Source organism: Vidua macroura, chromosome 5, assembly GCF_024509145.1.
Source record: "Vidua macroura isolate BioBank_ID:100142 chromosome 5, ASM2450914v1, whole genome shotgun sequence".
Taxonomy (NCBI): Eukaryota; Metazoa; Chordata; class Aves; order Passeriformes; family Viduidae; genus Vidua; species Vidua macroura.
Genome location: NC_071575.1, coordinates 3,571,050 through 3,693,202, shown reverse-complemented (window position 1 = coordinate 3,693,202; position 122,153 = coordinate 3,571,050). Strand labels below are relative to the sequence as shown.

The window sequence follows — 122,153 nt, the reverse complement described above, 5'->3', positions numbered from 1 at the left end:
AAAAAAAAAAAAAAAAGAAAAAAAGTCACAACAAATACAGTAATTTCGGCATTTTATTTCACGCAGTTAAACGGGCTGAGTTTTAAACTACTTGAAACAGGTGTTACATAAACAGCTTCCAGGGGAGAACAAAGTCCATTTAGTTTAATTTAGTCCAAAAATGTAATAATTTTAAATATAAAAACAAAAAGAGAAAGGTCTTGTAAGTTAAGAACTGTTGAAAACAACCCACAGTAGTCACAACGATTGTTTTTGAGGCAGACAGTAGAATCTGGTCAATAATATTTTAAATTTCATTAGCTGGCACAATGGACTGAAAGCAGGGTGTTCAGGCTGCCCACCCTCCCCTCCCTGACACCTGCCAGCTTTTCCTCCTCTCCTGGTCCCTTCACTCTCTGCTGTCACTAAGATCAGCCCCAGCATCCATGCAGAGATCAGCCAGGGATCCCAAATCCTCCCTAAGCCCTGTCCATGGCAGCATGTCCAGAGGGTGGCTGTGCCCCCCTTGCCTGCCCCTCAGCGGGATGGGTGTTCCTTGAGTCTCTAGATGATCCTGCTCCCAAAGTGGGAGATCAGTGGAGTGGAAAAATGACCCAAATATGCTCAGCAGCAACTATTGGTTGATGAAAGCAGCTCGAGGACGGGAGGTGTGAGGAGGGAAGTGAAAAGGGATGGTTCAGCAGGGACAAGAGTTCTGCCTCCAAATACCTCCAAGGGAACAATATCACTGAAGGAAGGGAATTGCTTTAATTTTCTTGTCGTAGTAAAGCCTAGCATTGGTTCCATAAAACCAAATTCAGCCCAGGCAGTTGGAAAACTGGCTCTGTAGTGAGCAATTGGGTGCTAGAGACAGGTTGCCACTGTGGAGCACTGAGGGGGCTTAAAATGCTGTGGGAGGGATCTCAAATAGCTTACAGCCAGGCAGGGGTCTTGGGAATGCCTGCCAGAGGGCCTCGGAGATTTGTAGTGGTTCATCCTTTCAAATCACGTTTGAAAAACAAAACCGAAGTCCAGTGCTCAAATGCTTCTTTGATGGGACCTTTCCACGTAAACAACTGCAGACATTGCCAGGAGAGTTTTGTACAGAGGTTGCAAGGGTTGGACTAGGAAATAAGCAGGTGTTTGAGAGGCTTTGCTCTCTATTAAAACGTGGTGCATGCTCTGAAAATAAAAAAATGGTGAAATGGGACCACAGCTGCTTTTAGGTGGGATCTGTCTGGATGTGAAAGGTGGAAAGAGGGAGAAGAGGACAATCAGGAGCCCCATCTGGGGGAGGATTGGGTTTCTCTAGTGCCTGCAGGCAGCCAAAACCCTGGCTTCAGACTTCCCTGGGAACTGAGGCATGGTATAGGAAGACTTGGCCCATCTCAAGGACTAACAAGGAATGTTACAGTTGTCATTTCCACACCAACACATCTCTCAGCTTCTTTGCATTCTTCCTGAGAACCAAGAAGCCTGTTTGGAGGTTTTGCAATAGCTCTGTGTCTCTCCACAGGAGCACGACTGCAGTTCCTGTCCAGTCTTGTGTGGCCCCTGGAACAGTCTTCAGCTCCCTGGCTCTGGTCCCACGTGCTGTTTAGCCAGGCATGCCCTGCTCCTTCATCAAACAGCCCAGCTTTTCCTTGGTTTCTGGGGTGGTTCCTAGCCCCTGCTGACCTCTCAGCTGCTGCAGCTGTACCCAGCAGTGTTCCAAAGCCCCTGTCCTGGGTGTGTCTGTGCAAGCTGCAGCCGTGCCCCTTCCTTATGCCCAGCTGCACCTCAGATGCATCTGAAGCTTTAAATAGCTGGTGGCCAGCACTGAGTGCTCACAGCGAGTTCCCCCTGCTCCAGTTTCAGTTCCACGTGTGAACCGCTTTCCTTCAACCCTTTTGAGCCCCTTGAAGGTCACAGGTACCGTTCCCAGAGCGTTTCCCCTCCTCTCCCTGCTGCATCTCCCCAGCTGTGGCCACGGGCTCCCACCTCCCTGTTCCTGGAGCAGCAGCAGCCGTGCACAGGGGAGCATGGGCAGCTCTGGGGCTGCAGGAAGGGGGAAGGACCACAGAGGCGGCAGCAGCAGCAGCAGGCTTGCAGATGTGTGTTTCTCACTTCATCTTTCAGCTCGGGTCCTGCAGGGTCCCTCCTGCTGCTGTGGAGGGTCAGCTTGCATTGCTCCACCGCAGCTCCCAGCCCCAGCTAAAGCCTGGCAGCGTGTGTAGGTGACAGCAAAAGCCACAGTGATAAATCCAGCAGAGGCAAGACCTAGGGGTGATGCAGACCTGGCTGTGTTTTCTGCGTGGGGACACCCATTTTTGTGTGAGCCAAATGCAAACCAAGGAGCGTTTCTGAGAGCACAGAGGGTGGGGCTGCCTTTCAGCTTCTTAGCCTCTCTGAACAAGTTGAAATCTAAGCTGCTTTCTGGAAATATCACTGTAAGGCCGGGAAGAGAAGACTGGAGCCGGGAAATGTGTTCCAAGCTCACCAGTTAGCTGTTCTTTCTGTGCCAGCTGCCTCATTTGTGCAATGGAACCGATTCCCTGCCTAGCTGTGATGGTTATTTGCTGTATCTGCTGGTGCAAAAGCCGTGGTCCCTGGGCCAGCAGCTGTTGTAAAGCAAGTCTGCATAAGAGACATAGTCTAGTTTGGAGAGGGAAACCGTGAGGTGGGACAAGGGGCAGGAAAACAGCCAGAGGTGGGCAGGTGCACAGGTGAGTGAGGGCAGGCTGTGGAGACTCCCTGCCTCTGCTGGGGCTGGGTGAGACCACAGTGCCAGTCCCTGCTCTGACGCAGTCCCAGTCTCTGGTTAATGCCTGCAAAATGCTAAGAACATGTAACAGTGCTTAGTGCTATAAATTAAAACTATGAATAGACTGTCCTGGGATGTTTGGGATCTTTAAAACCTCCCCACTGGAGCACTAAATAACCCCTGCTTTGGTCTGGCTGGGCACAGGTTGGTATTTTTATTTCTTTCAATCCCAGCCAGGCAAAAACATGGGCCATTTCCCAGCCCAACAGGGACATCAGTGGGAGCCCTACAGCAGAGAGACTGCTGGTGTGCCCTGGCAGCATTGCTCCCCAGTCTACAGCCAAGCTCTGCTCACCCTCAAGGTGCCCCGTGCCCCTTCCAAAGCCCTCCCTCCCCTTAGCTGCCCAAGAATGTCTCAGTGCCTCTGTCCTTCCACTCCTGCTCAGCTACATCCATAACTATCCAATGATTTAAAATGAGTAAGACACTTGAGATGCTACAGGAGCAGGAGCTGCTGATGGAGAGAGCCAGGGAAAGGGCTGAATTCCCAGGTTACTGATGAATCACTCTGGGAGTGGAGTCATTGATTTGTAATCATTGCCTGGCTCCCAGATATAATAGCCATGAATTCCTCTGACCAGCAACCGAGACAAGGCGCTGTGGGCTATTCCCAGCACACCTGCAAAAGCTCAAACCTTGCTCACAATAGCAGGGCTCAGAGCTCCAGGAGCCAAACAGCTCCATCAGCATTGGCCCTCTAAGGAGAGGGGCTCAGCAGTCAGCGCACACACCCGGCTGTCACTGGGTGCTGCTGCTGCAAATAAATAAGTGAAGCTGCATCATTTCCTTCCAACCCTCCACATGTGCCCACCCCAATTCCCTGCTGCTGCCACCCCACCCTGGAGGTCTGGGAAGGGGAAGTACAAAACCAAGTGAGCTGGGGTGTATTAACACCCCACTGCTTTGGGGGCAAACAGCAGCCTGCCAAGGGCTCCCAGGGCATGAGCTGAGAGCAGTGGGTGTTTGGGAAAGGGGCTCAGTGCCATCCAAGGCAGGTCCCAAGCTGTCACCAAGCCTTCTGTGCAAAGATTCCCAGAGCCTCAAGTTTATTATTTGTATTCTTGTATTCTCTTCCTCTCCTACCCTCAGGGACAAAAATGAGAGCAAGCTAGGCGACCAAAACATCCTGGATTAGCAAGTGTACTTGACTCTCTCCCTGGGAGATTACTTTAGGGAGGGTAGAAGCCCAGTGCTACCATGGGAAGTGTTTTCCTGCTTTTTGTGTTAGTCACATCAGGTTTCCTGCCCAACCTATGGTGTCTGTCCATCCCTAGGCTGTGCTGGGGGATGGATACACAGAGGTTAGTGTGCTTTTGCAGCGATTTGCCCTAGCATAAGAGCAGGCAAAATTCCTGCTCCTAGGAGCTATATTCCATATAAACATCCTCCCCACTCCCATCCTCCTACTCTACCGCCCTGACTTCCCGAGACAGAACCAAAAGCCAACCACGTCTCTGTCCTAATCCCTCCACCTCTGTCCCTGGGGCCCATCACACCTTGACACAGAGGATCCGAGTTCATCTGTGGTCACTCTGCAGCTGTGAGCATCCCCGTGACCTCTGCCAGGACATCCTGTGTCTGCATGTCAACCATCCCCTCATCTCACTGCCCCTCCATTTCTCTGTGTCTACACCACCCACACAGCTCCACCATCACACACGCTTCAAGCCCAATCAGTAAAAAGTACAAGGCCTTGCATTGACACTGCACCATGTTTTTCTCTCTCTCTCTGACCCCAGCCTCTCATGGAAGGCTCACCAGAAGAGACATTCTACACTGCATCCCAGAGCTATGGCTCTATCATATACTTTAAGGCTCCAGAAGTATTTTGGAAAAGAGGATAGCAAAGGCTGGGGAGCACATCAGCAGATACACCTGACCTTCAGCTGCTCAGGAGTCACCCCATTTTGTGCCATTTCTTTTCCTCCTGTGTGTGAGACAAGCAAGTCAGCATTTAGAATGGGTTTATACAAAAAAAAAATTAACAGTAGTGAGGAGCATTTGGATTAAAACATGACTGGCCAAAAGTGCCTGTGTTGTAGCCAAGCTTCATCCTGCCTAGGCAAATCTCCAAACTTTATTAAAGCCTTGAGATGTCAAAACAAGGCTTCTGCACAGTTCCCTTTAGAGGTGCCTCCATATACCATGCTGCAAATGCAGACACTGGCTTCAAGCCAGTCAGCAATAGCAACCCTGCCAGCAAAACCTCATTCCCCCAAGCTCCTTAGGCAGGGTTTTGCTCTGCAGGGATTTGTATTGCTCTCAGCTATGGCAACACCTGAGCAACAGAGTTTAAAGCAAGGTGAAGGGTGCTCATCCCAGCACCAGCCACCTGCCCAGGGTACACCCTGAACAGCAGAGCCCAGCCACTTGTGATCCTTACAGACAAAGCTCAGGGCATTTCTGGCATGCCTAGACTTGTTCATCCTGTTCTTCAGAGGCATTTCAATTTCAGCCCAGCCCAACACACTCCTGTCCCCTGGCACCTCCCAGCCTTGCCCTGCAGGTAGTGATAGGTATGATCTTACCTTCAGTGCATCGCTGCATCTCCCCAAGAGATGCTCTTCCCCTAAAGCACTGCAGCACTGCCTGCCTCACCACAGCAAGCAGCCAAGTCCTCAGGGCACCCACCCTAACAGGGTGACAAAGGCATGGAGCACACAGCCAGGGCCACTTTTACAAGACCTTCAGCAACAAGCTGCAATGAGATCACTGAACTCACAAAGTTCAGGCACAGACAGACGCTTTAAGGAGGCTTGTGGGGTCTTTGATCCAAACAGCCCATGTCTTTTGGTAGCCACGAGAACACAACTACTTTTCAGCCCATCCTAGGAACAAAGAGCTCAAGTCTACCTTCTTCTAGTGCTGGTGAGCAAGCCCTGTCTCTTGAAGCTCAGTGCCAGCTCTGAGAGTGGCTCTGTGCAGCCGTGCTGCTGCGAGGTTCTCGTGGAACCACCAGCTGTGGGAGCCAGCACAGCTGCAGGGCCCAGCTCACCCTGGCATCCCAGTCCACACCTAGCACAGCCCCCTCCAGAGTGGCATGTTGGGGAGCCATTATGCACAGAATTCACAGAATGACCGGGTTGGAAGAGACCTCAAAGATCACCGACTCCAACCCAGCCCCAACACCTCAACTCAACCCTGGCACCCAGTGCCACATCCAGGCTTTGTTAAACACACCCAGGGATTGTGACTGCACCACCTCCCTGGGCAGCCATTCCACAGCTTTATCACTCCTTCCCTGAAAAACTTTTTCCTAATATCCAACCTGTATTTCCCTTGGCACAGCTTGAGGCTGTGTCCTCTGGTTCTGTCAGTGCTGCCTGGAGAGAGAGCCCAACCCCACCTGGCCACAGCCACCTTTCAGGGAGCTGTAGAGAGTGATAAGGGCACCTCTGAGTCTCCTTTTCCTCCAGGCTCACCATCTGCCTGAAATTCCCCTTTCCCATGGCCTCCTTCAGTGTGTGGAACATCCCTCCGTGCTGTAGCACACATTAAGATTTTGGTATGTGGCACATGGGTACAGGAATGCTGCTGTCCATTGCTGCTTCGAATTGCAATATGGGAGAGCTTCTTCCTTTCTATTCTGCCTGACCAATACGTCCTCTGCAGACACAGGGTGACTGTTTCCTGCTGTGGTTTCACTCTGCTGGTGACAACCCAGGCAAAATTACAGGTACCAGCAGGGATGCAGGCATCAATGAGCGTGTCACCTGCAAGGTCTGGCTCCATGGAGGAAGGTGAGGCTGGAGCTGGGGGTGGCAGAAGGCAGGCGTGGGGCAGTGGTGCAGCCACACAGTGCCCAAGCAAGAAGAGCAGAGCAGATCTGGTGATGGCAATCAGGCTCAGCCACAGCCCAGTGACTGCCAGGCCAGTCCACGGTGACGAGACAGATCCCAGGTCAGCTCAGGGACTGAAGTCCACAGGCCAAGGTCCACACAACCAGGGTACACGGCACAGCTGTAGGTGCAAGGTGGCACAGCTGGGGAGCAGGGGCAAGAGCCTTGGCTAGTGAGCAGCGTGACAGGCCCTCACCAGGGCTTTTTAGCAGAGCTTCCTTGCAGAGCTCTCTTCGACATCGGGCACTTGTGTGATTATCTAAGTCAGCCCTGAGCCCAGGCAGTCAAACCCCCAGGGGATGATCTCATAAGCCTGAAGCTAGCTACCATGCTGTGTGAGCCTTCTGAAGGCAGGTGGAGATGCAAGGGACGAATATAATCTGCTGCCAATCCCCAGCTGAAGCACCACAGCTCCTCAAATGCTGATGGTAACAGCACTGGGCATTTTAAAGTAAAAGGTCTTTGCCAGACAGCCTTCTGCAGCAGTGAACTTCTCCACTTTTATAATGATTACATGGAAAGAATGTGGAAATTTGCTGTTAAGAAAGGGAGCAAATAGTGAAATTGTAAACTGCTTAAAAATAGCTGTTTTAACAAAGTTTTGAAACCGAGCTGGGGACAGAAGTCAGTGCAGTGCAGGGGAGGGATAATATGTGTGTACACAAACCTTCTTAAGCTAAAACAGTATTCACATTTTCTGGAGAGGGAGAACTATCAGCCAAACTGAGCTTCTAACTGACCAGTGGTTCTGGTATTTTCTGTTTGTTCACCCTGCTGTGAGTTGACCTGAACCAGATCCTGTCTGCATCTCTTTCAGGTGTTCAAAACCCACTTCTGGGACACAACAGGAAAGAGGAAACACTCAGCATCCTCACCAGTCCCTGAGGAGGAGAGATGGCTAGCAGCCACCAGCACCCTTTCTGGACCAAGTTGATGATGTATCAAGGTACAAAAGTGTGCTAGGTTCAGAGATTTTAACCTAAATATCTGTCATTCCCAGCATGGGATGGGGGCCAAAGGGAATTCACTGAGGCAGTCAGGCTCTCCAGCAGCCTGGCAGCTCCTCGGTCCACAATGGAAATTAATCACTGAACTCAGGGAAGCGCACCTTAAATGAAAAAAACAAGCACCACCAACTTTGCTGAGGCATCACCTTAAGTGGAAAAATCAAACTCCACAACTATGCACGTCCAGCCTGTTGAAACGACACTGTAATTAAAACTTAATGAAAAGCGCCATTTATCAATGAGTTTTATTAACCTTGTCTAAAACCATTTGGACAAATTAAAACTCCTCTTGGTCTTTTCCTGCCACGCTAAAAGCGGCGAGTCACGAAACAAATCGATAGCGCTGGCCACGTTGGTTCTTTGTTCGGGGCACAAGAAAGCTTTGCTGCTGGAAAGCTTCAGCTGGCATGGCTTCAGCCCCCGGGACGCTGCTCCTGGTCTCTGCCAGGGCCCCTGCTGGCGAGCCCAAAAGAGATTGCCAGGGTACTTACATGGGCACATAAAGAATGCTCCCAAAAGCGCTACCGGGGACCAGCTGTCCCACTCCGGGGGACACTTCCAGGTTATTTGCATGAGCAGATATAAATCTATGCCCCAGAGAGCGCTGCCAAGGCCCCTGCTGGCACACAGCAGGGGCTGCTGCCAGGATACTCACCCCAGCACAAAGCAGAGCAGCCTGGGGTGAGGCCATCACAGAGCCTGTGTGCGCACATCTCACCCCTTCCAGGGTGCTTCGTGGCACTACCCCTCCCGGGATCAAAACCACACAGGGCCCTGCATCCCAGCTGGATCCCTTTCTGCTGTTCCTTTGCCGGCCACAGCCCTGTAAAGCAGCAGGACTGCCAGGCCTTGAGCTCTTCCCTTCCCTTCCCTCACCCAGCTGCGTCCGTCCCTCTCCAGCCACGCGACAGCTGAGCAGCTCAGCACTGTGCCACCTGCTCCCCACCTCCTTATATCCCCCTGCAAATCCCAGCACAGCCACCCCAGGGATGCTCGGTGCTTCGCCTCTAGCGCTGCACCCTCCTCCTGCAAGGCTCCGGCCCCACAGCAGCCACGGGGCCACTCAAGCTGTGTGCAGCGGCCAGGAAACAAGTGGAAGGAACTAAATACACCTGGCTCAGGCAGGCTCACACGTGTTGTTTGGCTTGCTTAGGCTGCAACCCTCGTGCTTGCCCTGAGGTCCTGCTGTGGCTGGGGGCTGCTCTTCTCCTCCCTCACCCCTTTGCTGTACTTGGCAGCACTTGCCACAGGCTATCGCTTGTGTGGAAACCACTGAGAGTGTGGATGTGGTGGGGTAACTCCAGTGGTTCTCACACAATCAAGCAGACACCAGGCTGGGCCATTTTTGGCTGCTGATAAACCCTTGGTCTCCGTTCCAGCCCAGGGGAATGGTGTCACTGGGCCAGCAGCCCTTCAGCAACTGCAGCCGGTGTGTGCACACTGCAGGGAGGGTCAAACGGGTGAAGCACTTCTAGAGAGAAAACATTCAGGAGCTTTCTCTTTGTTAGTGCCACTGCTGCAGCATGGCCAGTGAAATCAGCCTCTGGGAGAAATTAATAAGAAGGAAGTTTGCCTGTCTGCTTCCCACATAAGTAGTTAAGCTGTGGAACCCGCTGCCCCAAGACATTTGTTTAAGGCAAAGGAATTTTTTGCACCTTTTCATGAGTGCCCAACACGAGCCCTTATGGGAGTCAGGACTCTGTGGACACCACCCCTCCAACCTTGCATTGTCCTTAGGACTGGTCAGGATTACAGTGGGCATATTTGATGCTCAGCAGTTTAAATTAAAGAGAAAAACAGATTTGTGTTAGGTAAGACTAATTCTGGCTCTCCTCTAGATCTTTGTTTTTGCCAGGCATCAGCATCATGGGCAGGGACACAAAAATCTTCAGAAGGTACGAGCAGGAGAACATCCCTACTGATGAAACACTTCCCAAGCTCCACTGGGAAAGGTTGAATTCAGCTTTGGCAAGCAGGGCTTACATCACTAGCAGCCTTTGTTACTTTAATTAGAGCTTTTAATATTGCCTATAAAAATGTTTGAGACCTGCTGAACTCTTTTCAGGATCCTGCTGAGACCCCTGGGCTCCATCACACATGGAAGCAGAAGCACATTCCATAGGTAAATGTGCACAGTGTGAAAAGGGATTGCCTCCAATTGCCCTCATATGATTTCTAATGTAATTGAAGATCTCTGGTTTTCACACAATGAAACACAGAGATGAGTTCCCAGTGAATCTGGTGGAGCTGCTCATTCTTTCATGGAGTTTTATCAAGCTGCAACCACAATGACTTTTACCCAACTCTGTCTGGGGACTCTGCCTTTGTTTTTACTGTGGGGTTCTGCTTCCTATTTTCATTCAGAATTATAAGTACTCTGTCTAGTGTCAAAAGTAAGTTCTTGATGCTCTTACCTTTCCTGCGCTTTGGGTTCATCCAGTTTTCTTGCAACAGCAACGCCAATGTAGGAGATTGATCTGAAGTGTTAGTGAGCAAAATTTGCCATGTTGATGGCTGCATATGGAGAGGAAAAACCCACTAAAGCCTCAGGCCTCCTGTTTAGTTTGCAGGGTTGCAGAACATAAAAAAACCCTCCCTGTTTAATAAATTGAGCCAACGTAGTCCAGAGCAACTAAGAGACAGATGTGGAACCCTATGATGCCAGCACTACAGACTTGCTTTTCAAGCTAGAACAATACTTTAAAATGAACAATTCATTACTCAGATCTGTGAAAAGCAAATGAAGCTCAGCCTTTCCTAACCTTGACATTTTCCAGACTACCGGCCAAATCCATGGGTAGAACATTTCATGTTGGTAAAATAGAGGAAACAAGGCAAGAACTGTTTTTCTGCTGACAGCCATGGTTTAAAATATAATAGGATAAAAGCTTTAAGTGCTGGAGACACCAAAGGAAGCAAATGCACATCTTGATTTCATACAGAACTTGCTCTGTAGGATGGCATTGTCCTTGAAGGTAGTTGAGCTTCCTGCTTTCTCCCTCTGTTTGAGGTGGGTTTTTTTTAAACAGTAGTTTCAAGGAATTTGTTTGCACTAATTCACTCTTCACAAACATTAAAGCCTTTCGTTTATGTCTGAGATCCTTTGTCAAAGTTGTCTGGCTGTGAAGAGCATCAGAGTTTGCTTCTAACAGGAAAAAAGGTGCGCAGTTGTCTTGTCTGTGTCTCTGCAGAAAATGAGCCCAAGAATTGAACTGTGGCCTGGGTCAGTGTTGTGTGCTCTCTCGAGTGCAAGACTTCTCCATTAAAGATTTTTCTCTTTCTTCTAACGTGGTTTGTTAGCTTCCTAAAAGGAGACCTAAGGATGTGACTTAACCTTGCAGAGGGAAGGAAACCTCAAATTCAGGCTGTTCTCCCATTCTGACCTCACAGCAAATCTTTGCAGAGGGTTCAGTATTCCTGCTAAATAAATACAGAACCACACTCTGTGCATGGAAAATAGAGAAAGCCTGGCTATGTGTGAGTATTCCTTGCTTTATAGAAAAGACATTTGCTTAATGACATCTTGCATGTCAGTAAAACAGAACAGCAACCTACATGAGTTCAATCATTTCAGTCCAAAGGAGAAAAAAATCCCATTCTTCCCTCCCCACCTTTCTTAGGATGTGGGGACAAAATCCTTGTTGATACACAATGGAGGGTTGGTTCTTAGGGCAGGCGGCTGCTAAGGACTCTGGGGGTGCTGGCTCTGGCCCTCTGATTGGGGTCCCCTGGGATGGAATGTAAAGCTCCCCGTGTCCCAGTCTGGCCCCAACACCCTCCCCAGTCCCTCATGGGATGGAAGAAGGTTTGGGGGGCTGGGGGTGGCTGTTGGGTGCTGTGGTTGGGGCTGGAAGTTTTGGCCAGCCCCCACAGTGGGGCCACTGATGGCAGCGAGACTTGGTGGAATGGGGGCCACACCCTGAGGGCTGTGCAAGATTATCAGCAGGACAGAACTCCTCTAAGGAACGACTGAATTGGGATTATTCAGCCTGGAGAAGGCTCTAGGGAGAAGTCACTGTGGCATTTTAGTACTGAAATAGGTTTTTATAAGAAATATAAAGTTAGGACACATTTTTTAGTGGGGTATGTTGTGATAGGACAAGCAGTACTGGTTTTAAACTAAGAGAGACTAGATTTAGACTAGATAATAAAGAACAATTTTTTTTTTATGGAGAGGGTGGTGAAACACTGGAGCAGGTTGCACATAGATGTTGTTGATTCCCCATCCCTGGAAACATTCAGGGTCAGGTTGGATTGGGCTCTGAGCAATATGATGTAGCTGAAGGTCTCCCTTCTCATTGCAGGGCAGCTGGAGCTCAACAGCCTTTAAAGGCCCCTCCCAGCACAAACCATTCTGTGGCTCTGACCCATGCATGCACACTCCCCCTTCAGAGGGCTAGCTGGCCTGATAGAGAATGCCTTTCTGATACGACTTATCTTTGCTGAATGACACCACGGAGCCCCAGAGCACAAGGCACTGTGCATCTCTGTTTTTAATGACTAGAACTGGCCACGGTAAAGGCTCTATGGCTCTGAGCGTTCCCTGTTCTGATGCAGCCCCCAAAGACACAAACCAGAGGAAGACCGAGTGAAAGCAAAGTGCAGCAATTAGTAAGTTCATTCACCAGAAGGCCATTTGCATGTCCTATTGCAATTGCTGCTCCACTTAGCCACTGCAGGCAGTTTTGGCTGCCAGGGTCTGCTCACTGGCATAACTTAACGTCCTCTTTGCTGTGTGTTTTGTCCCTGTGCTCCCCAGTTCTGCCTGTTAACGTGACAGTTTCTGCCAAACAGTGTTAGTGCATTAGCCACTTTTCAAATGATTGCTTCCCCATTGGGCAGGGTCTCTTCAGAGCAGGAGGATGGAGACCACGAGCCTCTCAGCTCCAAAGAGATTTTTCCCCTCTCCAGTTAGTGGTATTCCCTGAGCCCTGCTGATGAAAGACACAGATGTGTCTGCAGAGGAGGAGCTCTCAGTGCCTGCCTCATTCCCCAGAGTCCTCTTCAGCCAGTTTGATGTCTAAGTGGAAGGGAAGAAAATAAGCTGACAGTGGGGTTACCACCCAGATGATTTTCTGAATTGATTAGCTGCTTTTTCACAGGTCTCACAGCCACACAAACAGCCACCTCCTTGGATCTCCCCAGCTAAGTAATGACCTGGCTAGGAGAGCCCTAGAGAAAGACCAGCCATAATGATGTGCTGCTTCCTGCGAAAGAAACAAAGAAAAAGCCAGGGGAAAACAATATGAAGGGAACTAAATAACAGCTAGAAAGAGGCAAGGGAAACAAAGCTTGCAAGAGTGAGGTGAAAAAGAAACACCTTTCAGCAGCAGCTGAAATTTATACATAAAGGGCTGGGCAGGCAAGGAAAAGAGAGCTCAGACCACAACTTTTTGTGGTCAAGCCTATGAGCACAGGGCAGGCTCCTCAGCAGCTGAAGGCCTTCTTTGGGTGTGTTATGATAGAGGTGATGTTGTAATAAAATCCAGATCCCTTCAAGCTGTCACGTCCTGGCCAGCCCACTGCCACACGTGGGGTGGCCAGGAGCAGCCTTAGCAGCTCTGGCCGTTACCTCCCTGACAAGCATCACCCCCTAAGCCGGGCTCCTGCACCCCAAACCTTCCCCAGGGGGCGATTTCAGCTGCGCTGGGCACGCTCCACGCCGCAGAACCTCCCACCAGGGCTGCCCCCCACTCCCAGTCTCTGCCCTGCTGCTGCCGGGTGGGAACAGCAGGCAGCAGCGCTGGCTCTCGGTTGTCTGTCAGTCCGTCTGTCTGTCCGTGGTCTTGGGCCCCAGTGGCAAAAAACCTCTGGGGTGTGCAAAGGGGAGGGCAGGAGTGCCCAGCCCAGCCGCTGTAATTGCTCAGTTTCTCCCAACATTTCTGCTGGGGAAGGCTCTCCTTCAGCATCCTCGGGCAGCACCACTGAGAGGAGGATGCATGGCAGGCAGGGAGGGAGGGTGAAGCCCCTGCAGAGCATTTTGGAGTCTGTAAGTGTCCCACAGAACGCCCGAGCTTCACGGGCAGGCTCGTGCTGCACTCTACTGAGGTCGTGGGCAGCTTCAGAGGGGTGAGCTGTGCAAGTGGGGAGGCTTAGGCTGGCCTTTGAAGGATTTAGATCACACATTGAAAATCTGTCTTTGAATGGGAACAAATGGTCCAGCCTTATCTTTTAGTCCTGCCTCCTTCTCATAGCACAGAATAATGCAGATTAGAAGTGTGCTGTGGAGCCTCCTCCCTCTGCTCTTTCCCATCTGTGCCGTGCTGTCCTGCCAGAGGTTTCTAACTTGACCATAAGGAAAAATTTAAAAAAAAAAAAAAAAAAAAAAAAAAAAAAAAAAAGCTAGTATGAAACCCCACAGCCTCTATCGTTCCTCTGCAAGTGCCCCAGCCCAGAACTGCAGCCTGCTGCTCTCAGCGCCTCTAATTAGCCAAGCAAGGCAAGCACTCATTAGCCCCACCTGGGTCACCATGCAACTGGGAAAAGGAGCCTTAACCCCCACAGAATAAATAGGTGAGAGGCGGATTTGTGCCCTGTGCCAGCCCCTCCTGGCAGCAGGGCCCCAGCCAGCCTGGCCCTGGGTGCCTTTGGGTGGTGCCAGCAGGGATGTCCTGCAGGGAGGGTGGGTGTGCTGACACTGCTCCTCTGCAGAGCCCAATCTCCCGGGGAGGTGCTATCAGCTCAGATTTGGAGAGGCACTTTGGGAGGGGCAACTATTTGTTGCAGCACTGCAATTTTAGCTGCTCTCGTGCTGCGAGTGCCTGGCTGGTAGTGGCTCTGAGGGCAGATCTCTGTGGGGAGAGAGGGAGCCTCTGGCACGGTGGGTGTGACTGCAGTGACAGAGTTTGGCTTGACACTGATCTGCTCTTTCATAGCTTCAGAAACAGCTAAGCAAACCCACCTGTCAGCTTAATTTTAAAAATTAGATGTGTTTTTTTTTTTGCTAAAGTTACAGCATCAGGCATAAGTGAACACCAGAACTATTCCCCGTGCTATAACACAACTATTTCTGTCCTGCTAGATCAAGGTTTTTCTCAGATCAGCTGGCTCTGACAGGCTGGATTCACCCTAAATGGGCAGGTGGAATAAGTTTTAGACTAGAAATAAGTGTTTGGTTCGTTATTATTTTCAGGAAATTGGTGCTAAACCACAAAAGGCACCTCTCTAGGAAAGGACAAGAGGAGGATGGGAGTAACAGCTTGGCCTGGGGACAGGAGCTGGTGTAGAACACGGAGCAGTGGTGAGTCCTCAAAGGGAAATCTGCCTCTGTCCTTCCCTCTCTGTTACAAAGAAATGAGGCACAGCAGCTGCAGCAGCCAACAGCAGGAAAAGGATGAGGAGTACTTAAAATACTTCTTGACTCTGACCAAGTCTTGGGGCTGCAGAGTTCTGCTCTTCCTCTGTGTCCCTCATCCCACAGGTGGGAGGAAATTTGGAGCTGAGAAGGCCAGTGGTAGAGGCTGAGACCCCTGCCAGAACTGGGATTTTGAGGCAGAATGATCACTGATACTAACTGCACTAAAAAAACCCAAAAGGGTTTTTTTGTTAGCTCTTTCCCTCTTGTATTTTTTTTTTCTCAGCTGGATCAAAGGAATTTGTTTGGCTGGTTTCTCTTTTCTTTCAAGTCATCTTTGCTTTTCTTTCAGTTTGTTAATCTTCCCCAGAATGGTCTTCAAAGTTGGGGTTGGAAAGGCTGCAGGGGAATTTTGGTTGTCTGTTTGGTTTATATTTAATATCACTGTTGTAATGGATGTTTTGCTAAATTAATTTTTGCTTGATTTTGCTTTCAACTTGATTTCCATGATGCTGCTTCAGACAGAAATGGTAGCCCTCTCTCATGGGAAAGAAAAATCAGTTGAACAAAGTACTTGCTTTGGAGAGAGGAGGGTAGAGTTGTGATGGCTGTTCAGAGACTCTGCATCAGAAAGAGAACTGATAAATTCTGCACCAGAGATCTCTCACCCAAGGTGGGGGAGAGGGCACTTCCCTACCACATCTCTCACTGCACCCAAACACTACCAAGGAGACTTTTAACCATCAGGACTGGCTAAAATCTATGTACAACATTGCCTCTTAGAAGATGGGATCTCTGAAAACTCCATCCCCTTCCCTCTCCAAATGCACATTTTCCCTGTGGAAACTGAGCTTTCCCCCCATGGAGTCTAGGTAAGGCTGCACATTTTGTGTCACTGGTAGGAACACAAACACTAGCTGGGTGATTGTGGTGACAAGAGGTGGTGGGAGGATTTGCTCTTTGCCTGATGTGCTGGTTCTCTGATTTAAGTTTCTCAGCCCCCCCTCTGGCTCACTGTGGCTCACTGCCAGTATTTGATGATATTTTCAGAATAGGATGAATTATGCTTTATTGCTTGCTCAGGTAGTGGACCAGTATCATTGAGGTTGGAAAAGACCTTTATGATCATCAAGCCCAACCATTACCCAGCACTGCCAAGCCATGTCCCTAGTGCCACATCTACATGTCTTAAATATCTCCAGTGCTGGTGACACAGCCACTTCCCTGGGCAGCCTGTTCCAGTGTTTCACGACCCTTTTGGTGAAGAAATTTTTCCTAATATCCAATCTAAACTTGAGGCCATTTCTTCGTTGTTATATTGTTTGTTACCTGGAAAAAGAGACCAACACTCACCTTGCTACAACTTCCTTTCTGGTAGTTGTAGAGGGTGATAAGATCCCCACTGAGTCTCTTTTTCTCCAGGCTGAACACCCTCAGCTACTCCTCATAAGGCCATTCTTTGGAGGAGGGAGGACATGTGCCCTGTAATTTAGTGAGCATTCATTCTAATCGAGAAGGTTAATAGCTTGGCCACTTCATATTTTAACCCCAAGCTTTTTCCCTCCCTAATTGTAAAGCATAATAGGTTTTATTTCCATACGGCTGTTCCCTATGGGGCTTTGTCTGGATCTATAAATCAAAGCCTTCCTGCCACATTTTGGGGCTTGGGGGTGAATTCTGCCCTCACGAGAGCATAAAGTAGGGTCACCCAGCTGCCAGCAAAGCCACCCCATTTTGCCTGCGCTGCTGGGAGTGGCCCCTGGGAACAGGCAAGGGAAAGATGGCCACTCAGATAACTGGCAGGATGGTTGGGTGCTGAGGACTTTGCAAATTGGATTGCTGATCTGGGTGATTAACTTCGGGTGGCTGGGTTTTCCTAGTGCCACGGTCTAGCAGGGCAGACAGTATCTTGGGGGCTGGGGCACGCAGACAGAGCTGCTGGCATACATCCCTCTCTTCCCAGCAGGAAAATGAGGCTTAGGCATGAAGGTGAACCAGGAGGGCTGGGTGTGGGAAACCCAAACCTCGAAAGCTATTAAGTGCAGAAGGAGGAATAAATCACCTGGCCCTTCTCTTGCCAATTTCTCCTTTCTCCATTGCCTATTTACTTGTGTTTTCATCGGGTCACAGGTTTAAAACAAGTCAGTGCTTCCACCGGCGCAGCCGTTCCACCACAGGCAGGTGGCTTGCAGCAGGATCCTCATCTTGAACGCAGGGAAAAGCAGAAGTGCCTTGGCAGAGCTGTTTGGGGAGCTGGGAACAGGAACCTAGAGGTTCTTCTGGCCAAGACTGTGACCTGTTTATCAGATCTCTGTTCAGGAGCCTACAGCATCCTTCCTGCCTAACTGTAAGGAGCACCAGCAGCTTGTATTGATATCCTGCTAGCATGGGAACCTCTGGAGCTGAGCCTCAGGTGTTTGGTGAGAGCTGGTGAAAGTGAACCAGCTGGAGGAGTCAATGTCACTAGCAGTTCAAGCAGGTCTTTTATTTCCACTTCTGCACTGCTGGTTTAAACTGGGCTGGTGACAAAGAGAGCTGAGCAGCCCCTGTCATTGTGTGGCTGCATCCAGCCCAAGGGGGCCACTGAGCTGATTTTCTGAGCTGAGTACCAGGCTGAGGTACTACAGGGGTGTGTGCTTCTGGTGCCTTGGAGGATGAAAGTGATAGCTGCAAAATGCAAAGTGTGAAGCCGTTTCCCAGCCCCTGTGGAAATGCAGTGGGAGGAGCAGCCTGCCTCTTCCAGGCTACTGTCAGCCCGTGGCTATCCAGGCCCCCCAGCCCAGCTGACACAGCTGACACATTGGGGTCAGAAGGGGTGCAGGCAGCCCCCCCATCCCACTTTCAGCATCCCAAGTATTTTCTAACAGCCCTTAAGTTCAAGACTGTGCTCCTGTGGGCATTCAGGCTCTCTCTTAACCCATGACAGAAAACCTGAGTATCTCAAAACTCCCTAGTTACAAGCAGGGCTGTTCTGGGAAAGGTCTGGAGATGACTCACTGGATTAGTCACTAGCTCTTTTTTTTGAGGCTGGGCACCTAAAATCCCTTCAGTCCATGAATCTGCCAGCCATCTCCCATTTCAAGCTGCCTACAGTCACTTTCCTCCAAGTGACTTGACAGGTCTTGAAAGTCTTTCCTGGACCTTGTTCTGTTTCCCTGACACTGGAACCAACATTGTGTCTAAACCACTGTAAATTATGTTTATCCCGGGTGAATTTATTTACACATACCAAATTAAGTAAACCAGTAATAGTGCAGCTTAACTGTTTCAAGAGCAACTTACATCAGGAATCTGGAAAGAAATTATTTTTGTTATATGTCAGGGAGATTTTTCTACAGGTAAGGCAGACCTCACACTAAAGCCAATACTGGGAATGTCAACTCCCTGCCCTTGGTATTTACAGAGAAATTGAATTAAGTCACTCCACCTCATGTAGAATAATAAGGTTTAGCATGTAAGAAGCATTTTACAATTTCAGAGCAATAAACACAGATACCATGGTAATGAGAACTGACAAGGCGCTAGCATTAACTAATCATGTCTTGCAACTTCCCTGGGGTATCGAAATGTGACCATTCCCATTTTATAGATGAGGAAAATATACCTGAATTGATTTACTCACAGTCACAGAGCAATTCAGTGGAAGAGCTGGAACCATGACTCAGTCCTGCTGATGTCTGGATGGCTGCTCAGCCCTCTGTGAGGCTCTGCCTTATTTCTAGAGCCGTGCATCAGCACAGCCTGGTGTCCCATCCTTAGCAAGATTTAGAGATCAACCACTTTCCATTTCTGCTGACTGCTGTGGAAGGAATGGGATTTGAATATCTCTCTAGCCAAATGCAGCAGCAAAGTGTGGAGGTATTGGTGATGTTGGAAATGGATGCTGGTGAAGTCACAACAAGTTAGCACTGGAAAGCTGCACTCCCCACAGAAGCAGCATAGCAGGAAAAGCAACTGGCAGGTGGGTGTCAAATGAAGCTTTGGAAAGGCTGTGTTGGCTGAAACCACCACGGGCTTTGCCTTTCCGGCCCCACCACAGCTGCAGGAATTGGTGTGCACACAGCCAGATCATTTCTAATCTGCATGGCCTTAGTGGTTTACACCAACGCTGCATCTGGCCCAGAAACCTCGGTGGGGAGCACAGCACTGGCACCAGCACTGAACAGGAGCCACGTTGCTCCGTGCAGCAGGTGCTCAGCACTTCTCACAGGTGTGAGATCAGCGGCTTTAGACAAGAAATACAGCTTCCCCTCACATCACCTCTTCAGGTGCAGGCTACGAAACCCTGGTTACAACAAAGAGACCTTCAGCCACTCTGCCAGCTCTGCTCATACAGCAGTATAATCCCCATCTAAGAAGGCGTTGAACAGAGAACCGAGTTGTCGTGGCTTGTAAGTAAAATGGTATTTTAATTCCCCTCTAGGAACAGAGTCTACCTCTGCTGGAGTGACTGATGAGGACGCTGCTATGCATGGAGCACTGCCCTGCTGTGCAGCATCCTCTGCATTTTGCCTGGGGCCGTTCCCTGTGCTTTGCTCCTCAGCACAGCGCGCTGCACCTGAGCCGGATGAGCTGAATCCCACTGAGCCCCTCGCTGGTGCTCGTGGCAGCCTGCAGGAAGCAGTCCTGGAGCACACGGCACACATACCAGCACCGCTGCTAGCTGCTGGTCTGGAAACAACTCAGCATCTCCTTGTTTGTGCCGAAATACTGCTGCCTGCCTGTGGAATAGCCGCGGACAGCAGACCTGGGGAGGCGTAGAAGCGTAGGGGTTTGTGCTGTCTCCACTCTGCTTCCCAGGGAGGTTTCCAGGGCGGATCACTGGCTCCCCATCTTGTTTTGTGGCCGTTCAAGCCAGCCCGTGTCTGACTCACCCCTCTGCCAGATGTACCCAGCAGCAGCTGTGAGCGTGGATGACCACAAACAAACCCCCACGCAGCAGCGGGCCCCTCTCTGCTACTCTTTGGGGAAAGACTTGGAAAGATCCAGATTCCCTGGCTTCCAATCCATTGCCACAAATTATCATTCGCCTGTTGATTGCTCTCTAGGGGACAGAACATCAAGTTACAACCTGTGGTTTTCAGCCCCAATGGGTTAGGAGCAGAAAATCTGTTGAGACCTAAGGCTTAGATCTGTTGGTTTGATATGTAGTTCAGTAAAGCACACAGGAGAGGAGAGTGATGGAGGGTGCTTTGCCACATCAGTGCTAGCCAAATTCCCAGTAGGGAGATGCTTTTCAAGGAAGAGAGTCCATGCAAGCTAAAGAGGCCCAATGTTGCTAATTTTCTGCCTAAACCAATGGTGATGTGTGCAACTGCTGCTTTGCTTCATGGAAAGTGTGGCTACACTTCAGTAATGTGAAATTATTTCTCCTTTCCAGTGGTTTGTTCAGCTGAAAATAGTGTTGTGGAGTAAATATCTGGGGTGTTACAGAGAGCATCCATCAGATTTTCAGATGCTAGGTCAGGTTCTCAGAGTGGCTGCTTTCACATTGGACAAATGGAATGTGTACATCCAGGAGACAAAAGAAGCAGATCTTTCACAACTGCAGTGTCCGTGACACAACAGCTGGGTCTGTGCCTGAGGAGCTGGAGAGTCCATTCTAGCAAAGCAACAGGTTCTTCAGCAGATGAGCCTCAAACCCACGCTGCTCAGGATGCAGGCTGCATGAACCATGGAAAACCTTCTGGTGACTCGAAGCTGGAGAGGAGTGTTTGTGTCCAGCTAAACCTGCAGCCCTGTCGTGGTAGCTGAAGTTTAAGTCATTTATTAAGTCATTAAGTAATTTATTATAATTTCAATGATAATACCATTCATCGATACCACATATCCGACTTCAGCAACAGACCTGTGCAAGTTGTTTCACTGCATCACAATGCCAAAAACAGTGGGAATGCCACTTTTCTCTTGTCCTCTTGCTGCTTCCAATTCCTGTCTCCCACGCTTTCCAGCACTGTCCCTGTTCTCTCTCATGCCTCCATTTCGCAGCTGTTGTCTGCGCCCACCCATCTCTTCTCTATTCTCTGCCTTAACAACTGGCTCTCCTTTTTATTGACTCCCTCATCTTTTCTCTTGATAACTTAAAACTTCTCATTGTTAGCCTGTTGAGACCGACTTTCCTCATCTCACCACCTTATGCACCCCTGCAGCATCCCACTCACCAGCAGACCTGGTGATGCACACTTCATTGTGCACTTCTTGGTTTATTCAGCTTATCCCTCCCTGACTGCCATCTCTCAGACATTCCCCCCTCTCTCTCTCTCTCCCCCTCAGAGCATTCCAGCTTCTTCCACTCCACAAGTGTTTGTGACTACAGACTTTTCCTTACTCCCTGCTAATTAGGGAGGAGATGTATTTACTTCCCCCTCTCAGATTATTTACCAGTTTCTCTCATCCCCTGCTTCCCTCGTGTCTCTCTCATCCTGCACAATCTCTTGACTGCAGTGCTGTCCTCTATTTCAAATCTGTTTTGCTCTCTTTCAACCACTCCTCTTGGCTTTCATACCTCTTATGTCAGCCCCTTGTGTGCCACTGCTTTCCCTACTTCTTATGGAATCATAACTAGTGGCTCAAAAGAAGTAATTATCAAAATGCAACTTGGCTTTTTTTTTCCTCTTGACTCTCCTGGTTTAGTTAAAAGAAGTGAAATTTCTCATCTGCTTCCACACATCTTCTGCAATCCCTCTGGCTGTCTCCATGACTCCAGCTCTACCACTACCCAGAAAAATCTGTGCCTTCATTTCCACTGTGCGCGCCTCAGTTTCCTTGATTTGTTGTTTGAGAAGGAAAAACAGATCCAGGCGTCAAAGCCAGACCTTCCAGTGCTAAATACTGCAGCTTCTGCTCTGTTCAGGAATGTTTTTCCACTGTGCTATGTAAACCAAAAACCTCTTTGCTCAGGAGGCATTGAAAAGGGAACAAGGAACTTGAAGATGGATCAAAGTATGAAAAATCCTAGAAGGCAGAATTAGCTTGGGGTGAAAGCAGGTGGCTAAATCTCATCTGTCTTCTACTTCACAACTCAATAAAAAGAAGCAAAGGCAGTGAGATTTGCTGGTGTTAGATTGTTGAGGGAGGTCAGCACAAAGAAGGAAGCAGTAAAATTCAGACAGGCTAGAAAAGGGAGATGAAGCTCCTCACAGCCAGAAATGCAAAAGTTCCGTTTTGAAGGAACAGAAATGTTAGGCATCATCTATTGTTAAATCACTTCCCCTGAATTAGGAAAACTTGAACTTCCCAAAGCCAAGTCCTTCTGAGAATGTGCTGTTGCTAAGAACAGAATCTGAGGTTTGCTTGGTCCTTCTGCAAATGCTTTTGACTCCTTCCAAGGGAAGACTGCAGTTCCTCCCGAACCTAGTTTATAGGAACATAGTCCAGCAGGCTTTAGCTTAAAGCCAGGTGGTGGAAATGCAAGGAAGTTAAGAGTTCTTTTAGAAGAGATCTTTATTCATGATAATATCATTTCAGCTGGTGAGGAACTGACCTGTGCCTCTCAGTAATCTAGTATCTTTCAGAGGCAGGCTACAAGAGACCTACCTGTCATCAAACTAACATTACATTTAAGCTTTAGATCAGTGTTTCTGGAGAAAGTGGAAAACACTCCTCCCTTCTTTTTTGTTTCTAGATTAAATGATTTGTCATACAGGAATGGGGACATGCAGTCCCTGCAACTCTACAACCTTTTTTAAAATTTGCTTTTGGCACTTTGAATTTGTTTTTTTTTCCCCTCTGGAAAGTGAGCTCACAAATCCAGAGATGACCTGGAACAATGAAAACAAGAGGCTTTGATTTGGTCCATCAGCCCCAGTGTGGCTCTACATGGTACAAGGACTCAACCTTCAGCTAGATTGGGAAGAAAGGATGAGAAAAAGCACAGAAGACAGGGGAGGAGTGTAAATATGAAAGGTAGTGAGCATCCAGGACTGGATATTGAGCTAAAAAATCAATGGTAGGGGAAGTCTTACCAGCAGCCTAGGAAAAAAAAAAAAATCAGAGGAAGAATATAGCATACTTGGAAAGGACACTGGCAAGAGCAGGCTTTGGTTGTGTTAGTTATGGACAGAAAACTCATAACCAAAGGTGGCTTGGAAGAGAAGGAGCACGTGGATCAAAGAAGAGGAAATGCCATAGTGTATTCACCAAGTCTCTGCCTACTGTTGAATAGCAGTGGGAGAGCAGAGCTTTTTGTGCTTGAATAAGAAGTTTAAAGAAGTCTTTTAAGAGCACTGTAAGAATCTAGAAAAAGGAAACAACCTCAAGTGATTGTGGGCAGCCCCTAGCATCCTGGAATAAAAAGAACAATATAAGAGAAAACACAGTCCAACAGAAATAATGGGGACGATAGAGGGAGCCAAATTAATTCAAAAAAACATTAGGCAAAATCGGTACCCTAGCTCTTCTGACAAAAAGAGAGATTAGGAGTCTTCATTTAAAGTTCACAAAGTTCTTAGCAGGGTAGAGAGTGGGGATACTACAAAGCTGTTTGACCCAGTGTCAAGAACAAGCAAAGATGCAGCAGTGAGATAAGGCACAGCTGGACATTACAGGAATTCAGGGAGGAATGTCAGCATAGAGCAAGGCAGAAATGCAACATAAACTCCCCTTACATGGCCAGGGGACCAAAAGTTAGCTCCATGGAAGAACTGGGCATTAGGTAATACTGCAGAATTCTGTAACTAGCCCAAAGGAAGCTGTGCCTGAGCATTTGTCACCTCTAGATCTTTCACACAGAACTGTTGGTATTTTATAGTGATCCTGCTTGTTGACAAAGTGCCCTGAGTTGGCCTGCCCTCTCCTCTCACAGTTACTGCAGGGAGCTGGAGCTGGCTCAATCCAGTGCAGGCAGACACAATACACCAGAGATCAGATTCTGTCTTGCTCAAGACCAAGTCTTGCAGTCATTGTGCCTTGAAACACAGTCAGGGTTTCAGTATAGCGTGTTGGTCTCCTTCAAACAATAAATGAACCGAGTCAAAAGCTTTTAGGGAAAACAGATGCAAAGGCTGAACTTAGAAAGATAACTAATAAACCACTTAAAAAAATAGAGTATATTTTGGCAAAAACTTTGGTGAGGAAGGCATAGGAAATATATTTGCTGTGTGACATCTACAGTGAAGGAAAACAAGGTCTGTGAAGAAAAATCAGCTGTCTGATGACACCTCCTGTGCCATCCTCTTTGCCATGCCGTTTCTCAAGTGACCCTCGGGGACCCCCAAAGAGCACAGCAGTTGCCACACCAGATGAGCTTGGTAGCCTTCCTAATCCAGTCTTCTCACTTCAACAGTTGCTACTCTCTGGTACTTCAAAGAAAGGTGCAAGAAACCCCATAGTGGACAATTATAGAATAACCCGCCCACAAGGGAAGTTTTTCCCTAATCCCTCGCCATCAGTTAGTGGTTATATTGTGCCTTGAAGCCTGACAGTTTATATCCCTTCTAAAATTTATTTATATCCTGTCTAATGTGACCATGAATGTTCTTGGTATCCATATAAATGTCTAATCCTTTTCTGAATCCTGCTAATCTCCTGGCCTCAATGAAACCTCGTGGTAACAAATGCCATGTGTTAATTACACATGGTGCAAATATTTCCTTGCACCACTTTAAATTTGCTTCCTTCCAATTTCACTGGATATCCCTTGATCCTGCAATAGGAAAAAGGGCAATGAAATTAGAGCTTGTTCATTCTTGCTGAGCCGCGCTGCTGCTCCTTGATTTGTTTCTTCCCTAAACTAGCTTGTTCCCATCCTCAGCCAGTTTTCCCTGGCCAGGCTGTTAGGCAGTGGCCTGACACACAGCACAGAGCTTATACTTCACCTTACTCTCTGTTGATACGTTCATTTTGAAGGGAAAAAGGGAGAGGAAACCCTGGAGACCTCAAAAGTGCATGCTTTGCGGCGGTCCGAGCCTCAGGAATCAGGCTGCTTTGTGTCAGCAGGTGTTAGCAGCATTGGATGGCGCTGACTGATGCCACCGGCCTTTCCCTCTCCGATGCCTCCAAGTTGGAGACAGAGCAGCGTGTCTGCAATGTGTTTTCCCCTTGGAGCTTCAGGCTGCTCCTGGAAGGGGATATCCCCCTCCCACTCCACTCAGGCATTGCACTGCTTCCTCGCATCCACGCTCGTTTAAGACCAGGCTGTGGGATTATTCCAGTTCTGAAGGAATTGCCCTCAGCCTCAGGCTAACTCTGCACGTCTCTGCTTGGCTGTGACTGTGGCTGAGCTCCAGTTTCACAGTGGTTTCACTGGAGGTAAGCCTAAGCTGAGGCAGCTGGGCACAGTGATCCCTTGTAGCTGTTTTGAAGCTGGACTGTGGTGGCCACAGAGAGGTTGTCAGGTGGTGCAGTGACAACGCTGAGCAGCTGTGACTTGGTGTGCTTCACTGGAACTCGGGCCCATTAAGGCATTTCCACGAGCAGGTAATTAATACCTATTTGCCGTTTTCCCGTGATACAATGCAAAACAGGCCAGCGGTGCCCTTCATTGCCGAGCCAGGAGGAATGGAGGGGCTGGGAGTGTGGGTGACCCACAGACGCGTCCCGGGGCACGGGGGCGTATCTGGCTCCTCGTGGCAGCCGCGTGCGGAGAACGAGAAGCGCCGCTTGGGCTCCCTCACTCAGAGGCACGAAGTGGGAGCGGAAACCCTGGGGGATTCCCAGGGGTTGGCTGCACCAGGAGCCATCCCCGGCAGCTGCCGGTGCCAGCCAAGGCACCGGGACCGGCACCGGCACCGGCGGAGCCGCCGCGTGTGGGAGCGCCGCGCCCGCCGGCCCCGCCCACCGCTCTGGGCCCGCCCCCAGTGGGCGTGGCCGGGGGCCGCCGGGGGCCTGTTGTTGTGATGAGCGCCGGCCCCGCCCCCTCCTCGTGCACGGCCGCGCGCCGCCCCGCCCCCGCGCCTTTTGTCCCCGCCCCGCCGGGCCCGCTCCGCCCCGCCCCCCCCGCCCTACCGCGCCTTCCCATTGGTGCTCCCGCCCGGGGACACGCCCCCCAGCGCGCGGAGCCCCGCCCCGCGCGGCCGCCGCCCGCCCCCCCCCCCCCGCGCCCATCTGTTCCCGGCGGCGCGGGCGCTCGTGCGCGGGGCGCGGGCGGGGAGGCGGAGGGTGAGGGCGGTGAGGGCGGTGAGGGCGGTGAGGATGGGCCCGCGCAGCGGCGGCCGCCCGCGGTAGTGGGGGGGGCAGCGGCGGCAGCAGCAGCGCCCCCGCCGGCCCTGAGCCGCCCCGTGCGCGGGCGGCAGCGAGGGGGCAGCGCGGGGCCGCCGGGGGGCGGCCGCTGAGCGGCGTGGCGCCGGGGGGCGGGCGGGGCCGCAGCGCCGAGCGGCGGCGGCGGCGGCACACGCAGCCGCCCGCGGAGTGAGGGAGGCAGCGAGCGAGCGGGCGGACGGCGGCCGCGGGAGATGTGCCCGGAGGAGGACGGCGGCTGCGGCGGCGGCGGCGGCGGCAGCGTAGCCGGCACCGGTGGCCCCGAGGCGGCGGCTGCGGTGGCGCTGGACGAGCTCCGCTCCTGGTGGGAAGTCCCGGCCATCGCGCACTTTTGCTCGCTCTTTCGCACCGCCTTCCGCTTGCCCGACTTCGAGATCGAGGTGAGAACCGCGCGGGCGCCGCGCCGCGTCCCGCCGGACAGCCCGCGGGCCGTGTCCGTGCCGCCGCTCCCGCTGCGCCCCCGCCGCCCGGCGGGTCCCGCGCGCCTCTCCCGCTGCCCCGCGGAGTGCCGGGGGGCACCCCCGGCCCCCGGCGAGCCGCTGGATCCCGGCGTGATGCAGCGCGGGGGTGTTCGCTCCGCTTGCGGCGGAGCCGGCAACTTCCCCGTCCCTCCCGGGAGCGCTCGCAAAACTTTCGGCGCGCCCGTCCCGGGCGGCGGCGGGCAGGAGCCCCCCGGCTCCGGGGGCGGCCGCGGGCGCAGCGGGGCCGGGCCGCATTGTTCCGCCGGGCCGGTGTCCGCACACAAAGGTGGCGGGGGGACGGACGCGGCACGGAGCCCGCGGTGGGTCCCCCGTGCCCAAAATGGTGGCGGTGAGAGGCGGGCCCGGCCCGGTATCCCCCCCACCTCCCCCGGGGGTACCGGCGGCTGCTGTTGGGGGCTTTCCCCAGCCCGCTCCGCTGTGCCCGGGTCGGCTCCTTTTGTTGCGGGTGGGGGTCCCCACCTGGCCGGTGCCGCCGCGGGGCGGGGGGCGCGGAGGGTCCTGCCGAGCCTTTCTTGCGCATCCCGGCGAGGCCGGAGGGCTCCGCGGGGCACCGCGCCGCTCATTGTGCGGCTCCGCGGAGCCGCCGGCGGATCGACGGTGCCTTCACCACCGCCCCTGTCCCCCACGGAAGGAACGCTCTCGGCTTTCGTACCTTCTTACCCGCTTTCCCTTGTAACTTTCTTGTGTGGCTTGTTTGGGTTTTAGTTTGTTTGGTTTTTTGTTGGTTTTTTTTGGTTTTTTTTTTTTTACTTGTTTTTAATTCTTATTTTCATGTGCGCCGCTAATGTCCCGTAAATATTTTGTGCGCCGGCTACAAATGTTACAAACAAAGTGTGTCCTGGTAGGAAATCTTTTGTGCTTGCTGTGAAAAGCTATTCTTGCCAGCGCGTTGGCAATAAACCGGGTGAATAACGTGGTGGCGTGTGTTTTTTAAAGACAGTAATTGCCCCGTGAATGCGAATTCCAAAGATGCTTAAAAGTTCAATGGGATGCGCGAAGCCCTAAAGAGCAAAACTCCTCGAGCAGGATGTGGATTTCTGAAGAGGGGGAATCCCTTATGCGGTACGAAATCTTGAAAGGGGATAAGATCTCTCAATGATGCAACTTCTTGCGAAAGAGAACTCCCCTCCCCCTCCTATTGATGCCAAACCATTAAAGGGGGAGGCTCTCCGGGCCCAGCAGCGTAAAGTCTTGAAGGAACCTGAATTTACAATGATAAAAGGGCCAAGGCACTAGCCTTTCACCTTTGGAGGCAATTAGCATCTGGCTTGCTTCACAAATGAAGTAAATGTGGGCTCCCCTTTGGTTCCCGGAGCACGCTTAGGCTGGGGGAGTTAACATCATCACTCGGAACAAATCAACTTGCTTTTTTTTTGGGGGGGATGCCCGGGAGGAGGAGGAGTGCGGGCGCGTTGGTGCTGGGGTGTTGCAGAGCAGAAGCAGCACACCGAGAACATCGTCAAAAAAACTCCGTGCACGTGGATAGCCCGCAGCCCTTGGCAGAAATGGCTTTTAAAGCATGGCGTTTGTCCGAGGGGTCGGTGGAAACTGCGGTTAAAATCGGGATGCTGTGAGAGGGCGGATGCGGCTGTCAGAGCTCTGCTCCTTTCAGGCACGTGGAGTAAATCTCCTCCTTCGGCACAGTGTGAGCAGCCCAGCACCACAAGCAGCTTCAAAAGCTGCTGTCCCTTGAAGCTCACCATCTCCTTACCTCTTGCCTGGTGTAGTTGTTCCAGTCTCACCACTGGTATCGGGGATATCTGGGAACGGATCTTTGCACAAAGAGCTTGCTCAGATAGTTCGTGTTTTGAAACCAATGGCCAGCAAAGGGAGCTACACTTTTTTTCTGAGAGTACTAGTCTGTGTGGTTTTGGTGGTTTTTTTATTTGTGCTTTATTTAGCTGCATAAAGAAAAATTCTTCCACGGTTTTGGACCTAATAATACCAGTGCCCCTTCTGGCTGGTCGTGGCTATTCTTCTAGGGGTTTGTGGAGATGCCAGGATTTAAGACACGTTTTAGGGGGAAATAAAACCATAGCTAGCCATCAAAAAGTGAATCTGTGCTCACGTATGAATGATGTTTTCTTGCTTTAGCTTTGGTAATTGTGGAGAGGTGTGCTCGGATTGGGGAATGCCCCTTCCCTCAAAAGTTACTGCCCCTCATGAGTAACCCAGGGGTGATTGCCCCGGTCCATTTGGACACAGAGTAAAACGAGTGCTTTGAGTGAATCGGTGTATGCAGGAGGAAAAATGGAGATCTCAAGCTCAGAGAGTTCCAGCTGGAGGATGCTCATGCTCAAACCCCTTGAGCTTCACAGCTAATGTTTGTCCAGCTCTGCCCAGTATCTCTAAGGGATGGTCTTACACTGGATGCAGCTGTCTCTTCTTGGATTTTTCTCTTCTTCCTAGGAGGTGTGAGCTCCTCTGAGCTTAAATTCTGGCTGGTGGCGCTTTTCTTGCTGTTTTTCTGATACCAGTGTATCTCCAGAGGGGAGTTTTGTGCTAAACTCTTACAACATCCTTACAAAAGGCAGAAGTTTTAAACAAGCCTTAATTCTGCCTGAAACAAGTATCTCCTGCTCTCACTCTCCCTCCAATTTCAGTAGGTGGTCAGGTTAAGGTTTCTCTGCTACCATCCCTGAAGTCCTCAAACCAGACAAAACCTGATCTTCCAATTTCTGGTGTTCTGTTGGTCATTTTTAAAAAGCTCTGGGTATTTTTTGTATTTCTTCCCTCCCATACCCCGTTGCCCCTTCTCTCTTGATATTTTTTTTCTTCTGGGGGTTTCTCCATAGCTAGCTGGAAGCTGCTGTAATGATAGACCATCTGGACCTATCCCTCCTGTGCTGAGCAGATTTGCTGAGGGTATTTGAGAAGTTTGGGGCTTTTAGTAGTCTAGGGAGGCAGAATGGAGCTCTTCTTCTTTTTTTTTTTTTTCTTTTTCACTTTTTAAATGCAAGTCCTTTACCCTCTACTTATTGGCTCCAACGAAAGTGAAGCTTCCAGACTTGCAGATGTGGGACTACCATCAACAGCTGGATGGCAGAAACCTGGGAAGCAAATGTTTTCATTTTCTTTTTGCTGGACCTGTGCAATAGCCAGAGACTGCAGGGGAAGGGGTGTCCAAAAAGAAAGAGGCGCATCCATCAGGCTGGACTCTGGGCATTGTCTGGGGAGGGGGTGGGCACAGCTGGCCCTCATGCTGGCTCTGGCAGATGCAGGCGCCTGGGCTCCTCTTTTTAAATCTCTGCTGCAGCATCACCCGGCAATGGACTCAGGAGGGGTTCAGCTACTGCCAGCAGGTCAAAAGTTCAGTGGGACAGAAGCGGGTGCTTCACGGGATGTGTTCAGCTTCATGCTGTGTTTTTACATGGATCTCAGGATGGCAGAGAGCACTTCAGCCTTCTGGGGTGGGTTGGCTTTTTTTTTTTTTTTTCCTTCCTCCCCTTTTAAATGGCTGCCTTGTCAGCCATCTGCTGTACAAAACTTGCGTGCCACTTCAAAAGTGGTCTTCTGGTTGTCACGGCGCATTTCTTGGTGGTTTGTAAAATCACAGAATGGGTAAGGTTGCAAGGGACCACACTGAGTCATCTGATCCAACCTCACTAATGTGCATCGGGGAGTCTGTCCTTACCTACTCCAACAGCACTGCAGCAGGAGGAGGTGTGGCTGTGTGGGGCACGTCATTTTTTTGGTTGTCATTGCCCTGATGGACAGAAAGGATGCTTCTCACAGTCAAGTTAGTGCAGGTGATGATAGGTAGTTATTTATTTCCCTCTTCAAGACTGGACTGTAATGTGGGACACATCTTGTGTCAAAGTATCTCCTGACCATGTGCCCTTCCCCTCTGCAACTGAAATGTCCTCCTGGCAGCTGTAGGGATTGTTTGTATCGAAAATATTGGGAGAATATTTAACGTTTTCAACCGTATTTCAGCACAGCTTGAAAACGCTGGACGGGAGCCAATGTGGTGTGGCCACCCAGCTCTTTGGCATGTGCTCTCAGGAGCTGTGGACTCCAACATTTAGGAACTTCTACCTGGGTAGGTCGAGGGGAGGTGACTTTCCAGAACGTGCTTGAAAATAGTCAAAACACTGTTGTTAACTTAGTTTATTTGGAGAAGGGGGAAAAGCCACATTACACAGGGAAAACATAAATCTTTTCCTGTGGTTTTTAAAAGCACCTTTGGGCAAATTGCCTCTGCTGTTAACTTCACTACGGCTTTAAGATGCTTTTCCTTGCCTCTTGCCCCTTCCTAGCACTTCAGGCTCTGGCTCTGCCTTTAGGTACATTCCTCCCACCCACAGGCAGGGAGGGCACTGCTGCTCTTGCCTACCTTTTTCCTTCTCTAGTGTGGTATCTCTGTGCAGGTCCTTGAACAGGCTCTTTCTGTCAAGAATATTATGTGGCTGTTAAAAACCAGCGGCTGCTACTGCTCCCCTGGGTCTCCCAGGAGGAGGAAGAGTGTGGAGAGAGGGAGAGCTGGAGAAGGAGAGAGCAGAGAACAGGGTTTCTTCTATCTGTGCAAACCGGATACAGCTTTAAAAGAAAAAAAAAAAAAAAAGTGTTAAACGGTGTGTTAGAATTTTAATACTTTGAAAGGAATTTTTCCTAGTGAGGGCAGGATGGCCAAATAAGCTCTGACCTCCACTGTCGTATCATGTTAAGTCCTGCTGAAAATTCTCTGTGGATCCCCTTACTCTGCCCTTTGGGTGTGTCCCTTGTGATCCATGACACCAAAATGGCCCAACCTTCCCGTTCTGTCAGTGGCTTGTATGGGGTTAATTGCACAAACAGTAGGGTTTGGTGCCCAGGTACAGCCTCCACCTCTCTGTAGCTATTGGGGTCTGGTGCTGCATTATTATTGGTATTACAGTAACATATGCAATGTCTGCTGGTGTCTCATCTTGCTCTGTGATAGCTGAGCTGGCCAGGTGGTTTCTGATCAGAAGAATTTAAAATCAATGCAGCAAGAAGGTGCTGCAAGCTGATGAAAATGTTGGTAGGTCACCTATGTTGATTGAGGTTAGTTCTGAGTTTAAATGCCTTTTCAGTAGAATAGTTCAGTCATTGGGATGTCCATCCCTCTTGCCATTTGCCTGATCACAGTAGGCAACGTTAAAGTGGAAGGGAGTGGGCAGTGACTGAAGCAACAGTGAACAATAGATCTGCTGACTAAACTTCCCTCTCATGTGAAGCACCTTGCTTTGGAAAAAAGCCACATTGTCTGAGGAAAGGCAGAGTAACTGGCAGTGCAGGGAAAGGTGCTGCACAGAGAGTAGACAGGGTTGGAAAAGATGATGGAATTCACATATACTGAAAAAACAGTGTTGATCCTGTTGTGTGGAGAAACCCATTTATGGACCACTGTGTGAATTTGGGTTATACACTATGGTCACTCTGTGATGGCTCTGCTTCCCCTGGGCAGCATCAGCTTCATCGGAGTAGAGGGTGTGAGTTGGGTGTTTGTTGTTTAAAAAACCAAACAAAATCAAGGGCCAGTACTGGTTTTATTCTTGTTTCTGTCTATCCCATCTGTTATTTGGTTCAGTTGCTGCTGTGCCCCATCCCTTTCCCCAGATCTGTCCCAGCACCACTCCTTAGATTTCTGCTCTTTGCTTTTGCTGTCTTAGTTATTCTGTCCATAATAGAATCATTAACACTCTACATGTCAGTGCTGGGCTCTAGAGTTCATTGAGATTAATGGAGGGGGGAGGCAGAGAGATACTTCTCAGAGCTGTTGTTTCAAGTGGTCTGCAAATTGGAAAGCAGTTTCCGTTTCAAATGCAAGTCACATCTTTCCCAACTGTAGATCTTAAACTTTTACACGAGTGTTTACGTTTTATATAATGATACTCTAGTGTAATTGGATACAAAAAACCCAAACAAACAAACAAAAAAAAACCCCACACCAAAAACAAACCAGGAAAAAACCCAAAATAACAACCACAACAAAAAAAAAAGAATAGGTAGTTCAGGAAGCTGATACATGAATTAAAACGTTATCTTAAGGTGGTGAAAAGACACAAGTAGTGACTGCACGAAGCCAAAGGGTGTCTGAACAATGGATAAGGAAGGTTATTTGACAGCAACATTTTGAATGGATCTGAGTTAGGTGACAGGGGAGCTGGGAAATGACTGTAGCAGTAGAAGGCAGAAGGGAAGGAGGAGCACGATAAGAATTTCAGAGATTTGATGGAGCACATGTAGCCTGATATTACAGATTTTATGTGGTGTTAGTATAGGCAATTCTTCTGCTGGCACAGCTGACACTGAAAATCGTGCCTGGTGTTAGCTGAAGTGTTTGTGTACCCACAAGTTTAACAGTTTAAGCTGAGTTTATTTTAAGACCGATTTAAGATAATCAGGTGCAAGTCTTTCCCCACTAGGAAGAAAAAAAAAACCATAATAGTTTGTGCAGGAACTTAAATATGACTTTGCAGATTGCTTTGTTTAAGAAGACCCAAGTACCACAAACAAACCTGTGCCAGTTCAATCAGCCGATTTAAACCTCTGCACAGCGCATCTAAATCGGGCCTTAAAAGTTTTTCCTTGTGGAATTTGCTCTAACCAGACCAGCTAAAAGTAACACCTTTAAAGTGTTGCAGCTTTATATGTAGACCTGCTTAACTGTGGTCTTTCTCTCCCAGCGCATAATGCCGGCAGAGCTGTGCCATTCTGCCCCTGGCATCTGTTAAGTGCCTGCATGAAGGGTGAAGAATTAACTTTTGTAATGGCAATGGATGCTTTCATAGACTGCTTTCAGGCAAAAATCTCCTCCAGAAGAGAGCTATGGGTAGAAATGACAAAAGCCAAGGAGTTAAAATTCCTGAATTAAAAGTTTATCATGTAAACATTATTGTAGGTATGTATGAATTAAAAAAAAAAAATCCCCCCCCTCGTTACCAGAAGCAACAGCATCTGCTGTGGTGGTGGGAACAATGCAGCCTAGTGATTCCTCCTTCCTTACAGTAGAGAATCCTGTTAAACACACAAGGCTGTGCCTCAGAGTGTATCCTTTCAGCAGGCTTGTTCCTTTTAATGGGTGCCCATTCCTGGGGTCTCCATTGTTTCACCAACAATAGCACTAGGGGCAGCTGATTTGGTTGACAGAAAATGCGTTAATTTAACAGATCTATTCCCTTTAGCCGGTCTCCTTCCTATTGTGCCCCAGTTCTCCCCCAGTTCCTGGGGAGGAGGGCCTGGAGAGCAGGGTCTGTTAGGTGGAAGGCTCCTGCAATTAGGAGGGGTTTGCAGCCTTTTGTGTGAGGAACAGAAAACAGCTGATGGGGAGAAGTGGTGAGAGTGCAGTTTGCTTACTGCCAGAACACTCATTTTTCTGCTTTTTGGGGAGGGCTTTACAGACTGCCTTTACAAGGGATGGGGGAATAGCTCGACACTAGGCACTGATGGCAGTCAAGGGCTTTGCTTTGCTCAGAGGTGGTCTTGCAGCCCAACGTGGCAACACCTTTCAGTGCTGGCTCAACTTCTTGACAAACTCTTTATATACTATAAATGCTTAGCTAAAACACCAGCTTTCCACTGAAAAAGCAAAGCTGCTGGTATTATCCATGGTAGGATTGCTAAGAGCTGGCTGGGGAAGGCAGTATGTAAGGTTAACACACTAAATTACTTGAAACATGAGGGTCATAATGGTCCTCAGGGACCCCTTCCCTGGGCTAGGCCACCAGTTTAGTGTGCTTTTTGGACTGGTCTGGTTTCAACAGTGCAGGCTCTTCACCCTTGGGTGCTCTTACACAGGTTCAGCCCTTCTCTGTAGTAACTCATCTTGGTTCAGTAACAGAGGGAGGTGTCTCTGTTGGTTTTTACATCCCACATCCAGCCCGGTGGGAAGGAGGGCGCATGCACTGCTGAGGGGGCAGTGAAACATGAAGCTCTTCTGCTCCTGGGGGCTGCCGGCTGCCAGGAAAGGTCTTGGCTGCCAGAAAGAAGATCTCGCTCCCTTTCAAGCCCTTGCTTCAGCCACGCTTCTGACTCTGTGGTTTGCCCCTTTCCTGGCAGCACGCCAGCAGCTCGCTGGGTCCTGGCCGGGTTTTTGTGGGCGTTGTAGGTCTGTGGTGGGAGCAGGACCTCCTGCTTCTGGTGGCTGCAAGCTGCCGGCTCAATCCACTGTGGCTCTTGAAACTCTAGCCGTAGTTTAGTTCTGGTTGCTGGGGCTGGTGGTGTAAAAGGAGCTCTGGAGGGTCTTTTTCCTCCTCTTTGGTAAAGCCGTTAATTCTCTGGCTCTTTCTCTCCAGCTAAGCGTGCTGTAAAGGGGCCAGAGCTTTGTATGGCCAAAGACTTGGCAGGCAGACCTCGTATTCTCCTTTTTGGTGAGCCCTGTATGTAGGGAGTTGTGTGGCAGCGAAAATATTTATGTATCCATAACACAAGGCAAAGAGGGTTGTGGTTGGAGGTTTTTCTTGGTTTTTTTTCTTGCTTGGATTTTTTTTGTTTGTTTTAGGAGGCAAGGGGTGAGAGTTCACTTAAAGAGCTTGACTCTTAATAGAGCTTGTCATTGTCGCTAATATAAAACAAATGATGAGCATGGGAGAGGAGTCAAAGGCTCCCTCTTCTGGTGTTCTGGGAAGGTTCAAATACTGAAAAATAAGCAAGGAAAAAGACCCCTTCCATGCTTTCTTGTGGTATTTTGTGACCTCACTTAGGCCTAACCCTTACTGGCCCACCACCTAAGTCTCTTTGTGTCCCGTAAATACACAACCTCAACGGCTCTCTGTGGACGTAAAATGCATTTTCAAATGTAAAATATGTTGCACTTGTAAGTAAAAGTGAATCCTGGTTTCAGAAGGGTTTCCAATTTGGACATGGAAAATGGCAGCCCTGCATGTCCCTGCCTGTGACGTTTGTCAGTGCTTCCCTTTGCTTCTCCTCTTTACTGCACCCTCCTCTTGCAGTGATAATGGCATGTCCCGTGCATTTCCCAGGTCACATGTGTACACTGGCATGTAAACATGTTTGGGATGCTTGGAGTGGCCAAGTATGCTGAGCACTCCCTCTAGGAAAGTGTGCCCAAGGCTCTGGCACTGCTGTTGCTTTAGGTTGAGTCAGTCCAGAATTCAAAGCTTATTAGTGGTTGATTGATTGAGAAATGTGCACAGGAAGAAATAGTTTGTTGGGAATTTTAGATGAATTTTCTAAAAACCATTATATAAAATGTAGAACCTCTGAAATTATTAGGATTTCAGAGCATTAGGGAAGAGACTTTTTTTCTTTCATATTCTTTTCTTCACTGGAGAGCTGGCCATCACGTGGCTTATTTTTCCCTGTGTTGTTAGTGTGGACTCGTGAGCAGTGTCTGGTGGAACCTGAGGCCATCAGTTCTCAACCTGCCTTCCACAGCAGCAGCAAAACTGCTCACCCGGATTAAAAACTTTTCTCTGAAGTGAGCTGTGCCTCACCAGAAGCAGTTCCCCCAGCCAGCTCCCTCCACAGCCCCACTAAAGGGTTGTACCAGCATGACTGAAGCCGTGGCATGGGAATGGAAACAGGCAGAGGGGAGGGGAAGGGCTTTTTATAGCTGACACTTCTGCTGAAAGAAACTCTTATCGCACTGCAGCCCTGGGTAGCAGGTGGAGTGAGCCTGCACAGGTAACAAGAGGTCATGCAGCAATGAGGGCACCTGGGGGAGAAACCTTATCAGTAAGACCCTCCCTGAAAGGGTTTTGGGTTGTACCAAGCCTTGCTGCATTTCTTTTTTCAGGTGAACATTATGGTTAGAAAAGTTTCAATTTGGAGTTAGATGGCGAGCCTTTAAATTGTTTATTCCGTAGTCAGTCCTGAACATGCGGCTGAAATTGGTTAAACTCCGCTGTAGCTGAGAGCCTTGCACAAAACCAGAGTAGTGCAAAACTCTTTTTGAGAAATTCAGGCTTTCTCTAAAAGAAACAAAGCAAAAACATTTCCCACAGAGGAAAAAGGTTTCTCTGTGGCTCTGGTCACCCAACAATGCAGACATGTATCCATCAGGATTTGTTTGCCTGTGCTGAAGAGGCTGGAGCAGCTTGCCTTGTCGGACAGGGCAGCCATGTAGAATAAACAGGGAATAGCAGTCTCGATTTCCTTTCTTTCAGCCTGATACAAGGTGCAGAGGCACTGAAGACTATTTTGCCCTTAAGATAATTGTGAGTTGGAGAGGATCAAAGGGCTTGAGGGGGCTTTTTTGGTTGAAAGGGGATTTTCTCCATGGACAGCTGCAGTAGTGCATTAGTAGTGCAATGGATTATCTTTCCATGATCTGTAGGATCTCAACCAGCTATCGAGGGGCCCCACTAAAGGCTGCTGCTTGGGGGAGGCAGAGTGAAAGTCTCCTCTAGCAGGGAGACCTGTAATGCCTGGGAGCTCGGACCACTTGACTCCCCCTGCCCCAGCAGGCTGGGTGGTGCTGGATATTCTTAGACTGCAGATAGTGCTGGGAGCATGAGGAAAGGGAGCCCAGCTCTCAGTCATGACTAACTGCAGCTGATGCCCTGCATCCACCCTGCTCTCCAGTGGAAGTGCTTATTAAGGAATGTGAGAAGTGAGCCGATTCCAGCTGCTGTGGCATCCCGTAAAGGGAAATGTGTAATTTGGGAGGGTGTTGCGAGTCCCTTGGTGGAACAAACTGCTCTCTGTAGTAAACATCTGACCTGCCAAATGCCCAGATTTGTCATTTTGGGAAGTTTTGGATGATGGCTGATCTGCAAATAGCTGTGGCACTGAGAGGGTGTCCCTGCACATGCCTGGATAGGTATCTCTATCCTTGCTCTGCGCTTTTCATTCGCTGCGAGGAGGCAACGCATCTAGCCTGACTGTGGCAAGGGTGGCAAGAGGGGATGGGACAGGGCTTGCTGTTATCAGAGGTGGAGATCAGGTCATGCTTTGCCTCCCTGACCTGGTTTCAGGGCCCGGGGATGAGGGGGCTGGAATGTGCAGGGCGGCAGAGCTGTCAAGGAATGCGGGTTCCCAGGTGGCCAGGTCCCCAGGTGGCCACTTCAGTGGCTTGTGCTTAAGTTGGGCTCGAATTGCATCTGTGCTGGTTGATGAGTGCTGGGGCAGCCCTGCCCTGCCAGGTCCTCCTGTGCACACCTCCTCAGGTAGTGAGTGGGATGCCAGCAAGAGAGTGACCACAGTATCTTGTGAGGCTTTAAACTCGCCCTCCCACCACTTTTAGAATTTTCTGTTAACTTTAATGATGGAAGCTTTATGGCTTTTTGGTTGATTGGGATTTTTTGGGGCTAGTGAAACATAAGATGGGATGAACACAGCTTTGGATTTCAGTGCTGAGTTTTTTTTTTGGGACAGGCAGTTAGAAAGCTTGTTTTTATTTGTCAGCAGGACTGGTTTCAGAATTTAAGGGCCGCCATATGATGTTGTGTTGTTTTTTCTTGGAGTAACAACTACAGTTTATAATCATTGCCTAGTCCTTAGCCAGTTGGCAGGAAGACTGCTGTGAAGGGATTGATTATTAGGGGATGCTTCATTGTGCTGTCCAAGCCTGACTTTCTTGATCTAACCAGTTTCCTTCAGTTGGAATGGCTGTAGTCAGCAGAGGGAAGAGAGGGAGATGCGTCTCTTCCCTCTCAGCAGCGCTGTTTCTTGTTCATGGGATATACTCAGGATAAGAAGGGTCAACAAAAAGTGTCAGCTCTTGAGCATTCTCATAGAAAGCCGGCTGGCTGGCTGCTGGGGACTGCTCGCAATTTTTCTGCTTCCTCTTGTGATTCTCTCAGTATTTGTTTTCGGAGTGGTGACTTAAAACTAGCGCTGTTTGGTGTGAGCATCCTGGAGGCTCCGCCCTTTCCCTGGGAGAGGCACGGACGGAGTGGAAACATAATCAGGAAGATGATCTAGAGCTCAGAAAGGCGAAGACACGCTGGCAGCTGTGGCAATTGAAGATGAGTTAGCGTTTAAACTGGCAGTGAGCACACGCACAAGTACAGAGGCAGCAGCGCTGGCTGGAGCTTGGGCAGCAACATCTGCCAGGCTCCTTGGATAGAAGCTGGGATGGTTTGGTCGTGCTGAACCACATCCTGCTGCAGCCCCTCTGATAAACCTGGGCTAGCTAATTAGAAGCTAGGACGTGTGCAGCTCTGCACAAAGCAGCCGTGCTGTGTTGGAGTAGCTGGTGCTGCTGTTTGGGAAAGGCAGTTTGAGCTGGGGCAGTTTGTGAGGAAGGGGAGGTGTGTGTCAGGCTTGGGCTGGGCTGCACATCCCACCCTGCTCTGCTTAGGCTGAACAACAGTAACTGGAAGAGGACAGCTGAGCTAATGCTTAAAAGGTGGAGGGATGGAAGACTCCACGCCAGGTCTTGGAAGTATGATCCTAACCCTCTGCTTGTCTCCTGCTTTCCTCCCCCACTCCCAGAGCCCCTCTTGGGCTGTGTGGAAGTGTCCCAGTTCTTGCAGCTGTGTTAGTTGTAATGGGTCATTTAGTCCTGAAATCCCTGTTTAAAAGGGGCAAGTCCTTGCCTCGTGTGACAGCTGCCGCCTTGCACTTTTCCCCAGGCTGGAAATAACTGCCTATGACACAGGAGCAGCCCGTGGCATGGGGGAGGGAGGAAGGTTTCTGGCTTCCTCTTCGTGCTATAATGGCTTTGCTGTGTGCCACTTCTCCCATGTGGACCATAGCAGAGCCATGCCCCACATATTTAGCAGATCTCTCAGCTGGCAGTGCCCAGGCAATGCTCTTAACAGCCTGGCACTCTCCAGGCTCTGTAGACTGGAGTCTTCCTGTGCATCTGGGAGCAGGACAGAAGGGATGTGAGGAGGTGGTGGTGCTGCAGGACGCTCGCCTGGAGCATCAGGGAGCCTCGCTGTTGTGTGCAGAGGCAGAGACAAGGAGAGGGAAGGTGGGAATGTTTCTGCTCCCCGCTCCCCTCTTCAAAATCCAAAGCCTTGAGCCCATGGAAACCTGGCCAGCTTTTCCTTCTAGCTGAAGGGCTGTCTCCTGATTGGAATGACAGCTTTGAACTGGAAGACATTATTTCATTAGCGTGCTAATCAGATACAGAGATTACCTGATTGGCTACTTAATAATTAAATGAAGTTGCCTGTAATTCTTTGAGCACACACAGAACTAATTAAATTAACCCTTCACTGCCCTGCATGCCTGGGATGCACTTGTGTGAAATGGAGAGGGCAGCTTCCCCAGTGTGGGGACTGTGATCCGAAGAGGGTGGTGGTCATGAAGTAGGCACTGCAGGACTGCCAGAGTGGTCTTGTCAGGAGCCTGGAGAGGAGAAGATGATGCACTCTTGTACCCTTTCACTTTAATTTGGCACACCTGGTATGTGATCAGTGTGCCTGGCAATGGGCTACCAACAGATGCTGTGTCCAAATAGCCAAAAGAATGTACTGGGCTCATGGAGTTGATGCCAAGGCTTGTGCAGTAACCCATCCCATCACTTAGAATCATCTGGTGAAATGCAGAGAGAAGGAAAACCTGCACTTGGCAGTTCTTGAGGAGAGACAGTCAAACAGAGACTAGAAGATGTTCCCCTGTACTTTTGAAGCATTATTCTTCCCTGTCCTCACTGGCACACAGGGACAAACCAGGTTCTTTCCTTGCATTTGGCAGGATTCCACCAATTCAGCTTCTTGTTGACCACTTTATTTCTCTCTACTCCTGCAGTGTCTGCTCCAGGAACTGCACTTTGCACATACTCACAAGGGTAATATTTCCAACAGTTTGAGGAGGACACAGAAGTCATGTCAGTGCCAAAACTTTCTTTTATTATTAAAAAAAAAAAAAGTGAAAAGAGAAATAAACAGAAAATTTCCTTGTGTTCTCCAGCCCCCGTGCTATGCCCAAAGTTTCAGCTTCTGTAATGCTAGAGGTGTGGCAGTTTGGAATTTATAGTAAAAGGCTGATTTTTATAATGTGTGAGAGAATTGTTACCATGTTGAAGACACTCTGTGTTTGATCATTTCATTGCTAGGATGAAGAGTTAGCATCTATAATTTTTTTTGTATCCATTTTTAGTGCTAAGCACTGGGTTGAGGCAACAGAAAAGCTACCTTATAATAATCCAACTCTCTTCCCTTGCTGCTGCCACTGTCTCCTTCTAGACTTTGCCCATACATGTTAAAATGAAACTGTCAAATTAAGCACATTTCACTGTCATCCAGAGCTAAACTTGGCAGAGAAGAGCCCTTGGACCTTCTGGCCTAAGTTAACCACGGCTGGCTTCAGCTACCCCAGTAAGGAATTGCTGTGGCATGCAGAACAGCTTTCCCCTTCCCCGTGGTCCATGTTGCTGACTCTGTCCTCTTTTTCCCTGAAGACTGGTTGTAGCAGCAGTGTCCTTGGAACCAGCAGAGGGATAAATATCTCGAGCCACTGCTTTGTCTTTAAAATCTGGCTTCCACATGACAGGCAGCCCAAAATGCTTTCGAAAACAGGTCATGAGACAGAAGAAAACAAGGAGGATGGGAAACAAAAGGGCAGCTTTCAGGGTAATTAGATGGTTTCAGTGCTCCTTCTGGCAGGGAGCAATCGCTGGTGAGACATGACCCCCCTGTGCTGACTCTCTACGGATGTGGGTATGCTGGCAGGGTTTGAAGGAAGAGCAGAGAGAGCAGCCAGCGAGCCTTGGGATGTCCTTGCGTCCCTACTGGTCTCTGAGATTTAGCATCTCCAGTTCCAAGCCCTTGGATCTGCTCTCCCCACAAGCCAACCTTTGCTATCCATCCTACACTCCCCTCTGCCTTCCTGGGTCAGACCCAGGTCTGTGATTCCCACCTGCGACTCCCGGCCAGGGTCTCTGGGAAGGTGCTTGCCCCCATTCTATGAGCCAGGGGTCTTAAAAGCGTGGGTTTGGAGGAGGCAGGGAAAGTGGGCACAGTGCATGCAAGGTCGAGCTGGAGCCCAGGTACAGCTGGGCTTTAGTGTTGTTAATATTTGATGGTGTCTGTTGTAAAAGGGCAGTAAGTAAGGGCTGGCAGATCTGTCTGGGCTGTTGCTGCAGTAGAAAGCTGTTCTCAGAGATTTCTGAAACAAAGGATGTTCAGTGTGTGGTGGAAGTGGCCATTTAAACACATCTGACCATAAAGACGCTCCCTTCGAGCAATTTTGCTATCAGAGCTTGTGGGACTCTCCTGTGGGCAAAATCCTGCTCCATCAGACAGAGCCTGAATGCTGGAGATTGGGGTTGGGGATGGAGTTCAGGGAGGCTTTTTACCTCTTGTATCCTCCTCTTTGTTTTTGTTTATGGGTTTACAAAGTCAGATTAGCATTTCAATGTTGGAGGCAAAGCCCTTGGGCAGTGGTGGAAGGCAGCCTGGTTCAGCAGGTTTGGGATTACCGCTCCTTTCCCAGCAGCGGTGGGGAGCAAAGCCCGAGGCTTCTCCCTGTTGGGAATGCACCCAAGCTGCAGCTACCCCTCCAGCGTGTCTGAAGGTAGATGGGCAGTGTCACCGGGAAGGGTAATTAGCCTTCTTTTCAGGCAAGGATAATTGTTTTATTATTTTAAATAGTAGCACATGTTCTGGGAGAATAAAACAAATAACCCCCCAAGAGCTCTCAATCCAGAAGCTGTTCACTTTTTCTGGTTGTAACTGCTGTTCTAATAGGTGTTGCCTGTCCACAAGCTTGGCTTTGCTGTAATCCTGGGCATCTCGGAATGCAGAGTCCTAGAAGTAAAACAGTGTATTGAATAAAAGAGAAATCCATGCCCCTTTCATCTCCCTGTCAGGCATAATGCTGTACTCAGTCACACTGGTGCAAATTTAGGACAGGTCCAGTGGGTTCAAGTCAATGTACTCCAGACTCGTGTTTTAATTGCAGAAGGTAGTGCTTCTTCTGAAACCAACATTTTTCTCTTTGGGCTATTCTGTGTTTGTTCAGCAGAGCTGGCTGCTGCTCCATGCAGTTCCCAATTCATATGCTGAGAATGCAGTGCATGGAAACAGGCTTAGGTGCTCCTGCAATGCAAGACCTCTTGCTTGTGGTTGAGCTTGCAAACTTGCAGTCACACAAGAAGCTTAAAGAAGAGGTGTCTTAAGCATCAGAACTTATTTGCGTTTATTGCTTCTTTATTCTGAAGGAAATGTGACGATCTTTTTGAAATGTTCCCCCAGTTTGATTAAATTGTTCATATGGCTTTTCTCCCCATGTGCAAAGATGTATTCTTTCTTGGAAGACTCTAAAAAATCTTCTCAGCTTGTAGCTATTAACAAAAAAAGACGCTGAGTCTGTTTAAAAAAATCATATTTTTTTAGATTTGTTCCACCTGCTCAGGTGCCTCAAGTCAAGTTCTGATTTCTTTTGTTCTAATATACTTTATAACAGCCAGTACTTTGTGCTGCCTCACTTATACATACTAGGACACTGTGCACACCTTCATTCCTCTCTCCCCTGCACATTACTGTTTGTCTGCTGTCTGGGAGAGAAGTCGTTCAGGGTGCCAATATGTTAAGCTGTTGAGAGAATGGGGAGAGATGAGATGAGATGAAGGTATTGTTATGCTGGAAGGTGTTAATTGGTGCTATCAGCCACTTGTTTGATTTCTAGACCATTACAGCAGTCCTTGAAGTTGTGTCTGAGCCAGGCAAATGGCAGGGGCTCTGCAAGTCCCCCATCTTGTCTTTTTTTTGAGTGCTTATTTCCCCACTGCCACTCACAAAAATTAGCAGGGCTCTCTCTGCACACTTGAGCAGACAGGATGTGCCTGGGTGTTGAGGAGCTGGCTGGGTGTACTGCACAGAACTTAGCACGTTGCTTGTGAGCCCTGGCCTGGCACAGTGGTTTGGTAGGGGATGGAAAGGAGATGCTGAATGGTGTGGGGATATTTCTGGGTTCCTTAGAAACAGAGGATCTCATGTGCTTGGGTGATGATGGTTTCTTCTGCGATGTTTCCTGCTTTAGAGGCAGGCACTTGATATTATTTAGAGCAGAGTCCTCCTGTAGGGCCAACACCCAGCTGCCAAATAGAACCTCTTACTTGTAGTCCAGGATTTCTGCCTGGAGAGAGGAGAAGTGAGAGTCTCCATTGCTCTGCCATAGCAGGGACAAGATCTGCAGCAGAAGAGTGGCTGGCTCCTCTGCAGCCAGAGGAGAAATCCTCTTTACAGCTGCCCTTTCTCCTATAGCTGGGAAGTACGGAACCATCCTGATTTCCTTGATTTATTTTTCTGCTCTTTTCCTGGGTGCAATAAGAAGTGGGATGGGGAGTAGCACCTGCAGAAGCTTGGAGGCAGGGTGCATTAATGCCTCCCTCTTCCATCCAGAGGTCCAAGGTGTGTTGGACCTTAACCCATAACTTTGTGTGGACCTCTTGGCATAGAGGTGAATCCAGCCCCAGGTGCCTGCTCCTGACATTCCTTTGGTCATGATGGGTGGAATATTGCCACCCCGGTGTCCTTCCCTGGTGTCATGGCTTTGCTTGCTGCTTTTCCTGAATGTTCATGCTGTGCACATGTTGTTCCGTGTCATATGTGGAAAATTGAGTGAGAGAAGGCAGCTGAACAAAGAAGTGATGCTAAATGGAGGCTGAGAGCTTGAAGGTGTAAATGACCAATGAGGACCATTATGAGAGGAAAGTCAGTCAAGACTTGATTTCAGAAAAGACTGATAAGGAAACCCCAATATAGAATCACAAAAATGTACAGTCAGACTGGACCTCTGGAAGTCTCTTATCCAACCCTTTGTTGGATTCAGGCTGTCACCAACAGTAGGTCAGGTTAACCATGGTCTGAAGAGTGCATAATTTCTCTGTTCTTTTCTGTTCTCTGAATGCTTTTCTCTGTTCCTTTACCTTTTCCCATTCCCCAAAAAGAGAGCAGAACTGTGAAAAGAGTTAAGAGATTATTTAGCAATGCATGGTCTAAAACTGCTGAAATTCAGCTTGGGCAAAAGGGGAGCTTTTAGTTCTGAAGCAAGGATACATCTTTTGCTAGCGTTTTTTTGAAACTCCATTTGAACTGTGACTGACAATAAGTCAAGGTTGGAAACTGAGGTTGTTTTTTTCATTCTGTAGGGAATAGTTTGCCCTTGAGGGGTGGTTGTTGCTTGTGCAGGAATACCTTATTCAGGAGTCGTTATGCAGGCACTCCAAATGGGACCAGTGGGTAAGCACCACACAAACTAGCAACTGTTGCCTTGAGAGAAATGCCTTAGGCCAGACAGGAAGATTTTTGTTTATTTTATTGTTCAGAACAGATAGCCAAGAGTTCTGGCCTTTAGTCTTTTAATACATAGCTTGTTTCCATCCACTCCTACATGCCTGAAATCTGTGATTTTTCTAGTCTCTAAATCCCTATCAGCACCTCCACAGGCTGCTCCAGTGCAACTCTTTCTGGGGCTACATTGAAGCAGATCAGGCAGCTGATCTGGAAGGTGGATAAAAAAAACCTAAACCACCTCAACTCCCATTCCCTCCAGTTATTTTTTGCCTGGATTAGTTTCATGAGCTGGCTTGTAGAGTGGCCTGGCAAATAGTTGTGCCAGCCATAGCGTGGTATGGAGTTTGGATAAGCGGTGGGGATGAGCAAAGGGGCAAGAATAATTTAGTGTTCGGAGTGGACTGTCATGTCAGACTGATCATGCAGGCATTTATCACTGTCAGTGGAAAGAAATTGAACTTGGAGAGATGAGAGGAGTCTATTTTAGACTGACATGAATCACTCTGAAGGTGTTCCCCTCTTTTCTCCATGGATGATGATGGGGAACTGAGTGTACCAGCTCTGACAAGACATCAGACTTAAACCTCACTTTTTGACTCTTATATTTTAATAATGAAAGTATTGGCATACCTGATTATTGGTCATAATGCTTCACCTTCGGTGCTGTTGTAAATACAGAAAATGTCACCAGCTGGAAGCAGAATCCCAAACTTCCTATCAGGGCAGTTGTGAGCAATAGTGATGCCATGAAAATCCAGCTGCTAACCATATAAGTTGTTTAGAGCACCTAAATATTAGCTTTGGCGGGGGCGGGGGGGGAAGCACTTTTAACCACTGCCCATTGCCTTACCTTTGGGTAAGGCTGCCAGAAAATGGTGGTGTTCCTGCACACTTTTCAGCATTTCTGTCCTGCAGTGTTGCATTCAAAGACCAATCTTGCCTGCTAATGTAATTTATATTTGAGCTCAAGTGATGGTGATGGTAGAGAACGTGCCTGCTTCAAATCACCACTGTGACATGATAGTGAGGGGCTTGTTGTACATTATTGGGTTTTTTTTCAATGTTGAAACCGATGCTAAATGATTACAAATTCAGTTACTTGACAGGAAACACCGCAACCTTTCATTCAGTGCCTTGTACCTGTGGATGATGATTGGTTTTAATTACAGGGTGCTTTACATGATGCTTTTTCCACGGGCTTGCTGTGGTGTATGGTAGGTGGTGCTGAGAGTGCAAACCAAGGCTGTGCACTGAAGGAAGCTGTTGGCTGTGTGGTTCTCACCTTGTTTGCTAAAGGAGCTCGGAAGTGGGCAGGATATGAGAGATGGAGGCTGCCACAGAAAAAGAGAGGATGTCTGTTGGCTACATGAGGGTGTAGTGCTTTATCTATCTAGCCAGAGGCAAGGCAGATGTGAGGTCCAGAGCTTTCCCCTCTTCTGCCCCATGAGATGATAGCTCCTTTTTATCCACCAGTTCAACTTTGTGGGGCTGTGCTTGTGCAGGGAGGAGAGGGAATGTTCCATGTTCCAGAAGCTAAATTTTGGAGGGATTTTTGTTTGTTTTTCTTTTTCAACTGAAATTACTTTGGTTGTCTGGCTCACAATAAAGCCCTAAAATGAATGGACTAGGAATAGGAATAGAGGAATAAGGATAGGTTTTTCCAACTGAAACACACTGATGTTAAGTTGCATTTTCAGTCTGAGCACTCATTTTTTGCAGATTTATGACTCTGGGTGAGTTGCTTAGGCCTCATTTCTCACAAGAAATCTTATTTACCTGGCTGGGTAGTGGCTCTCTCCCCCAGGGCAGCTCAGGAGATGTGCCTCTCTTCAGCTGTGGAAACAAAATGCTTCACAAACTATTGTGGGAGCTGGGAAAGAGCTTAGGTGAAGCCCAGGGAGACTGGCATAAGTTACTGCATCAGCTGAAGCACAGAGGGCAAAGGCTCCTTCGCCCACCATTTGTGCTCCAGAGCTCCAGCTTGGGCCCTGGCTCCTTCCATGTGTCTCCATTCCCTGCAGCTGGCCATCCAGATGATCCAGTCAAGGACATGTTTTTCATTCCCAGCTGAGGAGCAGCCGTGGGTATTGGCCAGCACAGGGAGCCAAAACAAGGGAGATGTGTTAAAAATGGCAGAGTTGAGTTTATGTCAGTACTGCTCTGGCATTTCTGGTTCAGCCTGAAGCATCCTAACTGTATGGCCAAACTTCAGCTTTAGAAAAGTGTTGAATGTTTGGTGCTGAAGCTGGGATTGGGAACAGCGCTGCAGGGAAGAGCCAGCCTCTGTCACAGGTTCTCTGGGTGGCCTCGGATAAGGTACCACACTCCTTGCTTTCCCTGCCCCTGGGGTGTATTGCTGCCTACCCACCTTCTCCCAGCCCTGGGAAAATAACAATTAAGTCTCTGTTGTGTTTTGAATGCTGCCATAAAAATGCCAGGAATGGGGCGTTTGGGATTCTTTTTGGGGGTGGGGGGGACAATCTCAAATAGAAGTGCATCTCTTAAATAGAGAGGTGAGTTTTGCTGGTGTTGATCAATTTTTTTCCCCACCAAGTTGTCATTTGTCAAATCAGATTAAAAACCATTAACCTGTAAATAGATTGAGAAAAAAAGTTAATGCTTATTGGATTGAGATGCTGTGTGGAGGCCACCACAGAAAAAGGTCTGTGAAGCGATTAATAGCTTATTTGGTGGCCAGGCGAGGAAGCAATGTAGCAAATTAGGCATAGGGATACATAAAGAATAAGAAGGATAAAAATCAATATTGAACAGCTGTCTTTACTTCCTAGTCTCACACTCCCATGTACTGAATGAAGCGTAATGGAGATGTGATTACTCATTTTATTACTATTGTAAAGGGTTTGAATAATGGGACAGACCTCAGGTTGGTTTTATAGTCCTGAATGTAGCATTTCCCCCTTCACACGCTGTCACCTGAACCATTGCAGAGAGTCAGCAGCCTGCACAGAATACACGAAAGAAATAGTAATAAGTGAGGTGTGCAGCAATGTAAAACCTGAAATACACCACTTAACAATGAGTGAAGAGTGGAATAAAGCTTTGCTTGTCCTCATTTGGAGGAGAACAGGAGGGAACAGGGGAAAAAAATGAGTACTGAGGCTACTGGAATGGAAGGAGCTGAGAATGGAGGGAATTGCCAGGATCAGCAATATGCAGAGTGTCTTACTGGTTCTTGGTTTGAAGTGTCCTGGTATCATATGGCTTTCTGACTGTGTGATTACTAGGAGACTCAAAATTGTAGGATATGCAGCTCAGACTCAGAGACAGATGATTTTTCTGATATACATCTGTAAGACCTAACTTTTTAATAACTTAACCATTGTAGTCTCAACAGATCCATGACTGCAAAAATGCAAATTTCTGTATGTCTGATGAGGTCGGCTGTATGGGGTGGATGTTGTCAACAAGCTGACTGGTGCTGCTGCAGCTCCAGTCTCTTCAGGGATAATAGAATCTGGGAACAATTAAGAGGCAGTGTAATCAGTTCCTGGGGGCAGGAACATACCCTCTTGCTTTTCAGCATTCCCTTGGCTGACTCATGAACTCTGTTGATTGACTTGGGAAGCAAATGAATCCAGCTCTCCTCCACAAGGAAGAGTTATGGAGGCAAGGTGGTGAGAGGAATACATCAGATCTCAGGCAGCTTCTGCCCTCTGTGCTGTGAAATGTGTGGAATTTACAATGGTTACTTAGCTGTTAAGCAAGTGGGATTTTTTTTTTTTTTACTTTGTTTGTGCCCTTAATCCTTTAAACTAAGGACTACAACAAACTATAGCTGGAAAATGCTCCCACATTAGCATAGAGGACAGTCTTGGCAGCTTGCTAGAAAACAAACTGTAACTAACTATAATTGTCCAAAAATATATGCAGCCATAAGATTTGCAAGCACCTTGTACAGGCTTTGGTAAATGAAGGAAGTGGTGTGTTTGGATTCCCATCTCCTTGGGCTCTCCTCTGTTATTCAGCTGTTTCCCAGCTGGCAGCTAAGAACTTTAGGGTGCAGGTACACATCTCTAACTCACTCTGTTTCCACATTTCCTTCCTCCCGGGAATCCTAAGTGTCCGTGGCCGGTTAGTGAGTGCAGCCAGGCAGGATCCCGGGGAGCCAGGCAGGATCTGGTCGCGCAGGTGTGGTGCAGAAGGGTGAGGTGACGTGCCACAAGCCTGCTGCGTGACCGTGGGCTATCTGCAGCACAGACCAGATCCTCCCTCTTCCAGCCCTACATGTGGGGAACACAAGAGCGCTTAAAGCACGAGAGCACTCAAAACGTTTCTTTTTTTCCCTTTAGCATTACTTAGTTCTTTTGCCAAACGGTCTTTTCTTTTTTCTTTTGATTTTAACTACTCTGTTTTGATGGTGGTGTGCTCTAGGTAGTTACTCATCTCCCAGGCACGTGGGGAATAAAAGCTTGCAATACACCAAAGCGTGTGCAAGGAAGGGATGGGCTGCACGAGCAGGATTTGCCCCTAACCAAGTTTGGTTTATGGTATCTTGCATTCTTGGATGAGAAAAAGGCCAGTGGTAAAAAATACTCCCAGAGGCTCAGTGTGCTGGTGACAGGAGAAGCCACTGAGGGAAGGAGAGGAGACAAGCCCATGGAAAATAAGCTCCTGCTTCCTCAAAGACGTGCATGCAGAATGATAGCGGGGTGGGTGTGGGGGCGTGGAAGCAAGTACCATCCCAGAAGCTGGAAGAATAAAATGAAAAGGCAGCAGGATCAGCCCGCAGATGAAAGGCAGCCCCTTTAACATTTGCTCCCGGACTCCGGCAACTCTCAGCAGTTGGCTGGAGACTAAGCTGGACGGTCCTGTGGAGCTCCAACAAAGGGACGAAACAAACCCCCGTCCCCCGGGGCCCCCCTCCCCGACAACGCGTGAAACAACTTGATAAATGATTGCTCTGTCAGGGGACGAGGGGATGGAGACGTCTGGGAGTGCAGGGGGAATGTATCTAATTCAGGCATCGGGGGAGCTCGTGAGGGGTGGGAGAGGGGAGCAGGCCAAGGGGCAGTGGGATGGGAGTGTGAGGGTCCCCTGCCTTGGCAGCAAAATGAATAAATACGGCAGAGTGGGAAGGGGCGAGTGGCTCTCTGGAGAGGTTTCTGGGGAGCAGGCTGTCGGGGCCTGGGGGGCTCGGGTGAGTCCCCCCGGCTGTGCCCTGCCTCCAGCCCCCATGCTCGCATTACCTCATTTACTGGGGATGGCAGGAAATACAAACCTCCCCCCGCCGCTCCCAGCCCGGTCCAGCCCGGGCTGCTGATAGCATTGAAAGCTGCAGAAACAGGAGCCCATGCCCTGGCTCTATTCAAGGGAACATTAATTACCCTAAAACAAAAACAAGAGGAGTTCACAGCTGGGGCCCAACACTTCAGATTCCCCCTCCCTCTGTCCCTCCCTCTCTCCTTCCCTGCTGCTCCTCCAGTTTGTGCACACCAGCTATTTGTACAGTCTCCCCTCCTAAAAGACTGAAACTGGGCCTGAGCACCCTTGGTGCCCAAAACTGCCAGCGGGGTTTGTAGGGACTGTGCAGGCATCTTGCAGGCAGAGATGGTCCAAGGGCTGGAGCTGTGCTGTGAGAGGAGTGGCGTGCCACCACCGCCCACCAAAACCAGGCTGTGTATTTTGTGAGAAGCTGTGGCAGCTGGAATAACGTGCATGGTCCTACGTGGTCCGGATGGCTGCCGATGGAAACCGGGCCTTGGGCGGCTTATCCTGGCAAGTACAGGAGGGAGCACTGGGGAAGCTTCAGGGAGTCCTGCTGGAAGAAAATAAGGATTTGGTGGTGGTGTATTTTTCTCCCTCCCCCTCTCTGGGAATGGAGCAGAGAACTTAATTTAGAGCCCTCCCGAGCTGCTGGTTAATAGACGCTTGATCCAGGAGGCAGCTGCTGCCACCACTTGCAAGGTGACCCAGAGCCCTGTTCCAGCATGTCCCAGGCCACTATGTCATGAGCACCAGTTGCCAGGAATAGAGAGTGCAGCAATGTGTATAAATAAATAAAATAAGGTTTGAGCGTACTTCTGTGTTTGGCTGATGAAGAGGAGGGGCCTGGCTTCAGGAGAGCTGAATGCTGAGCTTTGTTATCATTTTGGTAGCTGTCACCCATCCAGAGAAGTTGGCCCCAAGCCTCACTTTTGGGGAGCATCAGCAAGAAATGATAACTAAAATAGGGAAAACGTGAGGAGGAGTGTTCTGAAACATGTGGAGAGGGCAGTGCTTGCCAGCTGTCAGCTTCCTGTCTTCACAGGGGAATTCGATCTCCCCGGGAGTTGCCCTTCCCCTTCTCCTCTCTGCTCCTCCCTGCCATGCTTTGGCACAGGGTAAGGTGGCTTGCATGCAGTGGAAGTGTGTGCTCCTTTAGGCTGCTGGCCCCTCTGACTGTGCACTAAAGGCTAAAACACCCGAGTCTTCAAAACCCTCTAGGACCTCTTCTCGTGTCTGAAAGTAATTTTCTGACATCTACAGTTGTGATGTGAAAGCTGTGAGAGGAGCACCTGGAAGTGCCGGGGTGAGCAGCCCCTGCCAGAATCCAGCACCTGGAGTGTGTTACTGCAGGGTAGCCACTGGCACTCATTTTGAGTTAAGTGAAACTGTGTTCAGCTCAGTTAAGCAGACCTATTTATAATGTGGAGTGGCCTGGTTCAAGCAGGGCTGCAGATTAGGAGGAGAGGAGATAGGGAATTAGTCAGCCCTGTTAATGCTTTACCTGGCAGCGAGGAGGAGCTGCGGATGGCCGTGCCTGCTTTCCTCCTGGCCATGCAAAGGCCACCAGTGCTTTGGTTTGTCACAGAGATTGCTGTCGGCCCTGGTAACCCCCTCGGACTTCACTTTTACTGTTTGCCAGAGTTGTCCTGTGTCAGAAAATCCCAATGTGTAGAAAGACTCTTTGTGCTGTTTGGATTGTTGAGAAAGGAGGGGAGAGTAGAAAGAGGTTTCACAGAATATTGTCTCCACAGTCTTTTTCTTCGGTTTATTTCTTGAGGACCTGAAACAGTGAGAATAGTCACTAAAGCCACAAAAAATAATTATACTAGCAAGGCAAAAAATTATGTTCTTTATGATCACTTGCATTGGGTTGCAGCACCTACAGTTATGCAAGTGTAACACAGGATACCTTTTAGAATGCAAAACCCTTTCTCGCAGTCTAGCAGGGAACAAATCCTGTCTTGAAACACTGGATTTTTGCAAGTGTATACAACAGTCAGGAGCGTAGGCTTTTTTCAACCTGGGGCAAGTTGCCAACTCGTTTAGACCATCATCCACCATCATGATGTAGAACTCCACTTTTCTCCCCAGCACCTTTGTCTAGTAGTCTGGGCAGTAACATTTGCAGAAGGCCAGAGGGGACAGCTGAATGCAGTGGTTTCTTCTAAAGCCCTTACAAAACTACCAGAACTTGGAGTCTTACGTAGTCATAGTTGTTGGTTGATGGTTTCAAGGGGAAGTTTTTTTGGCATTTTCTTTTTTTTAAGGAAGTAATTTCCTTCACAAAAGGGAAGTATTTTTTCATGCAAGACATAATTAAACTGGAATTCATTGCCACAGGATGTTGTGGATGCCAGAAGTTGAGATAGGTTCAAAAAGCAATTAAACAAATTCATGGAAGCGAAGTTCATCGAGGGCAATTAAGCACAAAGATACAATCTCTGGCACAGGAAGTCTTAAGCCACAGCTTGCTGGAAGCTGGTAGGGGGGAAGCCTTATGGTATGCTTGCACCATTCTTACACACCCGCCAAGCATTTGCTGCTAGCCCCTGTCTGGGGCAGGATATTGGGCTCCATGGACCTTTGGTCTGGCCTGATCTGGCAGATAGATTCATCTGTTGTGCTTGAGGCATCCCAGTTTCACTGAGGAAATGCTAACAGCATGTAGAGATGTGAGTGATCCTTCGGAGTCCCTTTCCTGTGTCTTTTTTTTTTGCCAGCAGAAAGCAGAATCAGGACCAGGTCTTCTGGTGGCACAGAGAGCTGGGCTCGCAGGCGAGGGAGGGGGGCAGTGGGGAAGGAAATGAAACCAGGCTGCTCCACCACTGTCCTGCTGGCACATGACGTGGTCTGCAGAGCTCTCATGGTGTGGTGTTCGTGGATGAGCTCCAGACCCTTCATGTGCTTCCAGAAAATTTGTCTGTGTGAGTCCTGTCTTCCAATAACCTGCCCTTATCAGCCAACTGCTTCCTCTGGTGTGCCCAAAACACGGGGCCTTTGAAAGTGGACTTAAAATGAGATTTCATGCTGATTAATAGCATGTAAATACATAGAGTAATTCTTCAGATGGAAGTTAACTTGACTTTTAGCCTTTTCTTTAATTTTAGGCTTCCTGCTTTGCTTGAGAAATTTAAGCACTGCTAATATGACATTGCATTAAGTGGTGTCACTCAACGTAGATAACACATGATTATAACTTAGTTATTAGAAAACACCTGATTTATCTCAATTGTGCCTCTTAATTTATACTGAGAACCATAAAAGCAATAATCAAACCCCCTCAGGTCCTCCCTCCCTCCCTCCCGTTGTCAAGCCTGTAACTAACCTGTGCTGTGAGAGGATATTTATCAGGGTGCCACAGGGCCCAGAAGTAGTTTCTGTCTCCAATTCACTGACAACTCAGAGGAAGAAGTAGGCAGTGTATTAATTCATTGGAGTAAAAAAGAAAAAAATGCTAAAAGAGTACTACTCAAAAGTACAAGAGCCTAGAGAGGGATTAAAAGTATGGATAAAGAAATTCAAGTTGGAAAGCTTATGCTCTCCCACATGGACATAAATAATATAAACCAGAGCTAGTTGTTGGGAACATTCTGGATGTGAGAACAAGTGTGCCATGTCCTGTGACTTTTAGCCAAAAAAAAGTATTTTGTATTTGCTTCAACCTTCTGTTCTTGAAGATACTTAGAGAACATGATCCAAGTGTATTCCCAGTTCAGAGAAACAAATTGCACCCAGTATTTATTGTAATTTTTAAAATATTGTGTGTCCATTGGGTCATGTTTGCGCTGTTTCATGGAGTAAAGAAGATCGCTGGATGGATCAAGGGAGGTTGTAAAAGTGTGACGCTTTTCTTCTTAAATGTAGCCCCTGCCCTTTTGTGTAACTTTGTTTCTGGATGTCTTGGTACAAAAAAACACTTGTGGGGAAGTCACAGAGTATCAACCAGAATAACAACATGAGAACGAACCTGTTAGAAAGAAATATTGAAAGGCCTGAATATACTGGATACTTACCTCCATCTGTAGGACACAGATACCAAAAGAAACAAGGAAATTGGATGATTGAAATAATAGGAGAAAGGAGAACAAAAATTATTCTAAACACGAAGGAGTGTTCCTAAACAGGAATAGGAAGTTCTGCTCTTGAAACATTTAAACTAGACAAATATATTGTTCCCGGCAGAGAATAGCCTACAAATAGTCCTGGGTTAGAAATAGAATTTTGTATACCTTTAGTGTCCCTGAATTTTATCCCCAGTAAAATGGATTAGAAAGCAGGGGATGGTTGGTATCATGGGTTCATCTCAGTAGCCAATACTAGAATTATTTGAAAAAGTAGGAGAATAAGGACACTTGAGATGTGTATTCTTTTGGCACAATCGGGCTAGGTACTGAACAAGTGCCTTGGGATTTATTGGAAAGTCTAAGAAGGAATTAGATGGCACATATACAATAGTTTTGCTGTGCACGTCAGTGCTCTGGAAGCCAGTCAGATGTGCTCAGAGGTTGGTTTTTGATGGAGATGTTTTCCCTCACAGGGAAAAAATGTTGGCATCTCATTAAATGCTGTTTTTTTTACACCGATGGTAGATGGTCGTCAGGTTGGTAATCTCACACACCCACCTTTCTCTTTGCCTGAAGTGGGCCATGGTGCATGACCTCCAGGGCAGAAGTGCATCCCTCCTCCTCTTTAGCATCACAGCAATGTCCACTCTAGGTTTGGTCTGTGCACATTGCAATTGAGCAACAGCTATTCTGCTTTTCAGGCCTTACTCTAGTCTGAGTGGATAGGAAAGTGTTGGGAAGACCTGCAAAAAAAATCTCCCCTTTGGTTTGGATGGAAGAGTTGGTGGTAGTAACTGCAGAGTTGATATTGGCTCCTACCACTTTTCACAGAAGACTGAATGTTCTAAAAATGAAAAGCTCTGTTTCTCAGCATTTTTTCCTGCTGTTCTGGTGGTGACTTAAAAGCATCTTTTCCTTGAATGTAACACACACAATGAAGTTAAAATCACGTTTTTCCAGTTTCCTTCCTCTTTCATTTTGAGCTACTTTCATGTACAAACCATCCACCTCCTCAGAGTGAACCCTCTGAGCAGGTTCTGGATGAGTCCACTGGCCCAGCTTGTTCTCATTTCTAGTCCCAAGCCATGCCTAACATTAGATACCTTGGAAGAAAGAGTAAAATCCTACAAAGACAAGTGGGAAAACTGCAGAATTCTCTTGACTCCAGTTGCTAACACTGTTGATGTTTTGTGTTTTTAATCTCATTTGTATTATTGCTTCAATAAATACCTTGCAGAGAAAAGTTCTGTGGGTTACTTTTGTAAGTGTGGGTGCAGCAATATTTTCTTTCATCACTTCTAAATCTATTGTCTGTTATTTAGTTGGACAACTCCTTGTTTCTGTCCTACTGGGAGAAAAAGAGGGTGGGAATGGGGAAGAAGTGCATCCAGATGGCTTTCTCCGACTGTTTTATGTTATCATGTGGTTGGATTGTTTCACCTCTTATTTACCGCCCCTTGAACGTAGCCCAGAAATTTGAAAATCATTAGAGTTCCTATTCAGCAGACTTTTTAATGGACTGTAGGCCATCCGAAGTCATGCTAACAAGGGTTCAATGAGTCTGGAGTTTTGTAATGTGTGTGTTTTGTAACTGCGTCCTCAGATGAGCATCTTACTGGGGCTCAGTTTTTATGTCAGTTCCTTCTGGACTTTTAAGTTTCTGAGGTTTTGTTTTGTTACAGAGGCAAATGGGTTGAACGCCACGTTTGAGAGAAAAACTGTGTTTTCCATATTATTCTTTATCTCTCTCTAATACAAGCTCCACATCTGGTTTGTGGTTTTAACTATGACTGGAAACTAAGCAGATGTTTTCCCTGTGCTGTCCACAAGGCCACTTAGATCTTTCTCCAAATGGTTACAATTAATGTGAAACCCATCCGTGTCTACAATTAGTTCAAACTCTCCTTGCCAATTTGCATAACCTTGCACTTGTGTGCAGTAACATTTATTTGCTCTAACTTGGGTGGATGCTTCAGTATCATACTATTAGTTCTTGCTGGTTTTATTTAATTTATAGAGCAGTATCATCAACAACTTTTTCCCCCTAGTTCACATTGTATATGCCCCTTTCCAGATCATTTAATATATTAAATGTTGATCATGGCATCCACCCCTGGGACTTCCCCCATTAACCTTCTTGAAAACTGGCCATTTATTCATGCTGTTCGTTTTTCCTAAATTAGCTTTAATCTATTGACAGATGTTTACCTCTCACCCCATGACTAGTTTCCCTAATAGACTGTGGTGATTAATATTACCAAAGGCTGTTTGAAAATTCAAATTAATTATATCTACCAATTTTTCTTTACCCACTGTCTTGGCACTCCTTATAGAAAACACGTATGTGCCCATTTTTCTTATGGAAATACCATGCTAATCTGGGCCTGCTGTATGGCATTAATCTAACCTTCATAACTACCCAGTTGAGCCATTTTACTAGGTACTAAAGTAAAGTTTACAAGTGTCTGTAATTCCCAAGTTCACTGTTGCTTTTTATACACAAATCCACGGCATCACCTGCCCTGCAGCTTTGCCACTTCCTATTTAATTTTAATGATCAAGCTGCCAGCAAAATGCATAATGTGCCGCTTAACTCTTAACATTGCTTGAAACTCGGGTGAGCACTACCTGGGCCAGTTTGTTTCCAATTTAAATTAATTTTATGTGACTCCAGGCATCAGTGGCAGGCTGCCCTGGCTTTTTACAGCGCCTGCTCTTGAACTGCTCGTTACCGGCGCCCGCCAAGGGCCCCTGCAGGGCTGTGCTCTCCATGCCTTCTATACCCTTCCTATACCTCTCCTATACCAACTTGTTTGGTGTAGCCAGCCCAGCCTCTCGCTGTGGAGATGTTCTTTGAAAAGCTCTTCCAAGTATCTTGACAACCCCTTACCCTCAAACTTCTGGGAAGCTTAACCAGCTCAGTTAAAACTAGAGTTTTTAACTTTTTAATTCAAACAAGCAAGCACTAGAGCATCATTTGAGTATGATTTTCATGATTTTTGCCTTTTATGTTAGTTAGAGTTGGATTATTTCTGGATCTTGCTACAATCTGGAGGGTTGCAGCCAAATTAAGTCTTTACATTCAAGTCAGTATTTTCTTCTGTACAGTATCATTCAAGTCAATATCTTTTTCTGTCTGAGCAATTTATGGCTTTAATGTACATTTGCTTGAATTTGTTTTAATGTTTTAAGTTACAAAATCGTAATTGTTTCTTCCTGTTTGCAGAATTAACTCTTCCTTATGACCTATATTAAAGGGCTTTTGGTTAAAAAATTGAGTTAAAAATGCACTGCAACTTTTTAAAAATTGGTTTGATGATTAAGTTTAGTATTCCATTGTCTTAAATGAGATGCTTAGCACCTAAACCTGATTTACTGCAGTTATTCAGCTGTTCTGGTTTGTTCCCAGTCTTTAGGGTCTCTGTGGCCCATCTCAGCATTTTCTGTGCCCCTGAGCACTCAGGTCTCTGATCAGGCTGTGGGTAGGTGCTTGGCAGCAGCCAGGGCACTGTGAGATGGGCAGAGAAAGGCTGATCCACTGCAAAATAACACAGCAAAGAAAACTCAGCCAGACAATCAGTTTTAGGATTAAAAACCCTAAAATCCTCCCCATAGCCTGGCCATTGGTGGTGCCCAGGGCTGTGAGTAAGCACAGGGGTCATGCAGGTGGAGGAGCTGGGCAGTGTTGCTCAAAAGTTACCCCTGGAATTTCATGCAGAGTGAAGGGAATAAACAGAAATGAAGCGCGTACTCCTCGTCGCTCGCAGATGGGCTCCACACATGTCAAGGCTCAATTTATCCTATCAGTAAGGTCTATTCTGGGCTCTTCTGTGTTTTCTGCCAGTTCAGTCTGGGAGTTGTTTTACACCTCTTGGCAAATATTTGGTTTGGGAGTTTCTAAGTATAATTTAAGTGATTGATTAAAAGTCAGGGAAAGCTTCACTCTTCCCAGTTAGAGTAATTTCAAATTTACCATTAGATAAGTTTGAAAGATATTAGTGTATGTTAAGCATTTAAAAGTAAAGCAGAGGATCCAAACAGCTTGTACTGCTGTTCTTGAAGACTTTGTGCTGGTGCTGCTATTCCGAGTTTATATTTGCTTTAGTGATACAGTTAATATTCCAATGATTAAAGGTTTATATTCCTGAGTGGGGGGAGGGGGGAATCGGCAGAAAGCATTGAAAACATTAGGCTTAAGCATTGTTTCTTTATTTCTGAGTACTCAGGTGTATCTTGGATGTAGACAGGCATTGCAGTACTTGGTACATTGTACCAAATCATCCCTGTTATCTCTACTCCTGATAGTGTCAGGCTGATTCCCTCCTATAGTTTGCAGCATTGTCCTTCAGAGGCATTGCAAACTTGCCAGCTCCTTAAGCACACTTCCTGCATCTTATATTTTGGCTGGCTTGGAAACCTGTTCCCTTCACACCTTCTTGGGTTTAATTTCCCTGAGTTGATTTCCTGCAATGGAATTCTTTCCCCTGTCCCCACCACTGTGGTTTCATCCCACGCTGGGACTGCTGGGTGTTTGCTGTCCTAACTGTGCTTCTTCAGGCCTCACAGTGCATCCTGGATATTTAAAGAATTCAGCCTCACAGCTTTCCTGTGCATTAAGAAAATATTTTCTGGGTTTTGTGGAACAGCGAAGTGAAATGCCCAGCATCGTGAAGGAAGTCTGTGGCTCAGCTGGGGGATGAACTCCGATCTCCACGTGTCTGTCCAGTACCTTGATTACGTGATCATCTCCACTGCTTCATCTCAAATTCATCTGTTGAAGTTGAACCAGTGTGTCAAACTGCATTTTTCATCTCTTTTCTCTCGACTCTGCTTGTAGCTTGAGGCACTGGAGGAGAGTGGAGTTTTTACATGTTGGGAGTCTTCTTCAATACTGTTCTTTTATCCCCTCTTTTTGCCTCCCTTCTTGCATCTCAAGTTGTGTGAAATCAAGTCTCTATTTCCTTCTCCATCTGAAATGCAGTTTTCTGTATTCATGCACATACTTGCCATCAAAAGTTTAATCTCTGTCCTCCGTTTTAATGCTGCAACAAGATTTTATTATTTTTTTTAGGACCCTCTCATTTTCCTTCCTCTATGACATTCAACCCTAGGCAACCAGTATTTTCTGCATTTAGCATCTAAGTCACGTTCTTTCCTGGTCAAATTTTAGTATCCCCAGCCTGATTCAGCATGGAATAGAAACCCTTTTCTGCCCTGTACACAAAAATGAATGTACAGGGTTGGATCAAAGGTCCCCCTAGCCCAGCATCCTGTCTCTTGCTGTACAGCAGATACCCACAGAAGAGTGTCAGTTCAGGGCAATCAAACAATGATACTTCCTTCGACTGTGCTACCAGTCTCTGGCTCATTTGCAGCTCAAAAACTTCATTTTGTACTTAACAGCTGTTGATAGATTTCCCCCCTCCCTTCTGTTAACTTGCCTTTCTTCTGTGAACCCATGTACTTTTATAGCATCCATAATACTCTATGGCCAAGAGACAGAAGAATTATTGCTTGTGCAAGAAGTGTCTCCTTTTTGTTGTTTCTGTCCTGATAATTTAATTTGCTGTCTGTCCATTCTTTTTTCAGAAGGGACTACAAGCACTCATTCATTCTCCATGTGATTTCTGGCTTTTTGTTGTTTTGCATAATTGTTTTTTTCCTGCAGAAGCTGTTTCATGCATTTAATCACTTCTTCAGCTTATCAGTTCTTCTGTGTCTTCTTTTCCCCGAAGTCTGGGGTCCAGAACTGTTCAGTGCTTGTGGTGTAGATTCGCTCTGCATTCATACAGAGATATATTGATGTTTCATGTTCCTTTCCTCAGCATGCCTGCTATTATTATTTCATTTTTGACAGCTTCCACTATATTGCTTCTGCTTTCAGGGTTCTGCACACTGCTGCCCAAGCTGCATCTCTGCTTCTTGCACTCTTGCTTGTGATCTGGACCCTGACAGTTGCTCTTGCTTCACCTGAATTTTCTTTTTCCTATTTTTTCTGCCTTTTTATGCTCCCACTGTATCTGAAAGGGCTTTTTTCCTCCAGTGCTCCTACCCACCTTGATCTCTAAATTTCTGTCAAAGAGTCATACTACAAAGCCCTTCAAAAGCATCTGCTCTTTTTTTCTCCTTATCTAGTCTACCAGCACTGTCAGGCAACTTTCTATTATGCTGGAAATAAAAAATGTCTGTAAGATGTGTGCCAAGCTCACAGAATGTAAATCCACATATGTATATCCAATCCACTCTTCTTTTTTCTTCTTTCCTCTTCACCATCTGTCTTCTAATCTGGTTTCTGTGGGCATTAAGGTATAATTTTACACCAGTCCGGTTAATTCCAAGTTTAGTTCTAGTTTCTACTGTTCAAAAGTGTCTCATGCTAATGGAGCTTAATCTGCTCGCACCGTGCACAGCATCTCAAGGAAAGCAGCTCTGATTTTAAGAAGCGGTCCAGGAAAGTCTGGGGCCTCCTCTATTCCTATCTGGGAACCTTTGGATAGAAATCACTCACATGATCCGTGTAACTTCTGCCTAATAAGCCTGATGTTCCTTTTCTGTGTTGGAGCCGCCGCAGCACTGATGTGCAGATGTGCAGCCTGTTTGTCTCCCAGACAGGCTGGATTGCACACAGACAGACTCTGTGATCAGGGAACACACACGTGTGGGGCTGGAGGCACACCAAGAGCACCATGTTTGTTGCTTATGCTGAACACTGGGTCAGCACGTAAGCATTTGTCCAGAGTTGTCTTGGATTAGCAGTGCTGGCTGGACCTGTAGGAGAGGAATCTGCCATCAGGTACAAGTCCTAATGTTGCTGTAACCCTGAGCAAGGTATTGCAGGGGAACCCTGTTTTTGTAGCAGTATAACCCTCAGTTATACTGCTGTATGTATCAACATTGCAGGTGATTAAATTACCCTGGTTCCCTCTCTCTGCCCTAAGAGTGTAGAACCTCTTCCAGAAGGGAGTTGTGATGGGCTCTGAGCATTTGATGAGCTGGGTGCTGTGTTCAGTTGCTCCCACAAGGACTTTGGACCTTTGTGACAGGGATATACATCACCCTGTGGATGCAGTGAACAAGGAACAGTGCCCTCCTTCCCCCTTTCCTCCACAGCCACGGAGTTTATCTGCAGTGTGGTTTTGAAGGCCAGCAGCATTTCAGGTCCTCCAGCTGTGGAGGTGCTGAGGATAACTCTATCCTTTAGGCTGCATCATTACATTTACACGTAAAGATGTGATTCACAGAAAAGCCCAGATCTCTAATGTAGAGCTCCACACCACCTAATAGTGGATTGGCAGAAATCTGTTAGCTGAGCATTAAGTTAAACTAAATTAGAAACTGATTAATGCTGCAATGGCCAGAGGTCTAACCTGAGAGTTGTGCTCAGTTTTAGTGCTCTGCATTTGGCTTCCTGTGTGATCCTGGGCTTGTCTGTGAGAAGCCCACATGGATGGTGTGAGGTTAAATGCCATAGGGATGCATGGAGTCTTCTTGTGTGTACATTACTGGGCTCATACAGAGTTTGAAGATAAAGTTAGCAAAACCAGTCCTTCTTGGTCAGCCCTTTCTGTGTCCCATATGGTTTCTGTGGTTGGAAAAAACCCCGCACTTAAAAGTTGCCATATAACCAAATTTCACAAATACACTTGCATGTGCACCTGAACAAATGAAGTCAGCACTTCAGTGATTTCTGCTGAATCTGATGCTGATGGCAATATTGGCAGTGTGATCTGCTTCTGCAGTGACTGTGGCTCAGAGCCATTCTGATGTTAAAAAAGGGACAGAAACAATCAGTAACCCCTGCTGCCAGGCAAAGGAAGGATGAGGGCTGGAGCAGACAAAAGCTTAATCTTTCTCTTTCTCTCTTTTTCTAACAGTTGGAGCTAATCGCTGATAACCAACACTAAAACATCTGAATCATAAATCTGTTCAGCTGCTGTGTGACTCACAACAAACAGAGTATGAACTGTTTGTGCCTTAGCTATTCTCTTCCCTGCTGAGCTCTGCCATGAGTTATCTCACATATAACCCCTTCTCGTAGTCTTTTCAGGTTTAAAGCAAAATTCCTGTAATGCTTTTTACATTCTAAGTCACTGGGGCACTCTTTCCATGCTAGCTCCCTTTTAAGGTAACTTTAGGCAGAAGATGAAATCACAGCAAGGAAGTCCAAAGACCAGGGATGCAACCTACACACTCATCTTTCTCCCTTCTCCCCCCCTCACCCCCCAAGAGCTGGGACTCCTGCTTCCCACTATTGTCAGAATTAATCCTTTAGTGCTCCTTGCTGCTCTACCTTCCATATAGCCAATAAGCACAGAGCGACTGAAAGATTGGATCTGTGTCCAAAGGAATGAATAGCAATGGATCACACTGCTCTAGCTCTTTTGCAAGTGCTGTTAGGAAAATATTATTTGGTTTTGTTTGAAAAATAATTAAGATATCTCAGTTTATACAAAAGTGAGTCTGAACATCTTTGGATTTTTTTTTTTCTTTCTTTCTTCTCGGATCAATGGACTGCTGGGGAAGGGGAGGGAAGGAAATTCCTAACTTTGGACCCCAGCTGGAAATCAATACAATGATAGTCCTGAATGTTATTCCTTGACTGCTGGCTGTGGATGTGCTCCTGTGTTGACTGAGGCTGCTCACAGTGAATGAATAGGTGAATTTTTTCAACACTAAGATTTATTTTGGAGGAAAAGGAAGTGACATTACGTTGCTGTGGTCACTTAACTGTGTTCTGTGCAAAAAACCCTGGAATGAGTGAATTTTGTAGGCTGCAGAGTAGGATGTGATTTTTTTGTTTGTTTGCCTTTTCTTGTTCTATTTTGACTGTGTGGAAATGGTGTGGAGGTTATTGAGTTCAAACGACTTCCTGAGATTTCTGCATGCTAGAAGGGAATGACTTGGGAAACAGTCTTTGGAGTTCCTCTTACTGAAGCTTTATTTTATTAGCAAGGCTGAGTCAGAGGAAATGTTGCCAGACATCAACACAGTGGGACTGAGTTCCCTGTCAGTGACCAGGTCAGAGTCACCTGAACTCATGGGCACGTAGATTTTTTAAACAGGAGCAGCACGTGAATGAATTGATCTAAGGGCAGGGGTGTGCAGAAAAGAGCTGTGCTCAGTCTTGGAAGATGTGACTCTGAAATGTCACACTGCAGAGCACAAGTAAGGCTCTCCACGCTCTCTTATAAGGAGCTTTGGAAATCATGGGATTGTTTTATGCTCAAATGTTTTGTATGCATTTTATTTAAGTTTGGAGGGGGCTACTGGATGGACACTAAAATATGAGGAGTATGTAACTATGACAGTTTGGGAGGGATGGCAGGCACCTTCTGAAAGGAGACTCTAAGCCAGTATTGCTTTTCACAGTGGAGATGCCCAGGATGAATATGTTAGGAAGGAGAGTAGTGAGCCTTGCTCCCAACACTGAATGTTCTGTGTCATCTCAAAATTTTGGTATTTTTTTGTATTGTACTTTTGAAATGCTTCATTATTCTTTTAATTGAATTTATTTTGTTGTCTTTTGGTTTTTAACATTCTTGCGGTGAAATCAGATCCTGAGGAAGAAAGCTGTTTGTTGTTGTCCAGGCATCAGCATGGCTTTTCCTAAACTTGAACTTTCCCTAATTTCTCAGTTTTGCTCCTTTTGAGCACCTCCTTTGGACAGTAATGCTGGAGAGGATAAGACATTTCCTTCAGTGCTGAAAAAAAATGATTCTTGCCCATATGAAGTGCCCAGTGCAGGTGCCCTTTTCTGGTATCTTCTGTTTGGAGACGTTTGAGCAACCCTGCTTGTATGGAATGGCTAAACATCATCTGCTTGGAGGGGTCTGTGAAGAGTTAAGCTGTATTCAGCCTCGTGGGAGATTTAGGTATTTGTCTCTGCTGTGCACATTGAGAAAGAGCAGAGAATAGTCAAGTGGGTTGCCTGAAGTCATCCAGCCTGGCAGAGCTGGGAATAGGTTTCCTGGCTCACAGTACTGTACTTTAAACCAGTTTTTTGAAAAGGATAATCTGTATGTTCAAAGAAGGCTTTATAAAGCTCCCATTAACCCCAGTGCCATACCTAGTGAGGAATCTAATTTATGTTCTGGCAAATGAAAGCAGTTTCAGAGACCTTGGTGCTGCAGGTCACTGTCAGACCTTCAAGGTTCGTTGCCACCAGTTTAATTTTTCTCCTGGTTGGATTCGACTCTGTTGTTCCTGAGAAAGGAGGAGTAAAATTTACTCCTGAGGAAAGATTTCCAGAGACACCCAGCTGTGGATAATTGAGAACAAGGTCCATGCAAGGGCTTTTGCTCTACTATACATTTTAATGTATAGAATGTCTAATGTTCCCATTCCTTCCTTGAAAGAAAGAGAGACCTTCTGGTAAAGCTGTCTCTTTTTTATTGCATTTTATCACTTAGTCAGGATCTCAAGATGTGAATTCCAGTAGCCAATGACTGGAAATGTCCTTTCAAACTAAAATGTTGAACTTTGGAGTTTACCCCTGAGTCCTCAAGCTACCTTATCTGAACAGCAGGGGAGGTTTTTTCCCAGTTTTCTCTTCTGTTATCAAGGTGGAACACAGCATCTGAATGTTAGAGGAGTAGCAGTACATTAACCTCAGCCTTGCTTTTACTCAAAGATTGCAAGTGTTCTACAGGGTTGGCTAAAAATTATCTAACATTTGGGTGGGGGAGGAGGGAGAGACAGACAGAGATTTAGCTCTCATCACTGTGAATGCATGAAGTGAGAATAAAAGCCAGGCCTTTCCTGATACCATGCCCTACTAATAACACTTTTACAAGCTGGTTATATAATTATCTGTTATTGTGAGATTTTTCCCCCTCTTCAGGCAGATCAACTATTTCATCCAACCAAAGTGTTTTGTGCAGATTTTTGGGTAATCCAATGTCATCAGTTCTGCACTGAATTGCAGAAACAAAGCTGGCTATTACAGTTTATGAGATGCAATAGACTTTTGGGTCAGTTTTTTGTTTGTTTTTAACTATAATGAAACAAGTCTGGGTTTTTTTTTTTATTTTTTCTTTGTTTTATATTCTGGATGTCAGGAAAATTTAGAAGAAAAAGGTACTCCAACTAATGTCTGTAGAGTAAGTATTATAGCAATAGAGCTGGTTTCCTCTGTGTCTGGGCAATAGTTTGCTGCCCTTCTCTCAGATTACGACTCTTTTGATAATATGTGTTTTAAGAGTGTAGTTAGCATTAACATTTATGAACATCATAATAATAATTATTTGCCATTTCTGGCAGGTATAACTATTATTGTGTAAATAGCCAAGTGTTTGTAGCAATCTGCAAATTTATTGGCTATAAAGACAGCTTTAATTTAAGCAGGAGAAGAATTCCTACATCATGTGTGTGTTGAAGAAGATTTTTATCCCATGCTCTGGAAGGAGAGCCACAAGCACTCCATCACCTTTTTTATGGAGCAGCCCTGCCAGATGTGGAGTAAAATGCAGAGCATGACTCCTAAGCACGCAAAGGGCTCTGTGTTGTTTCCCTTGGCAAACACACGTGTGAGCCAAGCTTCTTCCAGATGGGAGTGGAAGTGGATGGTGGTTCATGGTCACCTTGGGCCATGGGGAGAATATTGGGTTGCTTGCAGTGCGTTGCAAGAAGCAGCTCCTGAGTTTTTGCACTTTACTCTGACTCAAAACCCTGGGACTGCCAGCTTTTTGCTTTGTTTTCTTGAGCACCTCCTTCTCCCCTCTGCCTTTCCCCAGCTTTGGGGAAGGGAATGGGAATTCCCATGGGGCTCCTGGCTGCTCCTAGCCCCAAGAGCAGTTGCCTCAGTCACCAGGCAACCCTCTTGGGTCGTGTTTGGGCTTTCATTGGGGCAGCACCGCGTGTTCCACAGGACATTCAAACAAGTGCTGGATGGGGAAGGTGTGATAAGCAGAGTTGCTGGGGTAGAGGCTCTGAGCCCAACCAGGCTTTAAAAGCTATGGCAGGGTGGTCTTTCCCACATATCCAATGAAATACAGATCTTTTTGGACAGGGCTGAAGATAGGGTGTGAATCGGGAGAGATAACTTCTTGTATTTATTTTGACATTGGATCCTGCAGTGACGTGCCTTAGGAAGCCAGCTCTGTGTGACTTGCATTACAATATTCAACTGGCTTGAAACAGCATTTCCTATTTCAAGCCTATCCCTTAGTGCATATACATCTCATTAAGGTGGTAGCTTCTGTGTTTGTTGTAGTAATTTTTAAAAAATTGTATTAAAGCCATTAATTTTTGTATTGAAGTATGTCTGGGCTGCATGAGCATGGAATAAGTTCAGAAAGTCTGATAGATAAACAAAATGAGGCTTTTGACAATCCAGAGGAGAGCAGACACAGATCTAAGAGTATTGAAAAGACCCACTAGCTCTAGTTCTAGCAACTGTTATGCCACATGTTTTTAAAACTTATTCTTAGGCTTGAGACTAAGCCCGTTGCAAAGAGGCAGCTCACACATCTGAGTGGCTGCCTGTCTGCTTCATCAGGGTTGATAGCAGTAGGCAGCTATTTCATACTTTTTCAAATCCTTCTTTGCTAAATTAGTAGGACAAAAACCGGTGCCAGAACTTGGATTTCACCGTGGCACTGTGGTGGAACTCACCCACCTTTCATCCCAGCAGTGGCAGAAACATGTGGGGCACCTGTGTGTGGCTGCTGGCTCCCCCTCTCCTTTTGTCCCACCCAGAGCAAGGGAGTTTTCAGTGCTGGCAGCACTTCCAGGCCACTCTCCCCACTGAGCCCCAGGTAGGGTTTGTTTGTGGTGTGTCTGCTGTGGGCTGCACTCTGCACAGCATCCAAGGAGGGGCAGAAGAATGGCTGGCTGTGGAGATCAGAATAAAGGGAAAAAGCAAGGCTTTGCAGCCTGTTTGTACCTGAATGTGTTTTACTGTTTCACCCTGCTGTTTCAGAAAGTGGTGAGCAAGGACCTGTCTTCCCCTGTTGCTGTTTTTGTTTGAGGGGCAGAAGGGATGTGGGGAAATCACCTGACTCCTTAAGGGATGATCTGGACTTTCTGTTTATCTCCAGGCTCGTGGAGATAAGTTGTTTCATGGCTTGCATATCACCTGGCAGCTAATAACATCCTGGAGAGGGGGGGCAATGGAAATGCTGGAGGAGCAGCACTGGTTGCTGTACAGGAGAAGTTTTGTGGGGAGGGTGCAAACCAGCTGCATAGCTTGAATGCCCTGGTGCCTCATAATGGCAGGGAGTAAATCCCCTGAGAGTTTTGGCCAGTGCAGGAACTACAAAAGTGAATGTTGCTTAGCTAAACCAGTCCAGCTGTATCAAAAGCAGTGAAAATTCCCTTTAAAAAATTATTTTCCCAGTAAGTTTTGAAATATTTGCAGAAACTTTAGCCAAGCAATCCATTCCAGATTTTGGCACTCATCCTTCCCCTTCCCGGTGCTCATGCTGAGCAGATGAGTGCAATGGCCAGACCTAAAATGAAGAGCATCTACAGTCTGATCTCATCCTCCCTCGCTGCCTTTGGCTGGAGAGGAGGAGGAGCTTTGAAATCGGATTATTACTTCGAGCCTCTTGGCTTTGGAGCTACAGACTGTTCCCCACGTTGCCAATGGGCTTAAAAGCTTAGCAGAACTCCCACTAGGTACCCAAGAAGCCTCTTACCACAGGAGATGGTGACACGGCAGGATCAGCTGTTCTTTATTTATCGTGCAGCTGAATCGTCTGGGGAGGGACCATCACTAACCCGCTGCTGTTGTTTCCAGAAACAACATCAAAACAGGTAGAGCTGGTGCTGTTTCCCACCAACAGGACTGTGCTCACCCAAAGTGCTGTGTAAAACACTTGCTAAAAATTTTTAGTCTTTAACTGCTGGTAGTACTTAGCCCATAAATGGGAATGTTAAATCCATATGTGGAGAGAAAGAGTTTGGGGTTGTTTTGGTTGGCTTTTACCAGCAAGGTACTGCTGGCATGGGACTGCAAGAGCTTAGTGATGTATAATCTATACAGTATTTTGGGTTAGTTCCAGAATGGTGCCCATCTCTAGGTGCCTGCTCACCATTTTTCTCACCCTGTCTTTCCAGGAAAAAAAAAAAACAACAACAAAACCAGAATTCCAAACCAGTCCAGTCTGTGAGTAGTTCAATGATCTGAATAATTCTGATACTCCATACAAGCACAGCTATGGGGAGAGGGCTTTTGCAGGCAATAATAAATGATACCTTTCTGTCTGAGGGTGAGGCAAACAGGATGCAATTCAAGCAGACTGTGTTTCCCCTCACACTGTTGTGTTTGGAGGCTATTTTCAGCAGGAGGAGTTGAACTTGTGGCTTGGGCAATAGTAGTCAGTCACTTTGGGATGTGTGGGAGGAGGGCAGTGTTTTGGTTTGGTTTGTTTTTTTTTTTAAGACCACAGTGCCAATACTTTTTCCATAAAGGCATAGATCACTGATTAGAAATTTAAGCAGACTGGTGATAGGCTTGCTTTTCTTATTTGCCCTTCACAGGCCTCTTGGAAGTCTTCCACGGGGTCTGCAAGAAGTCTGCAAACCAAAGGCTGGAGGTTCTGCTGAGCCTGAAATTTCCTGTGAAGCCAGCTCAGTGCCCAGTGCGATGTTTGCCCCTCAGCCAGCATAACTGGCTTATGGTAAATGGTGTAGATTATCTGCACTGAAGGAAGAGAGGATTATTTTGAAAGGGAGAAATTATCCTTTGGAGGGAAATAGCACGATCTCCAGAGGCTTTGGCTGCTCATAAAACTGAGGAAAAAGAAAGATGATTGCAATGGCATCAAGTGTCAAGCCTTATGGCTTCTCTCTTAGCCCCACCACTGAGTGAAGCATACCCATGGTGTGGATGCTGGGGCTTGTGTCAGCTGTGTCTGTCTGTAAAATTGCTCTGCATGTGGGTGTGTGCCTCCCCTTTCTTCACAGGTGCTACAAGGCTTTACTGAATGGTCCTGAAATGCTTTGATGCTCTGGGATGGCAACTGCTTTAGAGGCATAAAGTACTAATATCTAACTACTGAACAGAAGCTAATCACTTGTTACTTCAGAACTTCAGATGCACGCTGTCCATCTGAAAAGGTTCTTTGCCAGGGGCAAGAAACTGAATGAGTAGCAGTTTTACATCTTTAAAGTGACGACAATGCATACATTCATAACAAATGTAGTTCTCAAATCACTTGCACTGCAGGCAAGATGAGCTAGGAGGAGAAGAAATCATTATTAGCACTGGTACATGGCTATGGGGCATGAGGGAGACTGGATTGATCAGTCTGAAATCTCTTTTCAGTACAGTTTAACCACCCAACGCGAGTGAGCTGCTCGTTTGTGTTTGTATTACATAGCAGTGAAAAATTCCACTTGGAGAGCAAGGAGTGTGCTGTGCAAATAGGGGAGGGTCCCTATCCCAAGGGAGAGATCAGGCAGCAGGTTAATGTGGATGGAGAACTCCAACTGTTCTGGTAGGTGGCATAGGTAGTACATAGAGAGCATGGTGGTTTCTGAGTTTTAATCCTGATAGAGGGGGTAAAGGAATGTAAGTTTGCCTATAAACCAAGTCTGGAAAATTCTAGCCTGACCGAAATCTCCACTGGCATGGCAAAAAGTTTGCATTTGCAAACCTACTTAGGCTGAGCTGAGCAGAATTCAGTGTCTGTTGCATCCCCTTTCATAGCTGGAGGAGAGGATGGCTGACATTACCCCTTGTGCTGCTGGCACCAGCAGGGAGCAAACGGGATTTGTACTTAGCAAACAGCCATAACTTGGAGGCAACGTGACAAATTCTCCCTGGCTTTCTGTTTATAGCCAATCTCCCTCATACAAAGCTGTCATCTCACACCTCTGCCTAGCCCTGGAGTAACATTATGCTCCTATTTTACAACATGTTTGAAATAGCCTTCAAAGTCTGCTCTCAGAAAGTCAAGGAAGGTATACATTTCAGAAGGCACTGACAGACATCAAGGGGGAGCCTGAAGAAACAGGAAAAGGGAATGCCTTTTCTGCTCTTTCTTTGTCCCCCTCCCCAAATGATAGTTCCCTTCTGACAGGATAGCTTTTTTTCCTTCCTCAGGTATTTGCTCTTCATCCCTTGACCTCCCACACACCAGAACCAGAGGCTCAGAGAGGAGCTGGGACCACTGTGGTGATGAGCGTCATTAACCCCTTCACCTCACACCCCAAACCTACTGTAGATGGCCAGCTTGGCTCCCTCTGAGCTTGTGGTCGTGAGGGTGAGGTGAAGATGATGAAGTTTCCTTGAGGCAGCTGCTGACTTCATCCCCACTGCCAGGAGCACAGGGAGGGCATTTAGCACCCATTTTCCTTGCTGTGGAAAGGCAGAGTGAAGAGACTGGGGATCCTTTTAGCTTAGGAAACCTTAAAGCCCTGGAGGATGATAGAGGGAGAGAGCAGCATCCAGGCTCCTGCAGGACTCTGGGGAAGGTGGGAGAGGTGCATCCAGCTGCAGACTTGGATAACACATAGTGCTTCCAACAGCCACTTAAGATGGCATGTCCGGGAGACTCCATCGGGACCAGGAGCCATAACTTCTGAGTTTATGGCAGCCAGCTAAACCCACTGCTGTTTGCCCTTGTAGGGTCCCCTGGCCCTAGGAACACCCCTAATGCCCTGCAGTGCCCTCCTGCCTTGTCGTGTAGAACACTCTCAGTTGGCTTCATATTTTGGAAACTATTTCCATATGATGGCAGGGATCCCAGGCAGGGAGAACACAGCACGGGGCTGCAGGCAGCGTGCTGAGTGGGGCCATGGTTCTCTGAGGCATTCTGAGAAGGTGCTGGGGGCTGAGCACACTGACTTCACACTGGCAGGGATAAATGGTGCTTCTTGGAAGCGTTTCAGGCCTGCACTTGACTTTCCATCTTCCTGCCCCAATCCCACTATCCTTTGGCATGAGTTTGCCAAACTTTTGCCCAGATGCCTGTTGTCATTAATTGTCTGTGAGGGGAAAAGATCATCCTGACTTGATTCAGTGACGGCATTGAAATTTCAGAGCATGGGCTGGGGCTGGCTCAGCACGTCCCGCTGGTAGCTTTTGGTGATCTCCTAAAGCCTGTTGAGTCACTTTGGAGCATTGCAATGGAAAGCTGATAACGGCAGCTGTATGGAAATAGAGCTGAAGGGATTGGGGATTTTAAACTGATGGCTAACTTGGACATGGCTTAGCTGTGCTTAAACTCGTTATGTCCATCACATTCAGTTATAGATGATTCAGCTCCAGCACAGAAGAAACCTCTAAACTATAGTCCTGTACCTCAGCACCCAGCCTGCTCACACTGGGCTCTTGCAAGTTTGGAGGAGTCTGTCTTCCGAAACGAAGACCCCAAGCTTTGTGAGGCTGCCCTTTGCACAGTCAGCTTGCTGGAGCAGGAGCTGGAGGCTGGCTGGCTGCTTTCCACAGCTCAAAAAAAAAAAAGCGTGTGCAGCAGCCCCGTGGTCACCCCACGCTGGCTTGGTGACAGTGGCGTCGCCGTTGGGGACTCATTTGTTTACTTTCATCGGGAAGGTTGACTGTCCTCCCTCTCAAAAATCCGGGCAGATATCAAAAAGGCATCCAAAGCAGCGTTTGTGGGGTTAACCATCCCTGCCCCAATGCTGGGTGTGGGGTACCCGCCCCTCTGTCCCAGCCCGCTCTCCCAGGGGGTGGGGACGGACGGGTCGGTGCCTCTCACTCGCCCTGCTGGCCCTGCTTTGGGCCAGTGCTCCTCCTGGGAGAGGTGGTCACCCTTGCTCCCAGCCTTGCTCTGGCGATTGCCTCTTCCCAACAGTCCTTGCCTGACTCAGGGGGGATTTAGTACTGGGCTGGGGGGAGGGAAAGACGTTAAACAGGCTTTTCCCTAATGAGGTGTGACGCCAGCTGGAGAGGGGGAGAATCCTGCTTTTCTCCTGTCTGTTGCTCTCTCCAGCTAGAGGAGGAGGAGGAGATGTGTGTCCCCCCCTTTTCCTCTGCTGATTTGCTGCCTCTTCTGTTTCCTTTCTGTGCTGTCCCCAAAGCGTTTTGGCAAGGTTCAGATTTCTGTGCTCACAGCTCAGTGCTCAAAGAGAAAAGAGGAAAAACAAAAGGATTGGAGGCGTGGGGAGGATGGTGGCGGGGAGGAAGCTGAGCTGCTCGTCCTGGCCAGGCTGGAGGGGTGTGGGGATGGGTGACCAAGGCAGGGTTTGCCCTTAGGACCAGGGGGGGTTTAGTGGCTTCTTTCTCTTGAGAGTCCCTGGCATCAATTCATCTGCCTCTCTTTAGATGTGCTGTTTGAGCAGTATGCTGCTTTGCTGGCTGACTCTTGTTGGAGGAGAGGGCTGGAAAAATGCTCCTGCAAAATGTGGGCTGAAGCACTAGGTGAAAACCTGAAGGGACACTAACTCTTTGTTCGTGTTCCTGAGATGTTCTGATTTGCATCACATCCTCCTAGCGTGTCTGTCATTCCCACAGCACTCTGTGTGTGGGAAGAGTCTAGAATTTAGGTGTTTTGGGACCGGAAGCTGGAGAATCCAGTGGGATAGAAAATCGTGACTTTCAGATAAACAGGGCCAATGGACCCAGCCCTGGGTTCATTGTTCAATCCCTGTGTCCATTCATCAGGTTCCTCTCACTGCTCTTACTCTTCTGTCACAAGCAACAATAGTTGAAATGTAGACAGAAACATTACAGGACAATGCCAGTAACTTTTTCCAAGACAAATAATCACAGTAATACTTGGACTGTGCCTTTACTGTAATATTCTGGCACTGAGTTCTAATGTTGGCAGGGAGCAGAAGATCAGGATGGGCTCCAAGGAAGCACCCATGGCAGTGGGGAGCACCGTGCAAGTGTCTTTCTACAGAAGCACTGACAGCCTCACGCCTGCCAGGAATGGACCTTCACTGGCCCCATGCTGTGTGTGTGCTGATGAATCTTGGCTTGTTCCAGAGCTCCTTAACCCAACATGGCACTGGGACTCTGCACCCAGTCCCACACTGGTCTGCCCAGAGCCCCCTTTATCCAGTGGCTGCCAGATCCGTCTGGGTCTGGGTCTGGGTCTGGATCGGGTCCCCAAAATTGGTGCTACAGCTGCCATTGAAACAAGGACAAGGAGCACCCTTCTGGGAGGGAGAAAGCAGGAGGACAGGCAGGGGGAACAGCCCATCCAGTGTCTCCCTGCCCAGGAGATGGCATCTTGCCCAGTGCCCCAGGAATGCCCTCCTGCTCCTGGGGTGACCTGCCAACTCCAAAAATGTAAAGGTCACTCTTGGGTCTGGAAAACAATGGCTGCAGATAGGGGCTATCTGAGGCAGTTGTGGCCACTGCTTAAGGAGTGTTAGCCAAACAGCAGGCTGAAAAGGCTCACGGGAAGCAGTTTAAATATTCCTTCATACAAAAGGCTGTCACATCCTAGCAGGGGCAGACTGCTGACTGACAGCTTTAATGAACAAGTGTATGTGGATGAGGGAGAGGCTGAGTGCAGGGAGGCATCCTGGAGACTTACTTTCCCCTGCCCATCATTCTGGGTTCTGACATGCCATTTTTCACAAGCTGCAGGTTTATGGTGGTAATGTGGTGACACACCTGGGATGGTTTAACATACCACGTGCTTTAGGTCCTCCCTGCTCCCCTCTCCCCCAGGGATACTTATAGAAGGCATATGTCCACTAAAATATTTTACAAATAAAGTAAGTCAACACTTCTAAAATACTAGCCACTTTTCAGGTGGTGAGTAGGGCCAGGGCCAGGAGTGGGACTCAGTGCTTGTGGGTCCCTTCTGGCTCGGGACATTCCATGATTCTAAGTGAATTCACTCGGTAATTACTGTTTATATAGCGTGATTACTATTTATACAACAATAATATCACTCTGTCCAAGGGATTGTGGCAAGCAACAACTGCAGATTTGGTATTCACTTGTCATTAAGGAGGGTGCTCATCTAGAGGCAGAGAACAGATTCCTGGTCCTTTGCCTGTCTCTGTGGCAGGGACACTGTGTCAGGCTTTGGCTGCGAGCTGCCCTTTCCTTACCTCCAGTTTCCACGTGTAATAGATGTGTTTAGTACATTCTTCACAGGGCAGGCGTCAGACTTCCGCTCCTGAAGCACTTTGCATGTTGCACAAGAGGTAAATAAGAGCAGTGTGGGTAATGAAAATATGCCATTAATACATTTCCAATAAAAAACTACAAGCGGCATTTAAGCTGCAATCTGTTATCAATAATTTTATTACTGCAGTTACTGCGGTCTAATAAAAAAAGCACTTTCTCTTCTTTATTGGGTAAGTGCCAAAACGTTTATCCTTTATTCTCTGGCCATTAACCTTTATTCTGTAGCCATTAGCTTAGCTATTTGTGTAACAGTCTGTTGAGTAACATTCAAGTAGGAATTTGTATTCAATTCATTATTTACTCTGAAACCCAGAAAGAATAGCTTCTTATGCCTATATTGTTTATCCATATTAAATCTTCTTAAATGCTGTATGCTAGTGATGATAAGTCCTATAGAAAGTGGATTTTTCTTACTGTGAATAATTTTCTGGCATACAAATAAAACTGTAATTAACCAAATTATATTTGGAAAACAAAGCTTGAAACTGCTAGCTGAAAAAAAGATACTTCTTACAATATGTGCAAAATTCATAATAATTAAGTTTCAGGAATTTTTTATTATTATCCTTTTTGTGGATCAATTTCTGCATCACATCTTTGTGAACTCCGCTGTGCAAGAATAAGCTGTGATATTCTCCATTGAGAATGGAGATTTTGGGTCACAAAGTCTGACATCCCTCCATGCTTTCTCTCTTACTGGAGTTGGGAAAAACTAGACCTGTATAAGAAATAAGTTAAATAATCAAAATGCCTGCTTTTCTTTGAGGCATTTTCTTGCTAGCTTTCAGCCATTTCTGGCAATCCATCTGAAACTGCTACTTCTGGGTTGTAAGTGGCTTTTAGTGCCCTGCTTTCTGAGCACATCTTTTAAATTGAGCTCACCAGCCTTAGTGAGTGGAGGTAAAGCAGAAGAATGAAACAGTTGATTCCTGTCCATCAGGTGAACATGGGAGAAATCGTGCCTTTCTTATTAGGCTGGAGTGTATCTCAACCTCACTGAACCCTATTTTTCTGCGCCCAGACAAAAGCATTAGTCTTCTGGCTGGAGACTGACATTCAGTAAAAACCTTTCAAGGTCTTCCCATAAACTCTTGCAATGAAGAGGTAGTCGAAGCAGTATTTTTAATGATGAGGAAGGTCACTTTACCCCATGTGCGCTGCACTGCTTTACACATGCGTGAGGCTGTTTGGGTCTTTTTGGTCCAGATGAGCTAGCAGGAAATTTTTAAGGAATTAGTTTAATGGTTGGATTTTTTTTTTCCCCCCCCCTCTCCTTTCTGCTCATTAGGAACTGGAAGCTGCTCTTCACGGGGATGATGTGGAGTTTATCAGCGACCTGATCGCTTGCCTTCTTCAAGGTTGCTATCAGCGCAGAGACATCACGTGAGTAACCTCGCTCTATGGCTTAAGCACTTTGCAAGGGGAGCTAATTAACACGGTGGCGGGATGTTTCACGGCTTTGGAGTGATGACATGGCAGTGATCAGCAGCCACCAGCAATCAGGCCAGATGCTTCACAGAGTGAAAGGGAATTCGAGTTCTCTTGGGTTGAGTTGTAGCCTTTTAATTGTACAGACCCGTTGAGCAAACCCCTTTGTTCAGATGCCGTGCAAAAGCGTGTTTGATGCTCTGCTGTAGCACTAGTGCACACAGCGAACAGTCACATCTGCTGTTATGCTCTGCACTCTGTTTGGTCAAATTAGTGATATTAAGTCATCACATATGTTTTCAACATTTGTACGTATTGCCTAGCATAAAACTTGCTGCTCTGCACACACCTCACTTGCATGAAAGATCCCATTTGCTTTACATAGGGCCGACAATTATTTTCTTAGAAATAAAAGTATTGGCATCACTTCAGCGGCAGGATGTTGGAAAGTGATTTGACATGTTCTCTTGAGGTTTTGACATCCAAAGACACTTTGACAGTGTCCACTAAAGCAGTCTCCCAAATGGAGACATCTGCAGAGCATCATTCTTTAGAGGACTGCCACTCACACAGCAAAATGTGCTTCCAGTGATAGCAAAGGCTTCTTGCAGTGTGTTTTATTTGTTCTTTTGTGAATCATGTTAATAGCAAAGCATAATTGTGGGGACAAAGACAGCTTGGCAACACATGCAGTTGCTTGGAAGCAGTCATGCTCCCTAAGATCCCCCTGTTGTGGAGAGGCTTAGGCCAGGGCATAGGCAGAACCATAGGTGCTTGCACTGAAAGCTCTATTTCTAATTAACTGATTGTGTTCAACAACATTTATATAATTGATTTGTATATACATATGCCACTTCATTAAGTTCTCTTTCATTGCTGCATAGACATTCAGCATCAGTGGGTATCAGGAGGTAAACCAGTCAGCTGCACTGCTTTTACTTTCTCCAAACGATTGATTGTAAAGGGCCTGCAGTCATGTGTATCTTCTTCATCAAAGTAGCCACAGAGCAATATATACCTGCTTGTAAACATGCAGTAAGTTTATTTCTTCATACCAAAGCCATCAGAAAGTAGAGGTTCAAGTGTTTTGCCCACCTGAACCAGCTTACCCTTATAGCAGCAGTGAAAGATTTGTCTTTGATAAAATTCATGAATTTTGTGAGATTGTAAGGTTCTCCAAAACTCTCCAGATCTAAGAGTGTCCACTGAGTGATTGCACTGTGTAATTGCCTCCCCATTTGCAGCTCTTTTAACTGAGAAAATTCAGGGATGAATCATGGGTGAGTCGTTGGACACTGGCAAGTTGTCTGTCTGTCTGTCTGTCAAACTCACAAACAAAACACACAACCGGAACACCTCACCCAAACAGTCCTGTTGGGGAAAGTGTGAGGTGCCTGAAGGAGAAACCAGCTGCACCATTTCTGCAGCCTCCTGTAGAAGGGGGTTGCCTCGTGGGGATAATGAGGAAAGAAATGTCTGCAGAGGAGATGGGGAAGAGGGCACGACAGGAGCAGTGCAGTGGGAATGGCTTAAGGGATATCAGGAAAACTGCCTGAAACTGCTGGGGTGTTAGAGAGGTGAGCTCTGAAGCACTGCAGAGGAAGCAGTGGGGGAGGCTACCTGGAAACAAGAGTGAAAGATGCTGTATACAGAGGGATGTCATGAAGGAAGAAGCACTAAAATGTAGTCTAAATACGAAAATCTGAAGATAAATAAGAATAAAAGTGATGGCTTGGATACACGTCTCAGAAACAAACTTGCCACACTGTTTCACACTTAAAACCAACTGTGGAATCCAAAAGCCTAACATTCTCCATGTTCCTTACATGTTTACTTGCAACACCTTTTTTTCCCCTCTAACCTCAGTTAAGAGGCATAAGCCTTGGCTGATGCACAGCTTCCCTTCTGTACTTTGTTTTTCCATAGTTAGTGGTAGGAAGCTGAGCCTCTAATTGACATTTTGAGTGCTCAGCAGACAAAGCCATGCAAATGTGGTGCAGGATTTGTGTGGGGTTTAGACTTGGCTTTTCACAGTGGCCCAGGACTCCACACTTCTCTGCTGCAGGCAGATAAGAGGTATCTGTCTTGGGTGGGAAAAAAACAGCAGTGTCACAGATCATCCTGGTGGTGTTACAGCAGCATCTCTCCAGTCATTTGTGCCCTGCATCCTCGTGCTGTAAATTTTTGTTCCTTGTTGCACCTCAGGGAGAAAGGCAGGAGCTTGTTCTCATGCCTATTCTCGGGTTGGGGCACTGCAGCTCAAGCATGGGATGCTTCACAAAACCTCAGTTTTCCTACCTCTCTAAGGGGTTTTGAGGTTTAATTGGTTTTGTGTCGGGTCTTACATCTTTGATAGCCAAAATGTTATCTGCCTATGCTTTCTCACAGTCTGTCTGGGAGCAGCTTGCAGTTCTTGTCACATCTGTTTTGACGGTGCGCAGGACTGGGCTGCCTGGCTTTAATCATGCATCATAGAGGGGTATAAAACTGTCACATACCTTTGCTAATTATAATGTGCTCTCAAGTAATTTTGGAAGTGGCTGAGAGCCCTTCTAATGCTCAATTTAACATGCTCTGGTTTGATTTGCTTTCCATTCTTTGAAAAAATAGAAGAGATTATTACTTTTGTAGGCTTCTATGATCCTTGGTTTTGAAGTAGAGCAACTTTGCCTTGATTTTGATATTATTTACGACAGACTTTAAAAAAAAAAAAAGATTCACATACAAGAGAGACTGCTTTTTACCCTGCTTGATGTCTAAGGAGCGTTGTCTGGTAACACAAGACTTTCTTTGAGTTATGGATATCTGTGTTTAACTACAGAGACTACTTAATGGGATGCTACGTGATCTTCTCCAAAGTCTTATTTATTATAACCTATCATAGCTGTTAGGAACACTCCATTGACCTGGTTCTTGCTGTGTTAAGTACTGTAGAAGTACAGAACAAAAACCAGTTGCCTGCATTTCTGCATCTTTAGCAACGACCCTGTAGCTGTCCTTGCCTGGCACCTGGTAGTTTGAGCACTTGGCCAGGACAGTTTCCCCGTTGCTCTCCTATTTTTACTCTGAGCCAAAATACTTGTGTGTCATGATCTGCAGCTTTTGTTGTTTTATAAATACCCCTCGTAGTATCCATATACCATCTGTACCATCTGTATGTAACTACTAAGGGTGCAATAGGTACCTAAGGCATGCTTTGGTTTGATGCCAGTGAGATTGGCCACAGATTTTTCCTGCTCCCAGCTTTTTTGCACAGGTCTTAAAATGTCTGTGTTTTCTTTTCATTGCTTCAAAAGGCAAATGCCCAGAAAAACTTTTATTAGAATGTGGAGGGTTGCAAAAAACTAAATAAAAATTAAGCAGTTGGAAAAAACCCTGGTGCTTGCTTCAGATTCTCTCTGATATAAATTGGGTAGCTGCATAGTCCCTAGGGGCTGCCACTTTAATTCCAGCAGGAAATGTGGCTTGATGACTTGTATGAAGACAGGAAGATCAGAGCTTCAGCTAACGGCAGCGGCCGCAGCAGGAGCCTTCTGCAGCTGTTTTTAAGTAAGAAGTGATGGTGTGACATGGATGTGTACACTCAACTAAAATATTCCAGAAAAGCTCCTGCTGTTCAGCTTTTCTTTGGGTGAAACTCATTCTTCAATGTTCTGTTATTGCACTTCTGCTGTTTTTCTAATGTGATGGCATAAAAAGTTTTAGTAACTTTATTGTGTTTCTTATTGGGAGGAATTTTGTATGCTGCTACCTTGTCTCAAAAAACATCTTTGCTGCTTTTTCTTATGTTTTATTTTTCAACACACACAAAGACCAGAATGTGAGGAGGAAGAAAAACAATATCTCATGCCTTTTTTTTCCTCCCTATGCCCCATGAGATTATTTTCTTTTTTTACACCTTGGGGGATTGGTCCATCAGTATAGCTGAAAACTCTCTTTTTGACTTCTGTGCCACCAGAGGGGATTTGCTTGGTTATTGTTTTTTTCTTGTTATTTCTTCCCTAATGCATTGTAATTCTTTTCTTCCCAAGGGGATCATTGGTTTTGCACCCACCTTAAGCTCTTATGGGATCCCTAAACGATTCTTGGAGTCTTTGGCTTGTAGTTTGCACTTGGTTTGTTCTTATAAGGATAATAAGAGGATATTCCTTAACTCCTCTTCCTCACAATTGTTTAAATCATTTCTGTCCTGTCCTTAGTGGTGGCATTGAGAAACACTCCCAGTATGGCATCTGAGAGCTGTATTTCCTACTTGCTGAGTTGCCAGTCAAGGACACTGTGTCTGCTCTGCGTATTGTAATCACTTATTTGAGCTTTCATCAGAAAGAGAGAGATAATCTGAAATTTTCTAACCTACTGAGGAGTAATACCTGTTTCTGAGGACTGTGTTTAGTAGCTCTGGGTATTTTGCTTCTTCCTTCTGCTTTGTCAGTTTTGTCCAACCTTGTCCTTTATTCAGTGCCGACTGTGTCCTTATAGGTGCTTTGGGGGTTACCCCAGGTCTCATATTTTGGTAAAAGAGACCTCAGTAAAATGCTTAACATCTTGAAATCATCCTTGTGCTTGTGCCTACATGAGCTGTGTCCTTCCAGAACTGCTGTTTGTCAGTCTGGTCTGGGGGATAAAGTGGCAGGTCACAGGAATAGCTGGCAAACCAGTGCTGAGATTTCAGTCTCATGGATCCCATGTGAACTAGGCTGTGGAAAGAGCTAAGCCAAGGCACTAAGACTGAGCTGAATGAATTCACCCCTTCAGTCCATGCCATAACCTCTGGGGCAGCCAGCCTAAGCTCAGTCACAGCAGACCTGGTGCCCACCACCTTTGGAAAGAGTTTCAGCAGCCGGCTCTTGCAGTTGTGCCTGTGACCTTGGTTATAACAACTGCTTCCATGGCCTGGCCACAGAAAGCACCTCACTAACTCAGAGTCATATTCATGAATGCCAAGTGAATATCAACAAGATCAGCATTATTTACAGTCTGACTTTTAGCAAGTGCTGCCTTGCATACATCATGGATATTGGTGGATGGCCTCTGGAATCAACCCGGTATCGTCAGCACAGGAGATACCGTGAGGGGGCAAGGGAGATGAAGTGGCTGCATTGCTCATCTTGAATCTAATTTTAATATTTATTATAGTAATAGCCAAGCCATGCAAGGTGAGCCTTTTAAAGGGTAAAAAGTGAAAATGAAGCAGCTGGCAGGTGTTGGCAAAGGAAGGATGAGATTACAGCAGTAAAATAACACGGTCATTCAGAGATTAATGAGAAGCACAGTGGAATAAAATTATAGAGTTGAAATATAACTAAAGCTAAGTAAATGTCTTTGATTCTCAGATGGATAAAATGAATCTTTAAAGAAGAATTTGAAGAAAAGTTGGTAGCATGTTCTGGAACTGCTATTCCATGGATGTGGTGGAGAAAAAAGGACTGAAAACAGTGAAAGAGAAAGAGGAAAAGCTGTGCTGTTATTGTCAGGGCAGATGGATGAGAGACAAACAGATTGGATTGCTGGGGAGAGGGAGTTATGCAAAACAGTGACAGGGAGGAATAGGTGGCTAAACTTCAAAGGAGGAACAGGGAACAGTCAGCAAAGGGTCTTGGAGACTGCAGTGATGTCATCATGCCAGTGTCAGAGCATGAAATATGAAAGGAACAGCTGTATTTATAACTTCTTGATGTTGCAAACCAACTACTCTGGAGAGGAGGAAGAAAGCAATAATGAGAAAAGAAACTGAGAAAGCAAGTGAAAATGTCTTCTCCTTTCAAGGAAGAAGGCAAAGGATGGGGTAGAGAGACAGATGGGGTATGGAAGTTTGCCCGATGTGAAACCTTTGCCCTCACTTTTGAGGCTTGCAGTGATGCTCCAAAACACTGGTGCAGGATTTTTGCTCCAGCACAGTTGGTTTCACAGACCACTCCCCAGCACCTCATCCAAGTTCAGAAACCAATGTTTAGTCCAAGGGTGAATACTGGAGAAGATCTGAAGTACTTTTTTTGGAGCCTTTTTGCTTCAGTGGGCTTGATGAACAGCTGGAATAGCTGCTGGCCAGCTGCTAGGCCACTGTGATGATGTGGTGTGTTATGTCAGTCTCTAAGTCACCTATGCTTTTACTTTTTCTCCCATTTTACCTTCCAGCCTTCCTCAGTTTCTTTCTGGCTCAACAAATATAGTGTTTTAAACATTAGAAAAAAGAAGATGAAAGACCTGTTCTGAAACAAGTCCCAAAGGGACTTCTTTAGGACCGGTTTATCTGTAAAATCTTGGGTTTATCCACACTCTCCAGAAACATATAATGTGTGGGGCTGGTTCTAAGAGATGAATTTGCTAAGCTTATTTGCTTCAAGGCAATCCCATGTTAGGTATTTTGTGCCTCACGGGGGACTCTTTTCTCTGACATTAAGTGTATTTTTCTATGAGCAGTAAGGCACATAAGGGCTTGTTTCATATGGATTTGTGCTGTAATACAGGCATGTGTCCTATTTCCCCATCATCATCAAGACAATAACTCCAGCTTCTTCCCCACAGTGCTCATCATCACTGTAATACCCTAAGGTCCTTTCTGCAGTCCCCAAACAATCAGAAGTGCTTATGGCACAGCAATACTGTTGTCTTTCCTTGTGGCAATGAATTGGGAGCATGCTTTCTCTTGATGGGCACTAGGAATGAACAATGCAGCATTAAGCTGGCTTCAGTTGTTCTTCAAGGATCCAGGAATGAATAGTAAGTAATGATCCTCTTCCAGTCTCAATGTGGAGCACGGTAAGCCCCATTCCTATTTGCTCCTTCAGAATATAGGAGATGTATTTGGGTCTTTTGTAAGTTAATCAGCTCCAGCCCCCAAGGAGCTTCTCAAAAAGAATCAAATAACAGCAGTAGAAAGAAAGAATGTGGATTAAAATTGGCAAGTACATATTGAAGCCTGGCTAGATGCAGGTGAAGGTCATTGATGGGAGAAGTGAATTATCATTGCAGAAAAACCAAAGCCCTTGCTGTTCAATCACAAGGTGAAATTTGGCCCGTAGGTCCATTCGTTTATTCTGGACCATCCAGAAGACTGTGATCATCCCTCCTGAGACAGAGCGTACTGTGGCTTGATTCAATCTTCATTTCATCATGTCCAGAGTGGCTTCTTGTTGGGGCACACCTTGTGTGGTTGGTTGTTGAAGTCACACGGAACAGGACACTGAACAAGGAACAAAAACATCCATGCTTTAAAAGTCAAAGGCGCGCACGTGAAGCAGCATGCAGCAAAAGAGGGAGTGCAGCAGCCGTTCTCACCCTTCATTTGTCTGTGTGGCCATCAGCATCCCTCCCTGCACTTTTCCATGTCAGAGCAGTATGTGCTGGCTGTGTACCCATCGTGCAGGAACCCAAGTGTCCCTCAGCAGAGCCCCTCGAAGCAGCCTGCATCTTGCCCGGCCTCTCACCCCCCCAGCAGTGCTACCCAAATCCTCCCCAGCCATCTTCCCCAAAGGAACTTGTTCATTCCTTTTTGAGCACTCAGATCTCTCTTGCTCCCTTTTCTTTTTCTATCCAACTACCTGTAACTAGTTTTTGGGTTAGTTAATAGTTCTAACACTGGCTCTTTTTGTTTTCCATTTTGATCCTTCAAGAGATTGCCCTTTGTTATTCAAAGCCGAAGGTACTTGACACAGAAGCAATGCAGAAGCCCCCGGGCTTCAAACTGTCCTGGCTGTGTGATCGTTGTGCCTATGAGTGATTCCCATCCTCAGTGTCTGATAAGCCTTGGGGAAGAAATGGGAAAAGAATGCAGCACTTCGAATTCCTGAGGGGTGCTGGGAGGCATCCATCCCTGTGGGGACTGGAGGACATTCACCTGCTGACCAGGGCCTTTCAGAGTCAGCATGTCACGCTGCCAGGGGACCCTCCTGCCTTTGACTTCTTTTACAAGGCTGACAAAAATCTGGCTTCCAATCTATCTGTTTGGGAGAAAGGTATCTTGCCTTTGCTAAATTGTTTGCAGAAATGTCCAGGTCAAGTGGTTTTGTATTCAGGCCCGGGAATTTCTTCTTGAGCTCTAAAACCGACCCTAGGAACTGAAGTCTTGGATTTATTGTACTGCTCTCTGGAGAACCCAGGTTCTTTGGTTTTGTGTCGTATCCAAAAAGTGGCATAATTTACTGATAATGTTAACTCTGTTGCTGTCATCCAGCCTGCTGATGTGCCTGTAAAATCTCCAGTTTGGCATCAGCATGGCTTAATCTTCTCTTGGTGATCTTAAGCTTCACCAGGGCACCAGCTGTGCTCCACAGGTCAGAGCATTGTTCCTTCAGTCTTACTCTGCACCTCTGTCTTGTGCACCAGTACCATCGACATCAGAACCTATCATGAAAACATCTCTTTGCCATTATCTTCCCATCCTTTAGTACCAGTGTTTATCTTGTGCCTTTAGCACACAGCCTCCTGTTGGCTCTGAGACTCAGGAGCTCTCTTCTGCCTCCTGCCATTCTAGCTTGGCCACTGGCCTCTGTCACTCACTTTCTGATTTTGAACATGACAGGGTTTTCTGTACCTCAGGGTCTTGGGAGATTCTCGTCTCTTGTTCTGAACATGCTCTGAGGGAAAAATTCATATTCCCAGTCTAGCTGTGGTGATAGATCTCGTTGGATAGGGAATTGTTGGGCTCCAGCTCTGCTCAGCTCTCCAAGCCTATTCACTAGCATGCCAGGGAATTCATTGCTTAATGAAAGCCATTTTCCCAGCCAAGATCAATGTCATCACATGGCAGGAGATGGCCTACCCTTAGATATCTCCCTTGTGTGTTCTTGTAGAATCACAGCTTGACAGCAAAGCTTTTTATGTGTAATAGGCATTTTCAGTTCCATTGTTAATTTATCATAGGTGATGGTGTGAGATTAACTTCTTCCCTCGGTCCTTTGCATCTCAGATGTAAAATGTGATGGCATCAGAACTAGAACCACCCTGTTCTAGTACCTGCTGTGCTTCCCTTGCTGGGGAAAGCTTTCATAACTGACATTGCCTCTTTCTTGGGCTCACTTGGCTCAACAGGTTCCTCAAGGCAGGAAAAGAGTAGCTGACCCTTCTGGGGACACTCAGCTTGTCTCTTCTTTAGTTGATGAACTGTTCAGTGCTACCCCCACCAAAGAAGCAGAAACCTCTTACTTCTTGACAGACATCGGAGTTTTTTTCCCATTCAGACAGGCAGGATGTCTGACCAACTTTCTCCCCAGGAGTTTTCTGGAAGTTCCTGTATATTTCCAGATGCACAGTATTGTACCATTTTAGCCATATCTCAAGGAACTGAGGTCTCTATTTTCAAGCCTTCCTCCGTGCTGGAGCTGTAGTGCAAGTTTCAACATGATGGTTGAAAATGCATGTCAGTGACTGATTACAGAGCTGTTTTCCTCTTGGAGTTTAAAGCTACCCTTGCTGCTTTCAGGGGCTGTATATCACACTGAATGCACCTGATTTGTTACTGCACCCTTTGACTTCAGGGTAGTGCCCTAAAGGTAAAATGGAATAAACTGTGAAGTACAGAGTATCTGTGGGGTTAGTGTGTCAGCAAAGCTGGGCAGGTGTGTTTAAACACACCTTTGGTGTGAACACGGTCACCCTGAGCCAAAAACAACAATGCACATGGAAAATAGCATCATCGCTCTTAATTTACTGTATTTACGTAGATGTAATTAAGGGGCAAGACAGTTTTTAAATCTGTCTCGAATTGTTTGTTCTTTCTATGCATTCAAGGTAAATCATCCTTTCTGTTCATCTAATGCTACATTAATTCATGTTTTCACAAAGATGTATAGCAATACAGTTTGTTCAACATAGTGGTGTTTCAGGATCTTTTAGCAGAATTCTTTTCACCCTCTTTTAATCCACTTATCCAACTCATTGATTTGTCATTATTGGTTTTCACTCAAATTGCAGCATCACTAGTGTGGGGTAGAGTTCCTGCTTCTCTGTCCAAAACCCTGCATGTAGTGAGAGCACAAGTTATCCCTTGATAGAGATTGTGCAGAGACTCATTGAGTTTAAAGGAAGGGTTGAGCTACCCTTGAAAGACAAATAAATTTTATTTTAGTCCTGTTAATATTCCCTGAATCTGTCTGGGCAGTGTATGTATCCTCCTGCTTATCCCCTTTTCCCCCAGGATTTTCTCTTCCTGTGGTACCATGTACCTTCAAGTGTTGTTTGGGATGTTTCTGGCTGCTCTGGTTTCATTGATACCATATTCCTATTTCTTCCTTTCCCTAATCAAGCAACAAAAACACTGAAGCAGTCCTTGCTCCTACCTAAAAAACATATGCAGGCCCCTGCACCCAGCATGCATCTAGTTAGCAATATGTGTCTTCCTCATCCTCCAAGAACTGCATAATCCACCAGGCTTGGCAAATCCAACCCCTTTTCCCTCCAATGTTTCACATCTTCACACCAATCGCTTTCTTTCCCTGGCTCACTTGGCCACGTAGGCTGCTGGTCCCTTGGGAAGGGGAAATGGATGCTGGGCATCTGCTCCCTCCTTCCTCGAATTGTGGTGGGGAGGGTGAGGGGGAAAACAGCAAGGCAGATAAGGGCAGTGAGGAGCAGCTGGGCACAGGTGAAAGAAGGGCCATCAGTGCCTTCAGGTTGTGTTTCCTTCACCTAAAATTACTTTCACCTTCTCACACGGAAGGAGAAACAGCAATATGCCTTTTTGTTGCCTCCCTCTACTTTGAGGTGTTAGAGGCAGGGCCACAACACGAACCACTTGTGGCCCCTCCTGCTGATCCTGGGGATGGTGATGAAAACAGAGCAGCCCTGGCTCACAGAAGGGTGCTTGGAGCTCCTGCAAGCAGAGAGACAGAATATGACAGGACAGTTCAAAGTAACAGGTATGTGTGATTTCTCCTGCCAGTGCTGCCTTTCTCTCACACAGCCCAATTAACAGGGGTCACAGAGCACTGATTAGCTGCCTTGGCGTTTTGTGAACATAAAGCAGTGAAAAACCCAGGGTGAATGGGGGAAAAAAGATCAAATAGACACTTATCTCAGCACTCCTGCCTGTCCCTGGCATTTGCCAGCCTAAGGAAAGAGCCTTTCCAGAAGAGACCAGTGCAGGACAGTGCTGTATCTGTGCTGATATCTCTGCTGCTTTTCTGCCTTTCCTCAGCAAAATAACAAACAAGGCACCCCCGCCAGCTGTGTCACTCATAGGGTTGTTGCTAGATAAAAGCTAAATCACTGGAGAAGCATGGGCCACAGGCAGCTGGGGAAGATCAGAGCGTGCCCTTTTGCCACACTGGTGTGTGAGATGGCTTCAGCTCCTCCTCAGGAGGAGTGGAATTGCTGTCCTTCGGGTGAGGGAAAAGGGGTGGGAGGCAGCACATACCAGTTCAGGGGAGGTAAAAGGGCATCTCCATCTAGTTTGAGACTTGCTGAGAGTGGGCTAGTAATGCTAAGGAACCCTGGGAACTTCCATGATTGCTCAGGCTGTGGCTGGGGTGAGAAATCTGGACAAGCAGACCTGGAATGTTCCTGAAGGGTGGGCAGCTGTGGTGACCTCGTGCCTTCCCCTCTCTTCCTTCATACCCCCCTTATTTTGGGGGGAGCAAAGCAACACTCCCGCTTCGGCTGTCATACCCAGGTTAAGTGGCTGCACTTGCTTCTGTCAAGCCAACACATGCTCCTGTGGTGTGATCCCTTATTAGAGCAGACAGCCCACATCAGCTCTCCATTCTCCCTGCCTCCCCAGAGACACTGCCTCGCTCCAGAGCTGCTCCTATTCTGCTTCTCTGTGGGATGCAGCATGTCTGCCAGCTCCCCTTCCAGCTTCCCTGGCTTTGATTGCATGGAAGATGGAGGAAGACAAGGAGTAGGGGTGTTCTTACACCTGCTGACAGCCATGGGTTTTCACAGATGACTTTTTCCCCTCTCCTAAAGACAAACGCTGAGTTCAGATGGGAAGTCCACCATGTAAATTAAATCCAACCATGTAAATTGGATTTCTTGAGCAGGATTGTGGTGCCCTTCTGCTGGTGAACCTCCTGTCCTAGCTTAGTGTTACCATGTTGGAGGAAAGGTCCAGATCCCTGATGTCTTCTCTAAGCATTGCTTCAGCATATTCTCGAGGTGGTCTCTGGTCTCTGCCACATTTGAGTTCTGGAAGTGAGTTATGGGATGGATACATGAGGAGCAAGGAACAGGCATTGCTAGGGTGCTGAAATTACTCTGCTGTCCTTTACTTTTGTAGAAGACACGGGTGTATCTTTCATGGATGTGGGAGCCTCCAGTTGCTCACGTTTCAGACTGCCAAATCCTGGAGTTAGGCCAGATTGTTTTGGGGAAGAGCTGCTGCTACTTAACATTTGCTAACTAGGTAATCTTCTGTTTTGAAACAAAACAGTGGTTCTAATGTAGAAAGATTGTATTCTCACGTTCAGCAATGGTGAAGACAAATGTCCTTGTGTGGAGAGCCCAGTGCCATCCACCTGCTTAGCTCTTCAGACGTCTTTCTCTTCCCTTACCTGGTAGCCACACAGGTAAGCCACAGAGTTACTGAGGTTTGGGCAATGTCTGCATTCAAAAAACTAGTTCTAGCTTGCCATGAAGGACAAAAGGCAGACCTGTACATGCCTTGTGATGATCTTGTGCTCCAGCAATCTCTGCTGTCTTTACAACTCCGGGAGGAGAAACTTCACTCTAGAGGTCTGATCAATGCAATTTGAATTTCCCTCCCCCCCCCCTCCACTTTGTGATCTCATTCAGGGTCCATTAATGTCAGCTGTACTCCTGTTCACAGCCACTACAGCAGGTTTTCTCCAGGCATGATTCAAAACAGGCACTGAAAAGCAGGATGTGTCTGGGTGTTTGTTTCCTTCATCACCAGAGCTCTGCCTTGTTGGACCTTGCTCAGGTCTGTCACAAGTTTGGTGTGGAGTTACTGCTCTCTCTAGACTGTCCTTGGCTGGAATTTTTGAAGTCTGTCCCCATCAGTGGTGCAGCTTGTGGCACTGCTAAATTTGGCTGTTAAAGCCCAAGGTCACAACTCCTGGATCTCCAGCTTCTTGGTCATTTTGCTCTGCTGCAGGGAATGTTCTGTGGAGAGACACTGAGACCCTTCAGGGTGCTCGCTGCCCTTGGGCCTCAGGCAGTTTGGTCACCCTGATGACAAGTTGGCCCATGGTCTGAGCAATATGTGCTCCCTGTTGGCTTGCACACCTCCTGAGCCAGCTGCACACACAGGGCCTGGAAGGAATCCTCTCCAACCCTTTTCTCCCTCTGGAGGATGGGGTAGTATCTCCTTCCCCCTGCATCGTACCTGACTTAGGTTCTCAGTAGGATAAATTGAAGGTGAAGTACAAGCTGGTCCATAAAGCTTCCTCCCCCACCTCAGATAAGAAAGCTCATTAATACAGTAGAAAAAAGGTCTCCATTGTTACATGAGAGCTCAAGGTCAGGCTGGTAGTAGTAACTCATATTGCTTCTAAGGTCAACCTAAGCTTTCTCTTTCTGACAAGCCACGATAGATTGATCATGGGGGCCCTTACATTATTTTTTTCCTTCTGAAATAGGCTTTGCTTCTCCTGACCCTGTTAATGATGTTTGACTGAGGTCATCCCAGCAAACCCTGAATCCTTCCCATTACCTTCCAGAGGGCTTGCCTTTGTGCCAAGGCATTGTATGCTTGTTAAGAATTAAGCTTTCCTGATCTCTGCTGTAGCAAAGGAGCTGTCTTCATTGGAGAGGCGAGAAATATCTTGAATGCCATCTGTCAGTTAATGCTCTCATTAACACCTGAGTGACTCCCAACACCAAGCTGGTGCCTTTTTGCCAATTCAGAACTTAAAAGTGCCAGCCCATAAGGTGAAATATCTTCAGTCCATAAAATTAATTCCATTAAAAAACGTCTGTTCTGGTAAGACCTAGATTTTTGTTGTTGTTGTTGTTTTTTTAACTAGGGAGATCACAGAGCCAAAGCCAGTTCTCTTGTGTGCTGTGAATTAGATGCCCAAGAAATCTTTTTTTCATTTAGCACTGAGAAATTCCTAAAATACACACTTGTACTCAGTGTCTGAATTAGAGTCTTTTCCAGCTTTTAAAGCCTTAACTGGACAGAAGTATCACCTCTATTATTTTCCTTAGTGGCTAACTCTGTAATAGGAACTTCAAGACTAATTACATTTATGTTTAAATGATCTTTGGTAGAAAGGCTGAGCTCTCCCAGTCTTGTTTTCCATGTTCCTCCCACATACAGCTCTTGGACAGGAGTTGGAAGAGGTCTGTTGTTGTTCCTGCTCTCTGTCATCCTCTGGTTTTGTCAGGGTTCTTGGTGTTAATCTCAAGAACAATATACTGTCTGGGATTAGATGCAGGTCAGCCTTGCCTTTTTCCCAGCAGTTTTAGCTCAAGAGCATGCCAGTATTTACTCTTCCATTGCATTTTGTAAATTAAATGAAACAAGAGAATTAAAACACTGTCAACATGATAGATATTCTAGCCAGTGGGTCCAGGCAATTATTTGGCATCTAAACTTTCAGAAGGCTTATTTGTGTGTGCCAGCAGTGTCCAAACATCGTTGGTAAATTTTTGTCTCCGATATTTCAACTCCTTACCCTAATGTTTCCTTTAATCCAATATTTGCCTCCCACAGGACCAGAGATTTTGTGAGGGGTGGGTTTTAGGGTTTTTTTTAGAGATGTGGGGGGGGGGGGGAGGGCTTGTAAAAAATTGGCAGCAGTAGACCAGATAGGGCAATGTGCTGTGACAGTAATTCCACACTTGGGCCATGGCATGCTGCCTGCAGGAAGCACAGATTGACACGGGGACTCTCTTACTGAATCAGTGTTTGGTTTAGCTTTTGTTTGTTTGGCTTGATTTTGTTTACAGTTTTCCAGCCAAGATTTGATTTACTTTGGAGTCTTTAAAACTAAAAGCACAAGTGACTCCGCTTCCTTTGGGCATGAGGATTTAAAAAAAACAAGCATTGTGTGTCTGTACACATAATTCCAGCCCCAATTTGCTCAGAAGGAATTTCACATTGAGTTTGTTCCTACAGGGTCCCTGTGGGGCTGGGGTCTCTAGGTGCAGCTGTTCCCTGCCAAGCGTGCACACCAGAAGCTCCAACCAAATTTTTCTATCTATCCCGTCAGCTCTGTGAAATTGTCACCCTCTGTTCCTGAGTTCTCCAAAGGAGCCCCTCTAGGAAGCCGGGCACGGTGAGGAGGGCAGTGGCCAAGCTTCTTTTTTCTGACAGCAGAGCATGACCCCACGCGTTAAAAGCCCGGGCGATGGGAAGGGTGCCTCTCCTTTGAGCAGGGAAAACACTGGGATCGCCAGGCAGGGGGAGGAGTCCTCAGCTCCCCTCTCGTGAAGCACAAACCTCCCTCTTTGGGAGGCAGCCGGGCAGCAGATGGCCGGGCTGCGGCGCTGAGCTGTCAGGGGTGGATCATTTCTCTGGCTGCTCTGGGCGCTGATACCCATGGTGGAGAGGAGCCCCTCCCTCAACTTGCTCCATCTTCTTTATGCCCTGATTTTTTTGCAGCTGCTACTAAAGATCACAGGCAACTTGAGCTGCAGCCTCGGTGGTACTCTTGTGGATTGTCTGATGCTGTTCCTCCCCTTTGACACAGATGTGCTAGGTCATGTCCTTCCCTGTGCCCCAGATTTCTCTTTGTAAATGCAACATACGATTAAAACTTTCAACCACAGTTGCAATTCAGCTTCGACCTCCTTTCTAATCTTTGCAACAAAAGATAGGGACCTCTGACAACAACCCTGTGGTTTCAGAGTGTAGCCTGGGATAAGACTGGGCTCTTGAAAAATCATCTGCATCCATGTGGGATGCACCACATAGATATGCATGTACCAAACCACCACTGCCCCACTGCAGCTATCCAAATTGCTTTGCACATTGGGGGGCAACTGCAAAGCAAGGGATGTTTTGACAAGTGAGTGAAAGTTTTTCTCAGTTTTATGAGATATTAATGGTGCTAGTCAAGTTGGCATGGGAGAAGTTTTAGAGTTGCAGAGTTCTTCGAGGTACCTTTTCTGATCTGTTATAGCTGGTTTCCATAGTACTTTTCCGTGGTTACTGAGCTGTGTGGAAGCTGCCTGTGCTATACATCAGGAAGTGGCTGAGAGGTGGTGAGAGTCGTGGCCGTGGTCTCACACTTTTCTTTTACATTGTTACTAAGGCTCCCAATTTACTTTCGGAAGAGGGTTGGTCTTCCTTTGGATACATGCCCTGAGACAGAATGTGCCCACGTACCACTTCAACCTCCTTGGGAATGCTCCAGTTTGTGTAGAAAAGGACATGACTGACCTAACACTGCCTCCACTTGCTGAGTGTTTTTGCACATCTCAGTGATGCTGAGATCCTCTGGAGAGGAGATACATCTCTTCTCATACCTCAGCTCAGTGATTTCCTTCCTGCCTTCTTCCCACTGACAAAAGAATTTTTGGAGGTTCTCAGCTGCAGCAGAGACTCTGTAGGACTTTCAAGTGTATTGGTGTCCTACTGCTGAGCTTGAAAGAAGGGTATTTAATGGACTGTATCCAGGTAATTCCATTCCTGGATCCAGGCTCTCTGATTCTTGGGTATAAGAGATGGGATAAATGAAACTAACTGTAGGTGTGGCAGACAGAGTGAAGATGAGCACCATACATTTGTCTGGAGGAAAGGGGTCGGTTCCTATTAAGAGGGAAAATATAAATTGGGCAAGATTGAGAGTGATTGGGAATGCCTTGAGACATCTGTTTCCCATCTCTGGTTCTTATTTCTATCCTTATTTAAAGCGACAAATGCACAGTAGCTGTCTTTGAAAATTGATGGGGGTAGGAACTCAAAAGTACTCTTAAGAACAGAGCTTGTAATGCACTGAACACCAGGTGGACAGCGGAAATTTCTAGTGTTAGCCACTTATGTGAAAGTCAAACTAAAACCAAATTGCTTAAATCAACAGAGCCAATCCCTAGGGGGAAGGAGAGTTACATAGGCAAAGATTTCAAATGATCTTCTGGAATTAAACAGCTTCCTGGATCAGTTTTCTTTGAGAGCAGCCAAAGTGATAGAGCAAGATAAGTGAACTCATGCAAGTGGTAAAAGTATCTGTCTGATCCATGCCTGCATTTTTTTAGGTAGAAAAAAAATAGGAGTAGATAGAACCCTTTTATTTTTGTAGTTTCTTCCTGTCAATCCTTTTCATCCACTAGTTATTCGGGATCCTAGGGAAACTGCTTTTTCAGTCCATTTTATTGGAAATAGCTAGAACCTCTGTATCAGATTTGATGAAATAATCTTCTGCCTTGAGCTCTGGCAGAGTTGAAGAACTGAACTTCTGGGGCTGAAACTCGAATGCTGTCTGAGAGCTTTCAATCATTTGCCTTCTGATTCTGGACTAAGCATCCAAATACAAGTGATGCTTTACTGCTTTCAGGAAAAGGTGTTCTAGTCACAATTTCTGTTCTGGGTAGACAATCAAAGGTGCCTCTCTTTTCTTTCTTTTCTTTCTTTTCTTTCTTTCTTTCTTTCTTTCTTTCTTTCTTTCTTTCTTTCTTTCTTTCTTTCTTTCTTTCTTTCTTTTCTTTCTTTTCTTTCTTTCTTTTCTTTCTTTCTTTCTTTTCTTTCTTTCATGGCTTCTGTAAATATCTGACATTTACGATACATTATTGTTCAGATACCACTCTTAAAAAGTCTGTAAAGTGAATCTATTATTGCCCCCTTTCCCAAATCTAAGTCCTTTCTGGAAGTTAGGTCTTGGTGTATTTGAAAAAGACAATGGAGGAATGCACAGCTACTTCAGGTAGGTGTACTGAATATCTCACTTTAAAAAAGGATGTTTGCTGTAGTTTTCACCCTGAAATTACTACTTGAGGCAGTTCTGAGGCATTTCATAAAATGTCAGTCCTCCCTTTGTGACTGAACTTTGTCAGCACAGGGGGCTGTTCCAAGTTACATTTGTCTGATTGCTGATATTAGTGAAACAACAATACTTGGGAACACTGATGCTTTGCTTGTGTCATGTAGATGGAGCAAACTCCAGGTTGCAGAGGGCTCTAGGTCCAGGTACACTCAAGCATCTGTTGTTAAATACAACCAGAGGGCTGGTAACAGTGGTGTGGTGAGAGCAGATATCTCTGGGAGGTCAGCTTGCATTTGACATCAGAAAGAAGCAGGCTGGTGAGGAGTGATCTGCAGGGTGATCTGTACTTCTCTCTACTCAAGGAGGAAGGGAAATGCTGCCAGGTGGACATGGTTTGAGGCATCTGTTCCTTCATTCTCACAGTCACTGTCCAGTCATGATCCTTGCAAAGAAGACTGGTCTTTACCAAATTTGTGAAGACCCCTGTCTAATAGGTAACTTCTTGTTGACTTTTAATGATCTTTCTTCAGCTGGATCACACTCCTCCACCTCTTTGTTAAAATATAATAGCTTTTGTAGAAGTTAGCAATTTCTCAGGGAAATGCAATTCTGTAGTGCTGGCGCTGTTCCATTAATCATATAGAGTAATCTGCTTGTGCCAAAAACCTATCAAGTGGAGCTGCCTTTTTGAGAGCTGGTGGGAATGTGTACCCAGTGGTGTTCTTGCTGGCATATGGACTTCCCGTGTGTGCAAGAATGGCTGGGGCATGGGGGGGTCGCCTTTTGCTGTGCTCAGGGTACACAACTCGAGCAGGCTGAGCAAGCCTGGCAACTCTCAGGACTCAAGTCATATGGACAGATCTTCAGAAAGTTTTTTTATTTAGGGACATGGCCCCTTTTACTGAAATTCCTTCCCCTGAAATTTTGAGCATTCAGAGTAAAGGCTTAAGTCTTATTGAAATATAGACAGGAGTTCTTTTAGCCTTAAGCTCCATCAATGGTCTTAAACATGTCATATGGGGACATTCACTCTCAGTGCTAGATGAGGGTAAGAAATATCTGCTTCCTTGGGTTTTATGATGAACTGCTGGCAGTGAAAGTGGGACTTAATTTGACCCAGCTAGAAAATTAGAAAGATCATTTTAATAGTAATGTTTATGAAGAGCTCAAGTGTTCAGCTTGATGATCTGAGAGAGTACAGAGCGGGGAGTCCTCTGTACTGACTCCTTTTTGGGAAGAGCACTCCTCTTGGGGATGAGCCTTGTTGTGTGGCAGCGTCCAAGCCACGTGTGTGAGGTGGGCTGTGCAGACGTCCTGCCAGAGCCACCAATGGAGGAACAGGCAGAAAGTGGCAGCACCTGTGGGGATGGAGAGAGAGGAGGCCAGGGACCATGACAGGAATATGGGAAGCATACAGCAGCAAAGTGGGGAGGAAGCAATCAGCTATGCAAAGTCTCAATTCACTGAACCAGGGCATGAAAAACTTATTTGAAGTGGAGAGGAGCAGGGCTTGGCAATGACAGATGTGAAGGGCAAAGGGAAATCTGAAGAAAATGGTCTCCACATCAAATGAGAAGGGTTGGAAGGGGACCAGACTCATAAATTTTGTTGCACCCCATTTTAGGTAAGAGTGGCAGTTGATGCCAGCACAAGGCCATTGGGGAAGAAAGAAGATGAGTTGCTACCATGTTTGGCTCATTCTGCTTAGAAAGAAATAACAGTGTGTGTATAAAAAGCTGTGTATAACATGACATCCCGTGATGTTGCAATGAGATTGCCGTGTTTTGGGAATGTGAATGACAGAGCTGCCCCCAGCCGTAGCCGACAGTTTTCCTCCAGGTGCTCTCTGTCTCTGCATTGTGTTGGTTGCAGTTGCTTGGTGCACCGGGTGTTTCTGGACATGGCAAACTACAGTAAGTGTGTGAGATTTTTTTCCTTCCTTGGTTAGATCCCAGACGTTTCACAGCTACCTGGAGGACATCATCAACTACCGCTGGGAGCTGGAGGAAGGGAAGCCCAACCCTTTGCGGGAGTGCACTTTCCAGGAGCTGCCCCTGCGCACGCGGGTGGAGATCCTGCACCGCCTCTGTGACTACCGCCTCGATGCAGACGATGTCTTCGACCTCCTCAAGGTGCTTTGGGCAGCAGGGATGAGGGAAACCGTGTGGCCACAGAAGCTGGGCCAGATCAGAATCTTCCCTGGGAAGAGAAGGGGTCACAGTGGGTCAGCAGTTCCCTTTGCCCTCCTCTGCCTTGCTCAGAACTTGGGCCCTTGTCCTGTGTGGGTGTATTCATAACATGGGAGTGGCTGAGGAAGTTGGCTTCATTGGCTACTCTTTCTGCAAAGAGTGAATTTGGAGATGCTTTAATGGTAATGGCAGGGCTGTGAGAGCAGGGACTGCTGCCTTGCTGAGGGATGTTGTGAGATGAAAGGATGGGGATGAAGTATACTGGGGGAGCTGGGGGAGGGTAGAGCAGGGGATGGGGGCAGGGAGCTTCTCAGGGCTGTGCGTGACTGGTGACTGTCGCCAGCACTAATTAGACCTTCCCTGTCAGGAGCACCAGAGATGAAATCTTAAAACGAGAGAGGCCATTCAAATTAGAGATGCCAATCTAAATCCCTCCCTGGACAGAGAGAGAACGTCATCTTCCCCCTGGAGTAACATTTTCCCAGCTCGGCCGGGAGGAGCAGCTGTACTGCTGCTGTGGCATGGTGGGAGGGAAGGAGGGAGGGAGGTGTTTACGGAGGGGTGTCATCCTGTTTTGTGTGACAATGTGGCCGCTTTTCAACTTGTCACCGTCTGGCGGGGGGCTCCCGGTGGGCGCAGGGCTTGGACGCCGACAGCCTCCGCGTGGAGCCGCTGGGCGAGGACAGCAGCGGTGCCCTGTACTGGTACTTCTACGGCACGCGGATGTACAAGGAGGACCCGGTGCAGGGCAAAACCAACGGAGAGCTGGCTCCAGACAGGTAACGGCCCACGCACACACACACCCCCTCCCGTGTCTGGGTGCAGGGGCGAGGGGGGCACGGCCCAGCCAGCCCGGCTGGAGGGGGCTCCGCCTGACTGCTGTTGTGCCGGGGGGAGCGGGGCCTGGAGAGGGGCAGCGCGGGCGGGACCGGAGTTGCCAAGCAGACTGGGAGCTGCCCCGCGCCGCGCATTGTGTCGCGGGCAGCCTGCAGCCTTTGTGGCACCGGCAGAGCCTGCTGTGGGAGCGATGCTGCCTGCCCCACCGCATTCCTGCCTGTCTGCCCCTGCACCGTTCCGTGCCGTGCCGGCGGCTCCCAGATCAGGCTCCCAGCCAGTGGGAATCCCTCCTCTCCCCTCCCTGTCCTGTTGCTGCTCTGATTTAATCCCTCCTTTGGTTGGGATCCTAGCAGCTGTTCCGATTCCCGTGCCCTTCTCCCATCCCGCCAGCCTCGGTTCCCTTGCTTGACAGAGCTTTCATGGTGGTTTTGCCATTTTTCAGGGGATGTGGGGGGCAGACGAACACCCCAAATGTTCCTGGGAAAACGGGCAAGAGACGAGGGCGACCTCCAAAGCGGAAAAAACTACTGGAGGAAAATTTGCTGAGGTATGGAAGGGCACTTCCTGCAACAGACGTAAAATACGTGCATTCCCAGAGAGAAGTATAATGTATTTCTGGGGTTCCCCCAATAACTATGTATATACCATGCAGCCATAATTTCAATGCAATTCAGAAGTGAAGCAAGCTCAGACTTGGTGGATGCTTTGATTACTCTCCAAAGCAAATTCTGACTGAGCTGGAAGTTTGTGAAACAGTGGGCATCACTCTTCCAACCACCTCACTTCAAATGCAGTTCCACCACGTGGTGCTAGGGAATTCACTCCTGATAAAGAATACTTTTATTTTGTGGCTTGAAGCCAGAATCCTGGCCACTTGAGTCCATATAGATTTTGGGATGCTTCCCTTAAGAACTGAGATCCTGTACTTGCCACCCTTCACTTATAAAAACTTCACAAAGCTATGATAAATATATCTTCGAAAATACGTATCAAACGTGGGTTCTGCAGTGTTCTTTTCATGGTTTTGCTCTGCACTGGATAATTGCAGTGTTCCCTACTCTTCTCCTCAGAAACAGCTGCATTTCGGTGATGTGATTATTGTATCACTCCTTTATTATTGTATCCTTATCCTATCACTCCTTCTCTTTCTTTTTTGGTAGGGAGAAGGCAGAAGAAAGCTTGCTTATCCACGAGACTCAGATAAGAAATGGTAAAGAGATTTTGCAGTATTAGGGTTGATACCACTCGCTAATAAGGCTCTTAAATTATCAAAACCCAGAGAGATGCCTGAGAGACAGCCCAGCCTTTCTCAGGAGAGTCTTTCTGCTGGTGCTTGGGGCCACGTGGAAGGAAGGGTTTGTGTTACAGAGTGCCTGGCATTTTGGAGCCTGGGCACCTGCAGGCTTCCTATTTTGTCATGGCTGAGTTTGGGATGAAGAAACCTAACTTGCTGGGATACACTGGAATTCAAGGGCTCAGCTAAAAAAGCAGGCTGTGAATGGTCCTCAGTCTCCCAGGAGTAAGGTAACAACACACCCCTCTTGTTAGCAAGTGTGTTTTTTCAGATGGGGAAGAGAGTGGAGTCAGTGATGCTAAGATAGGGAAGGAAGAACCTTTTTGATCCTCTCACTTTTCCTTCCTCATGGCCATTGGGTGGCTGAGAGTGGTAAACGATGTCTTGGGGGTACCCAGCTAAGGGTTAACGAGGCAAAAAGCGAGTTAGCAACACGATGTGAAAGTGAGTTCAAGGGAGCTGGGACTCATTTGTCATACATGTGTATCCACTGCCTTCCACAAAACCCAGGGACTCGGCCTGCCTGTTGCCTCACAATAAAAGGCAAGGGTGGCATTGTCTTTCCCGTGCCTCCTTCCATTTGCCCTTTGTCTTCAGATTTCCTGGCGGCCACTCCGGCTTCTCCGGAGCCGGGCGGCAGAGCCGGAGCGATGCGCGCGAGGCGCTGGGGGTTTTATCAGATCATTGTCTTCCAGCAAATTGTGTCACTTCAGCTGCAGAGTAATCTTCTGCTGGCACAAAGCAGTGCCTTAGCCCTGTTTGCTATTGAAATGAGTTGTCCGTGGGCAGCTGGCAAGGGAATGAGAAACAAGGATGCAGGCTTTGGGGGCAGGATGCAGGTAAGCTCCCTGCTGCAGGTGGGCAAAGGAGGGATGGCTTTGTGTAGCCAGAGCGGCAGAACCAGCACATGGCTGGACCTTTGCTGTCTCAGTTATCAGTCCCCAGTGCATTCACAGAGCTGAAACTCTGTGCCACTGCCACTGCACCCTAGGCACTGACAGAGGGCAGGTGCTGGAGGGAGCCTGCAGCTTTCCAGCCTTTCTAGGATGACCTGACTTGCATGTCGGAGCCACTCGCAGCTCAGATCCACAAAGGGCCCAGAGTCAGGCTCAGCTTTTTTACTTCTTTTTGTTTCTCATTGTTAGTTTGCTTGAAAATGTGGTCAGAAGGTGCATGACATCTGCCAGTGATGCTGATAACCATTGCTTTCTTTCCGGGAGCCAGTGGTTAGCCCTAGAAAAGTCTGGAGGGAGCTGAGAACCCCTCAGCTGAAGGTGTTTGATCCAAAACTTTCCCCACTGGAAAAAAAAAAAAGAAGGGCAACAACTTTTCTGCTCAGAGAGCATCCTGGGGCAAAAGCATACAAGTTGCAACCCATGAGGCTTCCCTGCTCAGTGTAAACATTTGTGGAGCAGGAACCACATTCCCCATTTCCAGGTGGGTGTTCCAACCACAATGCAAGGGAGCCCTTCCTTCACAATTAATATTCAAATGTTTCACACAAGGTGGAACAGCTCTCAAAGTGTCTTGGTGGTTGGGACATGCTTCAGAGCAGTGGGTGATCTGCTTCAATCCCACTCTGGATGGAGCAGGGATGGGATGTGAACTTTTGGAACTTCCCCCTCATCTGGCAGCCTGATGAACCTTGTCCTTCACTTCCTCTTCTGCTCTTTCAAGTGTCTGCAAACAAAATATTTCATTTGCAGGGAGCAGGAGGATTTGTTTCCCTGCAGAAATGGTTTGCAGTGCTTTTTTTTTTTTTTAAAAAAAGCTTATTTCAAATTACATTATTTTTTGATTACTTTATTCTGCTGCCAGACTAAATCAGACATTTGCAGTTCCCTATATCCTGCTCTGGCTGACAGCCGCCATTACAAAAAACCAAATTGTATTCTTTTCTCCAGCCTACAATAGCTGGAATGTGGGCTTGCTGCAGAGATGTCACACTACCTGTGTGTTGCCACGTGGCACCATTATTTCTTCACCTGTATACTTCCTCTCTATCTTGGCATCACTCTCAGAGGCAGCAGTGCTTCTGGTGCATGAGGAGAGCTTTGGGTCTATAGCAAATGGAATGTTTTCCGTATCAGTGGTCATTGCCAGTGTCTTTTGCTCTTCCTGAGCCCTGAGGAGAGAAGAGAAGGGATTGAGAGGAGCTGTTAGTCATAACTGCTGTGGAGATAACATCCTTTCGTGTTTTTGAAGGGTCCCAAGGGCCTGGCCGTGGGACATGGTGGTTGCTGTGCCAGACGGAAGAGGAGTGGAGGCAGGTCACAGAGAGCTTCAGAGAGAGGACTTCCCTTAGAGAGAGGCAGCTCTACAAACTCTTGAGTGAAGATTTCCTGCCGGAGATCTGCAACATGATTGCACAGAAGGTGAGGAGACATGACATCCTGTTTACCTCTCTCTGACCACTTCCAAGAGCATGGATGCTTGCTGAGTGAAGGAGAAGTAAATCCAAGCAGCCTGTCAGCCCGTGCTGCTCCCTGCACCTACAGCCTGCAAGTGTCATGGATGTTGGGGCTGTTGAGCTTGTGGATGGGGGGAAGACTCTCCCCCATGCAGTGGCGGCGCTGGAGTCGATGCTCAATGATGTGGTTCTTGCACAGCAGCGTAGGTAGGGCGGCTGAAGGGGTTACTGTCTTCAGCCATGTTCTGTGGCCCTTTCCTGCTAGCAGGGGATCTCTGTGCTTTTGAACTGCTTCGATTTACAGCCTGGCTTTTCTATGCAAACTGCCTGTGATTCCACTTTTACTGCCGTTTCTCTGCTGGCTCTGCTGAAGGGGCACTGGCTGCTTAGCTGTCCTAGCTAAGTCTGCTTTGAGCTGGTACGTCAGAGCCCCAAAACTCTGAAGGGTGTTGTCCGTCAGCTGAATGTTTCCAGGTGGGACAGATCTGGAAAGGGATCCTTCGGCTAGATGGCTTTGTAAAACAGGCTCTGCAGTCAGCGTGATGTTCTTGGATTGAGTTCAGTTTGCTTGTTTGCTACCCTTGTAAAGCTAATAGGGATTTCATGGTCACTTCTAGCCCTCAGAGTTTCTCCTGCCAGTGTCACCGATGTGCCCTAATTTCCTCCACTCTCTTTTTCCTTTTTCCTTCCCTCAATTCTCAACCCTGTTTCAGGAGAAGCGTCTGCAGCGGACAGAGTTTTCTCCCAGGTGGATGTCTGACCATCAGCCCATCAAACCAATCAAGCAGGAGGTGAGGGGGGGTGCGAGGGGGAGGACGACGGAGGGAGGCGAGAGCAGATGCCTCCTGGGGGAAGAAATAAACCGCAGCATCGCCATTCAGTGGGAAGGAGTCGCTTGAAAGTGCCTGTGCTGAAAGAGAGATGGGTGGTAATGCCCGTCAAAGGCAGGCTGACACCCGGGGTTTCTATGGCGAGCAGGGAGGTGCTGCCCTCTGGATCGCAGAGGTAACCGGCCTCGCCGCAGACCCCGCTGCAGCTGCATATGGAAATCTGCGCTCAGCCTGGGGAATTCCACTTCAATGAAAGTGCTGGCACATTCGAGGCAGTTCAAAGAAAAGTTGAAGAAGGATGAGAGGGCTAGAAGAACCGGCTTACAAAGGGAAATGACAGAAATTCAGCCAAGGGGAAAACGTGAGGCTGCAAACACATGAGGGTGTAGATAGCGTTGAGGGAGAGAATGACTGATGCAGTATGGAGCTGAGCTAGGAGGGGGTCAGCTGGAAATGGAAGTCACAATTTAGGCTACTTAAAGAAATGCTTATCAAACTGCAGCCTTGTGGGCTCAAACGGCGCTTTCTGTGTCTCCTCACCCTCATCTCCTGTCTACCCCATCAGTGAAACAGCCCTGCTGCTGCTTGAGGGTCTGTGCAGTGAACCAGACCCAGGGAAATGACTGGAGTTAAATATAACCTTTTTCTTTGGTCGGGGTTATTTTTAACATAGATCAGTTTTCCAATCCAGTTCACCACACAGCCCCTAACAGTCACGCCGGCACAGGCAGGGACACGGGGCCCTGGAGATGGGGGGTCTTTGAACTGGCAACTGCTACCCAAAGCAATCGGTCAGAGAACACCAGATCAGCTTCGGAGGAAAAAATTGTCTCAATTCTATCAGGCTGGGGCATGATCTCTCACTGTAGATGTAATGGAAACGTAGTTACCTGGTGTTTTGTCAAACCATGGGAAATTAGCCTGCAGGGAATATGCCATGTGAGCTAGAGTCAGGGATTCCCCCAAAACAAAGGAGAAAATACAGGTCCCCATGCAATACATGTAATTACTTAGAAACAGATGAATAAAAGGAAGGAAGAACCTCTCATCACGCTGCAGATAAAAGCATGCCGAGAGGAAAATAAGACCCCAGCGATGGTCAGTTTGGGGCCAGAATTGCTCTCTGCAAAGCCCACCATGCAGGAAGCACAGGGACACATGTTTGTTCACAGGCAGCAGAAATCCCAGAGGAGGAGGGGAGTGGGAAACACATGGAGCCTGAATGATGCTAATCAGTACCGCAGGTGCTCCAGGTCTGCAGCGGCAGAGGGCTGTTAATTGCCGCCTGTGGGCCAGTGAAACGTTTCCAGCGAGCAGGGGGCCCTCCTGGCACCCCCTGTGCCGGGACACAGGGAGCCAGCCAGCGCCAGAGTGGTGATGCTCACGCTGCTCCCCAGCAGGATGTGGCAGCCATCCCTGCCATGGGGCAGCCAGGGAAGGTGCCAGCATGTCTGATGGCTTGTTCCTCAAGCCAGGGTGGGCAGCCAGCGAGCCTGGGGGAGAAAACCTCAAGCCGGTGCAGGTGACCTCTTTCTCCCGGCTGCTGCTTGAGTTGGAGATGTAACTGCTCCATGGGCTCCTGATCCTGCGGGGGATTTCTCAACAGGTGGTTCAGATTAGCTCCTCATTAAGAGCCTCCTGAGCAGCACCCTCATTAGGAGAGCGCTGCGGAAACCTGAGCAGTGGGGAAGGTTTGGCGGATGAGGGGCCAGGGCACTCAGGGCACCCGCGCCTTCTGGCCTCCTGCCCCTGAAGTCTGATACCCACTGTCTGGAGAGCAGAGCTAAAGGCAGAAGTTTGGCTCTTTCAGAGTCCCAGGGCCAGGGGACAGCAGCGATGTTGTGTCCTGGAGTGCTCTCTGCCGGAGGGAAGGAGGCGGTGATGCCTTGGTCGCTGTGGTATTTATCCTCTGAGCGGGGAGGAAGCTGGAGGAGCATCCTTTTGCCACCTCCGTGGTCAGGAAGGAAGCTTAACTTGTGCTTGGTTCTTGCTTTTGTTGTTCCAATAAGTGTCTGCTTCCACCAATCCCGTAGGAGTTTACTGGTTCATGATTGTGTATTTTTTTAACCCTGAGCTGAGTACACTCATCCCCAATGGACTTAGGTGGGACACCAGGCAGAGGTGCCTCTGAAAATCAGGTTATTTCTGTGTCTGAAGTGTCTCAAAGAGCCCATGCAGCACTGTTGCTGCCCTGCAAGTGCTGCAGGAAGTAAGTGCAATTGTGGGTGTCTACTGCAGTCCTCGGGGCTCACTACGCTGTGTTTGTGCTTTCTGCTTTTCCCTTTTCTTTGCTTTCTAGATCTGGTAGGGTGACACCCTCTCCTTTGTTTAAAAGTGCTTTGTTGAGGTCATATTTGTGGTGTGTCTCTCTGGAGCGTGCTGTGGATCCTGTGTCATGCCAGTAAAGCATAGGGTGCTGAGCGTGCCCTGCAGGCTTGGAGAGGTCCTGGTGTGAGCAGTGCAGCTTGGATGTTGTGTTCCTGTTTCCATAGGGCATGAATGGTGGAAGTTGTATTAATCCAGGGAGAGGGAAGGTCTCACTTGTGTACCAGCAATCAAAGAAACCCTAGCATGCCAGGCTGGCTTACATCTACTGGTTTGAGAATATAAAGGCTGATGGTCGCATCCTCATTAAAATATCTTGGCATACCAAGTTTGGTGGCTGGTTCCTGCTCACCTCTTTCTCTTTACTTCAGAACCTGACTCTTTTGGTTCCTGTTGCAATTTAAAGATTTATCAAGAAAGTCAGAGGAAAACTGACAGTGGTCAGGATCAGGTCTGAAAGGAAGTTGTTTGCAGCTCACGAGTAGCAATTCAGATGGCAGAGCTTTTGAGAAGGGGATATAAAAAGAATCAAAAGTGGAAATGTAGAACCCAATTCTCTAGGTTCTTGACCTCTTGTCCCTGTCATAGCACAATCCTGGGCATCTTGGTGTTTGGATATTGATCAGGGAGGAAAGGTCTGAGAGACAACTGGAATAATCATTCCAAGGAACTGAAAGGATTGCTTTATAAGAATACATTTAATCTAACTGTAAAAATGTGGGAGTGTTGTGTAAGTGTCTGAGGAAGTCCATAAGGTAAAGGCTGGAATGTGAGTGAAGAAAAGGTGAATTTATGTTCACCCAGAAGAGTGTAACTAGGAATAATTGGATGGAATGAGGGTTTGAGAAACAAACTTCAAACTGATTGTGAGGAGAAGCTGACTAATCTCAAGGCACCTGAACTCACAGAATGATTTCCCTAGAAGAGGGATAGACGAGTGAAGTGATAACATTTTGATAAAGATATAAAATGGAAAAGAAAATATGGTTCTGTCATAGTGAGATGAAGCTCTGGGTTTCACCTTAAAGAATCAGCACAGAATAGGTGGGTTTTATTGCCCAGTCTGTCCCTAAATGCAGGATGTGGTCCTAATTTTGTCAAGAGTCTCATGAGCCTTTCTTGGACACTTCTCTGTGACTGTTGGTGGTTGAAGCATAATTCTCTTAATGTATTGTTTCTGCTGCTGATGATGCATGGTGCTCATCTACAGAAAACTGGAGTGGGAGTTTGCAGGGCAGCACAGGACTGTGTAGGGGAAGGAGGACAAAATAGTAATCATAGTGCCAGAATTTTTTTTTTCCCTGGGGATTAATCATGGGCCTGGAGAAGTTGATGGTCTGAGCAGCAGCCAGTGGACCCCAGCTGATTGCTAATCCTCAGGAAATGCCTTCTGCCTAAGTGGTGGTTGCTGGTTATTCCCTGAAAATGAAGTTGGAGCAAACTGTATGTACATTGTTCTTTTCCGGTTGATATTCCCTGCTGATAAGACACACATATCTTGGTCACAGGGCTAGGAGTGGCTGGTGGATGACTGATACATTTGTCTTAGAACTAAATTAAGTTAGTAAAGATAGTTCCACACTTCCATATACATACCTTATACTTGAGAAATAGGAGCAGGCAGTCCCTGGTCTGGGAAGTCTGCAGTCTTAAGTAGGATCAAACACAGCCTTGCAGCCTGCTGGCAGCAGGGAGGTGAGAAAGTGGGGCAATAAAGGGCCAGGTGTCCTTGAATGAGAGGACTGGTTTTGGGACCCAGCAGGAAAACTGTCCAAACAAACAAATGAGAGCCAGTTCAGGGGAGATTAGCACACAGAAATTTTGAACAGGAAAGGAAAACATTCCTAATGATACCTTGACGCAAGGCTGTACCAGACGCTTTTCCTATTGAAGTATTCTGTGTTTTGCAGCAGAGACAGGTTTGGCAAAGTAGTCCTTCTCACACTTACAGTCAGAGCTCTGCTAGCTGGAAGAGGTAGATGTGTTGTGTAAGGGTGTCAACAGCCTGAATCCTTTGCCCAGAAGGGAAGAGAAATGCGCACGGTGCATCCCTGACAGAATGGCAGCTTGTCTAACCCATCGCCTCTCCTTCCATTGTCCTTGTATCACTAGGATTTCATCGCTTGGCAAATAACTTCCCTTTCCATGTTGCTTTTCATCTAGGAAATCATACATACAAATCATTTTTCCCCCTTTTTTTTTCCTCCCAGTCATTCATTGTAGGTGTGCTTTAATACCTCCTCGAAGTAAACCTGCCTCTGCTGGGCTTTCAATGAGCCACCCCATTACAGTTTTTGGTGCATCATTCTGTTACAGGTAAACCCGAATGTGCTGAGCTCAATGGAGAAGCAGAGGCGCAGAGAGGAAGAGGAGGAGCGCCAGATCCTTATAGCAGTGCAGAAGAGGGAGCAGGAACAGCTGCTAAAGGAGGAGAGGAAGAGGGAGATGGAGGAGAAGGTCAAAGCAGTGGAAGGTAATGTGCAGGCAGTGTGGAGCAGGAGTGAAAGTTTTCAAAGTCAAGACTGAGATCTTGAACTAAAGTCTGCCGCTTGCATTCCTCCCCGCCAGACTTGCTAATGAGAATCTTTTCTTGCACTTGCCTCTGATAAATTGGTCTGACTGTAGTTTCTTTTCCTTTGTCTGTCCTCTCAGTGTTAGTGGCTGTTCCCTAGGGCACCTTTAGAATGTGTTGTCTTCTTCAAATCGTGCTAATTTTCTTCCTTGCCCCAGCTGTCAAATTTTTTCTCCTGCTATTCATGTTGTTTCTCAGTTCTGTCTCCCCACTTGCCTTCTCATGATTTCCCTGTGTGCAGGATTAGCTTGCTTTGCTCTCACTGGGATAGCATTTGGTTCTTTTGGCCCAATGCATGACGAAAGAATTCCTTTTGAGGCGAAAGGGATAACATGGGAGTAGCAAAAGTAATATTTTTATATTGCTGCTGGCCTTACCAATAGGAGAACTAAAGATGAGGGGACCAGGCTGCATAGAGCACCAGAGGTGGCAATTTCAGGTGTTAGTCTAAAGTGTTTGCAGCTATGAATTAAATGTTGATTTAAGCTGTTCTGGAACAAACAGCCATGTTGTGTTGAATACATCAGATCAAGGCACAGACAGCAGGCAGTCAGCCAGTACATGTAGGTGTGGGGGTCAGAGCAAGCTCATTTCTGACCACCTTCTCTCTGCTGGCCTCCCTTATGGAAGATTCCTTTAGCTGCTGCTTCAGCCACTGTGACTGGCTGGGGGCTGTTGTAGTTTTACAGAAAGGTTGAACATCCTCAGAAAACTGACAATGTGGGGCAGTATCAGTATCACGAGTCCCAAAGTGGATAAAGAATCAGAAAAGGAAAAAAAAATATTAAGCTCATACAAACCTTGTAAACTTTCCAAAATGAAACAGTTTGCTGCCAGATGTTTGGTAGGAGGCCAGATATTATCTAAGAATAGCTTCTTTTACCTGCTTACCTTTCTAACCATTAGAAAAACCAATTACTTCCTTGGCCTTCGTGTATTCCTGGCTGCTAGTCCTAGGTTTAAATTGAGACTCATCCAGTTTCAATATCTGCCACAGATATCTGTTTCCCTTGGAAAATTGCATATTCTCTGTGGTTTAATGCTTCATCTTTATAGACAATATTAGTCTTGAAGTTCCACAAGAGCTGCAAAGATAAATGTTCCTGTAGAATGGTTTTGTTTTGGTATAAGCCACTTCCTTTTCTGGGTAAATGCAATCATTACATCATTGGATTCAAAGGCACCAGAGCCATGCAAAGACCCTGGCTTGAGGTTGATTAGTAGCCTCTTTTAAGCCAAGTTAGCACACATTCTTGCTTTTATTGGCACAGGGGCTTTAATTTTGTTTTGTGCAGTTTCTTTCACTTAGTTTAAACGCTTTTCTAGTCCATTTAGGCTTAGTCAGGAGAAGTCTTCATTTAAGCTGGTGCAAAAGCTGTTTGCAAAGGTTATGTTGACTCGCTCAGTTAAATCATTACGATATTTTTTACCCCTAGAACCAGCAGCTCTCCAGGTAAAACTGGCTTCTTAATGATCTTTCCTTAGTGCCAAGCACACCCACCACTAGCATTTGCTGTCATGACAGTTCTTATAATGGAGGGGAAATTATTTGAAAATTATGTCATTTGTTTTACTTGGTTCAGACTTGTTAAAACTGGACATCTGACAGCAGAAATTTTAGGGTAACAAAGATTTTCTTCTAATTTTCAGTCTGTTTGGAATATAATATTAATTTTATATGGCCTACTCTAGAGGGGAGATGTGAAATATCTTCTCTGTGATGAATTTCACCTTCTTCTCAGTTTTGGATGGTATTCCTGTTTCCAGCCCAAGATTACACTTCCCCCAACTCCAACACACCCCCCAGGTAGCAGGTTTCCTGCTGGGCCCATCTGTACTCTCCTGAATTTATAAGTTAAAGCAGATTTCTAGATTTCTACCACAACATCAGGTTAGAGTTTCCCAGTTCTCTTTCCAGGTGCTGCTTCTACATAATCTCTCTCATAGATGACTTTCTAGCTGGTTGAGGTACTTTTTAGGGCATTATTTAGATTTTGAAAGCTGCTGGGTAGGACTTGACCCAGGCCAACAGTATGAGAATGAGCTCTGGCAGTGACCTTGAACACACTTTGTTAATCACTAGCTGTGGTAGAGGCTCCTGCTAATGATCCTAGCTGAGATCTGGTACCAGGGTGGCGCTCCTTGATTCCTGTCAGTTTACCAGGTTAGAGCCTTGGCAGATGTTGGTGGATTTCTAAAATCTACACCATCTTTACCTCTTGGCTGCTGTTGTCACGAGATTTTCCATTTGCTGCCCAAACAATCACTTCATGTTCTCCTCAGCTTTCTCACTTCCATCGCAATGCCATCTAAGGATTGCAAATTTTATGAAAGAAGCATGAATTCTGAACAATGCTTGGACAGACCCAGATATTCTGTGTTACCTGAAATTGGATGTTGGACTTCTGGTCATGCAATTCTCTTAGATTCTGTAAGACCCTTAGATGCAAGTCCTATAATCCCAACTTCAGTGCTACCTTTAGTGTTTTAACAAGAAATTTGGACTTTCTTTTACCAGTCTTTGATATAGCTGCCAATGAATGTCCCTACAAACACTCACCTCATAGCTATTCCTACTTTTCTTGTACTCTCAACCTCCATCCCAAATTTATTTTTGACTGTCAGAGTAGGATTTTAATAAATATTTCTCCACCAGAGCTGGTATCTCTTCAGTAGTTGGCATTTTTCAAAGGCAGAGCCTCTGCTAGAGGGTGTTAACCAAGTCTCCCTCATCTTTCTTTCACTCTGGGTGTTCCCTGACCTGGCCTGTTCCTGTGACATCTCTTCCTGAACATTACTTTCACAGAATTCTGCTCCTGCAGAAGGTTGGTCCAACTGCAGGTGTTTCACAAGTCAAATGAATTCAGATTTCCTATAAGAAAAAGGAAATGAGGTTCATAAGAGCTCATAAACTTTCTATTATGAAGCAATCTGTTAGCCAGCTGTCTGGTTGCAAACCACAGGTTATATTACCAGCATTGCTTCTTCCTGTGTCTCACTCCTTTAAACGAAAGCTGTCCCAGTGGCCCTCGTGTGTGGCAACTTGCTCACTCTGGCTGCTGGCCACGAAGACCTACCTGAGCAATCTTCCCAAAGCCAGCCATGGAGGATAATAATGACCCCAGTTACTCATTGCCACTCAGCTGGTAGAACTTCCCTCCCTCAGCACTGCTCTTCATCCCATTCTGTGCAAAGGCAGCTTCCTCAAGTTCACCTGCCTCAGGTGAAGCCCCTAAAGGAAGATAACAACAAGCCAGCTCTTTCCACAGTGCTGAGCTCTGCCTAGGGCTGGGTATTGAACTTCTCTCTTTGTGCCACACCTCTTCTGGAAGTTGCTTAAGGCAGCACTTGTGTCACAGTGGTGCTTCAAAACTGGTGATTGTAACCAAGGGAGGATGATGAGGCGTTTTGATGGTGCACTGTATTCTCACCTCACCTGCTCCTGTGCCGTTGCTGCTTTTGCTGAAAGAACAAGACTCACTGGAGCTCTTAGAGCTCAGGGGCATCTTCTGTTTCCCTGAAAAATGTGGGCAAAGTGTGCTGACTGGTTTTTCATCTCTTTCCACTGCAGAACGGGCCAGGAGGAGGAAGCTTCGTGAAGAGCGGGCCTGGCTGCTGGCACAGGGGAAGGAGCTCCCCCCTGAGCTTTCCCACCTGGATCCCAGTTCCCCTGCCAGGGAAGAGCGAAGGACCAAGGACATGTGAGTACACAAAAGGGCATTGCAGCACACAAGTGTATTGAAGCAGAGTATGGCAGGGAGAGGAGTGTGATCGTTCACAGGAATGCAGAGGGAGAAGTGAGGTTGGAGAACAGTGAGAGGAGTAAGCTGAGAAACATGTGGTCCATATGAGAGGAGTGTTTGTAAGGAGGCCTGTTGGCCAGCATTATGGCACTGCATGGGTGGAAGAGAAGATGAAGTACAGAGCATGTCTTGTCTATCCTCAGTCTGCATATTCACTGTGGTGCTTCCCATTACAGCTTTGAACTGGACGATGAGTTCACAGCCATGTACAAAGGTTAGTCCCATCCCAGCTTTCTCAAAGTGAAATACTTCTCTCTGTGTGTGAGTGTAACCTTGCACCTTTCTCTTGGTACTGCCAGTTCTAGATGTGGTGAAGGCTCACAAGGACTCCTGGCCCTTCTTGGAACCCGTTGATGAATCGTATGCTCCCAACTACTATCAGATCATTAAGGTATGGAAAGTGGCCCAGCCATCTCCACTGATGCACTTCATTGACTGGGATGCAGTTTTTTGGAAGTGTTTTGAAGTTTGGTGGGCTGTATTACTCTCACAGTCAATCTCCATGATTCTGGCAGTCCCTTCTAGCCTTACAAGTCAAGAAAACCAAAGATGGATGGCTGCCTCTCTGGAGAGCATCCTCTGCTGCCCATGTCCTCTCTGAGCTCTAGCTTTGTAAGCCCCACTATGCTTTCTGTAACTGAAGGGAAGTTTGGTTGTATTCCAGGCTCCCATGGATATCTCTAGCATGGAGAAGAAGTTGAATGGAGGTCAGTACTGCACCAAGGATGAATTTGTGGGTGATATGAAGACCATGTTCAGGAACTGTCTGAAGTACAACGGCGAAGGCAGTGGTAAGAGCAGTAAGATGCTAAATTTGTCTATTTGCAGTGCTCAGCCAAAGCAAGCAGTGTTCTCTTCCTCCTCACCAGTACTTGATTTGTGACTCTTCTCTTTCAAAATATTTTTGGGAGACCAGATAAAATGGCAATAGTTACTGAGTCCTGCATTGGGTTTTAGTGAGGCTTTTAGCACAGTTTTGTCATGCTGAACTGGGGCATGGCGTACTAAGGACTGCCATGCTGGTAGATGGTGAAGGCAGAACACACAGAGAGGAGAGTCTGTTTCTTTCTGAGCTCATTCCTTCATGTGTTTCTGTTTTTCCTCATACTAACTAACACAGACTTTGAAAAACATTGGAGCCTGGTTAACTCCCAGTGTTTGTTGAGTACCACAGGAAAGTGAGGAGTGAACCATGCCTGTCCTTCGAATGGAAAATGTAGTGTTTAGGTTCCTTGGCTATTGAAGGAACAACGTGAGTGTGCAAATGGGAAATCCTGGCTTTAATTGCCATGCCAATTAAAATCCTCTGTGGTGCTTAGGTAAGAAATCAGTTCCCTTATGGTGGGTCATCACTGCAGACTGTCTCACCAGCAACACCTGGTGAGAAAGGGAGAGCAACATTAAGAACAAACCAGCTTGCTGCTGTTGGCTGCAAGTAAAAGCATACCTGCACTGCCACTGGGAGAGCTCTGTTGCTCAAGGAACTTCAGGCTTAGTTTAGTGGAAACAACTGGAAAGTCACTTGCTTCAAGGCCTTGTTACCAACACCCCTCACATGTCTTTTCCTTCCTATCCACTCAACAAAAAGTAAAAGCTCATCTCAGCAGAACTGTCCAGTAGAAATGATGCAGTGGGGACACTGGTGTTGGCAATAGCTTTAGTGCCAGGGTCAACAAGTGCTTTGGAAACTACACAGATAAATGTGTTTGCTGATGTTCCTCTGTCTTGTGGCCCACAGCAGAGATCTGAACGAGTCCAAGAAAAGCCTCTGAAAGTAATCAAATAGCATTGCTGGAAGTTCACTCCTGCTGGCTAGCTGTGCAGGTCACACATCTCTGTGAGCAGAGGTGGTGCTCTCCTAATGTAATTCTTGGCACTAGGTTGGAACACGGAGTTAATGCTGACTCTGCAGGCCCTGCTGCCAGTGGTACTTTGTCATGTCTGTGTGCCTGTCCTCTGGTGGGGTTACTGAGTAGAACTGATGCTGCATTGCTTATGGAGTTTAGGAACCAAAGCCAACTAGTTAGAAACAAAAGTCTTCCTTGGAGAAACTTGGCAGAGGGGAGATGATTTATCTGATGTTGCATAATTGCTTAATTGCTTCTCTCTACGAGGCTCTGACATTCTTGAGGGTTTTTGACTGCAGAATATACAAAGATGGCTTACAACTTGGAGAGGTGCTTCCACCGAGCAATGATGAAGCACTTCCCTGGGGAAGAGGGAGACACAGATGAGGAGTTTTGGATCAGAGAGGACGGAAGAAGAGAGAAGAGAAGCCGGCGGACCGGCCGCTCCAGCACAGGCAGTGTCTGGACTCGATCACGAGACCCAGATGGGCCTGGCAAGAGACAGCAACGCCTGGAAAATGGAGGAAAACCTCCACCATATCGAGCTACTTCCAGGGCTCCTGCCTCTTCCTCCTCTTCCTCTTCCTCCTCCTTCTCCTCATCCTCTGTAGATGACCCAAGTGGCAACCCAATGCAGGCTGCTCGAGAAGTGGGCCCTTCCAACGGGCGAGGCTTCCCCCGCTCCCTGCAGTACGGCGGCATGCCCAGCCCTGTGCCACATCCTGGACAGATGGTAAGGAGCAGTTCCTGCTGTCCTTTGCCCATCAGGACAAGGGAGGGAGGGAGGTAAGGGGGAATGAAACTTCCTACCCATGAAATCCTTAGTGCATGTCAGGAACCTTTTCCCAGAGATAAAGGGTCAGGGCTATGGTTCCTCCAAGTGAAACCTTTCAGCCCTTAGATTTAAACTGGTGAAATTTATGTCTTTGCCACATTAGGTGGGGACAATCTCCTAATGTTTCCCATGGCTGGCATGTACCAGTGTAGACTTGCACAAACTGATTCCCCAGGTTCTCTTCTCTCCTTGGAGATTAACCCCAGTGTGCATGGAAAGCTGTAACATTTCTTCCCTTATCCCCCAGTTTATGAAGCTCAACAATCTGGTCTTCTTTTGTCTCAATTGTTTACAGATGCCTGGTAACTTCGTGCCATCTGTGTACCACTGCATTTCGTGCTTGAGTATTTATAAAAGCAGTAAACTAAATCAAACAAAGGCCACCCTGGACTGCAGCAGTGACCTATCTTTACCCCAGCGTTTGTTCTCTGAATGCCACCTCTGTTCTGCCTCCCTTCTGGGCTGTTCCTCACCCATCCTTCACTGCCTTTTCCATTTTAACCAGCGGTGGCTTATGGTGTGATGTAGCTGCTGTTCCCCTGAGATCTAGGCTATCCATTGCCCTTTTAGCGAGAGATCAAACAACATTTTTAGAGTAATTCTTGTGCTGCAGATAGTGGGAGGTGGTAGGAGAGCTGGAGGCATTGAGTATTTTGAAGGAAATCCAGCACATTCCCTGTTGTCTTCCTGCTTCCATGCTCTTGTGGTCCATTCCTCTTCTTGAAGCAAACCACTGCCCCCTCCAGTCTTCTTTTTTGCTCCCCAGTATTGGGTGGCAAGTGAGTGTATTGCAGCCTTTGGTTCAGGGGTGAGTGGCTGAGGTGTGATAGAGTGGCTTTGATAAGGCTTTGATAAGGCTGTGTCACCTCGTAGAAGAGAGTACAGCCTTTCCGCAGTACCTCCAAAACAGTCCGGCTGCTTATTTGTGTGGTTACTCCAGCCTTGGCTTCCCCTCACCTGCAGTATTTCTGCTGCTGTTATGCACTTCACAGATTGTTTTATTTCTCCCCCCCTGCACCCCTCCCCATCCCTCAGAGACCAGCGGTGCCAGGAGCCTTTGGCCCTTTGCGTGGATCCGATCCCACAAAACTGTACGGCTCTCCGCGAGTGCCCGAGCCCCATCCCGGAGACCCGGTCCAGCAGCACCAGCACTTTGCCATGCAGGTAAGCCCCTCCTGCCAAAGGGATGCAGCACCCCAGGCCCCGCAGGCGCCGTGGCTGTCACTGAGACCCCCCCCCTCTCTCTCTCTCCTCAGCCGGCCGTGGGACTGAGCGAGCACCGCGGGCACCGGCTGGGCACTCCGGAGAAGCAGGCGTGCGCGGCGCCCGCCCACGTGGCCGGGCTGGGCCCCCGGCTGGGCTCCCTGCAGCTGGGGCGCGTGGGCGGCCCCCCACCCGACGCCATCTACCCACCGGCTCAGTTCCAGCAGGGCTTCCTCCCACCACGGCACAACGGGCCCCCGGTGAAGCCGCCGGAGGGCTCGGAGGTGCCCCCAGGACACATGTACCGGCCCTACAAGTACCTGAACCGCGCACATCCAGCCCTGTGGAACGGCAGCCACGGCCCCGCTGGCCAGGCTGCCGTGGGGCCGGAGGAGAAGGCGCCCATGGGGCCGGGGCCCTCGCTCCAACCCCGGGTCCTGGGTCATATGATGGACCCCCGGGCCATGAGGCCGCCGCTGCCTCCCGGCCAGTGGAGCGAGCAATCGAATTTCCTACCTCACGGGGTGCCTCCCTCAGGGTACATCCGACCGCCTGGCAAAGCCGCCGGTCAGAGGATGCCGCAGCCACCGGCCGCTCTCTTTGGGGGACCACCTCAGGTTCAAAGAGGCTGCCAGGGCGGGGACTCCATGCTGGACAGCCCGGAGATGATCGCCATGCAGCAGCTGTCCTCCCGCGTGTGCCCGCCGGGTGTGCCTTACCACCCCCGCCAGCCGCCCCCGCCGCACCTCCCCGGGCCCTTTCCCCAGCTGGCTCACGCCGCCTCCGCCGGCGGCCAGCCCCCAAAGCCCATGGGAAATGGGAGCTCACAGGATCCAGCCGGCCAGACCATGGACATGGACAGCAACCAAGGTAACGCCCCGAGTGCCCTTTGGTAGCACTTGACCTTCCCTGCCTGCATCTGTCGCCTCCACTGCGCAAAAAAGAATTCAAATCTTGATTAAATATTCGGGGCGGAACAGAGTTTTTACACAGTTTTTTGTTTTTTTTTTTTTTTTTAATCTAAGTTGGAATATATTTTCTGCTCAGGGCATTGCTTAGATTTTTCTAGGATTGTTTTGTTTCACTGTAGCCTGTCAGAGGTCCCCTCTGTCCCAGCTTTACCTGCAAGTTATCAGTGTGCCACGAGGTGCAAATGCAAAGCATAGTCTGTAATGCTTCTGGAGCTCACCTGGAGTTAATATAAAAATTGGATCTGCGGAGAGTTAGGTAAGGAGAGGAGATGTTATGTGAATAAATGCCTTAAATATACTCCTTTGAGTGTGTGTAAGTATAGCTTCTCCTCTGAAATGCACATCTGCCTTATGAGATCTCAACATCTTAAAATCTTCACACACCAGGGCTGCCCAAAAGCCCCTGAGCAGCTGTATCAGTTCAGGTGGGATGGCAACATGTCATGCATGCCCTTACCAGTTTCTTTCTGGTTGAATTTCATTTGTTCTATCCGGTAAACTACAGATAATAAAAAAAAAGAACCTTAAAAATAAAACCTAATGTAGAGATCAAAAAAATTCAGAGATCAAAAATTTTTTTTTCATTAATTCTAGCTGGTAAACTAGAGATCAAAACCCTTGTATCTTTTATCAATCCCTTGTGTGCCTTGAACTAAGAGGAAACTCTTTCCTTGTGTGGCATTGCTTGAAAGTTATCATCATAATTTAGCTTGCTGGATATAGAACAGAGACAGGGGAGAACGTTGAGTGATTGCAGGACAGAGCAGGCTCATCTCCAAACCACAGTTGGTTAAAATGCGGCTGTGATCAGCTCTGCAGTATCTCAGGGCATGGTGGTGCTTCTGCCCAAGCTGGATGCAAACAGGGTTTGTGGAGGGTGGGCTTAAATTTGATGTTAAGAAGAAATTCTTTACTGTGAGGGCGGTGAGGCACTGGCACAGATTGCCCAGAAGAGCTGTGGATGCCCCATCCCTGGAAGTGTTCAGACCAGGATGGAGGGGACTTGGAACAATCTGGTCTAGTGGAAGGTGTCTCTCTCCATGGCAGGGGGGTTGGAACTACATGATCTTTAGGGTCCCTTCCAACCCAAACTATTCTATAATTCTACTACCAGAAGGGATAAGGCAGCCTGAAATCAAGCTGCCAGTACACCAACACCTTATGTTGCTGTCGTGTGGACCCCAACTCTGCCTCTCCTTTAGGCAGCCTCTGCATACTTCTGTGTCAGAGCAAACATGTGTGCCATGTTATTCCAGAGGGGCTGTGACTTAGCAGTGGCTTGCAAACTACAGTGACCCTTGCCATTTTCTTTGCAAATGTTTTATTTAATCTTGCTTGTAGCAGGGCAGAGTCACTGACTAAAGTGGAAGTTTGCCTCTTGTTACGAACATCCTTAATGTTGCCCTCTTTTTCCCTCCTCTTGCTTTGACCCTTCTTTCTATGTCAAATTTCCATCACAGACAGGTAGAAAGATGTCTACCTGTGCCATCTTTCAGACAGAGATGCAACCTCATGAGCAGTTTTTAAAAGAGCACTTTTAAAAGAAGCAGCTCTTAAAGATCACCCATATTTGCAAAAATTAGACATATGTTTGACTTTCTTCCCTCTCTTTCAGTGGACACACTGTCAGGCATGGACGAGAAGGCTCAGTGCATCAGCATTCCCGACGGGGCCTACGCCAAACTCCTACCTCATCCCAAGCCCCCGCTGCCCATGGAGTGCACGAGGCGCGCCTTGCCCCCGGATGGGGAGGGGGATGACCCCAGTGTGAAGGGCGACCTCAAAACAGGGCAGGGCAAAGGCACGTGGTCAGCAGAGAGCGGCTACGCCGGCGACCCAGGCTGCGTCAGGGACCTGGTGCCCACCTCCGAAAGAGGGGGTCCCCTGCCTCAGAATGGGGCGGCGGGCGAGGGGCCGGCAGCCGGCCCCGAGGGGAAGGGGCTGGCTGCCAACCTGCTGGAGAAGCCCCTCTGCGGTGGGGGAAAGGCTCTGCCCGAAGGAGCCGTGCCTTGCATGGGACAGGGCACCGGCCTCCCTGGCGTGGATGCCACCTCCATGGGGGCCACCCCCAACCAGTTTCATCCTCTCTACATGTCCAGTCTGGAATACCCCAATTCAGCCGGGCGGTACCACATCAACCCAGGCCTGCAGGGGTTCAGCCCCGTGATGGGGGGGAAGCCACCTCCTCCTGCCTCCCATCCCCAGCATTTTCCCCCGCGGGGTTTCCAGCCAAGCAGCGCCCACCCCGGCGTCTTCCCACGGTATCGGCCGCCCCAGGGAATGCCGTATCCTTACCAGCCACAGCCCCAGCCCTCCTACCACCACTACCAGCGACCGCCCTACTACGGCTGCCCACAGGGCTACTCGGACTGGCAGAGACCTCTCCACCCCCAGGCCAGCCCCAGCGGGCACCCCGGTGCCCACCCGTCCCTGGCCAGGCCCCCCTTCCCAGAGCGGGGCTCGGCCGGCCTGCAGGGCTGCGAGGCGCTGAGCGCCGCCCTGGCCTCTCCCAACCGCATGGACGTAGCAAGTGCCAAAGAGGTTTCTCCAAGCGACGGGCAGGAGATGGGGCCTGAAGATGAGAAGTCCGAGGAGTCCCAGGAAAGACCGGAGAGTCCCAAAGAGTTTCTTGATTTGGACAACCACAATGCAGCCGCTAAGAGGCAGGGCACAGTGGCAGCGGGGGAGTTCCTCTATGGAGCCCCCCCGCCACACCTGGGTGCGGGGATGGGATTCGGCCCGTCGGCTTTCCCTCCCCATGGGGTGATGCTACAGACTGCTTCTCCTTATGGATCCCGGCATCCAGCCAGCCACTTCCAGCCCAGGACGTATGGATCACCCATGAATGCTCACCTGTCTCATCATCCAGCCTCCGGCCAGGCCAATGGCCTCTCTCAGGAGGGCCCCCTGTACCGCTGCCGAGAGGAGAACGTGGGTCACTTTCAGGCCTTGCTGATGGATCAGAGAGGCAGTGGAGGTGGCATGGGGGGCCCACCCCAGGACTTGTATAGACCCTCGGGGTAAGATCGTGTTTTCTGCAGGAAGGCAAGGCGGGAGGGGGGTGATGCCTGGGTGGCCATCACTGTTGGATACCCTTGAAGGGATATGGCTTCAAGTCACAGGAGATGGCAAGTCAAGTTGAAAGGCTAAGAGGTGGCTCTTGGACTCTTGGAGTAAGAGTGCTAAGATGGAGAGAGAGTCTCATTGCATCTCCTTAAAGCAAGGAGCACTTGCTGTCATGGAGAACCTGTTAGCCTGCTTCATCCATCCCCACACCACTGCTGAGTTTCCCCTGACAGTGTTTTGCTAACGTGTCATCCAGGGTTGAGCATCTCTTAATCACACGGACTCTTGCCATTTTCTTTGCAAATGTTTTATTTAATCTTGCTTGTAGCAGAGCAGAGTCACTGACTAAAGTGGAAGTTTGCCTCTTGTTACGAACATCCTTAATGTTGCCCTCTTTTTCCCTCCTCTTGCTTTGACCCTTCTCTCTGTGTCAAATTTCCGTCACAGAAAGTTACTTCTCACTGTGTGCATATCACATTTTATTCCCAAGTGGAAAATACTGCTACTCCCAACAATTCCCTGTTCAGTTTTTATGAATGTGCCTCAAATATTACTGTTTTGTCATCATCACAGCATCAAGTCCTTCCTTCTTCTAGTATTCAGGGAACTTGGCTTAAAGCTAAGCCATGGGGGGAATGGCATGGGTTGAGGGCTGTGTTTTGGGGGGAAGCCAGACAGAATATACAAGACACATGCTTGTATGCTAATGTTGTACGTTTGCCTTCAGTGAAGTAGTTTTAACCAAGTGTGGGGATTTGCTCCTGACATTCATGTGCTAAAACTCTCTCCATTCAACCTGACTCCAGAATGCAAATGCATCAGGCTCAAGTTCCTTTCCCGAAGATGCCTACAGCCACCATGGCCCGGGAAGATTTGACATCACAAAAACCATCAGCGTTGCCTCTGGATCAAGTAAGGGCTGCTAGAGAGAGCAGAGCTGAAATGCAAGTCTTTTTCCTCCCAATGGTTAAAGGATTGAGGTGTTTGATGAGGGTGGGAAGAACTGGAGGAAGCTGTGAACTTGGGCAGATCACCAGTGTTAGCTTTGAACTGGTTGCATGCAATCACGAGATTATTCCTTGCTGAAGCTGCCAGTTAAAGCCTCCAACTCTTGTTCTTCCTCTTCCAGAGCTAGTCCAAGAAAGGACAGACTTCATGAAGACGAAAGCCACACATGATTTGGACAACAGAGAGGAGGGGCAGGCCTTGCTCCCAGCCTCCCCTCGCCCGAGCAGCATGGAGCTTCCCGGGTCTGTGGAACACGGTGCCGTGCCGGATTTTGTGCTGGAAACCCGCAGTGGTGCTGGGCCCCAGCCAGCCGAGCAGCTGGCTCGCCATCGCAGGGCACCCCAAACTAGTGGCTTTCCATGACTGGAGACTGCGTCTCATTCAGGGTTTGAGGGATTTTTTGGGTGGGGAGGGCGGGGGTAGGGGTGGAAACTTTCATTGACTGCTAAACTCAGGTATATTTTTCAGGGTGGAAGAGGACGATGATGGAATTTTACTTGTAGTATTAACGTGTGTGTTTTGGAGCTGGATCCAGTTTACAGAATTTAACCTGTTGCCTTTCTAAATAAATTTCTGTTGTTGGTGAATGTATTGTACATAATGGGGGAGGGGGTGGGCCCAGCTTGTAGTGGGCATAGCACTGGAGGAATCGTTAACTGTTTACAATCATATCACACTGAAATCTTTCAGGATGGGGTGAGGGTTTGGGGGGAGTGGGGAGACGTGAGGGAATGTGTGATGGATGACTTGCTGTCCTCCTTCCTGGCCTCTGCAACCAAGACACGACCCCATGGCTGGTTGACTTAATAGCAGGAATTGCTCAGGAGCATAACATGTCCTCCTCTTTTTCTTGTCTTCTTCCTCCTTCCCCTCTCACCCCCACCTCCACCCCTCTGGATCCAGGGCCTGAGTGCACTTCCAGCTCCTGTCATCATGGGGGAACAAGGAAACCAGGACCAGGAATTGAAACCAGGGCAGGACACCCATGGCGTTGTCCCTTCTGCTAGTATAGTACCCTTCTCCCTGCCTTTCTGATAGAAGAAATGTGTGCTCTAGAAAACAGAAAATCGCATAACTGGTCATCTTAAAACTTATTTTGGTGAAACCAGTGCAGTTGCAGGTGGAGCAGCACCTATCCAGTAGGACAAATTTTGTGCAAATCTGTATTGCCCTGCTGCCTGAGAAGAGGAGCCGAGTCCCCACCTTTTTGTCTGACCCTGGGCTAAATTCACTTCTTTGCAGCAGTGAAGCAGAAAGTGCCACAGGCTTCCTGAGCACTCTTGCTGAGGAGGAAGAGCAAGGGGCTGCCCTGGGGGAGTGGTAGGGTTACTGCAATGTGAGCCATTTGTTGGATTTGCGAGTTGCAGGTGAATTGGAAAGCACTCAAGCACTCATTCAGAGTTAGATGTTGAGGTCGAGGTCGATTGGCTCAGAAGCTGAGGGACAAAAGAGCTGCATGCTAGAGTTGAGTTGGTTTAACTTTGTTGTCAAGCAGCAGGTCCTGCAGGGCCAGTGGCAGCTTCCATGAGTATAGGGCCAGTACTGCACTGGGAACAGCCCTCTGTGCCAGTGCTTGGACAGCCACTGCTTGTTCAAGTGAGTTCCATGGGAGTTTCATCTGCATTTATTCACATCTTAAAGCTAACAAGCAGTTGATTATTCTTGGGGAAGCTGGAGTAAAATAAGGGAGCTGTTAAGTTATGAGACTGGGCAGCAAGAGCTGCTGGGAGCATAGCTCTTGTGAGCAGGCTGCTGGTTGCACTGGGAGAGGACAGTGGTTAAAAAGAGGATCTGCCAAGGAGTGGGACAGAGTATGGCAGCAGGAGGAGGACAGAGCAGCATGCCCCTTAGTCTGTGCTACCAGCTAGAGGAGGGATACTGTCTCCAGTTTCTGGAGAATTTTTCTGTCTGCTTTCTTGTTTTGGATGGTGCCATCACCCATATCTTTAGCTGGATTGCACCAGGATGCATGACTGTACTGCCTTTGTTCTGCTGTGTAGAGCTGGCAGAGCTGTTCGAGTAAATGGCAGGTAGTATCTGACTGAGCCTTTGTTCCTTCTGTACTAAGCTTTTGGAAGAACAAAAAGCCTAAAAGATGAGAAATATTATTTCCTGAAATAGTTGGGAAAAGGAAGGACTGCCATGCTAGTGCCCAATGAGCCTCACTTCTCTGTTGCTACAGTACTTTTGCCTCTGATGAGCCAGAGTAGGGCCAAGGCATTTTCCAAGCCTAACAGGAGTTAAAATTCCTTGTGTGATTGCACAAGTGTGTTTCCAGATGCAGTTCTTACCCACTGCTGCAGCCAGCCTGTGAGCTGTAGCAGCAGGCTGCTTAGGCAAGGCAGTTGCCTGGGGCATCTGTCAATGTACTGCGAATAACTTCCAATATCTATCTACAGATGCCATTACATTAGGAAAGGGAAGGTGTTTTTTTGTTTTGGTTTGGTTTTTTTGCATTTGTATTCATCTGTCAGGGAGCAATTGTGACTGGTGGATTGATCTAAACTGGAAGAGATGATCCTGGAGGTTGACCTTTGACTGAGAAAGGGGTAACTGCTTTCCTCAGCCAAGAACATTATGTTATGTCTCTTCCAAATTTGTCCCAAAGCTGGCTTATCAGCTGGCAGTGGTTTTCAGAGATGCCCCATCTGCTCCAAAAGGCAGGCCTGGATCCTTCACTGAACAGAGCCACAGAAGGAGTAGTAGATATTAATGAAAAATTGTGCAAGTATAACTCCTCTTTAAGACAACAAACCTGGGACAAACACAGGTGTTTCTCCTTGTAAAATAGTCTTTACTTCACTGTAGATATAAAAATGATTGGAAATAACATTTAAAAACAGAGAAACTGGAAAATATAACTTGTAGCAAAGCATTGAAAACTCTGGAAACGTGAATGTAGATTCTGCAAAGAAGCCCTGCCATACTTCAGCCATCTGTATCACAGCCAGCTGAATATTTGAACGGGCCTCTCATTCAGCCCATTGTGAACGTTGTGGAACAGGAGGGTTTTAGATGCTATAAAAACTCTCCAAGCAAGCTGAGACACACTTCAGCTGGAACTGGCACTGAAAACATGGTTCTAGTGGTCATGGCCTCTGCGTGAGTTCCAAGCCTCAATCAAAACAGGAGACAACTAAGGATGGCAAGAATTGCTTGTGGTGTGTCTGGAGAGGGTAGTGCAGTGTTAGACAGTGATAGACACCCTCAGCTGACATGAGGTAAATCTGGGAGAATGGTTTGACTTGCAGGTGTGGAAGACAAAACCAAGTAGTGAAGCTGACTCCTCTGGAGGGTTTCTAGGTAAATGGCTTTTGATGTAGTCAGTAAATTTTATTAAAGTGGCTAACAAGCTGCTGTTGTGAGGACAGATGGTTTCTGTTAGAAAAGTACTTATAAAGAATACAGGGAACTATGGCTGGGCTTTCCTGAGGACAGAATATGCTGAGTTGGAGAGATGCTGGTGGAATCTTAGATCAGAGTTTCCAGACTTTCAAATGCTTTGTGCATAAGTGAGGGGTGGGGTTTTTTCCTTCCCTCCTACAATATCTAGGGATCCCCTGAAAATCAGAGCCTAATTTCGCTAGGTACAATCTGAGCAAATCTCTGAAAACTGACTCCCCTCAGGGGACACAGCCCTGG

The 122,153-nt window shown here is 47.5% G+C and overlaps 1 protein-coding gene across 2 annotated transcripts; it reads left to right on the top strand.

Annotated features, from left to right (window-relative positions):
* Window positions 1–26,312: 26,312 nt before the first annotated feature.
* LOC128808172 (chromatin remodeling regulator CECR2) lies at window positions 26,313–118,900 on the top strand. Of its 2 annotated transcripts, XM_053979013.1 has the most exons (19): window positions 26,313–26,498; window positions 75,357–75,451; window positions 95,270–95,453; window positions 96,150–96,289; window positions 96,790–96,894; window positions 97,508–97,557; window positions 99,847–100,016; window positions 100,765–100,842; window positions 105,523–105,679; window positions 109,350–109,479; window positions 109,758–109,795; window positions 109,881–109,972; window positions 110,246–110,372; window positions 111,728–112,161; window positions 113,299–113,427; window positions 113,520–114,336; window positions 116,053–117,457; window positions 118,310–118,415; window positions 118,633–118,900. In XM_053979013.1, the coding sequence occupies exons 1-19, from the start codon at window positions 26,313–26,315 to the stop codon at window positions 118,636–118,638; spliced, it is 4,449 nt and encodes a 1,482-aa protein (XP_053834988.1). In that variant the 3' UTR covers window positions 118,639–118,900. The 2 variants fall into 2 exon arrangements, with proteins under 2 accessions (XP_053834988.1, XP_053834989.1); XM_053979014.1 differs by lacking the exons at window positions 26,313–26,498; window positions 75,357–75,451; window positions 95,270–95,453; window positions 100,765–100,842 and having other exon boundaries at window positions 96,121–96,289.
* Window positions 118,901–122,153: the final 3,253 nt, after the last annotated feature.

What these genes read in the sequence shown, in the direction of transcription:
- LOC128808172 (XM_053979013.1), top strand. Translation starts at nt 26,313, where the DNA reads ATGTGCCCGGAGGAGGACGGCGGCTGCGGCGGCGGCGGCGGCGGCAGC. An exon ending in TGCCCGACTTCGAGATCGAG is followed by an intron (nt 26,499 to 75,356) that starts GTGAGAACCGCG and finishes TCTGCTCATTAG; the next exon opens with GAACTGGAAGCTGCTCTTCA. An exon ending in GTTCACAGCCATGTACAAAG is followed by an intron (nt 109,796 to 109,880) that starts GTTAGTCCCATC and finishes TGGTACTGCCAG; the next exon opens with TTCTAGATGTGGTGAAGGCT.